This window comes from Choloepus didactylus, chromosome 1, assembly GCF_015220235.1.
Source record: "Choloepus didactylus isolate mChoDid1 chromosome 1, mChoDid1.pri, whole genome shotgun sequence".
In the NCBI taxonomy this organism is placed as follows: Eukaryota; Metazoa; Chordata; class Mammalia; order Pilosa; family Megalonychidae; genus Choloepus; species Choloepus didactylus.
Window position 1 is genome coordinate 158,197,170 of NC_051307.1, and position 144,179 is coordinate 158,341,348.

Consider the following 144,179-nt stretch of genomic DNA (forward strand, 5'->3'; position numbering starts at 1 on the left):
ACTTATTCTACCAAAACACTGTTTCTTTTCATTGAGTGGGTCTCTGGAGCCAGACTCCCTGGGTTCACACTTGGCCTATGCCTCTCTGACTTGGGACAAATTACTGAACTTCCTGGTTCTGGGTTTTCACCTGAAAAATAAGAATACTACTACTACTTATCTCTAAGGATCTGTGTAGATTATAAAGAGGTTGGAACAGTTATTGACAAATGTTATCTATTATTATTTGTGAGGGTTGCAGCAATTGTATAGAAAGTGGTAATTTTTATCAATTGTGATGATTTCTGCAAAGTCTTAGTTGACTTGCTTTCATTTGGCTTTACAGTAGAATTTTGGAGAATGTTTATTTTGTGAAAAGTTAAGGGTGGCTGCTTAATCTTTTAATCAATATAGTTAACTTCAGCAAAATATATTTTATTTTCTGTATTCATAATTTTGGCATTTCATATAGGAACACTGCCATTTGCAATGATTTACTTTTATTCTAAAAGAATAAAAGGTACACACATGTTGAAGAATGACACAGCATTTGCAGTCATCTTTGGCTGCTCTCTCTCCCACCCCACAGCCCGTACATCAGCAAATCCTAGCCAGCGCTATCTTCAACACGTACCCAGGATCTGACCACTTCTCTCACCTCCGCTGTTACCACCTGATCCAAACCACCATCATCTCTTGCCTAGATTATTTCAACAGCATCCTAACCTGCCTCTTTGCTTCTGCCCTTTCCACCCCCCCACCCCCAGTGTGTTTTCCATACAGTAGCCAGAGTGACCCTAATTCAGATTCCATCGCTCCTTTCTCTCAAGTCTTCCAAATAATTTCAGTCCTTATACCTGCCTACCTGCGTGATCTGCCCTCCCTCCCCACGCCCACATATCTCTGATCTTATCTCCTGACCCTCTCCTTTCAGTACTCTGCTGCAGCCACACCGTCTCCTTCCTGTTCCTGTACATGCCAAGTGTGCTCGTGTCTCAGAGCCCCTGCACTTGATGGTCCCTCTCCCCAGAACCCTCTTCTCCCAGTGTCTGCATGGTTCACCCACCCCACTTCATTCACGTCTCTGTCCAAGTGGCCTTTGCTGGATCCCTATGTAAGACAGCACTCCACCCTGGCCCTGTCATGGCCCTCTCACCCAGCTTTTTAGAAAGCGTAATTGATAGAGCTTGGCAGAGTAAGTAGGCCCTCAACAAATATTATGAAAGGAATTAATAAACAAAAAAAGGCATGCATGCCAGCATTTTAAGAGTCCTTACCAGTTTCTGAAATTGCCTACAAGTTTGTTATTTGATTGCTCCTATGGTTTTCTAGTTTATTTTTTTCTTGATCATCTTTTAACATGCTTAGGACTTAAATTTTTTTTTTTTATTCTTCCTTCACAATTATGTATTTACACAATTTTGTTAATGTACATCTATGTTGAAGAATGACACATACTGTTCATTATGAAATGCTTTTTGGATATCTTCTTTATCTTTCCACTGCTTTAATTTCTTTCCTTTTTAAATAATTTCATGAAATCTTCAAAAGCTGCTTAAATCTTCCCTTCAACACTGATTGCTTAAACTTTTCACTTGTAGTCGACTTTGGGGACAGAGCTAAGTCTGGTAAATTTGGAAAATAAGGCTTTTGGCAAATAGGTTTTGGGGGTGCTGGCCCATTTCCCATACACGCCCATTTCCCATACACCCCCATTCCTCATCCTGAACCTCCACCCCTAACTCCTCCCACCCCACCATCCCCACCATCCCCTCCCGGGGCTGATCTGTACCTGCTCCTGCAGATCAACATCACTGCAGAGAGACACTGGCTCCATGTCAGCTCGGATGCATCTCGCCTGGCCATCATCTGGAAATACGGCGGCATCTACATGGACACTGACGTCATCTCCATCAAGCCCATCCCTGAGAAGAACTTTCTGGCCGCACAGGCCTCTAAGCACTCTAGTAATGGGGTGTTTGGGTTCCTCCCTCACCACCCCTTCCTGTGGGCGTGCATGGAAAACTTTGTTGAACACTACAATTCAGCCATTTGGGGCAACCAGGGCCCCGGTTTGATGACGAGGGTGTTGAAGGTGTGGTGCAAACTCAGAGACTTCCAGGAGGTGAGTGACCTGAGGTGTCAGAACTTGTCCTTCCTACACCCCCAGAGATTTTACCCCATCTCCTACCCAGAGTGGAGGCGCTACTACAAGGTCTGGGACACAGAGCCAAGCTTCAACAACTCCTACGCGCTGCATTTGTGGAATTACATGAACCGGGAGAGGAAGGCTGTGGTTAGAGGAAGCAATACGCTGGTGGAAAACCTCTACCGCAAGCACTGTCCCAGGACTTACAGCGACCTCATTAAGGGCCCCAAGTGGTCAGTGACTGGGGAGCCGGGTCCGGGCAACAACTAGGGCCGATGCTGGGTTGCTGCTGCTATAGCACAGAACTGGACGCTTTTTGGAGTGCCACACTGCCACCGTATCTCCACTATCCCAAGGTGGTGGGGGTTTACTTATATTTGTTAGGATTACGTTTCTCCACCTGTAATAGAAAAATCCCAAAGAACAGTGGTTTATAAAAGAAGCTTATTCTCTCACATGTAAAAGAATATGAATAGCACTCCTGCATATATATATAGTTTTTAAAAAAAACAAAAATGGAATTTTATGATACATTTTACTATGCAGATTGTTCTTCATTTTAACAATGTGTATGTCTTGGGAGCTTTTTTTTCATTAGCACACTTAGATTTTCTCCATTCTTTAAAATGGCTGCATAGTGTTTCACTGTAGGATATATCATTATCTATTTATTCAATACCCAATTAGTGGATATTTAGGTTGATTCTAATTTTAATAGTACACATAATGCTATGGTAAAAATCCTGCTTCCCATATTTTTGATGATTTAAAATCTTGGTATGTGCTGGGAAATTGTTTTTCAAAAAGGCTTTCTGAAATTGCCCATTTTCCCATCCCTCAGCATTATTAAAACTCTAGTTTTCGCCAGTATGATAGTTTTAAAAATATATCTACTTTTCATTTGTGTTTTGTTGAGGCTGAGTATTCCACATATTTAATTGATAATGTATTTTTTCTTATTCTGTGAATTGTCTCGTCCTGTCTTTTGCCCATTTTGCTATTGGATTATTTTTCTATTATTGATTTGTAGACATTCCTTGTCTTTGTGTCTAAAGGGCACAAAGACTTTAGTACTATGTTGCTATTTTTTCAATCTGTCCTTTGTCTTTTAACCTAATTTATTATGTTTGCCCATATACAAATTTTAAAAATGTTACGCAATCCAACCTCTCATTTTTTTTTTTTGTTCATGTCTTTTGGGTTTCTTGTTATGCTTCCAGGCACTTCCAGAAGGTGGTGGGGTAGGGGGCAGTTTGCACCCTCCCCCTCTTCAAGTGATCAAGATTCAACTGCCCAACCCATGGGAATTGCCAGGTCCCTAAGGTCTCAGGTGCACTCTCTAAGCTAAGTTAACATGCTGTTCTTGGTGATGTTGGGGGCAGAGATTCTTAACTTGGGGGTCTGTGTATAGATTTCTGGAGTCTGTGAACTTACAACTTTCTTTTTACTAACTGTTAATTTAAATTTATCATTTTCCTCAATTTTGAAAAACTGCAGTAGTATCAGCAGTACCTGTGACTTTGTCATTATTTAAAATCACAAGTATTGTTATAGCACTTTAAGGTTGCAGATATCTTGAAATATTGTTTATACTCACTTTTAGGTCACATGCTAGATCTTGCTATTTAATGCATTAATAAAGAAGTAAAAATATTACTATATCACAAATTTGTTATTAATGTTTTGATAGCCATATTTTCAATATATTGACATTCTCTATAATCACTTAAAAACATTTTAAAACATTCTGAGAAGGGGTCATAGGTTTTACCAAACTGCCAATAGGCATAAAACCAAACTGGGCAAAAAAAGGCAAGAGTCCCTGGCAGGAAGTCACTGGGGCAGTTTGTTCCAGATCCCGTTCCTATCTCAAAGAACCAGTGAGTGGCCAAGGTGACTCCCAGCAGCCAGCTGGCCACACCTTAGGTTTGTTTCTAGACTCAGAGATTAGGTCCTGGTTAGACTTATTCTGGCTGTGCATTTTCATTTTGCAGAAGAGACCTTTTCCCTGAGAAAGGAGGTTTCTTCTGCAAGTGCACTGACTTCCTTCAAGGTGATCTTTTCAGGTAACTGTTTAGAGTGTTGTCTCTACCCAAGGAAGAGGTTCCCTCTTTGCTCCAGCCAATTCTTAACATGTGAGAATACAGGCCTTTTGTTGCCAGATCCTCAGATTTTTCAAGAGAAACTAGCTGTTTTAGTTTCCTTGGCTGCTCAAGCAAATACCATGCAATGGGTTGGCTTAAACTAAAGACATTTATTGACTCACAGTTTTGAGGCTAGGAGAAATCCAGATCAAGGCATCATCAAGGTGTTGCTTTCTTCCGGAAGTCTGGAGTTCTGGGGCTGGCTGCCGGTGATCCTTGGTTCTTGGCTCCTCTGTCACATGGCTGTGCACACAGCAGCTTCTCCTAGTCAATCCCTTCTTTTCCAGGGTCTGTTGAATTTCATCTTCTTACTTCCTGTGGCTTTCTGTCTGTCTGAATTTCATTCCCACTAGCAACCCAAATTTTAATGTAAAGTCCCCTGTCTGACTGTATGCATGTCTACCTATACATCAACACTGTGGAAATATAACAATGCAGCTCTGACTTAAAAATCACCAGTGGCCAGCATCCCAAATTTGGGAGAGCCTGTCCTGTACCCCTTAGATGCCCTGGGTTTCTCTTCAGGAAACTGGGATCTCAGGCAGGCTTCATTTGGCAGCAGAGGGCACTCCTGTTGTGCTCAATCTGCTGTCCTGACCAATCAGCACTTCCTGACACATCCCTAGGAGTAGGAAGGAAACCAGCTGTGACATGTACAAGCTGGGCAAGAGGGTGGATGTCTGGCACTGGGCTGAGGGACTACAGGGCAAGTTGGGAACTGCAGATGCTTCTGCCCTCCTGCCTGACAGTTATGACCCAGTTGTTCAGGGTGACAGAAATGTCCCCTGGACTAGCTGCTTGGGTTAGCCTTCTTTGGCCTGTTTCTGGATCATGGACTATCCCCCTGGTAACTGCCAAATCTTATGTGTGCTAGGGTGTGGCAGCAGAGAATCATAGCATCTCTCTAATCCTTCCTTCCCAGCACTGTCTAAATGATCTTGTCCCTTCTGAGCTCTTAGTATCCCTGGCACCTAGAACAGACCTTGGTACATAGTTGGCACTCAATAACTCTTCATTGTATTATACATTGGATTAATGAGATGGCCCAGTAAAGGAAGGCTGTGAGGGATGCCATGCATGCAAGTCTTGCTCAGCTGAAGATGGAGGCTTTGGCTTTTGGCATTACTGACAAGGTGGACTTGGGTGCATAACAAGTCCACTTTCTTAAAATAGCCCTGCAAAGAAGGTATTTACAGATGAAGAAATTGAGGCTGGTGGAAATAACACACACACACATACACACACACACACTCAGAGAACTACCTTGTGCAAACCTCAGATATACAGTGGGCAGAGAGCTGAGAAGAAAATGCCCCAAGCACCCACAGATTTCACATTTGACTGAACTCAGGGGGAACACTCCACTAACTTCCAGGCTCCAGGTTCCGCCTAGAGATACTTTGGCTAATTTGGTTCTCATAACAACCCTGCTAGGTAGAGTTTATTTTTTCCCCATTTTTACAGGTGAGAAAACTGAAGGTCAGAGAGGCCAACTGACTTTCCCAAGGTACCACAGCTGTTAGCTAGCAGAGGTGAACTCTTCCTTGGGGGAGTGGGGAGGAAGGCAGGACATGTCCTGATCAATAGAGGACAGAGGGAACATTATTCTCCACAAGAAAAGACAGCTAACGGACATCCCTTCTTGGTCCTGATCCCTGCCCCATCCATTTTTGCTCTGGATAGGGACTGGGGTGACAGGGGGGGCAGCTTTTTAGAAAGGGAAAAAGGAATTCCCAGAAATCTCAGTCAGCAAAGTGACAGGGGGGAAAGCTTTTTTAGAAAGGGAAAAAGGAATTCCCAGAAATCTCAGTCAGCAAAGTGACACTAGAATGCTTGGCTGTGTGTGTGTGTGTGTGTGTGTGTGTGTGTGTGTGTGTGCTGTGTGTGTGTGTGTGTGTGTGTGTGTGTGCTGTGTCCCCAGAAGACTCTCCTGGTGCGGGGCCTGGTTCGAAACCAGGAAAGTGCCTTTAGTAAAGGGCGGGTGGGGTGGCCTGGGCTGTCCGCCCGGAAGGCTGCAGCTGCCCAGATTACAGCAGGCCAGCGTCTGTTCTTGGGGGTAGTGTGTGTGGGGAAACCAAAGCACGTCCAGCCTCCCTGGACTCCATGGAGACCAGCTTCTCAGCAAGGGCAGGCAGCCATTAACATGGATCCTGGATTTTCCTAACGGATTAAACGTGGCATTCTCCCCCTCCGCCCCCCTCTCCCGGTTTAAAAATAACTCACCACAGGGGACTGGGGAAAGGCTCCACCCCTCCTTGGGGTAGGGATGTCAAGGGAGCGGAGACACCAGAATCTCTAGGCCACAAGCTGCTGGCGCAGAGTTTGGCAGCAGTGGGCTGGGGCTGGCCTGCTCAGTCTCACCGCCCGGGAGAGCGTCCCAGCTGCCCGCGGCTGGGGAAGCATCTCCAAGACCGGCGCGGCGGCGAGGATCCGGGAATTGCCTCTGGGTTATCCGAGACAGAGGATCCAGTCGAAGGTGTGACACCGCCGCCTCGCGGAGCCGGGAGCGAAAAGAGCAGCCGACAACTCCGGACCTCGCCCCACTCCCCTCCGCTCCTGGTGAATCCAGGGTTATATGGGCTGCGTGGGAAAACTATGTCAGGAATTCGGCCGCGAGGGGAGCGGCTGGGGAGAGTCGTTGCATTCCGAGTGAACGGAGCCACCGGCCGTAGAGGTTAAACATTACCGGCTCCCAGACGCCCGGCAAGAGGGTCCAGGCGCGGCTAAGAAAGGGAGCGCGGAGCGTGCGCCGACTCTGCCTCCAGACGCGCCGCTTCCTGCGCCCCAGCTCCGCCCTCCGCCCCCAGCTCTCCTGCCTGCTCTGGACCGAGGTACTCGGAGGGGAAGGACTGACGGGGGGCGGTGGAGGGTGGGGGCAGGATGACTGAACCCCCAGGATTGGACTTCGCCGGGAGGACGGGCCTTTGGTTTTTACTTTTTGGAAAACAAAATGGTTTGGAGGACTTGATCATTAGAGACCCGTTCTGCAAGGAAAGGGAGCTCTTCTGGTAATGATGCGATTTTAAAGCTAACATATTGGCCTCTTTAGTTCCTCCCTTTCCCTTCTAGGCTAGAGTTTAGCAGGAGGCCGCAATGGTATATAACTTTTGAGGTGGCTGCAGATGAAGTGCAGGGGAGAATTGCTTAATACAGGACGAGGGTCCAGGAGGCAGGGCAGGGGAGGGTCTGGGAGGACCTGGCAGGGGCCACTTTTCACTGAGCACTCCTTAGGGGCCCCGGGATTCGATTTCTAACAGGACTTTGGAGAGAGGCCTGGTGAGTGTGAGGTGCTCTGACTGTGGCCTCTCACTTCCCAATCTGCAGACACTTGGATCTGGTTGATCTGGCTGGGTGGGTGGTCCCTTTCTTCCGTCACAGCCCCTGACACCTCCCCCTGCAGCTGGCAACTGGCCAGCGAGAACAACCCCACCTAGAAAAGGCTGATCCTCCAGTTGAGTCGCTGGTAAGTAGTCTTTTGTCTATTTCTGCCAGTTCCAAGCGTCTGGAGTCATCTACCAGATATCAAAGCTGGAGAAACTCTACCAAGAAACGACGACTCCTCATGGGAAAGAAAACACGGGTGTATTCTAACCCGGTTTTCTTTAAGATGGGAGATGTTTTTGTTTTGGCAATTCTGCCCCCCCAGGAAGAGAGGCCAGGTCACTACCTACTCCTTTTCTCTAAAACATTTCCAAGGACATCAGCCAAATCCCTGCCTGTACTTTTATTTGGAAGAAAATCCTTTTGTAGACAAACTTAAAATAATTTTTTGACAAAACCGTAAGGCTTTTAAAAAAAATATCTCTTTAAAATTGATGGGAGTGGGAGGCCAATCATAAGGGAAAGAGCTCTGTTGCCTGGTGGAGTAGACCTCTTTCCTGCTACTTGATGAATCTGGTAGCAGGTGCAACCCCCAAGAAGAAAAGGAAAAAGCACAAAGAAAACTACAGAATCAGGGAACAATGCTGAGGTCTGTAACTATAGTGATCCAGCCAAGCCCCTACTCCCCGCCCGTCCGTTGGGGTCTTCAGCGCTCCCTTGCCTACAGTGTGTGCACAACTTGTTTGCAAACTGTGCAAAGGTTTCCTTGGCAGCCACAACAATTAGCACTAATGACAAGCCTGAGCTCCCCTGGGCAGGCCCCGCAGTAGCTAACTTGGGAACCAGGGCAGGTTTGTAAATGATTTCCTGGCAGTTGCTTTGGAAGCTTGGCTCCCTCCAAATTCTTCTCTTGGCTGCATTTTTTTTTTTTTCCCAGTTTGGCTACATACACTTCTTTTTTTTTTTTCATTTTTTTATCTTCATTTTATTGAGATATATTCACATACCACGCAGTCATACAAAACAAATCGTACATTTGATTGTTCACAGTACCATTACATAGTTGTACATTCATCACCTAAATCAATCCCTGACACCTTCATTAGCACACACACAAAAATAACAAGAATAATAATTAAAGTGAAAAAGAGCAATTGAAGTAAAAAAGAACACTGGGTACCTTTGTATGTTTGTTTGTTTGTTTCCTTCCCCTATTTTTCTACTCATCCATCCATAAACTAGACAAAGTGGAGTGTGGTCCTTATGGTTTTCCCAATCCCATTGTTACCCCTTATAAGCTACATTTTTATACAATTGTCTTTGAGATTCATGGGTTCTGGGTTGTAGTTTGATAGTTTCAGGTATCCACCAGCTACCCCAATTCTTTAGAACCTAAAGAGGGTTGTCTAAATTGTGCGTAAGAGTGCCCACCAGAGTGACCTCTCGGCTCCTTTTGGAATCTCTCTGCCACTGAAGTTTATTTCATTTCCTTTCACATCCCCCTTTTGGTCAAGAAGATGTTCTCCGTCCCACGATACCAGCTCTACATTCCTCCCCGGGAGTCATATTCCACGTTGCCAGGGAGATTCACTCCCCTGGGTGTCTGATCCCATGTAGGGGGGAGGGCAGTGATTTCACCTTTCAAGTTGGCTTAGCCAGAGAGAGAGGGCCACATCTGAGCAACAAAGAGGCATTCGGGAGGAGGCTCTTGGGCACAATTATAGGGAGGCCTAGCCTCTCCTTTGTTCTTGGCTGCATTTTTGAGGAAGAAGAGGTAGCAGCAGTGATGATGTTGTTGTCTAGCTCTCAGTTTATATTTTAAAAATCCAGTAAGAGTTCAATAAAAAGAATAAGTTGTTTGGTTAATCTTATGGACATAATGTTTGACAGATTGAAATTTTTAGGTGGGTGTGTTTCAGGATAACCATAAAATCTCCAGGAATTGTTTCACAGTGGAATGGCTGTCTTGTGAGCTGGTAAATACCCTGTCATGGGGGGTATGCAAACCAAGGTTAGGAGTTGGGCTTCCTAAATTGGATGTGAGATTGCCCCAGGTAGAAATAATCTCTTCAACAATAAAACAAGTTTGGGACGCTAGCATGAATATAATTCTTTTGGGTCCCACTAATTCATGATATTGGTTAAGGATTGGGAAGTTTCCTGGGACCCCATCAAAACATCTAGAGGTGGTTAATGCAGCCTTAGATTTCCTAATGACCCGGAGTTATTTCTGCCTTGTTTTTCTATTCCCAGATGTAAGAAAAGCAGTCTGCTGATAATTCAGTCTGGGGAAAGCATGGTGTCCCTGACCCTGGGGGTGTATGGTTTCCAGGTAACCTTCAACACTCTCATTTGGCTTTGTCTTCTTCCGATCCTAACCAGGACACAAGGTGTGGAACTGAGTCATGTTCAGCCAAGCCCTGGCAAGATACAGGGAGAATTTAGGGTCTCCAGCACTGACCCTGTTATGATTTGCTGTAAACTCTGTCAGGCCTTGCAGTTTGGTCAAGAAATTTCAGGTACTGTGATTTCCATAACAGAAAATAATTTGTATATTATTGTTGTTATTACTATTATTATTAAGAGCTAGTTTGGCATGATTCAAAAGCTTTGGAGTCAGACAGAGCTTGGCTTAAATCTTGGCTTCATTACTTAGAAGCTGAGTGGCTTGGGGCAGTCCCCTTAGATTCCGAGCCTCAGTTTCTTCATCTGTCAGAGGAGGCAAATAATAGGCACTTACTGCATGTATGAGGCTATATGAAGGCTAGAAATAATACATTTAAAGGCTGGTGTAGTTCCTGGCCCATGGATGCTTAATAAAAGGTAGCTGCTACCATCATCATCATCATCATCATCATCATCAAATTCCCACAGTTCTGCTTACCTTTTGATGCCAGAGACCTAGGACTTCTGAGAATTGGACCTTTGTGGTTATAGAGAAAGACAGGAATGATATTTTTGGGTGTAGTCAAACTACATTAACTCAGACCCTTAATTCAGAATTCTGTATCACTGGGACTGGAGCTGCCACCCTTTGTGTTTATGGGTGCTCAGAGTATAAATACAGTTTTGTAAGGACTGCTAAAGGAGCAAGCTAACACTGAAACTACAACATTTTCACAATCAGTGTGGGGACTGGGAATTCCCCTCACTGCTGTGCCTGTGCCCACCCATTAGGCTCCTGTACTCTAAGACTTTGTTAGCAGCCAAGTAGATTAAGCTATGGATGGCAGATGGTCAATGAATCAAGCGTTTTTCTAAGTCTAAATGGCATTTTGCTCTGATGAGTCAAAATTAAGGACTCCTAACTCTCTTTTTACTCTTTATGCCAATTTTTGATGGTTCATAGCTTCATTTTTCCAAGACCCCCAACTGACTTACAGAATTTTGAGGCAGATATTTGCAGAGTTTGGTAACTCTGTTCAGTTCAGTAGCAATTTGTACTCCAGATAATGTGCTAGGGGCTGTGTTACAGATATGAATAAGCCATGGTCTTGGCCCTTGTGGAGCTCATAGGTGGGGGAGCAGAGCGCAGTCCTGGCTTCTGCCCTTGCTCTTACCACTCTGCAGAGTAATAATTTCTGTGTATTTTACTTGTGTTTCTAGAGAACGAACTCTGGAACCAGATACCATCAATTACTAGTTGTATGATCATGGGAAAGTTATTGCCTCTCTTTGTTTTCCTCTCAGATTCTTCATCTGTGTAATGGGTTGTCATGAGAATTAAATGAGACAATACATGGAAAGCCTGAGAAATGTACATGGAGCATAGTAGGATTCCAAAAAGTTAACTATTTTTCTTAATGGTGGCAGAGACTGTTGCTTTGGTCGCCATCAATCCTGAGTTCAGTCTCCATACATGGCTCTTAGTAGGGGCTCAGGGATGGATGAGCAAGTGCTGCACAGCCAGGGTGTGGTGGGGGCGACAACGGGAGTCTACACTTTATGTGCACTCTGGGAGCCTGAGGTGGGGCAGGGAATTCTGACTGCGAGCCTGCAGGGATTTATGGTGGTTCTTATGTCAAACAGGGCCTTGAAGCATGAGTCTAACTTCAGTAGGAGCAGAAGGAGGTGGCAGAGGGTTGTCTACACTGAGAGGCAGCATAGCATAGTGGCTGAGAGCACAGACTCGGGGGCCAAGCAGCCTGGGTTTGGATCCTGCTTTCTGGACTTCGGGCAAACTTTATTTCTTCTCTGTGGCCTAGATAATAATAGGACCTTTCCCAGGGGTTGTTTTCAGAATTGCATGAGTTATTCTTTGCAAAGCACATAAAAACAGTACCTATAAATAAAATAAATAGTCCATAGGTGTGAAAGTTTGGACAGCAAGTGATTTGGTAAGTGGGAAATGTAGCTAGAAAGGTAATTTGGGAACAATTTTGGGGAACAATTGACAGAGGTCTTTGACTGTCTTAATGAATGTGGACTTAGCCCAGGAGGAGCACATAAAATCCATTCCCTTGTGGCTGAAGCTCAATGGTGGCTGCCCCTTTTAAACAGGGCTTACACTCCCCAGTTTGCCACAATCTCCAATACTCCCTATGCCAACACTCCCTGCTGCAGTGTTTCAGAATCAGTACGTCTGAGGTGGGTCCTGATAACCTGCATCTCTAACAAGCATCAGGTGATACTGATGCTGCTGGTTTTGGGACCACAGTTTGAGAACCGCTGCCTTGCTTTACCTTGGACACTAGGATGAGGGGTCAGTTGTTATTTCACATCAAGCTTGAACTGTGATTTCTCTTATACCTGGCCTGTTTCACACCTTTAATATTACCTTTCGGACCTCTGTGGCATTTGTGTTTGCAGTTTCTGGTATAATTAGTATGGGATCCAAAGGCCCCAAGAGACAGATGGGCAAGACAGATGGACCAGAGAGAGAGAGAGATTTGGGAGTGGCTGAGGCTCAGCCTAAAGCAGGCCTCCCAGTAGCTGAAGCTATGGATATATGTGAGTTCCCCGCAGGCAGAGTGTTGCAGGGAGAAATGGGTCATGGGCGAACAGCAGAATATCAGGGGACACTAGCCTACCCTGCCGTAAAAGAAATGTGAGAGAATAGTAAGTGATGGAACCAGCTGGAAGGTGCATTCAAAGAGATTAGATAGGAGGCAGGCAGGTAGGTAGGTGTGCGGGTCCCGCGTCCTTGCCTCTCCTCGCCCCGCCCTTTCCACCCGGAGCCCACAAAGCGCAGGACCGAGCCTGGAAGGAGTTCATCCGTGCAGCCAGAAGCTCTACCTCGCAGACCCTATGTAGGCACGTGTGGTTCTCAAATATGGGCATTCTGATGGGAGTCTGTGTATTAAAGTAACAGATGATTTAGTTAGTTTAGTGTATAGAACGGACCAAGCTCAAGACGTAAAGAAGTTGAGAAATTCCACAGTCAACTAATTGTACTTATGGTAGCCAAGGAAGCCACGGTGTTGCCATGGAAACCGACTGACTGGTTTGAAATGAAGACTGTTTATCATGTTCTTAGGAAGTAAATAAATATCTTTTGAATTTGAGGAAGTGTTGGGACAGAAAATACTTTATGTAATTAAGTGAGATATTCACAAGCTGAGAGATCAATTTTTGTGCTTCGTTTTTTAAAGTTTGCTTTAGAGAGCTAAGAATATAAATGCTTTCAGTTGGAGAGCCTCTATTTATGTTTGAAAATTGAACATGAAATGCATCTATCTTAGAAACTTTTTGCAGATTATTTAATGTTAGGCAAAATATATAATTCTTTCTTTGGTAAATTTGTATCAGTAATTCGAAAAAGACATCAAGAGAAGTCAGTCTTCCTTCAATTTAGTTCGCCTGTCTTTAAAAGAAAATTAAATGTAGCCATTTTACTGGATCAATAATTCTTTTGGAGCATAAAAATGTGTGCTGTTGATCACCAGTAAACATATAATATGATAACTGGAATTAACTATGCATAGTAATACACCTAATTAAGTATAGTAGTGTAGTCTCAATTATGAATTACAAATATTCCTTTACATTAACTTTCCAGATTTTAACTATATTTTTGAATATAAGGTATTTGTAGTATCTTTAACTCATTGAACTGTGACTTATTTGAAACCAGTTTTTAGTTATCAAAAATGACTGCATTTACTTTGAATGCATGAACTGAATGATGGTCACTAATGACTGAAATCACCTTATACAGAAACATTTGCTACATATATCCTATCTATAATTGCTCAGACAGGTGAAGGATTATTTGAACTGTTAAATCTTTACATACCTCTGTGACACCAATGTCCATTTTCTCTTTACTTAACCAAGATGTTAAGCATGACCAAAAACTGTTATTTTCTGGTAAACCAGAAATATGATGTAAGTTGATATTTTTCTTGTATTTCTAACCTGATTTTTACCAACTAAACGTAATTTTCACATGTTCATTCCTCAAGAGTAAAATGAGGGCACTATACATTAACATATTTTTTGTTAGAAATTTGTCACATTGAACAATATTTTAACATGGAAAGTTCCATTGACCATTACGAATTTTGGAATGTTTTACAGAGGTCAGCAAAAAAAAAAAAAAAAAAAAAAATTATGTGAATATTAAAAAAAAAGAGAGAGGATAGCTGAGAGAGAGCTGATGGAGAGTCATTTGCCTTATTGCTGGGGAGAGGGCTGTTGGCAGACATCTGAGGCCAAAGCTCAAACAGTTAAACAGCCAAGTTCTCAGCGAGGACAGGAAGCGGGTGTCCTGTTACCCTTGCCCATGGCATCCCTGGTAACTCGCTGTTGCTCTGAGGCACGGCTTGTTGTGAGCAATTGTCAGTGAGGCTCGGGTGACACAGTCGCAGCTTGGAGCTGGGCATGGTGAGTATCGTGTCATCTGCCTCCTGTTGTTTGTGACTTGGCTGGTTAAGTAGACATGTGCTGGTCTTCTCCCTCACGGCCGTGGTGGGTGCTTGTGGCTGGATGGTTGTGTTTCTGGGCTAGGTGTTAAGGAAGAGCAGCAGAGAAGGGAAGGATGGGAGGTACAGTTGAAAAGCTGGGTGTGTGGCATTCTGTGGGTGGTCTATAACACCAGGCTAAGGGTTTAGATTAGTATTAAAGCCATGCTGAGCTCCTGGGTGGGGCAGGGGTGTGGTTAATACATTTTGTAGCCCTAGTGCCTGCCACGGGGCCCAACACATGTAGTCATGCAGTAAACGAGAGGGCAGTGAGTGAATGAATAGTTAGAGATTTGAGGAATGAGACATGATAATCTGACCAAAGCAGTATTTTAGGATAAATAGCCTGGAGAATCAGTGTTGATTGATTCAAATCCAGTTTTGGAGCTGGAAAGACCTGCGATTGTACTTCAGCTCTGCCCACTCTACCTGGGGCAAGCCGCTTAAGCTCTCCAGACCTCAGTATCCTTGTTTGTAAAATGAGAATAATAATACCTGTTTGCAGGTTTGTATTTGGACTTAGTATCCAGCACAGAGGCTGGCACTCCCTGCATATTGGCCAGTATTATTACTGAGTGCTGTCCCCTGAGCTCCTCTGATCCTCTCAGGGCCCTTATCACTACCTTTCACAGATGAAGTCTGCAGGCTCGGTGAGGCCAGGTATATTTCCTGGAGGGCCTGCCTCTCTTTGCAAACCAGCCTTACCGTTCCCTCAAGTCCTTATTCTCTTTCATAAGGTCAATGATCTTTCTCTTCTCTAACTTTCTATTGTGCAAAAAGTCTGAATCACATAATCTAGAAAGAACTTGATTGAATATGGTAACATGTACCTCTTGTTGCCCCAGTCATAGTCTAAGTTCTTAAATGGTAGAAATTGCAAATATATTTTTTAAATTATAAAAGTAATAGATGAAGATGAGAAGAAACTTTAATAGCATTGAGAAGTGGAAAGTGCAAAGAAAAGTCTTCTGATCTGTATTCCCACTTCCCAGCAGTAATTATAGGGAACAGCTTGTGGTCTATCTTTCCAGAAATAGTCTGTGCTTTTGAAGTAATATATAAGATGAATCATCTATATGAATCATAAGTGATTGTATTTTATACAAGTATGATTACATATTATATTATACTTATATATGAATGATAAATATAAATCACATATGTGTGCATGCATTTCCTTTATGATGTGGAATATAGATGTGGTATACAGAAGGCTGAATTACTCCTATTTTTCATAGCATTATCATCATTGGTTTGTGTAAGGCCTATCTGTCTGTCTATTTATCTATGTATCTATCTATCCATCCACCCATCTCCCACCCATGCATCATCCATCTATTAATTTATCCCATTTCACACTCCCATTTCTCTTCTCCCTCATAGAAAACCATTCTAATGTGCATGAGTATATATACATAAATATCCTTTTATTTTTGTGAATTATTATTAAATGTGCTTATATGAATGGATTGTTAGAAAATAAATGGAAAATATATATACACACCCTGTTCTGTATCTTCTTTTTTTCACTTAAAAATGTATCTTAGAGATAATTTCATTACACTATGTAAAGCTGCCTTATTCTTTTCAATAGTGGCACAGTATTTCATAGTATAGAGACATCATAACTTATTTATGCAGTCCCACTCCCCTCTTCCCCATAGATCTGGCCACAATAGTGCACACCAGCATACTATAGCTGCTTATAGACACCTTGGCTTACCTCACTTAGGCTCTCACTGGTCTGTCTTCCATGCAGCCACACCCCCCTTGCCTCACTTGGACTTGCTTCTCGTTTTCCAGGCCCTCTCTCAGCTCGTTTGCCTGCTGCCGTGGCCTTGGCAACAGCCTTCTGCAGGGGTCAGCCCAGGGCTCCTCCCGCCCATGCAGTCTGCTGCTGCCATTGCCGAGGGCCTCAGTGGCCCCCTGTTTGGGGCCTACACTCTGCCCGCCTTCAAGTTCCAGCCGCGCCACGAGAGTGTGGACTGGAGGCGCATTAGTGCCCTGGATGTGGAGCGTGTGGTGCGGGAGCTGGACGTGGCCACCCTGCAGGAGAACATCGCTGGTGTCACCTTCTGCAACCTGGACCGGGAGACGTGCAGTCGCTGCGGGCAGCCTGTGGACCCCACGCTGCTCAAGGTGCTGCGCCTGGCACAGCTGATCATTGAGTACCTGCTGCACTGCCAGGATATCCTGAGCGCCAGTGTTGCCCAGCTGGAGGCACGGCTGCAGGCCAGCCTGGGCCAGCAGGAGCGTGGCCAGCAGGAGCTGGGCCGCCAGGCTGATGAGCTCAAGGGCGTGCGGGAGGAGAGCCGCCGGCGCCGCAAGATGATCAGCACCTTGCAGCAGCTGCTCCTGCAGACAGGCGCCCACACCTACCACACGGTAAGGAATCTCCAGCGGGACCGGGGGAGTGGGAGGGCTGTGCTGGGCAGCACCTGGGCCCTGAGGCTGCGGTGAGGCATGTCATTGATTAGAACAGATGTTAGAGATGCTGCTCAGGATGTGTGTGTGTGTGTGTGTGTGTGTGTGTGTGTAGACTGTACATGTGGGAGAGGTATGTATATGGAGGGTGTGTGTGCATAGAGTGTGTACATGTTTATGAAGAGAGCACATGTCTGGTGTGTGTATGTGTGGATTTATGGAGGATGTGTGTGTGTGTTTATGGATGATGTGAATATGTGTGTGTGTCTTGTGTGTATGTGAATATATGGAGGGCATCTGTGTATGGTGTATGTGTATGTAGACTGTGTGATGTGTAACATTGGCTTGTTCGTGTGTAGGAGTGTGTATATGAGAGTGTATATTTGGAGGGTGTATGTGAACGAGTGAAGGGTGTCTATGTGTCTAAAGGGATGTGTGTTTATGGAGGGTGTGTGTGTGTGTATGTGTGGGATGGAGAGTTTACATGTGTACAGTTTGTGTGTGTATGTAGGGAATGTGGTATGTAACCGCGTGCGAGAAGGGTGTGTATGTGTGGAAATCAGTGTGTGGTGAGCAAGTGTGTGGTAGAGTAAGGCTTATGCTGGAAAAGTGACTCCATTATCCAACCAAGTGACAGTTCATTACCCAGAGAAGCACTTGAACATTTGGCTCCATCTCCAGGCAAAGTGTGGACTGAAAACACTTGCCCTTTAATAAATTTGTTGCAATAATTTGTGCATAGTTCTGAGTATTAGGCACAAGTCATGTTGGTTTAGGTCTTCAAGGAATTTATAGTTTGGGGGCAGGTGGAACAGAGGGATCATTATGATACAATGTTAATTGATAGAATGCTAACTGATATAATTGCTATAAGATAGAATTAATTATGATACAGATTGGTTAGAACCCTTTCAGTAGTAAGTGACAGCAGCAGTCTAACCTGGCTTAGGCCAATAGGAAATTTGTTGGGTTGTTTAATGGAAAAGGTATGGTGAGTCTCAGGTGTGGCTTGCCCCAGGAATCAGATGATCTCTCTAGAATCTAGTTTCTTGTTCTGCAGCTCTTGGCTCTTCTTCCTGTGTGGGTTCGATTCTCAAAAGATTCTGTCCTTGTGGTAGCAAGTTGGCTATTGCAATGCTACCTTCTCGTTTCCCCAGATTCAAGGCTGGCACGAAAGGGCAGCCCAGCCAATGACTCACTGCGTCTCCTCCCCAGCACTGAACCAGTCCCAGGGCCAGGGAATGCAGGGTTCTGGTTGGCTTGGGTTTAGGTCGCATGTTCATGGAGCCAGGGGAAGGAGGGGATTCTCCAGAGAAAGAGGGAATGCTCTGTGCTGTCAAAAATGGGCAAATGTCCGCTACAGGTGGGGAAAGTGTTAAATAGGGAAACGACTGAAGAGCACAGAGGAGGGAAACCAAGAGTCTCCCTGAATGGTGTTTAAACTGAGCCTTGAATGTTGAGTGCAGTTTTGTGAAGGAGAGTTACAGGCCCAGGCCCCAAGGCCCCAAGGTGAGAGAGTGCTCAGTGTGATGGCAGATGCCTTTGGGGTGGCCTGGGGGTGGGGGGTGTGTGGTGGGCAGTGGGGAAAGGTGTGGCAGGAGGGGTTAGCAGAGGCAGATCCTGGTGGCCTTGGATGCCATGCTGAGGGGTGTGGGTTTTAGCTGAAGGCAGTGGGTGGATGCTCAACTTGGGGTGCCTGTTTTGTGTGCTGCTTGAAATGGGAAGAGGGAAGGAGGCAAGGTGGGAGGGGGGATGAGGGAAAGAGCATATAATTTGGAAATGAGATGCCTTATAAAATCTCTCTCATCTTGCCCAATTCATATTCTTCTGACCACCAGAGATTCATTTGTGTCACTTTAGAATTCCAGCTTGGGCAAAGTTTGTCAATTCAGGCTGGATTAAGTATGACTGTAGGTGATAGAAAACCCCAAATAGCAATTGTTTAAACCAGGTAGAAATTAATTTCTCTCATGAGCAAGTATGGTGGTAAGCAATCCAGGGCTGGTATGTACTGTCCTAACCATTAGGTATCCAGTTTTTTCTTTGCTCTGCCAGCGTCACCATGTGGCTTCTGCCTCTTGTTGCAAGATGGCTGCCTGAATGCCAGTTCTCATGTCCACATTCTGTTCAACAGGAAGAGGGTGGGTGAGGAATGGTATGATTCCTTCTTTAATGACACTTCCCAGAAGTTGCATATCCCATTTTGCTTATATTTCATTGTCTAGCATTTAGTAACATGGCAATACTTGATTGCAAGAGAGACTGGAACATATAGTCTTTATTCTCAGTGACATCAAGACCAGCTAAAAATCAGTGTTTCTCTTATTATGGAAGAAGGGGAAAAAGGATTTTGGGGGACAACCTGAAATTCCTGTTGCATTGCCTTTGTGCAGAGATAGCAAATGGATTTCACTTTAATCTGTCCTCTTACTCTAATTGACTAGCAATGGCAGCCTGCAAAGTTGTGGTTAAGAAGGATTCTGAAGTTATACAGTAGAAAGATAATATGATAGATTGGCAGTGTCTGAAATGCATTAGGAAAGGGAAATGGAATTACAGATGTTATTTATTTGCTATCTCTGCATCTGCTGTTTCTTAACCCTGGGGTAGGGCTTGGGCATTTTAAAAAACTTTTTACTATGGAAAATTTCAAACACATACAAAAGTAAAGAGAGTAACACAATGAACCTTTATCTACACCCCACCCAGCCGCCCAACAGTTATCAACTCATGACCAGTGTTGTTGTTTCTGTTCCCCCACCCACTCTCTCCTACCTCTTGATTATTTTGAGGCATACTTGTCATATGATTTCATTTGTAAATATTTCAGTATGGATCTCTGAAAGGCAAGGACTTCTACTTTTAAACGTAAACACAATACCATCATCACACCAACATTCAGCAAAAATTCCTTAATCTGATCAGCAAATCTTCCTTAATATTATCAAATATCCAGTCTGTGTTCTTGGTTCCCCAGGGCATGGATAGTTTTTTAAAACTCTGCAGACCGTCTAATGTGCAGCCAGGGTCAATGCATTGCTCAGCTCAGTCAGTCAGCTTCATTTCTGAGGCAGCTCAGCGGTCCTGAGGGAGTGGGAGTTTGGTATGGGGAGAATTCCCGGCTGTCTCAGGTGGTCCTAATCCCGCCCTCCCCACTGCTTCCTCTCTGTGCAGTGCCACCTGTGTGACAAGACGTTCATGAACGCCACCTTTCTGCGTGGCCACATCCAGCGCAGGCACGTGGGTGCGGCGGAAGGCGGTGAGTGCAGGTGGCAGCCGGGGGCCCTCCGGGGATTGTGGAATGGCCTGGGGCTGCTATTCTGTGGGGTGGGGGGCACATACACCCCCAAACTTGCCCTCAGAATATCATTATCCCGTTGAGGATGTGAGGTCCACAACAGTGGGGTTGGGGAGCTGTTGGACAGGTTGGTACAGTCTCGGTTCTGCCCCTATCCATTGTGTGACCTTGGCCGATTGCTTCCGCCTCGGGGTGTCCGTGGCCTTGGCTGAGAATAGAGGCAGACAGACCAAGTGTCTTCAAAGGGCCCTTCCCTCCCAGCCTTCTGTGAATCTGCCATTCTCTGAGGCCAACTAAAAATAAGTTTAAGTGGGGTAAATGAGCAACTGACCAGTTCTTTGACTTCTCTATTTTCTTGAGCTCATCATGACTGTATCATTTTAATTTTACCATTTCAAGTTCCAGAATGAGTAACAATGTTTTTAGCAAAAGAGATATGCATTCTTTATCCATTTTTTGAGGTTTACCAGGAAATATCTATCAAAACATAAATATAAAAATCCCATTAAATAAAACCTTTTCTTATGTCCCAACTTTTAGCTCTCTTTTCAAAGAACAGGCTTAGTGTTTTCAGACAGCAGCATTTACCTTATTATTATAATACATTTATTATGTCTCTGCTGCTTTTTGGTGCTTCATTTGAGGTTGTTAAGAAAAACAGATTTCCCATTTCTTAAATAATTTTCTTCTAATAAAAATGTCTTTGATATAGGAAATTTAAATACAGAAATATAGAAAAGAGAAAAAAATCATGCATAATATTATCAGCAGTTAATAATGGTTAATAATTTGTTGTATTCGCCATAAATTTTTTCTATATACATATGTAATCATTTAGTTTGCGCTTTTGACTATTGCTTATTTTCATTTAAGGATATATCATATTTTTCAGTGTCATTGAATCATCATTGCAAACATGTTTTTTAATGGCAAAATTGTATTCCATCATGTGGCTATTATAATTTATTTCACAGTTTACTCTTGTTGGAATATATGGGTTACTCACATATTTGCCTATTTTAAATCACTGTGATAAACATACTTGTTTGTAAATCTTTGTACATACCCTTGATTATTTCTTTAATGTAAAGTGCTGCAAAGTAAGGGAAATGTGTTCTCAAGACAACTTTAGTTACATTAACATTTATGACTTTCTGTTCTCAGGCAACCAGCTCTCCTATTCCACACTTACTTCAAATCACTTTATGAGATGAAAATCATTTCTACTGCATCTAAAAATTGCTTGTTTCCAAAAAGTCCCGCCTGAGAAAGTCAGGTCTTTTTTCAAAGAAATGGCTTAGAATTTTAATAAAAAGTCATAAATGTTTAAGTACAATTGGTGTTTTTCTCACTAATCATTAGTTAACATGTTCTTTTATAAATCATTCTCAATCTTTTTTTAAGTATTCACATTAAGGCAATCTTGGCTAAAATGTTCCTTCATGATACATACTGCAGATTTAGAACTATACATTTAAACTCAGTTACTGAAAAATGAACTTATAACTACAATTATTGTCATTATTAGATCACTGTCTGGTAACTGGCAGGATACATAGGTAGGTTCTGGGTAGTTATAGTCAGTGTGTGCTTGCTATTTAGCATTCTCCTTCTGTTACTCTAGTAATTTTGCATCCACATTTCCATGTGTCAGTACTGTCAGGATGCGTATTTTAAATGACTGTACAATAATAGTTCCCATTTACTGAGCTATCATGCCAGGCACGATGTTAAGCACTTTGTATTATTATCACATTTGATCCTCACAACAACCTTCAGAGTTATAGCTGCATAATTATTTTTATTTTGTAGTTTGGGGGAAACTGAGGTTCAGGAAGTTTATATAGTTTGACCAAGGTCAATCCACTAAGTGGCAAGCTGGTCTCATACGGACGTGTGACTGAGGAGGAGGAGAGGAATTACACTTGACTGATTTTTTTTACTTAAACTGGTCAAATTCTCCTTGCATGGACCACACAGGAAAACAGAAGAAGCAGGAACAGCCAGTGGAGGAGGTGTTAGAAGAGCTGCGTGCCAAGCTAAAGTGGACCCAGGAGGAGCTGGAAGCGCAGCGGGAGGCTGAGAGGCAGCAGCAGCTCCAGGTGGCCTGGAGAGGAAACGGCAGGGAGCCGCAGCTCCCGGACTACCCGGGAAGCCCACAATGTTCATGTATCCCTTGGGGCCAGAATTCCAGCTGGATTTCCAGAGCTGGAATTCAGTGCTGGATGGTGCCTTCCCAGACTTGGCAAATGATTTCTGGTAGCCTGGAAAGGAAAATAGAATGTTTTTGCCCAACCTGGCACGGTCTGACCCAAAGTGGAGCAAGGTGTTGTAGTTTTGTGCATTCTTCGGCATGCTCTGAGGGCATCTGAATCTTAATTTTAACTTCTTTAGATTGTTCTTTGAGGACAAAGACTGGGTCTGATCTTGAACGCTCCAGAACCCAGCCCAGAGGAGGTGCTCAATAATATTTGTAGAATGAAAATGGGTAAACTTGCCCCATTTATTCCTTCGTGTATTCATTCATCATTCATTTATTGAGCACCAACTATGCCAGGCATTGTGTGGAATATAAAGAGAGAGAAGACATGATCTGTCTCATCAAGGGACTTTACAATTTACATAAGACTGTGGCTTGCACTAGCCCACTCCAACTCCAAAAGTGGGGACAGTGGGATGAATGCTCTTTGGGTCTCCAGAGGCCCTAGTAGGTCCTCAGTAAATACTTGCCATGATGTGGAATTAATGATTCAGTTGTTCTTGCTTTTCTTTGTAGGAAGCAGAGATCACTCGTCAGAGGGAAATAGAAGCTAAGAAAGAATTTGATGAATGGAAAGAAAAAGAGTGGATCAAGCTTTACGGGGAAATAGACAAGCTAAAGAAATTATTTTGGGATGAATTTAAGAGTGTTGCCAACCAGAATTCTACACTAGAAAAGGTATTCTACATAAGAGGCTTTTCAAAGTTCTTTTGTTGAAACTCTGCTGGTTTGTTCTCAAAATACATTTCTTAGCTTGGAAAGGTTTTATTTCATTTGTCATTGGGCTTGTTAATACACTGTGAGGCTGATTCCAGAAGCCAACATCTAGGGTTGAATCCCTGTTCCATCACATACTAACTGTGTGACTTTGGGCAAGTTACTTAACCTCTCTGTGTCTCAATTTCTTTTCTGTAAGATAGGTTGCTGAAGGGGTTAAATCAGCACATATATAGCACTGAGAACAGTACCTGGTGTATGGCAAGAACTCCCTAGATATTATGCTTATTTTTGCAAAGGGCTTTTTGTTGCTGCACAGGGAATGAGATACAATTTAAATGAATGCATTTTCTCCCCAACAAATATTCACTGAGTGCTGGCTGCACACCAGACATTCTGTTGGGCCCTGTGGGGGTCATACATAATAGCTAACATTTACTACTACATTTACTATTTTCCAATTCCTGGGCAGAGCACTTTTATACATTCACTTTTAATCCTTTCAACAAACGAATTGGATTTAACTTTCTCAGTGTACATTCATCATTCACTTATTAATTCCTTTTTTAAAGTTCTTTAAAAAAAGCTACTATCATTCCCCCTTGGCAGGTGAGGAAACTGAGGCCAAGTAACTTATCCAAGGTCACACAACTAATAAGAGGTGGAGCTGGGATTTGAATCTAGCTCTTAAAAGGCCAAGGTCCCCAGTCTTCTACTGGATATCTTATTAAGCTTATACAGGAAAACTGTATTCAAGCTATCCCTGGACCATATCTTCCTTTACAAGCCTGTATGACTAAAACTGGTTCAGGGAAAATGTTTTGAGGAAAAATATTTTTCCTCCTATCCTAAGTGCTCCCCACAGTGGCCAGGGATGACGTGTGGAAGACGGTGCTGCTGCAGAATAGGGACCTCCTGCCCCTAACACCCGGGCCTGTGTCCCTTGTTCCTGAGCTCATCTAACCTCCCCGACTCCCACACTCCCCTGACACGGCGCCAGCTGAGTAGACAGTCAATACAAAGGTATCGAGTGGACTGTGAAGTTATTGTTCAGAAAGCCCCTCATTCAGTGGTCAAAGGGTTACTTTTGATTAGAAAATTCTGAGTTTTGGTAAATGAGGACATAATTCTCACCATCCATGCTTTTTTTTTTTTTTTTTTTTAAATCTTGGATCACATTCTCTTAAACTGGAACATCTTTTTTTATTGTCTTTTCCCCATAGGATTACTTACGTTGTGTATTTATGTTTGTGTGTTTCACCTCCATGTCCTCTCACCTAACATTTTATTATTTTGCTTTTATTAAAGCATGGGCACCAAACTGGATATAACATTCTCAGTGTAGTTGGATAATTATTTTGTTAATTTATTTTTTAAAGTTCCAGGGAAAACAAGCAAGATTTCATTTAGAATGATGATGAAAACCAGTACAAGATAGTTCAGTTTCAAGACACAAGAAAAGATTCTCCTTGATGTTAGGGGGACCGATGAGAGCTAAATACATTTTAGAAATATTTTTCCTCAAAACTTTCTCCCTAATACAGAAGTCTGAGAACTTACTTTGGTTAAGTTACCTGACCGAAGAGAGAACTTTAGATATGGGGTAAATCAAGCTGCCAAAGGATTCTTTAATTGAAAAGAAAATACTATGAGGTTATAATGCCACACAAGCCTGTTCTGTGATGTGGTCATAAGCAGCCACAGGAAAGCCAGAAGTGCCACATCAGAGCCAGGAGCTGTGCGTACATCTGGAAAAGCATATGACTTCATGAAAATATTCTGAGAGTTTAGAAATGGTTAACAGTTGGATCCAATAATACATAAGCAGTAAATAAGAACAAAGATTAGCAATTAGCAAGAAAGATACCAAGTTAAACCAGGGGCTTGTAGTACCTTCAAGTTTTAATAGGACTTATGAGTTTTACACAGCAATAGAGGTGGAGATATGTTGCTTTTGTTACTGCATAGTGATATATTTTAAAATATAAACATAAGTAGGTGGAAGGGCATTGTCCCTTTGATCCAGTTTTCCATGCCTTTTCCTTCAAATCACATATTGCTAGCTCAGGAATCACCAGGCATTGGCGACACAGCTCCAAGACTTGCAAAGCTGGCCTTTCCTGGTGACAGCCAGGATTATTATTTTGTGTGTGTATATGTGGGAGAAGGGCAGGCATCCTCAGAGAATGGCCTGGGGTGCCTGAGACCCTCCCTGAGGTTCTAAGAGACAGGTTCTTTTCACCTATCTAAGCCTGAGAAAGAAGTGGGACAACCACCCTGAGCTCAGGTTTTGAGTACTGCAGAACTTAAGTGACATTGAAATTACGCTTCTGAATTCCGTTCTTCCATGGGAACCTGCTACTCCTGTATGAGGGCTGAGCCCTCAGGAGAACCCTAGTGAAGGGGGATGTCGATTTGTGTAAACACTTGCTGGCATGTAGGTGGCTAGTGTGGACAAGTTGGGGATTCTTTGTAGGAATAAGGTGTGTCCTTCAGACACAGCTCCAGGTATAAAAGATAGCGTCTTGCTTAGCTGTTCATCTGAATAAAATTGTGCTCTGGCCTTTACAGAAACTGCAGGCACTGCAGTCCCACAGTGTGCCAGAGTCCAACCTTGGGTCGCTGCAAGATGAGGAGTCTGAGGAGCTACTCAGGCAGGCCCAGGAGCTCCAGGTGCTGAAGGAGAAGATGGAAATCCAGGTAAGCTGCTGCCACATGCTTTCCTACCCAGAGCAGCAATGAAACATATTATTTTCCAAGTTCTCTCATTTTTGTTCCATGGATTTACAGAAGTTGAAAGTTATCAAAGTTCTCTATATGTTAAGACTTTTCTGCCAACACATGAAAGCTCAGAATGGGGTTCTCAGCTGAGACTGGTGATATGCATGTGTGAAATGTCAGAGACACCTGGGGATCTTTTCCAAAATATATATAGCTGGGTGTCCTATTTAACACGTCTGCCCCATTTTGATCTCAACCCAGTTGAAACACAACCCTTAGAAAGTGTGACAGTCTCCTGTATTTGAGATATTTGAGATGGAATCAGTGGGATGCTGTAAATGTTTAATAACTGGCTCTTCAGAACTAAAAAGCTCCGATTTGTAGCAGTTGCTCATTTCCATGGAGTAAATACTCCTACCATGTCCAGTTTCAGGCTGCCAACGTGAGGTCATTGAATACGGAGTTGGGAGGAGCTGGTAGGAGGCGGACTCCACTGATCTTCAACCCAGACACTTTTTATACCAGAAGAGACATCAACGAAAGACTGCTTTAGGACCTAGACGGGAGGGACCTTATCAAGTCTTACTGGCCACCACTATGGCAATAAAACTACAGGGAATTGACCCCTGGGTCCATGAGTCATGACTGAAATGTGCTCCAAGCCCTTGGGAGGGCACTCCCATTTAGGACAAGTTAGAATTGACACGAGGATTCCAGAAGCAGACAGCATCTTATACAGATAGCATCTGCCCAAGACATCAGAACAAGCAGATGACACTCAAGATCATGGATCAAAACCTGCTTGGATTTCCTTATCTTATTCCCAGTCTCTCCCTTTTCACTGTCTGTCTAAATGTTCTGTTATTCAGCCTATACCCCTTACAATGCCCAGTCTCCACCCCCAATAATACCCTACCTTCACCATGATTTTCTTTCATCTCTTTACCTTATTCTGCCCTATGTATTCCTACCGTAAACACAATGCCTTCATCATTCTAGCACACCACATAGCAAATGAAACCAATCAGAGTAACTGCTGGGTCTGTGCCCACCCTCCAGTGGTCTCTAAACAGATATTCCTCTAATAACCACTACTCTTACACTTGTAGACTTGGCCCTGACAGGAAACATCAGATGTACCTAATCAGATATATCTTGAAATGATTCTGGGCTGTGCCTTAAGAGTCCCTGAGACTGGGATTATGATGTGGCCTCTTTAACCTAATGAACATGATGTTTTACCAGAAATCAGACAGATAACAATGGCCACACTGTAGGGCATAGTAAATGTTCACTTCCTATAGACTCCTTTTACTTTCTTAATACAGAAGCAGACTGCAGGTGCTAGATGCCCTTTAGAGATGCTATTTTTCTTCAAGCACCCGCCCCCCCCCCTAAAAAAAGAGGCAGCTCCAGCCATCACTGGGTGAATTCTTACTGCATTCCAGTTATATATTGATCTGTGTATTAGTTAGGGTTCTCTAGGGAAACAGAATCAACAAGAGATAACTAAATAAAAGATTTTGTAAAAGTGTCTCATGCACCTGTGGGGATGCACGAGTCCAAATTCCATAGGACAGGCAGCAAACTGGCAACTCCAGTGAAGATGTTCGATGAACTCCTCAGGAAATGCTTCTCTGGCTAGCTGAAGAAGAAGTGAAGGTCCTTTATCTGTCTCACTTGAAAGTCTTCAACTGATTGGATTAAATCCAGCTGATTGAATTCTCTCATTGTGGAAGACATGCCTTTCGTTGATGTAATCAGTCACAGCTGCAGCCAATTGACTGATGATTTAATAAACCAGCCTTCTGGTTTATTAACCAGCCACAAATGTCCTTGCAATAATGGTTAGGGCAGTGCTTGCTTGATCAGACATCTGGGCACCATCACCTGGCCAAGTTGACACATGAACCTAACCATCACAGTCTGTATCACTGATAAATTCCATGTCAAGGAAGGGCAATTGCCATGATCATTAAATCATATTGTGCTTCTGTTTCTGTTCTCCAAATCTGTCAAGAAAGACCTCTAACCACTGATAGTCAGCAGTAAAATGTGTCTCCTGCCTCATGTTTCACAAATTGTTCATTTTAAAAAGCCTTTCTTTTTCTAAGAACTCTGTTCAGAGCCTTTGCCTAGTTATTGATGTTTACCTTACCAATTTGTGAGTTTGTGTCAGTATGGAAATTTAACCCTTTGTTGGTCTTGTAGCTATGTTCCCTGAATTTTCTGTTGGTCCTTTGACTTTATCATGGTTCTGGTCATATAAAAATTTTTAATGTTTATGTGGTCAAAATGATCAAACTGTCAATCTTTTCTTTTTGGCCTTCCCCACTCTGAGATTTATAGAGAAAATCCTCCTGCACTTTCTTTCACTACTTTTATAATCTTATTTTTTTATGTTTAAATCTTTAACCCACATGAAATTTATTTTGGTTTAAGATGTGAAATAAAGATCCAAGTTCATACTATTTTCAGGCAGCCTGCCACTTGCTCCAGCACCATTAGTCAATAATCCATTTCCCCCCAGTCAGTTTCCATTTGTTTCCATCTTTGTCTGAACTTTCTGTTCTGTCCTGCCCTGTCTGACTAATCATGAGCCAGTACTTTTTAATTCCTGTGGTTTTATAATATGTTTTAAAACCTAAAGTGGCCCATTTGATAAACTTTTAATCTTTTACAGAAAAAGGAGTGGAAGAGAAAAATGAAGGAACTGCAGGAAGAGCATGTGGCTCAGAAGAGGGAGGTAACTCCTGTTGGGCGGTCTTGGGGAGCCTCGCTTCCCGTGACCTCCTCTCAAAACTCAGCACTTCCCGTCTGCTCCCCACCCCACACTCTAGCAGCTGTTTTGCTGCTGATGTTGTTCCTGGGCACTGGCCCCCATTAATCCCTAGAAGGGGTCAGCTGCCCAGTCAGCGGCTTTCCTGGCCAGGAGCAGGTCCTCCAGGTCTTCTCTTCTGAGCACATCCTTCACTCTGCGGGGTCCCCTTTGCAGCAACCCCTTTAGGTGCTCCAAGGAGGGCAGGTTGAAGCCCGGGATAAATAGCCTGGTCACTTTGTGTTTGGACAATGCTTTTAAATCCCACCCAGGAGAGAACCAGGTAGCTGTGGACCTCAGCAGTAGTTCTGGGGGAGCCCAAATGGAAGGACCTGGATACTGAGAGCAGTGAACAGAGAACATCAGGCCTCAAGTCAGAGGAAATAGCTTCTGTGAAAGTGTCCCAGAGCCCAGAGGAGGAGACCAGTTGAGGAGGGAGCTGGTTGACAAGAGCCCCAGGTTCTGTCTGCAGAAAGCTAAGAAGAAGACAGTGCTTAGACCAGAATCTGTCATGTGCTGATGCTCCCCACTCCAGCATAGGGACACACAATAAAGCCCTTCTGATGACTTTATTTTATTTGAAACATTAAAAAAAATAAAAAATAGAGAATGTATTCATGTGGTTCCAAAAGGAGAAGAAATTTGAAAGGTGCACTGCATAAAGTCTTGCTCCCACCCCATCCCCGACACCCACTCCACAGGTTACTACTTTTATGCTTTCTTGTATAGTCTTCTAGAGTTTCTTTAAGCAAATACAAATAGCCTCATTTCCCCTCAATTCTTACACCAGAAGTAGGATGTTAGCACATTTTCTTACCCTCTTATTTTCATGTAATAACAATTGTCTGATGATTTTTGTATGGCCTCAACTTACCTGACTGGTCCTCAGTGGGTGGCCACACCCGGAAAAGATCCTTTTCTGCCTTGATCTTAGGTGCCTGCATTCAATTCTCACTTCTCAGGCACAGCTTGAAAATGTTCCAAAACTGGAAGGTAGTCTTGTTAGAAAACCACCTGCCCGGGTCTGGAAATCCTCTTCCCTGCTTCAGGTGAAACCCTGACCAGCGTTTGTGCACAGCTGCGGGGCCTGCAGATGTTTGACTGACCGCCCTGTGCCCACCAGCTGCAGGAGGAGAACAAGAGGCTCCAAGCCTCCCTGTCTCAGGATCAGAGGAAAGCGGCTGCCGAGTCCCAGCGCCAGATCAGCGCCCTCCATGCCCGGCTCCAGGAGCAAGCCAGGCTCATCGCCTCCCAGGAGGAGAGGGTAGGTCTGTTCCTCTCTCCAGTCAGGCCCTGGTGCCCTAGAGCCTCTTCCCGCAAGGATCTCCTTGGATTCTTCCGAGATCATTGGCACTGGTCTCATTTGTCGGATGTTTTAAGGAGAGGGAAGTGTTCTCAGGAATGAAGGCATCAAAGTGATATGGATGGAACCTGCCTCCAGTTGAGGACGTGCCCATCTTCCTCAGGGGCTGCTGGTAGATGAGTTCACTCTAATATCAGAGACCATAGTAAATATGCAGCAGCTGGTTGAGACTTTACTTATTACCACCTTTAAGCCTCACTATAGCCCTTGAAGTTAGCATCATCTTCTCACCATCTTCATCTAACAGGTGATGAAAGAAGTACCTCACCTGAGTCCCCCTGGAACATTCAGTAAATTACAGGGGTTGGGGGTGGGGGATTCATAAAACTTCTTAACCAATATCTTTTTCCTTAATTACAGCCTCTGATGAGGTAGTCACATAAACCAGTGGGATGAAAAGGCACTTACTAAGTGGTCCCCTCCTAAAACTGATCTGTCTGAGTTCTCATCTACTGCTGATAATTCTTGCCCAGCCCAGGCCCCACTCCTCTTCCTGAGCCCCAGCCTGTGGAGAAGCTGTACCTTTCCCTGTCTGGGCCCCTCCTGTGGCCTCAGGTCCCGGCCATGGTTCTGACAACTCCCGCCTCAAGGGCCAGCCTCCACGTAGCTTCTCCAGGCTGAGCACTTACATGCTGTCTATGCCACTCTTCCTGTCCCTGCTCCCTTGCTATCTGTGCTTTCCTGTTTTCCCAGCCAAACTTTTACGCAGTCAACACATCTAATCCAGTCCTCTGATGCTTTCCTTTTCACTATTTCCACTCAAACCACTTTTAGCTCTTCACTGCTGTGGTCGCCTCAGGTCCAGCCTGAGGGTTTCCTTCTTATATTAGGACTCTTGTTGGCAAATGTTTCATTCAGGAACCCATTGGCTAACTATAACGGAATAGATCAATCGGAGTTTATTTTTTATCATAACACCAAGGCTAGAGGTGGAAAGTTGCTGAACTTGGTTTAACAGTAAAATTATGCCATTGGGAATTCAGATTTTGTCTTTCTTTTTCACCATCTTTAGTGTGTATTGTTGTTCTCATGCCTGGCTCCTCATAGTTACAAGGTGGCTGCCATTGCACAAAGCATCACAAGCATATTCAAAAAAGGAAGTTGATGAAAAGGTCCCTCCTATGTCTTCTGTTTATATCTTATTGGTCAAAACCGTGACACAATGGAAATTACCTGCAAGGAAGGCTGGGGATATAAATAGTTTAACAGTCTCTAGAGGTAGGCAAGGAAGGAAAGAGTTGAGAATGGATGTTGGATGAGTCATATTTCATTGTGTTAGAGAAAGTAACAAAAAGCAGCTCAAGCTTAAGCAGAAGAGGAATAAACTGGAACTGGAGACATGAACATGGTCAGGAGTTTTTCTCTGCTGTGTCTCTGTTCCTTTCTCTGAATTCATTTTTTTTTACCCTGAAGATTAGCTTCCTCTCCTTATCTGATCCAAGTAGCGAAATAAAAAACAAAAACAAAACAATCCCACAACAAACAAATCACAAAAAATTTGGCTGCTGACATCTCTTGACTTTACAGCATTACCAGTCCAGCCACCCAGAGGGCCCCATTCCACATTCTCATCTTGAACCTGGACAGTCACCTATGGCTGTAGTGTGAGGTTATGTTGTTCAAATGTCCACAGTGTGGGAGGGGAGCTTCTCCTTTGCCCTGGCTGTTTTCCATTAACTATATCAATAGCACTGTGTGCTGAGAAACCTTCTTGCTTCTCTGTGGTGACCGCCCGTCAGGCCACAGTCCCTCTCTGAGGAGGGGCTGTTCTTGCCTCCCCACCTATGGAAGCTAGAGCATGGCACCATCCTACTTGCTGCTCTAACTGCTGTGGTGCCATCACTTTTCACTTGAGGACAAAAGGAGATATGTTGGGGGTCCTGGGCAGGGCACTAGGAGCTCCTTCTGGTTCCCAATGGGTGGCAGGGAAAATGTGGCTCTCCCTTTTTCACTGTGCTAGGCAGAAACACTGCCCTGAGCAGAGCTCCAATGATGGGCCCCGCTGGCTGTAACCTGCTCTGTCCCACCTCTTTGCAGATCCAGACCATGTCCCTCAGGAAGGTGGAGGGTAAGTCTGCATGGGGTGGTTTGCAACATCCTTGGCTGTTGTCTTGGGCTCTTCCCCTCCCTCCTTTCCTCACCAGTCAGTTTATAGTTGTGGGTTGGTGACAATGGCTCATGGGACCTGTAGTGTCAGGCCGGGGTGAGGAATGAAGAGAAGTCATTTGATTCTGGGACAGATGGAGCTGCAGCCTGGAGTTGGCACTGAAAGATTTCCATATAGGCTGGCAGGATTTCATGCCTGGTCTGTTCTTCTCTGTAGGATACTGGAGCATTAGGGATGGGTGAGGATGCTGGGGGCAGTGATTGATGGAGCAGAGTCTGTGAGCAGGCTCTTCCTACTTCTCCATTCCTGAGGTCCCACTGTAGCAAGTTGACCCCCAATCCATGTGAATGTGGCCTGTTTGGCATATACGCTCTCCTCTTGGTGTGCTGGGATGGCTGGTGATGGTGGTGGTGGAATGGAGTGCAGGTGCTGGTGTCTAAAGGTAGACAGTGACCCACAGTGGACTGTTTCTGCTTGGAGGACTCCACCCTCCATTCCCCACCCCCAGCTACCCTGGCCTATCCCTTCAGCTACCCTTTCTTGCAAACCCACATCTTTTCCCATCCCTTGCCTTGGGGCTAGGCATTTCTTTCCCAGCCTTGCAATCACTGCAGAGACTCTTCCTGTGGCCTTGAACTTCCTGAGTGTGGGAGCTGCCACGGTGCCATTAGTAACAGCTCTGTACTGTTCACTTTGCTAAGTGCTTCAGGTTCATTGCCTCATGACACATTCTCTGTGGTTTAATGTGGGATGGGCATTATTATCATCTTTTTCTAAATGAGGAGGCTGAGGCTCAGAGAGATTCCAGGACTTGCCATCTCATGCACAGCTGGTGAGGGGCAGAGCTGGACTGGATCTCTGCCTCCAGGGCCTGTGGTTGTGAACATTGCTCCTTCCTGCCTTTCTCCAATGAAGATGAAATGACTGGAGGGGTTGCTCCACATTTTTTTTTTTTTTTATTTAGGGAGGGGTCCAGGGCATTGACACCACTAACTGTTCCTCCTCTTCTCAGGGATCCCCCAGGGACCAAAGACTGAGGACACAGAGGAGGACTCTTCTCAGGAAGGTGAGTTCTCATTTTCTTACCTGGGAGACCAATGCAGAAAACAGATATGCTGCCCTCTGCATTGCTTAGTTTGCCTCCACCTAACTGTACCTGGACACCTGAAGCCAGAGTGGAGGAAACTGGGGACATGAAATAAATATTTAAGCCCCTTGAAGGTATTTTACATGTGATTTGCTGGTTTTCTGATGGGGAAACCAGACTTAGAGAGGGTCAGTAACTTGCCCAGAGTCACAGAGCTAGAAAGTGGTAGAGCTGAGATTTGGGGTGGTGTCTGATTCAGAGTCTGTGCCCTTGGGCCCATCCCGCTGCCTCTCAGCTGGTACTGCCAAAGCAGTGGAAGAGAACTCGGTCTAAAGACGGCCTTCGTGGTTTTATTCTGTGTGATGAGTGAGTTGCTGACAGGTCACACAGGGCCTTAATGTATAGGAATCCTCTGCAGCTCTCTCCCCAGAGCACGGAGTACCTGCTAATCTATTTATCCCATTCAGTGACTGATTCTGATTTGCAGAGCTCCCAATTAGATACTGAGAAGGGATGCGAAAGTGAAAAAAATAAAATAGACATGCATCCTGGCTGCAGGGAGCTCTGGGGATAATCAGGGAGGAGAGGTTCCTGTGGAAAGATCAAAGTGTGCACAGGCCAATTCACAGACTGGGCTGCCCGCTGGAGCAAGGCTTGCCTAGGACAATTCCAAAGTTACCTGACAGACACATCCAGGGAGGAGTTTATGTGACCCAAGAGTTCATCATGGGTCATATTATTTTTTAATGTAATTTTTTCTTTATATTTTGAGAAGGTAATTGATGCAGTTGACAAAAAATTGAAATAGTAGAAAAGGGTAAAAAAGTAAAAAAGGTTGTGCAGTGAGAATAGGTCTCCCTCCTTCCTGGCTGTCCAGTTTCCTCTCCAGAGGGTCCACTGTTGATGGTTTTTCATGAATCTTTCTACAGATACTCTGTGCAAATATAGTCATGTGCATGCACATACCCTTTTCCTTTTTCCCAAATGGAAGCACCCTATACATACTGCTCTGTAGTTATTTTTCTTAATAGCTTCTCTGGGAAATCATTTTATATTCCCTTATTTGGAACAATCTCATTTTTGTGTTGTAGGGCTTTGCATTATTCTGTTGGATAAAAGAACCAAAATTTATTAATTGGATTTAACCAGTTGTCGCTTATCTACTCCCCTGCCTCCCCGATATTTTAAATGGTGAACTTTCCCAATGCATTTAGCCCTGTGATATCATAGCAAAAAATAATTTCTTGTAAACTTATTGAAGTTAGTTGAGTAACAAGGTCCTCAGATAGGATGAACGGGGTCTTTGCAAACTGGGGATACAAAGTCCTAGAGAAAAGGGGGCTGAGATGGGTGAGTCAGCAGAGACCCCGCCTTGCCTCTGTCCTGTTATAGCCATTTCACACACACATCACACTGTGCTGCAACTGTTCATTTGCCCTTCTGCTCCACCACTTCCTTCCCTAGGGCTGTTCTCAGAGTGTAGTCCCAGGCCAGCAGGCAGCGGCATCACTTGAGGACTTGTTAGAAATGCAAATTAGCAAATTCTCCCATATCCCAGACAAAAGGAATCAGGAACTCTGGGAGGTGGGAACCAGTAATGTGCGCTTTCCCAAGCTCTCCAGGACATTCTGATATGAGGTTTGAGAACCTCCGCTAGACCAGTGGCCCTCTAGATCTGGCTGCACATTAAGGACCCCCAGGGGAGCTAAAAATGTCAGCAAGACCATGCCATACCCCAGACCAGTTAAATCAGAACATTTAGGGGTGGGACTCAGGCATCAGTATTATTTAAAGCTCCCCAGATGATTCCAGTGTGCAGCCAATGTAGAGGTCAGGCTTCAGGGCAAATGTTAGTTAGCATCAGACTCACCTGGAGGGCTTGTTAGCTCAGATTTTGGGCCTCACCCTCAGAATCTGGGATGTAGTAGGTCTGGGGTGGGGTCTGAGAATCGGCCTTTCTAACAAGTTACCACGCGATGCCTAGAAGGCTGGACCTGAGACTACGCTTTGAGAACCGCTGTCTTGGAACAATGGTTCTCGAACTTGGCTGTTTGTTTAACTCATTAAGGGAAATTAAAAAAAAAAAGAAATTCAGACCTGGGGCCTACCCTCAGAGATTCAGATGTAATTTGTCTGGGACTGGCCCAGGTGATACTGATAAGCAGCCAGAGTTGAGGTTTGCCATCCTTGACTGTGAGCAGCTTGAGGGAAGAGAGGTGGGTTTCTTCTGTGGCCCCAGCTTCCAGCACGGCCTGGTTCACACTCATACTGACTGCTCAGTACGCGTCTTTTGAGTGAACGGGAGGGCTTGGTTCCACTCTAGCCACAGAGGCCTCCTACTGGGACCTGAGGGGTGCTTTAGGGGGGCCTCCCCCAACTCGCCCTGGACTGCCCCTGCAGTTACCATGTTTTATTGGAATTGCTTATTTCATTACCTTCTGGATCAGTGTTTTCTTAAGGTGTGGTCTCTGACTCACCTGTATCAAAATCATCTGGGCATGTTATTCCAGGGCCCTTTTCCAGACCTATGGAATCAGACTCCCAGGAGTAGGGAAGGGAAGGTGGATTTTAACTCTATGCCTGGGTGATTCTGATTTATGCTAAAGTTGAAGGGAGCAGGGACTTGTCCATTTTGTCCACCATTTATCCCCAGGATCAAAACAGAGCCTGGCACATGGTAGGTGCTTAACAGTGGGGTGAAGGCATCTGGTGGGGGCCTGACTGGGCTGTTGCTGACAGTAGACAGAGCCTGGAATCTAGGATCAGATGGAGTCCAGGGAACTAGCTGCTGCCCACTGTTCAAGTGCAAATCAGAAGCCTGAAAGCCCTGAGTTAACCTGCGGCAGGACTGAGCCCAGATCTTTGCAGTCCAGGTGGGCAGGGGGTAGAATCCTGAAGGTGGGTGGGTGGATCTGAGGAGTGGTACCCAGGAGCAGAAACACCCCAGCTTCTCACCTGGAGATGGATATGCAAGCATAGTTCAGTGGCCTGGAGCTCAGAGGACCGAGACCTGGATCACTGGCAGAGCAAGGGCCAGGTGGATGCAGGGGGCCTTTGGGAAAGGAGCTTTCAGGTCTCAGCTGACCTCAGTGATTTCTTGTGCTGCAGAGCTGGAGGACTCCCGAGATGGGCAGCAGAAGGTGCTGGCAGCTCTGAGGAAAAACCCCACCTTGCTAAAGCAGTTCAGGCTGATCCTGGAGGACACCCTCGAAGAGAAACTGGAAAGCATGGGGATAAAGAGGGTAAGTCCTAGGGTCATTATTTTAGGGATTGAGACCCACAATTTAGACAGAAGCTCTTCTTAAGCTGACAATGATCAATTGTTCTTTATGTTGTAAATGCATTCATGTCATTTGTGGCAGTTGGGGCTCCCCTGGAGTCAAGAAACAGGAACCCACACAGGTTCTGCCTTCCTCTCACTGTAGCAGTGTGGTTTCTTCTCTCTGTTTTCTCCAGCTGCTGCTCCTGGCCCTACCTGGTCAGTGATGCCCCCACTGGATCCTGACTGCCCAGTGCTCTCCACTCATTGGTTACTTCCTTTTGGGTCCCTAATTACATTTTCTGGCAGAAGGAATTTAATTGGCTCAGGCTTTTGATTGGGTCCCCCTTGGGTTAAGGGTCCACCTCCAGGGCAACCATATGTGGGCTACATGGTCACGCCCACTCAGCAGGGGGCTTCGGGTGGGCAGGTCTAGTAAAATTAGTATTTGAATGCCATTGTTCCCTCATGCTTGTTTTAAACCATAGCATACATGTTTTCATTAAAGGCTTTTAAGAAATCTATTATTAAATAATAAAAATACATCTTGTTTTTAAAGTAGCCAAGCATCACATTGTTGAAAATATTTGTGTAGACTAAGACTAGAAAAATAATCACTTAGATTTAATTTAGTAAGGGTGGTCACAAATCTTTAACTGTTTTTGGCAGCTTAGGCTAAATTTGGTCCTATGTTCAGACTTGATTATGACATTTCTTTCTATGCATGATTGATAGAAATGATTCACTTGCCTCCCAAAACCTTCCATGAGCTCTGGGTGGATGTCAGAAGCCCAAGCAACTTCCAATAGGTCTTGGAAGGGTACCTGGCTTTTGTTTTTTGCAGTTATTTTTTTTTTTTCAAACCCTAAGCCGTGAACAGTGTGCCTGGCAAAATGATTGTGCCTGGGGAAAAAGAGGGAGCAAACTGCGGTCTCTCGTCCTAGGGTTCAGTCAGGTGGGAAAAAAACATATCCCATCTAAGTCCCTTATGTTGTGATGCAACCACTTTGCATTATCCTGCTATATACACATTTCAATGGGGCTACCAAACCGTAAACTGTCACACTTTGAGCAACATGTAAGATCGCTGTCTCATCGTCTCCCAGAAAGTGTCAGGCACTGATCATGGTGATTCCCTGCTCAGCAGCAGGCTTGAGAGGCTCAGGGGGGAAGAAGGGAGTCCTCTGCCTCCAAAGATAAACTTCTGCCTCTTTTAGGATGCAAAGGGAATCTCAATTCAGACTCTCAGACACCTGGAGTCCCTCCTAAGAGCCCAGCGGGAGCAGAAGGCAGGGAGGTTTGCTGAATTTCTGAGTCTGAGAGAAAAGCTCATCAAGGAGGCCACCAGCAAAGTGAAGGAGAGACAGAAGTATGGGGCTGCGGTGTCCCAGCCAGATGGTGAGTCTCTGGGTAAGCTGGCGAGTGGGCTTGCTCCGGGGCTGTGACCTGTGAGGGTCTTTCTTGCCCCATCTTGTTTGCACATGAGGCGGGTATCATCCCTGCCTCCCATCAGGGGCAATGCACTGATGATCTGAGTTGGTGAGGTCCTCAGGTTGCTGAGTCCAAAGTCCTCTTGGGGAAACAGAGTCCAGGGGGAGTGGAGACATTTGTTCAGGGTCACTCGGAGTTGGAAGGAGAGCCAGAGCTAGACCTTGTGGTCAGTCCTAAACTCTCTTAGACATGCTGTCTCACTTAGCAGTTTAAATTCTGCTCTGCTTTATTTGCTTTGACTGCAAGTTGAAACTTCTCTCCAACAAATAGGAGCCCCATTCAGTGTCTGGGTCTAGAAACCAGGGCTGCCAGTGCTGGGAACACTGAGGCTGCCAGCAAAGCCCAATATAAACCAAATGCAAACCTCCTGAGAGCACAGACATTCCTTGCTCTTGGAGCAATGGAGGGGTAGAAGAGGCTGGGCCAGTTCTGTATGTGGACAGATCCTCAGAGCTCAGACTTGGTTCCCTGAGCCCAGTCTCAGCTGCTACTTTGCACTTGTCCTTGTCCCTAAGAGATCATGAGAAGGGAAGGCCCTTTTGGTGTGGATGAGGACACTAGAGTCTCTCCTCAGGTTGCTTATGGAGCAAGGGAACTTGTATTCTTCTTAAGTTCAAGAGTCTCTCCTTTCTGGAGGATTCCTAGATCCACTGGGCTGCTGTAATTGGAGGTTCTGGGGAGGGTTTCAGTGGGCCCAGATTCTCTCCCACAGGGTGATGCTCAATTATGGGCATATGCAGCCAGCGGGTGGTCAGTTCAGATTGGGCAGACCCAATCTGAATGCTTCACGCATAGGAATTTTCCAGAGTGTATCCGCATAACTCTGGGGACATGAGAGATGATTTTAGTTGGTACATGGACCAGTACTTTTAAAACTTAATTTTTATTTATCTTCATATGAATTAGAAAAAATATTGCTAATATCTATCCTGTGATTTCTTGGAAATTGTTACCTGGAGAAGGAGAAAGCAGGTATTTTATGTTTAAAAATGGTGTCATTTTATATAAAAATCCTAAATAGATAACATGGCAGTTGGTATGAGAATATGGTAAAAATTGTGTTGATCCAGGAAGTTCTATTCTATTTAGTTTAAACTTCTAGTCTTAAAATCTCTAAGGAAAGGACATTTCTTCATCTTGCATGGTAATCTCAGGCAGAATACTCTCATTTCAAAGACTGTTTGTCCTTTGTGCTAACCAATCTTTCATGCTTTGATTTAAACTAATGTTCCTCTGCACATTGGCCCAAATGTTTGTTTGTTCATTTTAGTTATTGAGGGCTGGAGTTGCCATCTCATCTGGGAAACCAGGCAGGACTAGGTGATGAGCACAGGGGTGGAGGGGACAAAAATTCAGCGAAGATGAATGGAAGAGCCCTCCAAGTCCCAGCTTCCAAGAGAAAGGAAAGGTGTCTTGCCCCTTCTAGGTGCCATTCTCCCACTCCAGCCCTTTTTCCTGTAGTCAGAAAGCAGGGACTGAGAGGCTTGCCCTTGCCTGTTCTTGTGGTCTGCCTTCTCTGGGGTGTGAGGTGAGCAGTGTTTTCGTGGCAGACTTTGTAGACCTCCCTCCAGCTCTGCATCCTCATGTTCTCTTTCTGGGACCCACAAGTGCTGCTCACATTGCACCTCTTATCTTGTGCTGGAGCAGGCAGTGGTAAGAGCCCTGGATTTGGGGCAGACCAACGACCTGGGTTTGCTTCACTCACTCACTTCCACAGAATCTTGGGCAAGTCTCTTAATCTCTCGAAGCCTCTGTAAAGGAGGGAAAATGATACCCTCGCAAGATGCTTGCGGGATACGTGGAGGTTATGTAAAGTGCTTAGCTTGCTGTCTGATGCAGAGTAGTCGTAAGCTATTATTGTTGTTTGTGTCCTTCTGGCAAGATTTTCTTTGCCTTTCCCTTCTCTTCAGTCCACTCTTTCCTAGAAGGTCCACTTCTGAGTAAATGCATTCTCTGAGAGCAGTGCATTTCAAGCATTTTTGACTTTGAACTATAGTAAGAAATGCATTTAAAATTGTGACTCAGTTCACACATATGAGTTTCATGGAACAGTATTTGCTATGACTCCCGTGATGTGTTTTCTCTTCTCTTCTCTTTCCTTAAAAATGTTGCTGATCCTGCGTCCCCTCCTCTCATGGGTCCTGATGCAATTTGGAAATTAGAGGCTCTGTGACTAATTGTATGCCTTTGGCTCTGTCTGGCCACAGACAGCATTTGGGAGGTTGGGTGTGGATCCTGAAGACCCGTGTGGTCCTGTGGCGACCTCTGGTGGCAGCATGGCCTTCCTGCAAGGCTGCCTGCACTCCCACGGCTGCAGCTTGGGTGGGCAGAGAGGGGAGGTGGCCTTGGTGTGATCAGACTCTAGCATGGCTCTGGGGGTGAGCTGCAGAAATGCTGGGCTCCTCTTTAGGCTCACTGACTCCTGCCTGTCTCCTGTAATGATGATACAACCCTGGAACACCCGTCTTGCCTCTGGTCTCTGATGAAACCGTGGTTTCAGCCCTGTGTCTTACAACATTAGGGGTTGAAGTTGTGCCAGTGGCGATGGGACATCTTGGGGTGGGAGGTAACAAATCTGCTGTGGTTGTTATGGGGTGAGGGTGACTTGTCCATTTCCAGTGTGTTGGAGCCTCCTCCTACATCCAGTAAGGCTTGAGGGCCCAGCATGCTTGTGCTCTGGAAAAGCCATTCCTATCTCTACTTCAGTCAAAAGCCAGCGGAGCCCAGTGGTCACCCAAGAGGCCCAGCGAAAGTCCAGGACCCTGCAAGTGGCATCGCCATGCAAGCCGGCACAGCCGTCCAGGCCAACTCTGCAGAGTTGTGACAGCCTTGGCCCTGGCCTGAAGCAGGTGCCCTCCTCAACTCCACGCCCCAGAGTGCGCAGACCTGCTGGCCCCCCGGCGTCCCCGGGGCCCGGGCTGAGGTGAGCCCCAAACTCTGCACTCTAGCCCGGGTCTGTGGTGGTGGCTCCCAGCCTCAGCGTCCCACAGGTTTCTGCAGACAGGTGAGGGGCAGAGGCAGATGTGAACAGGAGGTGCCTCAGGTGTGGTCCAACCCGAGCGCCAAAGAAGAAACTGGGGATCCTTTGCTCCCAGCCAAAGCAAATGTCCCTTCCCTCCTTCATCACTTGCCCAAGCCCTGGTGACCACACTGGAAGGGCTGGGCAGGCAGGACTGCCTCTCTTTGGGCCTCCCCTGAAGGGGGAAGTCGATATGGCTGCCATCAGGATGGTTCCTGGCTGTTGTCTGGAGAGAGCAGGACTGGTTCTGGGCAAACCAAACAGGCTTGCAGTGTGGTGAAGCCTGGCTTTTAGAGCTTATTTCTGACCACTGCATCTCTCATTTCTTCTTCTCTATGTGGATGTCTCAGTACGCCCCCCTTCAGTTCTGAAGAGGACTCGGAAGGAGACCCTGTACAGTGTGTGTCTCTTCCGCCTCCCCGAGCTCGCTCCAGGATGGCGCCCCAGGCCGAGGATGACTGGGACTGGTCAGACTCCGAGACCTCGGAGGGAAACCCCCTGCCCCCTGGCAAGGGCTCAGGTGGGCTGGCTTCATCGGGTGAGTGGGCCGTGGCCCCTGGGTAACCCTTCCCCAGTCCAGGCTGCTCTAGGCCTGGAAACACCCTTTAGTTTTTTTTGGCCCTTCTGATTTGGCATTTCTTTATTGTGATTTGGAGAGAATGATCCCTCCCTTCCACCAGATATTTTCTTGGGATACCCCCGAGTTATCAAGAGAAAGATTGAAATGGAATGAGGTTATTTTGCTCCTTTTTCTGTCATTGAATTGTTTAACTGTTGGAGGTGGTCGGGAGTCTTCTTGCCCCTTTTCCTTCCCAGGTTCTTATCAGTAGAGAATAAACATGGACAGGGCCCAGTGATGCCTAAGGTGTAGGCATTCAGTCATAGCTGGATGGAGAACAGCCAGCACCTGAGGCCCAAGTGGGAACACCTCCAGCCTCCCCAAATCCAGACCATGACCCTACTTGGACATGTGGCTGAGCTGGCAAAGCGGATACTGAGAGGGCTTAAACAGGCAGCTGTGTGGAGGATTCCAGCCGACCTCCAAACACACGTGCAGGGAGAGGGTCAGAGAGAAGGAGCAACTCAGCATTACCTTTTTAATGCATTGACCCTCCTGCACGGGAAGCATGGCCTGGGGGATGTTGCAATCCCTCCCCTCTGGTTGGCTACTTCTCCCGGGGGTAGGAGAGAGGAAGAAGGTAGGGAGAAAAGCGGAGAGGGTGTCCCTTCCATGCATGCCCATTCTAGAGCTTTGAGGTTCCCTCCTTTTTGGAACCCTGGGGCAGAGGAGAGAAGGGCTTTCCTTTTGATGTCATTTCTGGGTGCTCACCACATGCTGGGCCCTGTGCTGCTCTCTTGTTTACTCCTCACACCACCGATGAGGTAAAGCTTACCCCTCACATCCTCACAGAGTAGAGACCAAGCCTCTGGGATGTTAAGTGACTCGCTCCAGATCACAGAACTAGCGTCATGACAAGTGGAGATTCCATGTTATGGTTCTGAAGTTAATGTAAGGGAGTCATTTTAAATTTTTGTACGTAAAATAAGATTTTCTCCAAGAAGGATTCCCATTAGCTGTGTTGCCAATTTTAAGAATACCGGCACCAACTTTTATGCTGCCTGAGTTTGTTAGCCCTAGATGGAGAGGCTGTGGTCAGCTTGGTTAACCATCACCGGTGAGTGCAGCCTCAGGGCAAAGTTAGGTTATGACTTTAAGGGAGCACAGTTTACCACAAGGAACAACAAAAGGTTGACAAATATGGTCTAACAAACATAACTTTTTGCAACGAAATAGTGAAAAGTGTGATCTCCCAGGTAACCTTGCGATGGAGGGTGACAGCCACAGGAGGTAAAAATAAACCTTTACAGTGGCTGCCTTAGGTGTCACCAGAAGTCTTTGGGCTTAGCAGGCCTCTTAATTTTACAGAAAAGTTCTTTGCCCTTTTCAGTAGAAACATAGAAACTTAACTTTTGATAAAAAGGGCACCGTGGAATTTTAAGCTAAATGTTGTGTTAACTGGAATAAAAGTATTCATTAAATTTATCATTTTTTTATCTAACAGGTTACAATGACTAGTTAATCATATTTCTTCCCAAAACAATGGTGCCAACTCCCCTTCTTTCAAGGTTTGCTTATAAGCTGCTGAGGCCTGTAGCTTCTGGCTTCAGTTACATTTTCTAGCCAAGGCTTTAATTAAGGAATATGGAATTTCTGATTTGGTGTTTTCAAAGTTAGCAAGTAGAAGCTCTAGGATTTAAGCCAAGATCTGTATGATCTGCAGAGTCCATGCTCTTAATGGCCTTTGTGGTTCTTTGTCATATTCACAGCCTCATCCAAGCCTGCTAACCCATCAGAAACTGCCAGAATTGGATCTTCGGAGAAGTGCTGATGGTCTGCCAGGCAGGGTGTTAGGGAAGAAAGAGCACTGAACTGGGAGTCAGGAGTCCTCAGACACGAGTCTGGCTCTGTCACTTGCTACCTGCTTGCCCTCTTGCAAGGGGTGGTTCTTTGGTTGTAAAATGAGGTATTTTGGACAAGATGATTAATGAGGGAGTGAGGAACAGTACTTGGTATGTAGTAGAATCTTAATAAACATTTCTTGAATTAATCAGTAAACCAAGGGTTGCTGTGGCGCCAAAAGCCTGTTCAGATCCTCTGACCTTTGAATCCTGGAAGGTTGTGGGTAGCTCCCTGCTTCTTGGTCATTCCTGAGGTCTGGACGTCTATCTTGATTAACCATATCGCCAGGGGTCCTTGGATTGTCTCTGTCACTGCTTGGTCCCCCTTTCTGCATGGAGCTCTGCAGAAAGCCTGCCTCACCTGCAGCCTGCCTGTGCTGATTTACATCCATGCTAGTTCTTCATTTTTCTGTGTGAGGCTGTTGAAGGAGGGCATGTGTGCATGTGAGCCATGCTTGTACCAAACCGAGCAGAGCTCCTGCTTCAGCCTCCCATTTAGAAGGAAGAACAGCTTCCCAAGTCTTCATCACCAGACATGTCATTATGTCTAATCAGCTAAAATTTCAGGATGGTCAGAACATCTTTTCACTGGGCACACATTGACCAGGCCCTTCTTTCTCCTTGTCCCTCTTCTTTGAGGTTGCCCCACCTTCCTCCTCCTGACCCTTCTCCACACTCCTTCTATCCTCTCTGGAGGCTGGATACAACCCATATGGATGAAGCATTTGTCCTCCAGGCTTTTCCTGCTGAAACAGCCACTTACTGTCCTTCCAGGAACACTGGTGCAGTCGATGGTCAGGAACCTTGAGAAGCAGCTTGAGGCTCCGGCGAAGAAGCCTGTTGGAGGGGTCAGTCTGTTCTTAATGCCCAATGCTGGGCCACAGAGCGCTGCCATGCCAGGAAGAAAGCCTCAGGTAGGGTATAGGATGCTTGGAGGTTGCCCTGCAAATCCCTACAGAGGCAGCTCTGAGTTTTGGGGTTCTGGGGTGAGGGCTGGGGAAGGGTGCAGCAAATGGCAACCTTGGCCCTAGTGGGACATTGCAGGGGACCTCACTGCTTTCCTCTTCCCTTGTCCCAATGGAAAGACATGTAGTCTTTTGTTCATTATACAAGCAACTGCTCAGTAGGTTTGGTATCTCCCAGCTAACTCGTGCTCCCATTTCCCGCCTCTGATAGAGTCTTGGATTGGCTCTGTGTCTGGCTTCCAGCAGTTGCTGCTCTCCCCCAGCTCTGACTTACCCCACAAGGGACACCTTCCTATTCCTTTATTCCACCAAGGACCCCAAGGGTGGGGTACTGGAGTGGTACACATGGCACATCAGAGTAGGTGAAAACATAAAATGGAATATTTATATACCTTTGATCTGAATATTGATGGCCCCTCCTCGTCGCTAGGAATGTCTTGATGACCTTTCCTCCCTCCATCAGATTTAGAGCTCAGTGTCCAGCTGCCCATCACCAGACCCTCCTTGCTGCCCACCTCCTCTCCCCCCTGCCAGGGATCGCCTCCCGCATTCCTGTTCTTTTCTTAGACAGAAAAATTTAGAGCTCTCTTTGCTTCACACTCTACTTTTTCGCCTTTCTCAGCAAAAAGATGTATCTTGGGATGAGCAATGAAAATTCTGAAGTTGTGGGCAGTCAGTTTTGGTTTTCAGTATCTTTCTCCATTCTCTCCTCCCCCATTTTTACTACGTAATATATTTGGTTTATCACGCAGTTCATATATGTTTGTGAGAATGAGTCGGAATGTTAAAAAAAATAGACTTGTTCCTTTTCTCCATGTTGTGGAAAAAAAAGCCAATGAGGGTGGGGCATGGTTCAGAGCATGCTTGTGACCCAGGTGGGTTCAACTGCTTGGCCTTACCTTCTAGGAGAACATGCATAGGGTGGCTTAAAGCCAGACCCAGGTGGCTGTGGAGCCTCTGTGTCAGGAGGGGCTCTAAGAACTATGGTGGAGAAGCCTGGGCTACTCTACAGGTTTCTGTGGTCTGAGAGTAGCCTGTGCTCATGGCTGGCTCTGAGCTCTCCCATTGGCTGCAGCTCAGACCCTTTCCAGGCCGAAGGATTCGTGGTGTCCTGGAGCTCCCTCATGTTTCTTCTGTGAGAGTGTTTATAGGCCTGAGAGAACCATTCTGAGGGGAGGTGGGTACTTTAGCCCATGGTGCATTCAGCTCAAGTGTTCGGAAGGGCCTAGGCTCTAGGCTTCCAGCTCTGTCAACGTGAGAATTAAGAAACCTGCACAAAGGCCTTTCCAAGGAGCTTGCTTTGGTTGGCTAACGGAATTTCAGGGGATGCCTTACAAGTATTTGAAGTCACTCTGATCCCAGGTCCCTGAAGCAGGTTCTCAAAGGGAGGAAAACTTGAGAAGGCAGGAGGAGCACCGTTTCCCCGCTGCTTTTTTCCAAACTGCATTTTGTCCTCATGTGCATCCTGCATTTCCATCCTTCACTGTGCTGGGCTCTTCCTCCCTCCCTCCTTCCTGGTCGGAATGCCTTTTCTTTTCTCCTTTCCTCCCACTGCAGATTTCTGAAGATGAGAGTGATTTGGAGATCTCTTCCTTGGAAGATCTCTCCCAGGACCTGGACCAGAGAGAGAAGCCAAAGCCCTTGTCCCGCTCGCAGCTCCCAGAGAAGTTTGGTGCCAGCCCTTGGCACTCTGGTCAACTCAGGGTCCCTGGATGGTGATCCCGCCCCAGAGCCTGGCTGGGTGCCCCTGGGCCCCAAGGCTTGAGAAAGGATTATGACAGGACTTCGGAGCAATTTCTTTCCTCCACCTCCATGTCCACACCAAGCTGAAAAGAACCACTCAGGCTCTATTTCTGAGCATTTTGTAAACCTGCAGGAACAACAGTGGAGAGGGCTCTTATATGGGGTCCTTTTGGGGAAGAATGCCTCAGTCAGTCATTCAGTGATTGAACCAAAGTCATTATTGAGTGTCTGCTCTGTGCCAGGTCCTCCAGCACCTCACTACTGAGTTGGAGTGCAGGCAGAGGTGGGGGTGGGGGTGCAGAAAGCATACCGCCCATGACAGCATGGTGCAGTGAATCTCATGAAGAAATTTGGGCATCACGGGAACATAGGGTGTCATGGGCCAGCCAGCCTAGCCGGGGTGATCTTGGAGAACTTCCAGAGTTGTGATGTTTGTCATGGTCTGTTCATGAGTGGGAAGGAATGAGGGGCACTTGGCTAGAGCCTCATATCCCAAAGGACCACAAATTTAATTTTTGCTATTATCTTCAAAATAAGATTATATGCAAAGACACTGTAATTTTTTTCAGTGTGAAAAGCATTAATTTATTGTATGTAAATTTTAAAACATATAGCATGATGTTTATAACTCTCTGATATTTCTTCATCATTTTTGGAGCTTTGGGGGAAAAAAAAGGAAGTGCCTCAAATCTCAATTGTTTCAGTTTGGGTCTTTTGGGGATGCAGTTGTCAAGATGGAGTTAGGAGTGCAACAGGTCTATTGGGAGAGTAACACCTGTGAAAGGTAAAGGCAGAGGAAGCAGGAATGGGCAGGGAAAGCCTTCCCACTACAGTGTAGATTTGTCTCCTGTGAAAAGAAAGAGTAGGAAGTAGAAATGTGCAGGGAGAACCCCAGATTGTAATGCAGGACTGAAAAAGTCTCTGCTAACTCAATGGCAAGCTCCAAAGCAACAGCTTCCCTCCAAGGAATCCTCTTGGGCAGAAATGACCACACCATAGTTTCCCATGCTCCCTCCACCCACCCATTGACTGAGGAAGCCCGGAAAGAGTGAGACGTGGACTTGAAAGCTAAGGAGAATCCTGTCAGCCAACGGCACTTCTCATAGCTGAATAGCAAGTTGTTTCCTGAAGAACTTCCATGTCTGCCACAACAATATATGTCTTTAACTTTTTATTAGGGAAATTTCAAACATACATAAAAGTAGAGGGAACAGTATGATAAGCCCATGCCCCAGCACCCAGCTTCAACCATGATCAACTCATGGCCCATATTATTTCACCTATACCCAACTCCTTCTTTCTCTTCCCACATCCAGGCTTCTTTTGTTCTTTGGTGGTCCTGACACCTGGACTAGGACCTGCAGTTCTAGGAGAAGCCAAGGGAAAGGTGAGGGAGGAATGATCCTGAGAGAACAAAAGGGATCTGATGGTGGGACAGGGTTGCTATGGGGGTGGGGAGGTGGGAGGTATCATGGAGCTAAACTTCAGTGAGGCTGGGGCATAGGTTATGAAGGGCCTTATGTGGGAATTTGAGCCAGGAAAACTCTGGCTGGCAGGGGTGTAACTTCCTTTGTGTATCTCATTTTCAAACACCTGAGAGTATGGAATGGATGATTTCAGTGGCTGTGCGAGTAAGGGAAGGGAACAGCAGGTGGGGGTTCTGCCAACAAAGTCAAGTTTTCCTATCTTTTGGGATCAGGCAAGGCAGGTGTAAAAGATGTTTTTGGTGCCCTGCACCACGTCTGATTTTGTGCAACTCTGAGCACACTTCTGAACACATTGCTAGCCCCCCACACCATGCATGTACCCTGGGGTCTCTGTTGTTTTGACTAAGGGTGTCTCTGACACCATGGAAGGCTGCACAGCCTTCTTGCAGGTACAACCTGGAAGTGCAAGAGTACTGCTACCAGGGGCAGCCCACTACCAAGGTGGGATGGGAGTTGGTGAATAAATGTTCCAATCTTCCTGGGCTTTGGTGAGATGATTCTGAAGTTTATTCCTCACGGTTTCTCAGACAGTCCTCGGTGGGATTAAGCCCCAGTTGTCTGTGATAGATCCCACTTATGAATGCACTTTCTCTATCTCCTGTCTCATTTCTCTCATTTTCTCTGTTTCTTGGGATTACCTCTGAAATAGGTACCCAAGTCTTTGCCTCAGACTCTGCTTTAAGGGGGAGCCCAAATGGATGCAGGTGTGTCTGTGTATGTGTGTGTGTGTAAGCATGTGTACACCAGTGATAATTACCAATGTGAATGACTTTGTTCTTGAATATTTATCGTAAGGTTTTGTGTTTCCAAATGTGTTTTTCTCTTTACTTGGGAAACTTCAACTAACATTACTTTTGTATTGCTATACTGTTCACTCGTCCCCATTTCCAAATGTTGAAAATCAATTGACCGCAAATGTGTGGGTCTATTTCTGAACTCTCACTTTGGTTCCACTGATCAATATGTCTATCTTTATGCCAGTACCATGCTGTTTTGACCACTGTAGCTTTGAAATATGCTCAGGCAGTGTGAGTCCTTCATCTTTGTTCTTCTTTTCCAAAATGTTTTTGGCTATTCGGGACCACTTACTCTTCCAAATAAATTTGATGATTGGTTTTTCCATTTCTTCAAAGCAGGCTGTTGGAATTTTAATTGGGATTGGATTGAATCTGTAAATCAATTTGGGTAGGATTGTCATCTTAAGCTGTATTTAATCTCCCAATCCGTGAACACAGAATGTCCTTCCATTTACTTAGGTCTTCTTTGATTTCTTTTAGCAATGTTTTGTAGTTTTCTGAATACACTCCTTTACATTCTTGGTTAAATTTATTCCTAGATATTTGATTATTTTAGTTGCTATTATAAATGAATTTTTTTCTTGATTTCCTCCTCAGATTACTCATTATTAGTGTTGATCCTGTGCCCTGCCACTTTGCTGTACTAGTTTATTACCTCTAGTAGATTTGTAGATTTTTCAGACTTTCTGTATATAGGATCATGTCATCTGCAAATATTGAAAGATTTACTTCTTCCTTTCCAATTTTGATGGCTTCTATTTCTTTTTCTTGCCTAACTGCTCTAGCTAGAACTTCTAGCACAATGTTGAATAACAGTCATGACAGTGGATATCCTTGTCTTGTTCCAGATCTCAGAGGGAAAGTTTTTAGTCTTTCACCATTGAGTTCAATGTTAGTTGTGAGTTTTTCATATATGCCCTTTATTAACTTGAGTAAGCTTCCTTCTATTCCTATTTTTCTAATTATTTTTATCAAGAAAGGATGCTGGATTTTGTCAAATGCCTTTTCTGCATCAATCAAGATGATCATCTGGGTTTTACCCTTCTATTCATTAATGTGGTGTGTTACATTAATTGATTTTCTTATGTTGAACTACTCCTGAATACCTGGGATAAAACCCACTTGATCATGGTGTATGATTCTTTTAATGTGCTTGTTGGAGTCAATTTGAAAATATTTTGTTGAGGATTTTTGCATCTATATTCATTAGAGAAATTGATCTGTAATTTTCTTTTTTGTAGTATATTTGGCTCTGATATTAGGATGATATTGACCTCATAGAATGAGTTAGGTAATGTTCCCTCCTCTTCAATTCTTTGGAAGAGTTTGAGCAGGATTAGTATTAATTCCTTTTGGAATGATAGACAGATTTCACCTATGAAGCCATCTGGTCCTGGGCTTTTCTTTCTTGGGAGCTTTTTGATGAATGATTCAGTCTCTTTACTTGTAATTGGTCTATTAAGGTCTTCTATTTCTTATAGAAGTGTAGTTTTGTTCAGTGTAGGTTTGTTTGTGTGTTTCTAGGAGTTTGTCCATTTCATCTAAGTTGTCTAATTTGTTGGCTTACACTTGTTCATAATATCCTCTTATGATCCTTTTTATTTCTCTGTGGTCATTAGTAATGTCCCCTCTCTCATTTCTGATTTTATTTATTTGCATCTTCTCTCTCTTTTTCTTTATCGGTCTAGCTAAGGGCTCATCTTCTCAAAGAACCAACTTTTGGTTTTGTTAATTCTCTCTATTGTTTTTTTTTTTTTTTCTATTCTCAATTTCATTTATTTCTGCTCTAATCTTTGTTATTTCTTTCATTCTGCTTGCTTTGGGATTAGTCTGTTGTACTTCTTCTAGTTCCTCCAGGTATGCAGTTAGGTTTTCTATTTTAGCTCTTTCTTCTTTTTAAATTTAGGGCTATAAATTACCCTCTCAGCACTGCCCTAGCTACATCTGATAGGTTTTGATATGTTGTGTTCTCATTTTCATTCATCTTGAACTATTTACTTATTTATCTTGCAATTTCTTCATGACCCAGAGATTGTCTGAGTGTGTTAACTTTCATATATTTCTGATTTTTCCAGTTCTCTGCCTGTTATTGATTTCTAGCTTCATTCTATTATGATCAGAGAAAGTGCTTTGTGTAATTTCAATCTTTTAAAATTTATTGAGACTTGTTTTGTGACCCAATATCTGGTCTATTCTGGGGAGAATGATCCATGAGCACTTGAGAAGAATCTTTACCCTGCTGTTTTGGGGTGCAATGTTCTGTATATGTCTCTTAGGTCTTGGTCATTTTTTACATTATTCAAGTTTTCTGTTTCTGTATTGATCTTCTGTCTAGATACTCTATCTATTGATGAGAGTAGTGTATTGAAGTCTCCAGCTATTATTTTAGAGACATCTGTTTCTCCCTTCAGATTTGCTAGTATTTGCCTCATGTATTTTGAGACACCATGGTTAGGTGCATAAATATTTATGATTGTTATTTCTTCTTAGTGGATTGCCCCTTTTATTAATATATAGTGTCCTTCTTTGTCTCTTGTAACAGTTCAGCATTTAAAGTCTATTTTGTCTGTGCCAGTTTGGATGTATTATGTCCCCCAGATGCCATGTTTTTTGATGCAATCTTGTGGGGTCAGACGTATTAGTGTTGGTTAAGTTGGAACCTATTGATTGAATGTTTCCATGGAGATGTGACTTAGTCAGCTGTGGGCAAGAACTTTGATTGGATAATTTCCATGGAGGTGTTATCCCACCCATTCAGGATGGGTCTGAATTAAATCACTGGAGCCAAATAAAATTGCTGACACATAAGGAATGCCATTTTGAAACGCAACCTCAGCAAGCAGATGCCAGCCATGTGCCTTCCAAGCTAACGGAGGTTTTCCGGATGCCAATGACCTTTTCCCGGTGAAGGTACCCTATTGTTGATGCCTTGCCTTGGACACATTATAGCCTTAAGACTGTAACTTTGTAACCAAATAACCCCCCCTTATAAAAGCCAGTCCATTTCTGGTGTTTTGCAAAATGGCAGCATTAGCAAACCGGAGCATTGTCCAATATTAGTATAGCTACCCCAGCTCTTTTTTGGCTATTATTTGCATGGAATATATTTTTCTAACCTTTCACTTTTAATTTATTTGTGTCTTTGGGTCTAAGGTGACACTCTTATAGACAGCATATATTTGGATCATAGTTTTTCATCCATTCTGCCAATCTATGTCTTTTGATTGGGGAATTTAAACTAATAACATTCTGTATTATTTGTGTAAAGGGAGTACTTTGACCATTTTATCCTTTGTTTTTTATATGTCATATCTTTTCTCTTGTCTCTCTTTTTACCCTTTTAGTTACCCTTACTGATAATCTTCATTTTTACACTCTTCTCCAAGACTGTCTCTCCTGTCTTTTCCTTTCAGCCTGCAGAATCTTGCTACTACTTCTTGTATGGCAGGTCTCTTGTTGATGAACTCTCTCAATTTCTGTTTATCTGTGAATATTTTAAACTCTGCCTCATTTTTGAAAGACAGTCGTGCTGGATAAACAATTCTTGGCTGGCAGTTTTACTCTTTCAGTACCTTAAATATTTCATACCACTGCCTTCCTGTCTCCATGGTTTCTGTTGAGAAATTGGAAGTTAGTCTAATTTTGGTTGCCTTGTATGTGACAAATTGCTTTTCTCTTGCTTTTGGAATTCTCTCTTTATCTTTGGCATTTGACCTGATTAGTATGTACCTTGGAGTAAGTCAATTAGGATTTATTCTGTTTGGAGTACCTTGAATTTCTTGGACTTGTGTATTTATGTCTTTCATAGAGTTGGGAAGTTTTTGGCCATTATTTCCTCAAATATTCTTCCTGCCCCTTTTCTCTTCTCTTCTCTTTCCCCATGTATGCTTGTGTGCTTCATTCTGTCGTTCAAATCCCTGAGACCTTTCTCAATTTTTCCCACTCTTCTGGCTATCTTTTCTTCCATCTGTAAGATTTTGATTGTTCTTCTAGGTCATAGACTCTTTCTTCTGCCTGTTCAAATCTGCTGTTGTATGCCTCTAGTGTACTTTTAATCTCTTCTATTGTGCCTTTCATTCCCACCATTTCTGTTATGTTTCTTTTTATACTTCCAAATCCTTTTGTTTTTGCTTGCACACTGTCTTCTTAATATTCTTTATCTCTTCAGCCATATTTTCCATTATCTCCTTGAATTGATTTAGGAGATTTGTTTGAGCATCTTTGATTGGTTGTTCCAAATTCTGTGTCTCCTTTGGAGTTTTAATTTCTTCCCTTGGCTGGGCCATATCTTCCTGTTTCTTAGTATAGTGTGTAATTTTTTGCTGATGTCTAGGAATCTGATTACCTTCATGAATTTACTCTGAGGGTCAGTTTCTCTATCTTGCCTAGGTTTTTATTGTTGATTGGTTTTGTGTTAAGGCTCCTCTTTGACACTTGATTCAACTTATTCTAGACCTTTAGAATTGCCTGTGTTTAATTGATCAGATTTTTTTAGCTCTTCTTCATCTGATTCTTGCCCTGGATATACAGTACAATTTCTAAGATTGAACTATTTGTGCAATTGTTTCACCTCCAGGAGAAAGCTCTCTTTCTTCTCCGGGAATCTAGATCTGTTCTGTTTGTTTTTGTTTTGCCTTGAATATTCTTTTATACTCATTTCATTGTCTCTAGCTGCCTTTGCCTGGAGGGCAAATTCTGGGAGGAGGATCACTTCAGAGAGGATTTTCGCAAGTCAGTATTTCCCAGCAAAAACAAAGCCAGGGACCTACAAATGGGGTGCAGACTGGCTCCATAATGCCCTGGGGAGAGGGTCAGGAAAGACACCAGAAGCCTTTTTGATGGTTCCACAAAGCTCTGCTTTCCTGGCCTTCCCAGTAGATGGCACCCTTCAGCAAACTGTTCCCTGCAGCCCTAAGGAGGCACTGTGTCTTTAAACCTCCACCACCTCCACCCCTGTTTGGGGGTGGGGTTGAAACAATGGCTGACACCATCTTTGGGGTGGTTAAAATAGTAGCTCAGAGCTGGGACCCAGTGATCCAAATTTGCTAATCGAAAGCCATGATCAGTGCTCAGGCATGAGCCCCTAATCATTCTTGGGGAAGGGGATTTTTATGTCCCATTTTGACAGCAGCAGCTAGACAGGGACTGGATCCTGAGGCAGCCCTCTCCACCCCTTGTGAACATGGGGGATGGGCTCTAGCAGCCACTACGAGGAGACAGCTACTAACGGTCCTTTACTGCAGCTTATCAGCCTCTTCCTCCCACTCTTCCCTCAATGCTGTACAGTTTCTTCTGGTCTCTGGAGCCCCAGAAAACTTGTTTCAGGCAGTTCCTGCCTGTTTATTAGCTGTTTTGGAGGAAGGAAGGAGTCCTGGATGTCCCCACTCTGCCATGTTCCCCAAAAGTCCTCTCTAGGCTCAGTTTTAAAAGGTTTTGGAGGTGATCCAAGATTATCAGTTTTTATTTTGCTAAGTAAGACCATAAAAGAAAGAACTCAATGATCGCCATCTGTTAGCACCATCATTTAATAAAAGACTTACAGAAGAGTAAGATGAAATTAATCTTAGAATAAAAGATAGAACTTCCCAAGAATGAACAATTGGTCCCTCACTGTGACACACACACCCCTCATTTTCCTTATTTTGCCTTGGACCAGTGAGAATGTGTTTATGAACCAGATCTGGTCCATAGCTTGCCCCTTAGGAGCCAGTGCATTGATTTGTATCTGTGGACCAAACCAGCTCTTGCATTCCATGATTGCATGATTCAATATGAAAAGAGAAAATTTAATTAGCTGTAACTTCTGACTTAACTTCAGTTAAGTCCTTAAAGTTTTTTACCACCCAAAAGCCTGAACCCACAAATTAGGGGGTAGAAGATGCTTTGTTTCATGGCTGGAACCATGAAACTGAGATAAAGATGAAGACCATTTTCAATTTTGGAAAATTTAAAGTGAAATTAGGCATTATAATATATTGATTTACACAATATAACGGAACCCTTAAGTTTATAGGGAATCTTAAGTAAAGCCACCTCCAAAGTCAATAGAACCTCAAGTGTGATTCTGCCCTTTTCTTTCTCCCCCTGCCTTCCACCCCACCGCCAGTTTCTGAGTGGACCTGTAAAGATCTGTTAAGTTCCCCCTAGACTTAGGAGGAAAGGATGGGGACGGAATTTTCTTGATGAGTATGCTCTAGGCCTGTTCCATGCCTGTGGCTGTTACCAACTGTTACAAGCCTGTGTCCCTGCTGGAGGAAAAGGATAAAGCCCAATATGTAGAGTAACAGATAGAAAATGGAGCTTCTAGCTGGGACACAAATATTTGTTAAGTTCTTTAGGGAAGAGGATATGTCATTGATCCTTGTCTTGCACCTATCAGTACAGATTGGCCCTGAGAAGCTGAACAGGGCCAATTCTGAGTCAGCTGTTCTAGGAATGTCTACATACATTGTCCTACCTAAAGGCAAGACAAGAGAGAAGAAATAACCCAAGCAGGGAGCCAGAAGGAGAAAAAATTCAAAGGTATAGTGAAGACTTGAAATAAAGGTCAGAGGTTGGGGAATGAAAGGAACTTATGCAGCAAAGAATTAATGAACTGAGTTAGTTTTTTGCCACTGGTGATATCTGATCATTGTTAGGTTCTTGTGGAAAATGAATCTGCATTTCATACTCAATAGAGTCCATTGGGTGGATGGTTGGAAGGAGTAGAGATCCACTCACCGTTCACTGATTCTGTGATTCTGATCGCAGAGACCTTACAGAAAGATCAGTGAGAACCTGGGTCTGATGACTGATCATGACAGGTCCATTGAAACCTAAGATTCAACAGCCTTTTCTTTGCATTGGTTCAGTACAATAGTCAGACAGAAAAAGGGCTTTGTGTTCCCCAACCAGCAGAGATATGTTGACTTAAAAACTGCTACTGCTTCAGTTTTGTTTTGTCCAGAGCTGGCCGCCTGGTGCCTGCCACATAGTGGTGCTGTGGGCCACAAAGTGGATGTCTACATAAGTGCTTTTTTGTGATTTTTGGACTTCAGGGCCAAAGATAACCTGAGATCTTCAAGCCTGCACCACCTACTGTGTCATGGGCACACTTGGCAAACTGTCTTATTCAGTCAGGCAATTCTAGGATTAAAGAACTTTAAAGATAGGGAATAGAGCAGGGACAGGGCCTGCTATGTCTTGCTTTCCTGCTTAGAAGAGACCCTTGCTGTGAAAAGCTCACCAACAAATGATGATGGGTTTCCACAGCCTGCATCTGCATTCTAGGAGCTTCACTACTAGGAAATTGTACCCAGTCTGGAAATATCAACATGCATGGCAATTCTACACCGAAAAATCCTCATGACATTCTGCTTCCTCAGTCACTGTATTATTTCTCTCATTTTCTTGATAGAAATATCTAATTGATTTATCAATATCTGCTGTGTCCCTTTCCTCATTCCACCAATTTCTTAGATATACCCAGTCACAACCGAATCTTTGAGCTGCCCTTTAGCAGCTCTTGAGCTGTGCTCTACTCCTCGACCTCACTCCACACATATGTACATCATCACCTCCACCTCCACCACCATTTCCACTATTTCCCCCATGACAACCACCTCCTGTCACCACCACCACCATTTCGACTACCACCACTATCTCTACTACCACCACAACCACCGCCATCTCATATTTATCCAAATAAGTCTGAGGATTGTTGCACATTTGTGAAAGCAGCTTCTATTGTAGAGTGAGTGGAAGGCACATGAGGTTGGAAGTCAGGAATCCTGATTCTAAGCCTGGCAGCCACCTACCTGCTTTGTGACCTTGGGGAAGTCACGTAAACTTTCATTTCTTTATCTGTGAAGTGAGGAGATTGGCAGAAATGATTCCCTGGACCTAAAGTGTTCTACCATTCCATAAATGCCTTAGGCTTTGGAAATTCACTTTTGCCTTAGAAAGGTAAGTCAATTTACTAATTATAACCTGAAAACCTTTTTAATATTTAAAAAATCCACTTGCTTTTTCTTTGTTCTTCGAAAATTCAGGGCTACCTCATTTCAGAATGCCTGAAGCCTATATTTATAATCAGCATCTATTTCATGGTTCTAAATCACTTTCCGCATAATTGTCTCTTTTTTATTTTCGGCTTTAGAATTAGTTCTTTTGTGGCTAATGTATAGCAGAAAAAAATGAGTTTTGCAAAAGAACTTTAGGAATTACAGGGTTCACAGCTGTAACATTAGGGGTTATTGAACCTTCACAGATTGGTGACAGAACTGGGCCTCGCAAGGGGAAGGCAGCCCCATTTTTTGGAGAGAGAGAAAGGAGCAACTGAGATCAAAAGCAGGACTTATGCAGCAGATCTGCTGTGGTGCCCTCAGTGATTTCAGGGTGGCCTGGAGGATGCTGGGATATGGTTGTCTGGACTCGAGAGGAGGGGCTTGAGGTGTCCCAGTGAGACCAGCAGAGGGCAGCAGGCCACAGAGCACAGGGAGGGCGAGAGCTGAGATGCAGGTGGCAGCTCTGTTCATACATGGGCCACTCTGGGACCAACAGAATGGGAGATCTAGGTACATTCTGGCTTCACAAATAGTTTCTGAGAGTTCTGAAAAGTATCGGGAAGGGTACCACAGCAAAGCATGGGGCTTCCTCCTAGTCAAGTGTGGAGGGGCTTGGAGTGAATTGTATATAAATGATCACATAATTTCCACTCATCAGCTGCTGAACCCTAGATGGTGGGTAAACTTGGGTTGAGTACCCATAAAGTTGTACACTTTTTGCATTGCAGAGTGGATTCAGGCATTTTCAACACATCCTTTAATCACACAGGTGATTGTCAACTTCTATATCAAAGGGTCTGGGGGTGATAATCTGATCAGGAGGTAAGGGCTCAGAGGACCTGCCTTGAGTTGCGTAAGTTTAGCAACACTTAATGCCCTTACATGGATTGAATGCCATTAGAGTAAGCAAAAATAGAAAATAAGAAGATTGAGCTCTCAATCTTGAATGATCGAATATTTAGCTATAGAATTCTAGGATGATAATTGCTTTCCATCATGACTTTAAAGATACAATTCCATCATATTCTGGAAAAGCTTGTTATCACTCTAAATACTATTGCTTTGTAGTCTTTTTTTTCCTCAATTTAATTTTAAGTTGTTTTCTTTATCTCTGAAGTTCTACAGTTTTACCACAGAGTTTCTAAATATGGATTGATTTATTTTTATCTAACCTGACTTGGACACATTGTGATTTTAAATTGGAGGATTTATATTTTTAAAACATGTTTTCTACTGAATTATACTAATCATAAAGCCAACTTGACTTCAATAGTATATACAAACTATGTCGCCTCTGCAATTCCCTGATACCTGGGTGTGCCGGTTTGAGTGTATTGTGTCCCCCAAATGCCATTATCTTTGTGGTCTTGTGTGGGGCAGAAGTTTTGGTGCTGGTTGGATTTGCTTGGAATGTGCCCCACCCAGCTGTGGGAGATGATTCCGATGAGATGTTCCCATGGAGGCGTGGCCCTGCCCATTTGGGGTGGGCCTTGATCGGTGGAGCTATATAAATGAGCTAACTTGGGGGGAGAAAAGAGAGTGCAGCTGGGAGTGATGTTTTGAAGAGGAGCAAGCTTGCTAGAGAGGAACGTCCTGGGAGAAAGCTGTTTTGAGGCCGGAGCTTTGGAGCAGATGCCAGCTGCCTTCCTAGCTAACAGAGGTTTTCCGGAGGCCATTGGCCATCCTCCGGTGAGGGTACCCGATTGCTGATGTGTTACCTTGGATGCTTTGTGGCCTTAAGACTGTAATTGTGTAGTGAAATAAACCTCCGTTTTATAAAAGCCTATCCATCTCTGGTGTTTTGCATTCTGCAGCGTTAGCAAACTAGGACACTGGGATTTAAGGCCGGTTGTATCATTACCTTTCTTGCTACATCATGTATTGTGCCATCTGTGAATTTGGCTTCCAATGACTCTCTCAAATGTTGTTGCTGTGCTTCATTGTTGATGACCACAAATACAACTCTTACCCAGGGTATACAGGAAAATGTGAATGATAATTTTCTGGTCATGTTAAGTTTACCATTTGGAATTTTATAATACAAACATAGAACAACATATCTTTGCACCATGCCTTCTCTTGAGCTTTTTGGGCTAGGCTGTAATCACGTTTTACTGCTCTGTTTCAATGTTGACAACACTCCTGCCTTCCAGGTACAGCAGCCAGCATGGAAGTTTGGCAAGGGGCCCGTAGGTGAAGTGAGAAAAGAAAGGTATGTCCATTTATGCAAGGTATTTCCATCTGTTCTCCACCAAGGCTGAAGACTGACCCAGAAGAGCATATGATGTCACCATCTAGATCTTGGCAAGCAAGGACATTGACTGGAAGGGCCCTTTGGCATTGGGGAACTCCTTAGAGGAGTTAGGTGAAGTGAGGCCACCCCCAGAGGACTGCTTGATGCATGGCATGGAGCCTGTGAGGTGTTGGGAGGCCACCCTCGGTGCCAGGATTGGGGGATGCTCAGGGTAGAGGACATGTACTGCCATTTCCGCCACCCTCAGGCGCTGTACACCTGAGGCAGCACTGCAGACAGAACACTGAAGGGTGAGAGTACACACACAGGCCCACACATGTGGTGATGAACCTTTGCTGGCCCAGAGCCCTGAACTCATTCTGTGAAAAACGTGTATGAGAGTTGCCTGAAATCAGCATTTAGCACCATTTTGGGGGCCCAATCTTGCACAATCCCACAGAGAAATACTGCGCTGATTAGTGTGGTGATCTGCTTGCCAGGCTGCCATCCTGGAGCCAAACCCTCATATAGATAGGCATGAGTCCCAGAGCTTCTTGGGGCATCTGATCGACCCCACATGAAGGGTAGAGGTAAAGAGCATCCAGGAGGGGAGACACAGGGACTGGGATTCTCCTGCCTACCAGGCCTTGGAGGGGGACTTAGAAATATTTTTGAGGAAGACATTTAAAAGAGCAGAGTCCCTTGAGGCCTGGGGATTGGGGCCAAGTGGCCTTGCTTGCCTGGATCTAAGGTAGATGAGCACACCTATATATGCAGTTGTAGCGTTGAGTCCTGGGTCTCTCTGCCAGAAGGGCAGCAAGATGGTGTTGAGTCCAGTTTGATGAATGAAGATGAATGTGGCTCCTCCAATTTAAATCTCCTATTTGATATAATTACCTCACTTACCAGCTGATAAAGTAAGTGCTCTCCTGGGGAAAAACATACATATTTTTTGTTGACCCTGCAGTCTCAGCCCATACTGAGGAAAAGCATTTCTTCTGTCTGTAGAAATCTGTCCTAACCTTTGTTTTAGCAGATCCCCATTACAGGGTGGTGGGACTTTTGGTTTCTTTCTTGCTTCACTTGGAAACCTTCCATTCAGTGTTGGCTCTTTCATTACCTGGGGAAGTTCTCTGGCTTGAGAAAGTCCTTTCAATTCTGGAGTCACCTGCTAGTGAGTGTGAATGTCTGTATGTGTAGTGTTTTGGGGGTGGTTGAGGCTGTTATTATTATTATTATTCTTTTTTGCCAGTTATTTCTGTGACATAGAGGACTTTTTAGGGGATTGGGTGGGGGGGGGGGTTGTTTCATGTTGCAGCAGGTGCTGGATTCCTGATTTAAGAGAGGAAGAATGGGCTATTCCAAGTAACTTGACCAGACCAGGGTCCCACAGACAGGAGTCATACCCCAGGGTCCACACCCTGGTAGGCCCTGGCTTTCCTCTCTTGTGGTTCTCAAGCCCATAGTGAGTGGTGCTGTCACAGGGCTCTCCAAACCCCAGAAAAGCTAAGATACATCTTCCCAGAGTATTAATATCTGAGAGTTAAATATTTTAACTGGTAAATAACTTTAACCTTTAAAACATTGCATGCCAGCAGGGAGGATATATTATATATAGAGAGAGAGCAGAATGCAAAGTTTGTAAGAGTTCATACTTAGAGCTGTGCACTTGCATAGGGCCTCCCAAGGACACCAGTTGAAACCACCTCCCCCCTTTTTGACATTTTAAAATTATTATTGAGATACAATTCACCTAACATAAATGCCACCACTTTAAACTGTACAATTCAGTAATTTTTAGTATATTCACAATGTTGTGCACCCATCCCCAGTTTTCCCCTGTTTTTTGGGAGCTTTTTGATGACTGACTCAATCTCTTTACTTGTGATTGGTTTGTTGAGGTCATCTATTTCTTCTTGAGTTAATGTTGGTTGTTTATGCTTTTCTAGGAAGTTGTCCATTTCATCTAAGTTGTCTAGTTTATTAGCATATAGTTGCTCATAGTATCTTCTCATTATTTCCTTAATTTCTGCAGGGTCAGTAGTTATGTTTCCTTTCCCATTTCTGATTGCATTTATTTGCATCTGCTCTCTCTTTTTTTTTGTTAGCCTAGCCAGTGGTCCATCGATTTTATTGATTTTCTCAAAGAACCAACTTCTGGTTTTGTTGATTCTCTCTATTGTTTTCCTGTTCTCAATTGCATTTATTTCTGCTCTAATCTTTGTTATTTCTTCCCTTCTGCTTGCTTTGGGGTTAGTTTGCTGTTCTTTCTCTAATTCCTCCAGGTGAGCAGTTAACTCTTCAATTTTTGCTCTCTCTTCTCTTTTAATATAGGCATTTAGGGCAATAAATTTCCCTCTCAGCACCGCCTTTGCTGCATCCCATAAGTTTTGATAAGTTGTGTTTTCATTGTCATTTGCCTCGAGGTATTTACTAATTTCTCTTGTAATTTCTTCCTTTACCCACTGGTTTTCTAAGAGGGTGTTGTTTAGCCTCCATATGTTTGTGAATTTTATGACCTTCTGCCTTTTATTTATTTCCAACTTCATTCCATTGTGGTCTGAGAAAGTGTTTTGTATAATATCAATATTTTTAAATTTGTTGAGACTTGCTTTGTGACCCAGAATGTGGTCTATCCTACAGAATGTTCCATGAGCACTTGAGAAAAAAGCGTATCCTGCTGTTGTTGGAAAAAAGTGTATCTATAAATGTCTGTCAAGTCTAGTTCATTTATCATACAATTCAACATCTCTGTTTCTTTAGTGATCCTCTGTCTAGATGTTCTATCCATTGATGAGAGTGGTGTATTGAAGTCTCCAACTATTATTGTAGAGGTATCCATTTCTCCTTTCAGTGATCGCAGTGTTTGCCTCATGAATTTTGTGGCATTCTGGTTTGGTGCATAAATATTTATGACTGTTATGTTTTCTTGATGAATTGACCCTTTTATTAATATATAGTGTCCTTCTTTGTCTCTTTTAATTGTTTTGCTTTTGAAGTCTAACTTGTCTGATACTAATATAGCTACTCCCGCTTTTTTCTGGTTGTTGTTTACATGAAATATCTTTTTCCAACCTTTCACTTTCAGTCTATGTTTGTCCTTGTGTCTAAAGTGAGTTTCTTGTAGACAGCATATAGATGGGTCCTGTTTTTTAATCCATTCTGCCAGTCTGTGTCTTTTTATTGGGGAATTTAATCCATTTACATTTAGTGTTATTACTGTAAGGGCAGTACTTTCTACTACCATTTTGTTTTTTGGAATTTATATGTCATATCTTATTTTTTCCTCTCCTTTTACCTTTCCTGTCCCCTGTTTTTAAGGAGTCTTATAATGAAAAAGTTCAGAAATGCTGCCTGCCTATGCCAGTCTGGCTCTAGAGTAGAATTTGCAGCATCAGGAATAGGAGTTGGGGAAAAGTTTTTATTTGGGGGGTAGGAGGTGGGGAGAGGTCTTGGGGTATGTTCTTGGCTCCTATCAAGTCCTTCCACATAAGCAACTCTCCTCTCTCTTTGGGAGGTACACCATTGCTCCATGGGAGAGTCTGAGTATTCATGCTATACGACGGATGGATTGTCACTGGAAGAAAAAAGGATGGAGTCTTCCTGCCATAGAAATACTGAATCACAAAGGACTAAACAATTTAGAAACTGCGGAAGACTCCATAAAGAATAGAAGGGGCTGAACTTGCTTTTATTCAGGTTTCTATGCAGAGACAGATGTCTTGTCAATCCCCTCATTCAGGGACACATTTGTTGCGGCATTAACAAAGTCAGCATCCCCAGAGACCAACAAAAGCCTGATCCAATGTGAGTTTGTGCCTTTCTGTAAATATTTGTGGTGGGATACTAGGCAGTTGAGAAAATGGCCCTCCACTCACAGCAGATACCACAGCTATTCCAGGGGGCTAGACCCGCTGGGTATGTTGTTTATCACTTTTCATGCAAATTCATGAGCTGGCTCAAACAATGGGCTGTCTTCTTGTCATGCCTGGCCAGTAGCTCAGCTGAATGAGGACTTGGGATTAGGAAAGCAAGTCTCTGAACTTGCCTCTGCTTTGGGATTTTTTCTTCTTGAGATTCTTGAGACAACCTTATACTTTCTCAAACCCATACAGCAAAATCTTGTTAGCTTAGATCTTAGATTTCATGATTCATATCCATTGCAAGTTCTGAGAATTTGGTGTTATAGGAAAATGGTTCCTGCCTCCTTGAGAAATGGTAATTCACATCTCTGTGAATAACAATAGCTATTCCTTATAACTAGGTGTTTTGCAGATAGTCCTTGTTGTCTGGGCTCTGAGACTAAGAGGGCTTAGTAACTGGCCCACTGCCATATAGCTTGCTAGGAAGTGCTCTGACTTCAAATTTGCCAGGACTTTTTCCTGAAGTGAGCCATATTTCTCATTTGGCCACATGTTATGGTTCATTGAAATAGCATGGGCTTTGAGTCAGACAGATATGGGCTCAAATCCCAGTTCCACTAGTCACTACATGAGTGACTGGGCAAGTCATGTAACCTCTCTGAGCCTCAGTTCCCTCAGCTGTAATCGAGGCTATTATGGGAATGGAATGAGATGAAGCACTTCAAAGTCCCCTGCATGGCATTGGTGCATTGCATAGCATAGCAGAATCTCAACAAATGGTACTTTCCCTTTCTTCCTTATTCATCTTTGTGGCACCTGGCACAAAGTAGATACTCAAGAAATATCTATAAATTAAATTCAAGGGTTTCGTAGGGACATTTTGAAGTTGGACCCTCTCCAAAACCTCCCTGGAAGAACAAAAGAAGTTTTGAAGCATGTCAGAACTACCCATGGTTACAATCTTTAAGATGAAGCAGGAAGACAAGAATAATCCTAAAAATACAATCGCGCTAAAATTCTGAAGTAACTAGGTGGAGTGCTGTTGATCTTCGAGAAACAGCAGGAGTTAAAGATTGTCAAGTGCCCTGAAGCACAAAGGGCACTGAGTGTGACAGGCATGGCTCCCGGGTTCAGTGGATTGTTCAACAAGGACTGAATTGGTTGGAGACAGTGAGCTTTTGAAAGTGTATCCTCACTGAAGCATAGAGAAAAAAGTAAAATATGAGCTTTTTTGATTATGTAACATGGAGTGGCAAACGGAACACATCCTCACTGTGATGAGGGAGTGGTTGGCTGAGGTTCATCTGGGGAGGGATACAGGAGGGCAGTTGTGTGACATGTGTACTGCCAGTCCCCAGCCAGTTCCATCACAGACACTGCTAATTGGTCATGACATTCTTTCCTGCCTCAAAGTCCTTCTTAGCAGAGTCAGTTAGAATCAATCTGAGTTGGCATTTGTGGTGGTTTGAAGCTGTATGTACCCCAGAAAAACATGTTCTTAAATGATACCCATTCCTGTGGGTGTGAACCCATTGTAAGTAGACCTTTTGATGAAGTTACTTCTGTTAAGGTGTGACCCACCTTATACAGGATGGTCTTTAATCCTATTACTGGAGTTCTTTATAAGTGATTCAGACATAGGGAGGGAAGCCAGAAAGAACAGCCCAGGAAACTAACAGAGCATTTAAGATCCAAACATTTGCTGTCCCTGGCTCCAAACAGGGAAACTTTTGTGCTTGTTTAATGCTCAATATTCAAAGACCTCCCAGGAAACTTCTAGCTGGTCTTCTGACATGGCCAGGTCATGACATCAAAGTTACTGTTATCTCCCAGTGTGTGCCATGGGAAGTTTAGTGAAGCAGACATTGATATTTTTCGTTTATTTTTGCAATGCCCTTGTCCTAGAACACAGACATGAATTTATGCATACTGGATTAGAGGACAATTAAAATGATAACCATCATATCACATGCAGAATCACTCTTTTTTTTTTTTGAAAATGTGTACATTTTATTTTTAATTTTCATAAATAAAAAAGTTATAACACTTTAGATTGTTAATAACACTTAGTTGACATTTAGTTAACCTCATACATTTTTTTCTTTTTTTTGAAAATACTCAAATACAATTCCACTGTTCCTTTATAATACAGACTAAAAGATATGCTGTATATAATGAATTCCATGAAGAACATTCTACTACATCCATGATGTTTTTTCTGACACTTGAAATATTGAGTTATATGTCAGTTTAACCTATCTCTTGGAGGAAAAAGCAAAAATGCACCATTAAAAAATTAGTCATCTATGATGACCAATTTAGCTATGTTTCCACAAACAAAACCTATTTTTCACAATGAGGAAGCAAAAAATAATATACAATCAAAAGGATCTATCCTGAAATCATTTATCTCCTTTGTCAAAAGATAAAAGATTAAGTATGGTAGATCAACGTAAGTGATTTTTTTTCTTCTAACCATTTAACTCTGGCTCAGAAGATAGCAAATACGATTAACATAAAATCCATCAGCCTATATGAATTCCATATCACATTTTTCCCTATTTTATAACAAAAGAAAATAGGTTTAATATTTAAGAAGATTAATGTGACACTATTACTGAAAGCAACATTGCCATCATCACAGTTCAAGAAGTATCCACAGGACCCTTTTAGAAACAGAATGCTCTCCATGCCCCAAAAATGAGATTAGGCAGTTATCAAAACAGGAGGTAAAAATTAAAACATTTTCTGTCCCCATTCATGTCATACTCCACACCCCTGGAAATTCAGGTTAAATGGGTTTTGCAGATCACTTCATATCCACTTTAGCATCGTAATGTAAATGATAAAGCAACTTTGGTTTTTAAATAAAAACCATTAACATCATTTTTGAAACTACAAATGGGACTCTCTTCATGTAAGAGAATGTTCTAATAGCAAATTCCTGTATCTAGACCATATATATACATTATATGTGTATTCAATGAGTATAACTTGAAGCTCTTAAATTATTTAAACTCAAATAAAGACAATTAGTCCACTGCAGTCATTTCCTCATCTGAGTCATCTGTTTCACTTTTTAGTTGCAATTCCCCTAAATCTTTATCTACAGTTGCAATATTTTTCCTCTTGCCCTTCTTGGGCACTGCATCATTAGCACAGATTTTTCTCATTTTAATGTTCGGCAATTTCTTCAGATCAATATCCCATTCCCTAAAAGTTTTCAGATTACTTGCATTTACAATGTCTGGAATCTCAAAACCATATCCTTCATACTGCTGCCGCTCATGTGCCATCGTCTGTTTGATGACGGTCTCCCGGGAATGGTGCTTCCTTCCCTGCCTGTCTTTGATGCTGTTATGTAACTCAATCTGCTCCTGTTCATCACTGAATCGATTTAAATACCTTTCAATTAATTCACAAGCGTCTTTCTTTGAATATTTTACTTTTTTAGGTTCAAGATGACTGTGAAACCACTGTAGTTTTTCACTGATAATGTTGAGACGCAAGGCCTTTTCATTCTTTAATTTTTCTTTTTTTTCTTGTTTGTGGGCCTCTCTCATAATTTGAGCTGCTTTTCTACTATATGGATGGATGATTTTTTTTTCCTGTCCTGTACTTTTTCCTTTTGATGCTTTAGGCTGGATTGTTCCTGATGTTCTCACGAACATTGGAGACTGATGGCTTCACATGCTGAGCCCTCTGTCTTGGGGCTTGCCCCAGTGAAGCTTGTTACTGTTGCCTTGGACTCAACAGCTGAAGGAAAAGAAACTCCTGCTCCCAGATCATGATGCCGTCCTCGCGACCCCGGGGGGCCTCCGCGCTCCAGATGGGGTCAACCGCACTGACGACGGCGGGCACTACTCCAGGAAGAGCTCCAGTCCAAATACACGTGGGGCCAGAGAAACCAAGGGTCCCTACCATGCAGAATCACTCTTACTCATCCTTGAAGTAAACTTGTTCTTTTTCATATTTCTTCCCTTGAGATGAGATTTCCCAGTCCTTAATGCTCCTTGAGTCTACCAAACCCACTTGGCACAGTGGATATAGCTGTGGGATCTGGACCCAGCTGTGGTCTCTGATGAAAGCTTGGCCTGGGTGTCCATGTTTGTTTTGATTAGGGTACTTTAACTAATGGTAAATCCCAACTGAAATATTCTCAATAAATAAATTAATTATTGCATGTTTTTGACATCTCCATTTCTTGGACCTAACCCCTTGCCACTGGGAGAATCCTGGGTGCCTCAGTTTCCTGTTTACCATGACAGCTAAATCTTCCAAGATCTTCTATGCTGATCCTTTGAAGGTCTTGATCACAGCTGCTGCTCCTACTCTTTATCTTGCCCTTATTTGGGGATGATAGTTTAATTGGGTGTGAAAATCTAGGTTGATAGTTGTTTTCCTTCTGGACATTGAAGATAAGTTTACAAAGTGTTCTGACATTTGTTGATGCTGATGTCAGTCTCCCTACCATTACTTTGTAATAAATGGCCTTTTCTCTTTTCTTGTTAAGATGTTCTTTTTATTGTTGATATTCTGCATTTTCACTACAATGTGGCTGAATATGGCTTTGGTTTTGTATATCCTGCTCAGGAGACAATATTTTTTTCAATACAATAACTTACATCTTTTTTAAATTCTAGAGGTATTTCCTCTCTCCCTTTCTGACTATTCTCTCTTCTTGGAATCTCGATCATATATCTATGTTGAATCTCCTCATCTTATGTGTCATGTTGCTAAATTCTTTTTCAGGTATTACATCTCTTTCTCTCTTTGTGCTGGGTCATGTCCTTTACTCTGTCTTCTAAGTCACTATGCTGAAATATAGTCCACCATTTAACTTAACTATGTTTCTTATATCAATGACTATATTTTAAATTTCCAGAATTTTCATTTGTTTAATTTAAAAATCCCATCTGTTCTTGAATTTCCTCCTCATGTTGCTCATTACTGGTGTATAGGAACACTACTGATTTTTGCATGTTGATCTTGTACCCTACCACTTTGCTGTATTCATTTATTAGCTCTAGTAACTTTGCTGTAGATTTTTCCAGATTCTCTACATATAGGATCATGTCATTTACAAACAGTGAAAGTTTTACTTCTTCCTCTCCAATTTTGATATCTTTCATTCATTTTTCTTGCCTAATTGCTCTAGCTAGAACTTCTAGCACAATGTTGAATAACAATGGTGACAGTGGGCATTCCTGATCTTAGAGGTAAAGCTTTCAGTCTTTCCCATTGAGTACAATGTTAGCTGTCTTCTAGTTCACTGTCCTTTGTCTCTTCTGCCTCTTCAAATCTGCTGTTGTATGTCTCCATTGTGTTTTTCATCTCTTCTGTTGTGCCTTTCATTCCCATAAGGTCTGCCATTTGTTTTTTCAAGCTTACAAATTCTTCTTTATGTTCATCCAGTGTCTTCTTTGTATCCTTCATCTCTTTTGCTACATTTTCCTTCAGCTCGTTGATTTGCTTTAGAAGCATCTTTAATTAGTTGTTTCAATTCCTGTATCTCAGTTGAAGTGTTAGTTTGTTCCTTTGGCTGGTCCATATTTTTGTGTTTCCTAGTATGGCTCATTATTTTTAGCTATCTAGGCATCTGATTTTCTTGATTAGTTTATTCTGAGCTCATTTTCACTCTTTTACCTGGGTTTTCTTGTTGGTTGGCTTTGTTCTCTATCTGTTTTTTTGGTGTTCAATTCAACTTATTCTAGACTTCTAACATAGCTTCTATTTAGTTGATAAGAATTTTTCACCTCTTGTTTTTCTGGTTCTTGCCCTGTCTCTATGTAACCTTTCTGTGAGCTTTGATATGATCGACCCCAATCAGATTTTCTCAGTCCTGACAGGCCCAAGTCTCAGGAGGAGGATATAATCCATATCAAGTTTCCCTGAGAATGAGACCCCCACAAGTTGTCAGACTCTCCTGTGAGGTCTCTAGACTGTGCTTTTCCTATCCTGTCCAGCAGGTGGCACTTGTCAGCTCACAGCTCCCTACTAGTGTAAAGCGGTGCCACAGGTGCGCTTTATTCTCCACAGACCCTGTCCCTGCCAGGGGCATGGCTGACTGAAGGAGATAATTATCAGGTGAAGGAGATAATTCCCTAAAGGGTGTATCTTTAAATAGCCTATACAGGGGGCAAGGGAAAGTGGCTAGGCAAAGCTAAAACTGTGCCTTTAATCCAGGCAGAGAGGAGGTGAGGCTGACAGAAAAAAATAAAATGAAATAAAATAAAAAAGAATAAAGATGGATAAAAAAGAATATAGACCCCTGGGGCCTGAGTTCTCTGAAGGAGGGCCACCAATTGAGCTGGGCCCTGTCCCCCTTATTCTTGGGGAAGTTATGCCCTTTAGGGAATTATCTCCCCCACTAGACACAATGCTTTGTCTCTCAGACCTTTCTTAGCTCCACCCTTGCCTGGGTCCAGCTGAAATTGAAAATATCTGAGGCTTTCTCTACTGAGCTACTTAGAATATTTAAGGGCAAAAAAAAAAAAAAAAAGAAATCCCTTTTCAGAGCCTTTTTCCACCACTCAGGTTTTGCCAGTCTAGAGCTAGAGTTGGTACCTGGCTCCGTGTACCCCACTTCTTGGGGCACAGCCCCTTTCCAGCACTTTGAGCTTGGCCGACTCCAAAAGCCTCTAACTTTATTCTTTTTTATTTTATTCATTTTATTTTTTTCTGTCAGCCCCACCTCCTTTCTGCCTGGATTAAAGCCACAGTGTAAGTTTTGCCTAGCTGCTTTCCCTTGCTCCTGGTATAGGCTATTTAAAGATACACCCTTTAGAGAATTATCTCCTTCACCTTATTAGTTACTCTCAGACAACTTAATTCTGTCCTTGCCCAGGGCAGTGCTGAAACCTGAGAATTCTGGCAGCTCTAATGGGCTATTGAAAAGTGAAAAATAAATAAATAAATAAATATATAAATAAAATTAAAGAATCAGAGAGAAAGAAAAGAAAAGAAAAAAAAAAAAAAAAGAAAAAAAGCACTTTTCAGAGCCAGACCCCAGCTCCCCTGGTTTTCTAATCAAGAGCCAGAATTTGTACCCTTTCCTATGTGTCCCCTTTTTCTTAGGACCCAGACCTTTTCCAGTGTTCTGAGCTCTTCCAATTCCAAAAGTCTCTCTTTCGTTGTTGTTGTTAGCCCCACCTCCTCTCTGCTGGGCTGAAACCTCCTGGTTCCTTTCATGGTGTTCTTGAGTTATCTGTGTTCAGAGCTTTTATTCAGCAGTCCAAATTTGTTAATTGATTCTGCAATTGGAGCCTAGTTGAGCTCCCCTCCTTGCTTCCAGCAGAGACTGCTTCTTTTTCCCTCAGGGAACCAGCTCCAAGAAAGTCTGCCATACCTGTGGGGGAGGGGTGCCAGTCCCCTGGCCTGGGAGACTTACAGTTCTTTGCTGTGGTCTCAGCCATTCCCCCCATTCCAGACTGGTGTATGATGAGTGTCCGGTCACAGAAGTCCTCCAAACAGTTGTTTCAGACAGTTCCTGGCTATTTATTAGCTGCCCTAGAGGAGTAACTAAATTCTACACTTCACCACTCTACCATCTTGCCCCACTCTCCCTATCTGTTGTTTTTTCCCAATTCTTTCTTTTTGGAGCATTGAAAACATGCTTATTTTATAGGCTCTTTTAGATTTTTCTAATACCTGTAGATAGTGGGATTTGATTTCTCTCGTTGTTGCATCTGGTTACTTTCTCATGGTGATTTGTTTCCTTGAATGCTTTCTAATTTTTGATGGCAAGCTTATCATTAGTGAAAGATAATTTTCTATATAGGAAGCCTGGATCTGCCCTGGGATATGGATACATCTATATGGAGTAAGTGCTAGGGGGCCCTATAGTTTCACCTATTTCAGACTTGTTTTTCCTTTTTTTCCTTGAAGATTTATTTTTTTAAAATATTTTGTTACATAGTAAATATTTAATTTTAATTGTGCATTTCTTTCATATTGGCATGTACTAGACACTCATTACATATTTGCTGAATAAGTAAATACAACTGAATCTTGAAAATATATTACTTGTATGAAACCCAGCTTGGAGAACAATAAATTAAGTGCCAATTCTCTTGTTCACAGAAAGAAGAGCTTGCTTCCATGCAGCAAAGAGAATGTTAAGGGATCTTACATAAGTAGAGGGGCCCCATATTCAACCTCTTCTTGGAATTTCCATTCCACTGAAGCATGAATCGGGGTAGAGCAGGGGAGCCAGGGGGCAGCCAGATACGGTGATCCACAGTGGTATCTTCACACTCTTTTTCTGTCCCATCCTACTCTGCAAACCACACTCCTCAGTAGCTGCTCTGGGGCTAAACTGTTTACTGCAGGGGCCAAATAATTCTCTTGAAGACTGGCCTAAGGACTACTGCTTCAGAACGCCTTTTCAAAAACTTCCACATGTCTAAAGGGAGGGGAGAATTGAATTATTTGCCATCATTGATGACGACTAATTGATATGCAATAATTCTTTTGTAAAACAGTTTCTACGTGATTAAAAGCAGAGTAAAGTTAGTTTCATTTCTTTTTAAATCTTATCTCCCTACAAGTTTCATGCATACATACAGTTCTCCCACTTCCATCCTTGGTGGAGAAGTTATTTTAGCAGATATTTTCAATCAATCAACTTAATTTTGATTGATTACAACAATTACATATTTGCTTTCATTCATCCTGGATCCAGAAGTCTTCCCCTCCTTAGCACAAGGACTATGGAATTGATTTTGTTCTGATACTTGCTTCATCCATAAAAACAAAACAAAGAGACCCACATGTCACACAGAATATTCAATGTTAACACAAAAAAGGGGAGATCAAAAACATAAAAATAGATGTTTAAAAAACCAATAACTTGGTGAGGAATATGAAGTGAAAATAGTTAAAAAAATTTTTTTTAACTGATCCTACTTCCTAGTATGAGACAAGACATTGAGGAGGAAGTGACCCTTCCAGCCTCTGAAACCATGAGCCAATAAATTCCTGTTGTTAAGCCAACCCATGGATGGTATTTATTTTAGCAGCTAGGAAACTAAAATACCTCCCTTGATGATAGAATTCAATTTTATTTCTTTTTCCAATTTTACAGAATTAAAACAACCTTTCACTGAACATCTTTGTGCCCACAGCCTTTTCTGGAATCAGGTTGATTTCTTTTGGGTTCCCAGGAATGGAACTACTGGGTCACAAAGAATTAAACCAGGTGGAGTCTTGGTGCATGTTGCTAAAGAGGCTGCGAGGATCATTCCGCCCTCAACTCTGCAGTGAACCAACCCCTCACTGGGTTCTCTGCTGCGTTGGCTGTGCCCCTCTGCAGATGGATGGGAACTGTCCAAAAGCTATGGGTGGGAGGGTTCTGCCAGCCCTCATGAGAAGACACAGTCATATACATTCACTGTTGATTCAAAATATTTCCACCCATAGTATGACACTCCCACCCCCACTGCCCCTGGCATGTTTGTTTGCAGTTGAGCATTTTTGTTTCTCTCACTCTCTCTCAGTTATGACTTAACTCCTAAGACTTGGGCAAACACTCCCAGCATCAGAAGGGGTTTGCTGGCTGACTGGGCAGCCTGTGCCCCATTGTGGTATTTTATTCATCCTTCAGCCAGACTCCATCCTCCTTACTAGAGGCATTGCCATGGCAACCACCCTTCTCTGGGGAATAAGTGTGGGTTGGCAAAGTCCTACATGCTTGCTATGTTTGATATTTTACCTTTCAAAAATTTCTTCGGGGCAGTTCAAGTTAGCCTGTTGAACAAAACAAACTTTTTATCGTCAACAAGGACTAAGGGCGGCAGCTTTGATAACAGGGAACTGGTTGAAACCTTGAAACCAGAGCGAGCAGGTCACACCTAGCTCCACTTGAGACGAGAAAGGAATGGGAAGCTGCTTGGTGGCTGATGGAAACTGACTCACAAACCAGATGCTGTTGAGGAAGCGCCAACCTAAGTTTATTGCTGGGATGACGTGAGCCCCAGCTCAAACCCAGTCTCAGTGAGGTTTGGGAAGCTTTTGGCTGCCACCACTGGAGGGGTCAGGGATTTCTTCTACAGACAGTGCACTTCAGGAGTCCTGGGGCTTCTCTGCCCGTAGTCCTTTTTAGCCTGGAAGGCCTTAAAAGGGCACACATGTCACAGAGCACACTGAAAGCTTTGAAGGGCTGAACGTGTCAGCTCAGGAGAGACCAGTCAGCCTGATGTCCTCCCTCCATCCCTGCCATCTGTCTGTTCACCATTTAAAATAGACTTGCTTTTGTGCAGAATTAAAAGAGAATTAAAGATGGAAGTTTCACAGTAAATTATTTTAAGTACATTTCTTGGTTTCATAGGAAAATATTTTTTTCTTTAAAATAGATTTACATGAGTTTCTTTCTTCTTCCTTTCCTCTTTTCTTTTCCCTCCCTTTCTTCATTCCCTCCCCTATCCTCCCCTTCCCTTCCTCCTTCTTTCCTTGTCTCTCTTATGTATATAATGTATGTGTGTGCTTACTTGTTTTGCATGTTTAATGGGATTTGCTTTGGCATAGTAGAAAGAGAGTGAGGCACAGAGCCAGACAAACCCTGATTAGAATTCATGCTTTTCTATTTATTAGCTATGTAGCCCTGGCATAGGATGACGAGCTCTCCTGGTTTGCTTGGGGCTGAATGGTTTCTTGGAACCTGGGACTTTCAGTGCAAAACCTGTAACAGTCTTGGGCAAACTGAGATGGTTGGTTATCTTACTTGGCAATACACTTAACTTCTCCGAGCCTTGCTTTTTTAATCCAAGAAATGGGGATAATGATGCTTTCTCGTGGTTATTTTGAAGATTGAGGTAATGTACAAAAAGGGCCTGAAACTGCATCTGGGAACTGGTGGATTCTCAATAGATGATAATGATATTAATATTAACAATTATCTGTATTTTTTTAATACTCAAAATGTTCTCTCACCATCGTACATTTCTGCCATCACTGCTCTTCCCTTCATCTCTAATGTCTGATTAGGGATGGGGGGAGGGAGCATATTTTGTTTTCTTCTTTTTTTTATGTAGATCTGGGTTCTGAAGTTTTTCTCTGTTGTTCAATTAAAAAACAGCTACTGAATTTTGCCTGATCCCTAACATCTCTGAGTAGAGTCTAAGGTAACATACTGTCCAATACATTGAAATTAGCTTTTGGAAACACTGAGACACTCACTGAGACCTAAAAAGTCTTCCTCTTTAGATACTGTGCACACTTCTTACTGAGCCCCTCCTTAATGAGATGCAGGTCTGATCCATTCCAGGTGACGAATGTTTAGGGACTGAGTCTTCTCTGGATTTTTCCCTACAAAGGGGGAGTAGGGACCCAGATCACCTGCTAATACTAGGCCACGTGCCCCAAAGCAAGCCTGCCCTTGTTCTTTCTGGTTGGTACCTCTGGCCTGGAAAAGGAGTAGAGAACTGGGGTGGAAGTGAGCTGATGAGGTCTGTGTGGCCTTCTGGAGGAACCAAGAGCTTAAACCTGGGTGTAGACTCCAGTCCTTGTTCTGGCTTCCCCCCGACATGCCTGAGCAAGGGCCTCACTCCCTTCTGGGAGTGTGACCTTCCTCTCTTCTCGTTCTTGTCCTCAATGGAGGTATGGGCTTCTGTTCTCCCATCTTTAGAGGTGAGTAGAAGTGATCACATGGAGAAATGGGTGCTAAAGGAGCTCCAGAGGGGAAGAAAAAGGGAAACAACACAGTGTGAGGTCAATTTCTGGGCTCATGACCATTTAATTTTATTGGTCCTGAATAAACAGAGAACTCTCCTCGGGAATGACTTATCAGCTTCCACCTTCCAAGTTGCCTGCGATGGTCAAGTCTCCAGGTAACAGGCTGTACCTGCCCTTGTGTGGACTTCATTACTGGGTGTTTTGTCTTTTTTCCTATTCTCCCCTCAGTTTTAAATTTTATTCTCTAGGTATAAAATGAAGATATTCTCACTGAAGAAAATTTGGAAAGTACCGAAAAGCATAAATAAGAAGGGAAAAATAGTATATCTCTAACCAGAAGCAAGCATTTAAAAAAATATTTGGAATGTATTTCTTTCCAGGGCAGTTTTCAATGCACTATTTAATAGAGTTAAGATTAGAAAAAAAATCTTATTAATTCTAATGGCTGCATATTAATTTACTTATGTATAAACTACTATGTATTTACTCAGTTCTCCTCTAACTGGATTTTCAGGTTGATCCAGTTTCATTATTCTAAGCAATTAATACACATCTTTGGGCATAAATATGATTAGTTCCTTAGGATAATTGAAGAAGGGGAATTTCTGAATCAAAGGACAAATATTTTTATTCTTCTTTCATGTTAGATAAAACATTATCTTTACTTTCTCTCCCAATCTAAGGTAAATAAAGGACAAAATAGAATGTTTTCTATGGAAGGGACTTGACTGGCCCTTGGTTTCCAAGAAAGACCCAACTCAGTAGTCAGTAACTTGGGACTCCCCACAGCATTTTATGGGTAACAGTGGTGGGCCATGTTTTGAGCATGTACATCAAGGCTTGAGTCCTCCATTTCTGTCTTTATATAGGCCATCTTCAAAATGACCCTAATTTTATGAAACAAATTTCAGTAGCTCAAAATTATACAACTGAGGACAATTTTCTAGTAATCAGTTTTGTGATCTTACTTACTTAAATGAGACTGCATTTATTTGAATGCAGAGTTTTGCCATTTTTAGGTTTTAATGGACAACTTTCTTTGAAAACCAGAATAATCGCTCAGCTACCCCCTTTCTGCATTATATATGCTATGCTGTTGGCCAACAGGTCAAAGAGACTCAGAGATTGTGTCTCTAAAGTTTTTCTTAGAGTTCAGGTTGAGTCATAAAGGAACAAAATATGAGGCATAGCAATGGAGTTTACCCATTTCTAAGGACTCTGGGTTTTTAGAATAGTCTTGTGGCATGTAACAAATCTCCACATTTTGACTGGTGGACCCAGGCCTGACCAAGCAAGATCCCACTGCTTTGGCAAATCTAGAAGAGATTTGGGTGTGGGCATGTCACTCAGATGTCCAATGAGCTCTACTAGGATTTTTCCCTCTACAGATCTCAGGAAAGAGATGGTTCCTTTTGGCTGGGTTCCCAAGCTCAAAGGAAGGAATAAGCCTAGAAATATGAGTAACCATCTCCCCACCTTGTGGGAACAACAAGCCTGAGAAACAAACCAGAACCAGAAGAAAGCAGAACTGAGATAAGGGCAGAGAAAGGAAAATTCCTGATCTTATCCCTGGATCCAGCTGTGCCTGATATCCTCCCCTCAGATATCCCAGTTACATAAGCCAGTCAATGCTTTGTTTGTCTTAAACTTGTGCAGGTTAAGTGTCTGTCACTTAAGTAAGTCCTTTACTTGCATTATTCCATTATCCTTACCATCGCCATTTTATAGATAAAAAAACAAGTTTGAGGCTCAGAATGGATGGATGCCTGGATTTGAGTTCGGGCTGTAGCAACTCTGCAGCTCATGCTGTTTCCACAACCTGAAGCAGCCTCAGTAAACTCTGCTAATTGAGCTGGTGAACACTTTGTCAGCATCAAGAGGGCAGGCATTCGCTCTCTTCTTTTGCTGATTATGAGCAGGCCAAATATATTAGACACTTCAGGCTTGAGAGCCCTGGGCCAGACTTGTCTTTGGACCCCATGCCTCATGCCAGGCTTCACTGGGACCCCCCTTTTACTCAGGTTTCCCAACTTGCAGAAACCACCAACAGGGCTGGATCCAGACCTAGCTGGCCCCCAGGTATGCCAGGCTGCTATTGGTTAGACTCAGACGTCTGCTCCAGGTCACAAGCAGAACCACCCCTGGGAAGATGCACTTAGCTTTGAGGTGCTGGGCCTCCAACCTCCACCTCCCATAGTTTAGGCAAAAAGAGCAGAAGCTATTCCAATGTAAGATAACAGTGTTTTTAATATTTAAGTATTAAAACATGCAGGTCAATACTCAAGACAAACAATAAGACAGAACAACAATAAAAAATCACAAAGCACAGTCACACTATATGGAGGCTTTCAAATAATTACATGTTAGACAGTAAATGTGCTAATTAAAATTCAACTGAGCCACACCTCATTGCCTTAGACCCAACCAGGGACTTTCTGGTGGTAAGAAGGAGAGCTTATTGCTCCCCATAGTCTTCAACTCAAAGGGCTGACCTTCAACTCAAATCCTGAGACCCTTTAACAATCTCTGCCTTAGGTTGTGCTGCCATTTTATTGTTGTTTTTCCTCTTGAATTTATTTATCTATTTATCCTTTACCCCATCTCAGGTAATGAGTTCTAGGAGTGCCCTATCTGATTTAGACTAAAACCATTGCTTTGTCAGTGAGAAGAGTCTGTGAGTTTACTGTTGTGGCCCTTGGTGTACACAATTCCTTACTGCTTAGTGGGCTGTGCTCTGGACTTGCCCTGGCCACAGTCTCTCTATCCTCAGAGCTCTATTAGTGTTTACCCATCTCATTGAAGGCCATTTTCCTATGCAGTCTTGGTGTGAATACTTTTTTCCCAAATAATAACCCAATGGTCAGATTCACCCAGGGTCATAGGGTCTTCCTGGTTTGGTAGATTTGAGAGACTGCCCGGATCTCGGTTTCCTAGGGGGACTATTCTGGCTTTGATGCTGGGATGGGATCCTGACTGGCCTGAAAGAAGGAAATTTAGGATTTACATTGCATGAAAGGGCAGCAATGTAATCCCAAGGAAGGCCTGTGGCTGCAAAGAGCTGTCAGTTCTGTTTGAACATGAATAAACCGACCAATTTAGGTGAATTTAGTGAAGAGAACGGCTCTTAGTGTAAAAGCTGACCAAAATGCCGAGTAAATGCTATTGTCAACTGGCAGTGCCCGTAGCCATCAAGTGTAGACATGCACCATTTGGAAACATAACACAACATTAAATTCAGCCTTGCCATTTTTGTTTTAAAAGAGCTGGTTTTGACCTACTACCTAGGATCTGTTGTGTTCCATTATTTTTTTTACACTGACACTATCTTGTGTAATCAGAGTCCAGGAAACCTCAAAGGAGAAGAATAAAGGTCAGTGAGCATTTTGGGGAATTCAGATTTAACTGACTTTACAAAGTACAAAATAGACTTCATTGAAGCAATTATTTTTTCATTTCCTTCTATAGATGTGCTGGAGTGAGGCTAATTCACAGAGATAATGTATCATTTTACAAATACATATTTATTCCAATTATGTTTAGGACATAGATTACCCCACCCCCAAATCCTTTTCTCACTCCTCTAGGGACAATTTCTGGCCTTGGGAGAAAGAGGATCTCCAATGATCTCAGGAAACACCAGGGATAGCCTTGCTGGAATTGGTGAATGCCAACAGGATTGGTGAATGCCAACAGAAGCCAAAAGGCTTGGTTTCCTCAAACTGAAAATCATTTTGGTCCAGGTAACTTCCAAGATCACAGTGCAAGAAAACTCAGGAAAGATACGGACACATATTGTTCCCTGTCACTTCCCCTTCAATTTAGTTATTATTAGTAGCCAAATTGATTGGAGGGGGAGGGGAAGGAAGGAAAAGGCAAAAAATCAAGAAGGAAAAAAGCGTTTTGAATGATTCCCAGGATTTCCTTGAAAAGTTTTGCTGGGGGACAATCTGGGAACTGGATCATCAATGGGCTCATTGCCTGGGAGGAGGAGGAGAGTCTGTCTGATAGGGATTCAAAACCATTCATCAGATTAGAAAGGTTATATTAAAAAAAAAAAAGGAACTAAAGGATTGGAAAATACAAACTAGAGGATTGGAAAATAAGAATAGAGCCAAACCGAAGGTGTACCTGAGCTATAGCCTCTAATTCATAATTCAGCTGATTTGTGATGGATATTTAGAGACAGACGCATGTGACCAAGACTATCTTGCTTCCCATCACAAATGGGCTTTTCTAACTTCCAACTATTGAGTGAGTCAAAAGCAATACGGAATCGTGGTCAAATCTCCTTGTTTTTTTTGGGTGAGCTCTAATTGGGAGGTTTTCTCTGCCCATGCCAAGGTGTCTTGGAGCACTACACGTAGTCGTACTTGGAAGGGTGAGATTGCATCTCGTCCTCCGTGCGGGCGCCCCCATTGTATATCTTGTTTTTGGTGTTGGGCCCAATACCAGTGCTGGCCTTGAAGCCTCCGGGCTTGTAGGCGACATTGTGGCCTGAAGCATGGTAAGACACGGCCTTGTAGCTGAAAGAAAAAGAAACATTTTATGACCGCAGATGTCATTGGTAGGGTGACCAGCTGCCCCCATTTACCGTGGATTGTCTCAGATTTGTCACTGAAAGTCCTCTGTCCCAGAAAATCCCCCCAGGACAGTTGGTCACCCTAGTCTTTGGGATACTAGTTTTCTGCCTCTACGATGGAGCAGAATTTCTTTCTTTGGATTAGAACTTTGCTGAGCTATTAGTTGACTAGTGAGTTCCCTCTGTTAACCAATTAAAAGGAAGCTGAGGGTGGACATAGTTATGCCAAAGAATCATAGAACTTGTGAGCTGGAAGGTACCTTTGCGCAGCCCATCTCCTCCAATCTGCTCATTTTATGGATGAGGTAACTGAGGCCCAGAGGGGTAGCTCCAGGCCTATTTATGGAGGTAGAGCAGGGTTTCTCAATAGCAGTGCAACTGACATTTTGGAACAGATACTCCTTTCTTGGGAGAGGCTATTCTGTGCATTGAGGATGTTTAGTGGCATCCCTGGCTCGACCCACTAGATGCCAGTGTGAATCATATACCCCTCCTGTTGCAACAATCAAAAATGCCTCCAGATGCTGCTAGATGTCCTGGGTGGCAAAATTGCTCTCAGCTGAGAAACACTGAGTTACAGCATACTGGAGCTGGAAGCAACCTAGAAGGATTTTTTTTCCCCCTTCAATTATGATTGCATCTAAATCTGATCATGCTGAAATATCCCTGTTCTGTTCTTTAGGATTCCTTGCAAAGAGAAGAGTCAATGATCCTTTTATCAGTAAAGTTCTTCCATATATGTAAACTCATCATGTGGCTGCAAACCATAAGGTAAAATGCACTCAGATCAAATGAAATGTTTGATTGCTTGGTAATGGGGAGACTCACTTGCTTTCTTCTGGCACCAGGCCTCGGCAGGCAATGCACATGATCACACCCCCTATCAGCGTGAGGCCTCCAGCGACCCAGCCCACGAACAGAGCGGAACCGAAGGTGTACCTGGGCAGGGAGACGACGGCAGTCAGTGCGGCTGACCCAGGTCTCCAGGCTCCATCCAGCTGCACCTGCCCATGCCCTTCTCCCCTGTGCCCCCATTGCCCTTTTGGATTCTACACCTACCCTGCCTGTGCCCCCTGAACACACACTCTCTTGTGTCCCAGCTGAGTCATGGTCTCTGGAGAGTAGAATTGAGACTAACGCTAGTCAACAAAATAGCAGGGGGATTCTTGGGCCCTTAGCATCCATTAGGCATAGAATTTAAATCTATCTCTGGTCTCAGAGAAACATCTCTGGGAGTTCCTCTCCTCTCTCAGCTATCAAAGGGTTATCCTTTGAAGGTTTGACAAGGGAAGATTGAGAGATATGGATCAGTTTCAAGTTATTACTACTGAAGGGATTTTAATTCCTTGAGTTCTTATATAAGCCAGGAAGCATTTTTCTCACCTGATCTCAAGTAATCCTTGTAACCATCCTAAGTGGAGGAGCATTATCTTCAGAAAAACTCAGTTGAGTGATCATTCATTCATTCATTCATTTCTTAATTTATTCAACAGGTATTTGCTGAGCTCCTACCATGCACCCAGCACTGCCTTGACATTGAGACATAGGTATGGACAAGATAATATAGACCCTGTCTTCCTGACACTCTGTTCTAGCCCATGCTGGAATTCTAACCTGGGATTGTCTGACTCCAAAGCTGGTGCCTGGGAATAGCGGGTGCTGTTCTCTCTGGGTCCCAGTTACATGAGAACAGAATTGTTTGAGAAGGAAATTCCAAAGACTAAAATGATTCTGATTCCAACTGGACATTTGTGAATGGTGGAGAGAGGCATCCCCAAATCCTCAGTGGCCAAAAACTGTTAGGACATGAGTGGAGAATTTTGATGTTAGCTTGACCTTCATCTCCAAGAGCCATGCAGAAAAGGAGAGCTCAGCACAGTGGATGCCTCCCCTTGGAGGTTTCCCTTTGTGTTTCTCAAAGAGCATTGGGGCTGTTTGTGAAACACTATGAATCGGTGGTAGTTTAAAATCTGCTGTACAAACTAAGAAGGTGAGCTATACCACTACTTCGTATACCAGTAACAGGAAGACAGAACTATGAGTGCAGGCCTCTGCAACCTAAGAAAATAAGGTGATTTAGATGTGTTTAAAAAGCAGTCATATTTTAGCAGGATTAAAACAAACAATATAAGCATGAAGAACAAGAATACTGTACAAGGCAGACTGGTAGACTGGGCTCAGCCCTTCAAAAAGTTGTGGGAGAAAAGTTATCTGTAGGCTGCTTTTATTACCTTCCGGGAAAAGGCAGATGATATTTGGTTTGAGGGCTGCTGTCTTGGAATTAAGAACCCATCCTGCCCCCATGTCCTCTCTAGTGCAGCTGGGGCTCTATCAACCTTTCCCTGGACCTCCCCCTGAGGGCCCTGGGCAGCTTTCCTGGGGCAGCCCTGTGCCTCTAAGAGCCCTGGCACAGCTAGAGCCCCTGTACCTGAGACTCCTATAGAGGGTGGAGTGATTGCAAAATGTTAATAATAACAACAACAATCACTTACTGATATTATAAGCACTTTTTACCACTATCTCATTTAATTCTCTCAACACCCACTGTGGTAAGATTTATCATTCCCATTTTACAGATGAGGAAATTGAGGTTCAGAGAGGTTAAGTAACTTGTCCAAAGGCCCAAGAAGGATGTGGCATTGCCAGGATTCAAATTCCTGGAGCAGGATGTAAATTGTGCTCTACAGCTCCCCTAAGCCTAAGACTTCACCTAAAATCATACCCTTCTTGACTTCCTCCCCTGCCTTGACAGTCTCCCCTTCTCCCTTACCAGTCTCTCCTGGCAGCACTCCCTTCATAAATTGCTTACCCATGAATCCTCTTTGCAATATCTGTTTCTGAGGGAACCCAGCCTAAGATACTTCTAATTTTTAAATATTGGTGATTAATTTAAATTATATTACAAAATGTTTAGGCTAATACAAAGCAGTTCTTCAGGCAGTTTGCAGCTCTGGTTTGAGACTTAGGCTCTGCCAATGAAACATGAAGCAGCAGTGACAGAGTCAGGTCAGGAGAAGGAGGGGGCCCTGGGACCAAAAGGGGTGCCAGAATAAAACCCCATTGAGTTGACTGCCAAGATCTTTCTTGGGAGCTGGGCTGTCTTGTGTGACTTCTGGATAGAGAAGTTGAGAAGACAGAAGGAAGGGGAAAGGCTACTGCCCATCCATCGAGGAAGAAGTTCAGGAGGCCTTTCAGAATCTTACAGTCTTAACCCCAGGACTGATGCTGCCTGCCCGAGGGACAGGAGCAGGTGCTTGGGAGATGGGGTGAGAGGTGATGGCGGGCTTTAGGGGGCCAGGGGGATGGAAGATGGCTCTTCTGGGCAGGGCAGCAGCACCAGGTACCCAGAAACTCTGAGCAGGGTGTGTTCCTTCTAAGTGGAGTGACCTGTGACTGAGGAGTTTCCCAGGATGAGGGGCTTTCAGTGCTACAACTGGATGAGTTGTTCTGTGTACTTCTAATTGGTCTTGCAACCAAGACACCATGGGAGGAAGATGGAGGAGAATGAGGGCAGCTTATGAGGACCACATCCTTCTCATTCTCGAAACAAAGCAGGAACATGGATGAGATGGGAGTTTTGGGGAGCCAGGGAGTAACGGATTTATTACATCCTCACATCTTGTCTCTACCCCCATGTTGATGTGACCGGAGAAATACCAATTGCACCCACTCTGGAGCTGCAGGGTCATTTGGTATAATGTTTTTGCTGTGCTCCCAGAATGAGATCTTTCTTCTTCATGAATTTGCTGCTACTTCTTGCTATTTCTTTGAAGTGGCTAAATGAAGACATGAAGTTCTTTCTTCCACCAGAGCCCAAATTATAAAGGAGTTTCATCTCCCTCTGCTAGACCATAACCTCCATGAGAGTTGGGACTCAGTCAGTAACCTGAGCATGCTGAACGGTTCCTGGCACACAGCAGGTGCTCAATACATTTGTGGAATGAATGAATGAATGGATGAGAGAAAGAAATAGCTGCAGAAGGCAGAAGCATCACTTTTCTCATCTATACTGTACCTTGCTCATTTCTATTCTAGCTTTTACCTGTTCCCTAGCCAGAATCCTGTCATGGACTAGAAACGTAGGTTGTGGCTCATTTACATGCCTGGGTTCCTAGTGTCTGTTTCATCGCCAACACAATGGGGCCTGTGTAAGAGTGTTAGATAAATACCATGAGCTGCCATTGTATTTCAATGCAAATGTAAAATCAGCTCCAATCCACATCACCTAGGATATTTCACTGAAATGACATTTATGAATTTATAGATCATTGTTGATTTATGATAAGGCATGGCTGCTTCTGATAAATTTTTGCTATTTCAGGCACTGGCAGTCACATGAGGCATATGTGTTTAATCAGATACTTAGGACAACATTCACCATGGAATACTGAGCCCTACTAGATTAGGAGGTTACCTGGTCTGAACAGTCTGTACCATCCCACCCAGGCTGGAGTACATGCCAGCTGTGGACATCCAGAAGTTAGTAACCAGCATGTTGGCAAACACAGACACTCCAGCAATTGCACAAAGACCTGTGGACAAAGAATGAGAAAAATCCTGAATCAGCTTTAAAGGGTTGACAATGTTTCTGTTAGCTTGTGCTTAAATGAGCTTAGATGAGCAGGCTGCAGAATATTCCATTCCTATAACAGAATGGTCAGTCCAAGCATTGATTGTTGAATTCCCATTATGTGCTGGACATTGGGGTTCAGAATCCCACATCTCACTAATTGCAGAAGGATTTATGTACATGTATACTTAGATTTTCCACCCATTTTGGGACTAGAGGTCAATAGTTCAAATATTTTTGGCCTAGTCCTTTGATGGTGTCAAGAGCTATTCTTTTAAAATCACTTTGTTTCTTTTAGGGATGGAGTCAGGTGACTATTTTAGGGTTGAGAAGCTTTTATAATGGATGGGCAGCTAAGAAGGACCTTAGCACTCATGATGATGCTGTAGAGTATAATTGGGCCTCCAAACTTGCATCCCAGTGGGAAAAGCTCTGAACATGTTCAATAGTGAGGGAGGAGTCAGGTTTCCTCTTCCAGCTGACTTTTGCTTTTTTCATTCCTGGAAGCACATTTGGGAGTGGGGAGCCCAGGCTCCTTTTGTACCTGAGACAATGAACATGATCCCAGAGGTCAGCGTCATTTTGGCTTTGGCAGAGTCCTCCATGCTGCCCATGCGGATACACTTGAGGGCGAAGATGGACACCAGGAGGCCGATGACACCCACGATGATGCCCACAATCATCAGGGCTCGCACCGCCTGCAGCATGGCTGCGGGACAAGGGGCAAGATGTAAGCACACAGATGAGGCCACATTCACATGACTGATTAGGCGCTGGTCTAATAAAACAAAGTGGTCACAACTGACTAGCACTAAATGGTTGGGATAAAGTAAATGCATAAACTGTGAACCTTGTCATTGTCAAGGGATATGGAATCACAGGGGAATGCAAAACACATCTCTAACAGTCCTCTAATTGTTAAAGGCCCAGAGGACATACACACAGGTATTTATAGGGTGAAAAATTATGGCTGGTTGGATCTGGGAAGGCCCTTGAACTTATCTATTTCATTTTCCTCATCTTGCAACTCGATAATCTGGGGTTCGGGGGGTGGGGGTGGGAATGGCTTGTCTAAGGTGTCATTACAAATCATATAGAGAGCTTACAGTAAAACTCTATAGTCTTGACTTCTAACCCAAACCTCCTTCTTCTCTAGTTTTTCCCATATGGGCACAATGCCTCATATAGTTCTGTCCACATTAGGAAAACCCAGTATTCATTTATAGCACACAATAAAGCCAAGGTAACTAAGTGATATAATCAGGGTACTGTATTTTCCCCACTTTCCAAAGGGACTACTAGGTTACTGGTGAGTTGTAGGTTTCAGGTGTGCATATAAAGTCACTGTTTCAATCTCTTGTCTTTAACACAACCACAATTTATCATTTCCAGGAAGACTTTTTGCCTATCACCCCAAGGACAGGCGTGCATGCTGGGGTGAAATTCAGTGGCCTTGTCTCCAGGCATATTCACAGTTGTTTCTAGTACATTTTTAAAGTCAGTGACTTATCTCAACCAAGTTTTACTAAACTCCCATTATTAGGCATGGAGATGACAGTAGTTAACAGGTCACGCCTGGTTTCTGCCCTCACAGAGCTCACGCTGAAGACAGGAAATAGGGAAAGGCAGTCACTGAGCATGTCAACTATGAGCATGATGAATTTTACAAAAGGTAGAGAAATTAGTTCTCAGTGTCTTCCAGAGGGAAAGGAAGTAGTTCTGGTAAAGCAGGAGCTGAAAAACTATAGAGATAAAATTTGCTGGATGCCAATCTTCCTAGTATATCCCCATTTCCTTACTTAGCCACATGATTCCTGAAAGAGCTGCCATGTTTTACATCAATGCTTTTAAAACTGTTTGCTCTGAAGAATGATTAACAAATTTTAATTTCCAATCTGTCACAAATTGTTACCCTGGGGTATATGGGAATGCTGTATTTTTTACACTATTTTTCTGTAAACCTACAACTTCTCTAACTAAAAAAATAAAATAAATAAAAAATCACATGTTTGAATGTCACAGAAATTTCAAGTTGGTATAAAAATTTAGAAATGTTTACTCTCAATTTTGGTACCGGAACTGTTCAGATGAGTAGCAGTCTATGGGCCAGCTCAGTCCCCAGGCCACACTTTGAGTAGCACTGTTGACCTAGACCTTTCAGGCCATGATTTAATTCTCCACCTCTTGGTCACAGTTGATGAGGCCATGGACATCTGACTCAAACTGGGGAGATGAGACTTTTATGCAGAATGTTTGTACTTCAGACTACAGAGAGCATCAGGGAAGTCTGTCTCCAGTAGCTGCAGGTATAAGATGTGGTTCCTGCTAGGTTCTGGCTGCCGTCAAGGTACAGGGATCTGTAGGTTCCTAACAGAATGTATCCTCCAAACCTGGAGATTCAACCAAAAAAGTCATCCTTTCAAATGGATGCTAAGAATGTATAAAGGAACATTCTTTCCAAATCATCTCAGGGAACAACCTGTCCTGGGAGATTATTTCAGAGCATTCCCATCTTCTCCAGGAGTCCTGGGAGGGCACTCTTTCCAGTCACCTTGGAAAGATTTCCATCTGAAATACAGCTGACGTCAGTGGGGCTGCCAGCTTATTCACTCTACGGTATCACAAAGCAATCTGCCATGATGAAAGAATTGGGTCAAGAGAAATATTGGTATAGGAGAGATGGATCATGCAGAGTGTGTTAAGGAGCCTTTTGCAGTGTCTGAGGATCAAGGCCCCAGTAGCCTTCTCACCAGGTATTTTCCCGTGGCAGAGATAATGTTATCTGGCTTCTCCAGTTCCACGCCACTGACCTCCATTCACTTGAATCACATTCTCTACTCCCTAAGGAAACTCCTGATTCTAACTTTGTTTCTCTTCTACAAGTAGCCACCATCAGTCTTGGTCCCACTGGCAACTGTATTCTCAGGATAAACATTTTGGTTCATGGTATGGACCATTCTTCCTGGACATGACCATTTCTGGGATAATTGGTAACATTGGCTCCCTGGACATGCCAGCTGAGTTCTGATGCTAGAGCCGTGGTGGCCCTAGGAAGACACAGAACTTATGATAATAGCCTTGGAATGGCCCCTGTAACTTACTCCTAATATAGGTGGGCTCTAGTGTGTCACCTCTGTCCTCCAAAGCCTTGCCTGGTGGCTTTCTGGGCCCCAGAGGATACTGGAACAAATACCCCATTCATTTTCTCCTTAACAAATGCAAACATATGTCATCTGCTTGTGTATTCTTTTACACCTTTATGTATTCATACCAGCACATGTTGGTGTACTCTCATAGTCATACATTAACACATTCATACATTCACCCAAGCATCAATTAATTCACTCAGTGAGTATTTTTAAGCTCTAATTCACTGCAAAACCCTCTGCCAGATGTTCTAGCAGGTATAAAGTTTCATGAGAAACTGCATTCAAGCTGCTTACAACCTGGTAAGGTTAGATTTTCTCCTGGGGTCCTGTACTTTAAACTTCTTACCACTTTTGGAGTATCTTGGCTGAGTAATCACGAAAGAACCATTTTGTGGTGCTAGCTCATGGTTTTCTTCTAGTTCTCACACATGTAGCTAAACCACAAGCCTGCTTTTTATCGTTCAGAACAGTTGTACAGAGAACATTTGTGGGGTGGCCCCAGTCTTCAGGAAACATCTGCAGAGTTCTGGTTTGGAATGTTACTACCAGAACTTGGGATATATGAGAAAAGGAAGGGACATAGACTTTCCCCCCAACTTGTCCCCAGGGGCCTCCTACCAACTTCAGATCTGCTCAGGAAACTGATGTGATGTTTAAAAAACTACTGTAGTTCTGCTTTTATAAGCCCTAACCTAGTTAGAGAACAAAATCATTTATCTCTTTTGAGAAGCATAAGACAAGGCATTTGGTTAAAAACAAACAAAAAAGGCAAGCTAAAAACCAACTAAAGAGGGAACCAACCCCAACCAGGCAAACAAACAAACAAAAAAATAATTAACCAAGTAGGATAAAGGATGCCCCTTCCTCATTCTATAGAAAATCATACTTATCCTGGGCCCTTGGCAAGGGTGGGGTCACTGACTCTCCTTTGATTGAGTGCTTCTAATATTTGTTCCTGAAACCATTTCAAATATGTGCCGTGGCAGTGGCTGAGGTGTGCAGCCTTCTCTGATGAGAAGGGATGGTATGCTGGTGGGTGGGAGGTGCACTGTTGGGCTTGCCTGACATGAGTTAGCTGCTGGTGTGCCACAGGAGCCCTTGGGTACAGGAGCTCTGGCCAGCCTGTCCCGGTCAGCCTTTGTCCCAGGCGATCAGAGTCACCTCTGGCCTCTGTTGAGTCAGGTTTGCATGGCCAGGCCTCACTACTTTCCTGCTCGCTCTTCTTTCCTGGCTCTTGCTTTGAAAGAAGTGTCCACCCTGACTGTGAGCTCCCTTTTATTTCTGGAAACCACCTTGCAGCTTGTTCCTACTGCTTTTCCCTAGCCTGGGGTTGGAAAAGATACAACATTGCTTATATCTTGTGGGAGCACTATCAGAGCCAGGGCTGTGGGCCTGGAAGGATGGCTCTACTTTGGGCAGAGAGCTCTTCTGAGGGTGGCAGCTGTGATGGAGACACGTATTGGGAAGTTGGAGGATTTGTGCTCCACCTCTCATTCCTAGAAAACCCCTATGGCCAGTAATGCCCACAGAGATGTAGAGCGGAGAGCTGAGCTTCCCTTCCAGCCAGAGGAGACTACCATTTAGAATCCTAATTGTTCTCCATTGGTAGGTAACCAGAGAAATAGCCCCCAAAGCAAGTAGGTTTCTCTTTTAGCTACTTTGCCTGTTTGATAGTCTGATCAAGAGGCATAGGCTTATCAGCTGATAACAGGAGAGTCAAAGGGCCCTGTAGACTGATTCCCTGCAGCAAAGGTGTGGCTGCAGCATTCTTCCCCAGGAACAATGAGGCGTTATCAGACTTGAAGGGTGGGTAGAATTGGGGCTAAAAGAAGCAAACAGAAAAATGGGAACAGAGCATTCTCTCCCGGTTGCAAAATGCCTCCTCTTCCAAAGTGATTATGGACGGACAGAGGAGGTGGTCTCACTGACTCCTCTTTCAATGACCTCTAAAGATATAGAATGGGGATTCTATTCTGTGTCTTAGAATCTCCTGGGGGAGCTTTTTAAGGAAATATTAAAGAATATTAAAGAAATATGGGAACTACACACAGGTATCTTCATTTAATTGTTCAACAATATGAAATTTCAAGAAGTAATGTGGAAAAATAGCCCTCAAGAAGGACTCAGGAGGAGGTGTTGAGAAGTGGGGAGCTGAGAAGAAAGAGAGTTCCCAGGGACTAACACCACTGAGCTGGCAGGGGGCTGGGCTGATGAGACAGCAATTTTACCAGACCTGGACCGGGGGTGGTGGTGGGCAAGGATCCACACTCTGAGGCACAGCTTGGCCCCAGACTGGAGGCAGAAAGGGCTGAGAAGCTTGAAAGAGAGGGGTCCAGAGGAGGGAAGGCTGAGGCCAGACCCTAGAGGAAAGGACCTTCAGAACAAGGAGGACAAGTCTAGATTCTCCAGACAGCCGAGCTGACCAACATGGAAGTCCTTTCTATCTGGTGATGCAATGCCAGTTGAGTGTCCTTAGGTAAGTCCTTTAACCTCACTGAAGCTGAACCTCACTTGATTCTGGAGTGGGATAAAGGTATCTCCTGTATAAAGATTTGAGAATTGGATGCTACTTGGCATCAGCGTAAAACTTAAGCCGGGTTCAATAAACGTCAGTTTCCTCTCCTTGCCAACCTCACGTCTTTGGCTTGTAATAGCTGTATACAAACCCGAATCCTCTCACATGGTGATAAAATACGATTGAGGATTTGACATAGACACACATGTGGGATTGTGGTGGCCAAGAGGGGAATAAGGGTTTACAGAGAGGAGGAAGGGAAAGTCCTGGACTTGGTGGTACCAAGTTGGGGGTGGGGTATATCTGGGAAAATGGAACCCCATGGTCTGGCTGGCAATGAACATGGGAGCTAGCTGATGAGTGAGGCAGTTGGGTGAATTCCCATCACCACTGCCCTTCCCTTTCACCTCTAGGGTGACCACTCCAATGATGCTACAGCCCTGACTAGTCTATTCTAGGTCTTGGTGCTTTGTGGGTGGCTGCCCCATCATCACCACTGCCACCACCACCAGCTGAGAAGGTTTCCTGGGTCTGCATTGCTTTGGTCATTGAGAAGTCAGGGCAAACAGCCTCCTTTTATACCCAAGTTACAGGTTCTCTTGGCTTGGGGGCATGTTTTCAGATCCTGGTGGTATCTCCTTCACAGGGGCAGTAGTGTATAAACATTTGTCCACGTGTTTAAAAATGCACATTTGCACTAAAATACTTCTCTTTTGAAGAAGAGAAAGCAACTTGACTGAAAACTTGACTAATTTATAATTACTTCACCTCCTAGGACCAGTTTCTTCCACTAGAAATTGGGGAAAAGAAAGCTGTTTCCACAAATCGTAATGTGCCTTAGACTTTATCTGAAAATATTCAGTCAGTAGCAAGAAGTAAACAAACAGGGTGGCTCCTTTAGACAGGATACTTAAGAGCAGTCACGTATTTTTTTCCTGATGGATTTTTATGTTAGGTTTTGTGGAATTGTTCTCTGGGCTAAATGTGGCATGGTTAAAAAAAAAAAAACCCACTGCCTGTGTGGGTAAATATGATTGACAGGTTGATGGAATACTCTAATTCTCCAGTGACTTTTTTTCCCCCACATGTTGAAGTAAAAGGGGAAAATGTAGCCATTTTGGAAGAAAAAATCAAGATTCTCAGTGCTTGAAAGGTGGCTGAGAAACAGTGAAGTAAATGATCAGAGCACAGAGGGGATGAGGGAGGGAAAGGAGCAAGAAGAGCCTTTAATAGACTTTAGATACATGGATTTGTAAGAAGTATTCAAGCTGGAGAAGAAAAAAATCTGGAAGACCAAATTTCCTTACTATTTATCTGAGAGCTTTGCATGGTATAGACATATCAGTGAGATTTAATGATGCCAAGAGCTAGATCTTGTAAATGCGAGCAGGGCACTTTCACACAAATGCCTTATTGTGCGGCATTTCACAGATGGATCAAGTGAGATCACAAGATGTAAGTGGCCATGCTGTGTCCTCAATCCCAGTTCACCTGTCTCTCACTCTAGGGTCCTGCCACAGTACCAAATTCAGTGTAAATGTTTTCAAACACATTAGAAAAAACATTATTCGTGTGTGGTATCATGGACATGAGTTTGCAGGTCGTTTCCTCCTCTCCACCCTGTTTGTTGATTGCCCTTTGCTCTTTCCTTCTACTGCCTCCAGGGAGGGGAATGGGAAGGATGTGCAAGTCATCCACTCTTTAAATTTAGTTCTCCTAATTACTCTTAGTTAATGATGTTGCTGTAAGTGAATGGAGATGCTGACTTGCTGTCTGCTTTTATTGTGCTCAAGCCAAACTCTTCAGTTCAAAAGGCAACCCCTACTAGCTGGAATGCAGAGACCAGGCCTGAACACGGGGCAGGGAAAAGGACACAGACTTTGACATCATTTAGCATTGAGTTCACATCCTGCTTCCTCCGTCTGCTATCCATGGGACCTTGGGCATGTTACCTTGTCCCCATCTCTAAGCCTCAGTTCCCACCTCATCTCCCTGTATTGTTGCGAAGATTAAACTGGAGGGTCTATGTAAACTGTCTAATAAATGGTAGCTAGTTTTAATTTCTGGGCAATGCTTCTTTGACTAGAATACTGTGAGAGGGGATCTTGGGCTATCAATTATACAGAGCTAGTGATATACAGGTAAACGGTTCTGCTACCACCAACATTTACCTCACTAATCTATCTGTAGGTTACATAAAACAGCTTGTTGAATTGAATTAAAATATTGTATTGCTCTGAGTTCCAAATAGACATGATACATTTTTGTCAGATGAATGAAAAGTTAGACAAAATTTTCAAGAAAAGTGCTTTAACATATGAAGAGTTTAGTAACTGGTATTGATTATTATGATTATTAATTAAAATACTATAAATGATATCTGCCTCATGCCTTTATAGTTCTTTAAGGCTTATTTCTCTGCTGGATGTTGGTAGTCTCTTGAGTTCTAAATTAAACTCTCTCCACCATCTTGCTGCAAACTTGCATTACTATCTCCAGGCATTTCACCCAGCTCCTCTGCTTCAGGTCCGTCTTCTCTAGGCCCCTTGTCATGCTCAAGAAAATGCTTTGAGCAGCTGCTTCTGATGGTCGAGTCCCCTCTAGGCACCGGGACCTGGCTGGTTAGTTCCTCCTTCCAGTTTCCTCAGGAGCCCCACAAGGGTCCATCAGCCACTCTCCTGCCCCTTCTTAGACTGCTCCCTCTCCTTACACTCCTGCCTTCAGCTTTTGAGTTTCTTTTTAGCTATTCCCTCCTGGTAGTAATCTCCCTGCTTCAGTCAGCTGGGTCTAAGCCATCAAACAAATATTTGCATTTCTGGATGCCAAATTACATTGTAGTTGCTCCTGCTGCATGAGGACTGGTTGCTCTTAAACCCACACTTTTGGAAACTGTTCTCCATGGCCACGAATTATGGATTAATTATCTCCCTTTCTGCAGTCTCATTCCCAGGAAATGTCTTTCCTGGCTGTTGGTGGAATCCTGTTGCTTTGCCTAGACAGGCAGGGCTGGCTTACAGCTCTGGGGTGACTGCCTTGAGCTGTGCCCCAGTTCAAACATTGGCTTAGACCATCTTGACTTTTCATGGCACACCTGGGAGACAACACAGAAACTGGCACCCACCTCCCCTGACCCCAACCTCTCAGTGTTTGTTGTGGGTGCCATGCTGGATGCTGTGAGAGATACAAAACAGGTACATTGGGGACATCTGTCTGGAAGCTGGCTGACAGAGATGAGACTAACGGTTTCCAGTGCCCTGAACCAGACATTCATGTTGGTAGGCCTCAGAAATTTGAAGAAGTCCTTCCTCCCAACTCACTGTGCCCTGAAGCCCTTCTCAGAGACCCTGGGACCTCAACCTCTATGGGTGTGAAACATCTCAGGGTGTCTTGGGGGCAGCTGGGTTTCCTCTCTAGGAAGAATGTGCTCCCCACCCACCTCCCCCTTTCCCCACTCTTTTCTTCCTCCTTACTTTTTTGGAAACATCAATATTTTAAAAATCAAAACTATGATTCTTTTCCATGACCATATTTACATTTTTCTGATTTTAAGTGCCGAGGAAATTTCACAATACTGAAACCCCACCTCCTCCCTGATTCCCCATCACCCCCTCAACGAAGTGTCTGGCTTCTGAAACAGCACATTATAAATTTTTATCTTGCACCAGACAACATTTTATTCATATAGGAATTCAGTAATACTTGTCTGAAAAACGAATAAAAATCAGTGGTGTGTCTTCTTTGCACTCTCATTGGTTTTCATTGTTTGGTGTTCAGGATTTAGCTGTGTAGCAGCCCAGGCAATTACTGTCCAAATAGTCCCTGTGGCAGAGACAGTTGGTGTTCACCAAATAGCCGTACACCTCTATATCTCCAAACTCCCTGGGGCCATGTGACTTGTTATGACTGAGTGAGTGTGTCACTTCCATGTTGAGGCTGTTAAGAGCTGGTGGTGTGCCTCCTTTAATCCTTTGCTCTCAACAGCCCCAACAGCCATGAATAGTGTAGCTATAAGAAGGACGTGGCTGCTAGTCCCACAGTGGCTTTATGTGGGTGAGAAGTAAACCTTTGTAAACCCACTGATCTGTTTGGGTTTGTTTCTTGCAGCACCTGGTATTTATTACTCTGACTAATACTGCCTATAGTTGCTGTAACATAGTAGGCATGCAAGAGATATTTGTTGAATACATGATTGAATGCATAAATGAATCTGTTTGAGGTAGAAGGAGGACTAGGTCCTTTTCCATGCATGGAGCCCTGATAGCAAAAAAAATAAATAAATTGTAGTACAAAGACAATCCTTTTCTGGGGAAAACTTTTTTTTTTTTTTTTTTAGTTCACATGGCTCACATGAATTCTTAAAAAGAATTATTCTTATTATTCAGTTCAATTTAATTAATGAAACATTTGCTCAGTGGTCTCTGTGTACTAGGTCCAGTGCTCGAGCCTGGGGAAGGAATTCTTATCTGCGATACAGAAGCTGAACAATACAAACGTACTAAAAACCCAGTTAATGAGACAGAGTTTGGACTCAAATAGAACCCATTAGTGATGCCTTCCCTGATTCCATCCCCTCCTGACTCCTTCTACTGAGCAACCACTGCCCTCCTGGTTCTCCCCAATGCCTGTGTCAAAGCCCCATGACACATTTTGCCTTTGCTTTGATGTTTAGGCACAGGGCTGTCCCTTCCATTGGGTTTGCAGGAGCCGATAGGGCTAGTTTTGTGTTGTGTCCTATTTGTGAGTATGCAATAAATGCTTCTTGTTGGACTTGTGAGCAGTGTCAAGAGGGGGAATATGTTCAATGCTGTCAGAGTGTTCAGGGGTTGGAATAGAGACTTGTGGGATCCCATTCAATTTGGGGGTGTGATGGGGCTTCAGGAGTGAGATGGTATTTGAGCTGGACCTTGCATAGAGGAAGATTTGTAGAGATGGAAGTCAGGGTGGTGGAGGGGGCCATTTGAGGTGGTGAGGACAGTAGGTATCCAAGGCCAAGCCCAGAGTATAGTAAAGAAACAGGAAGAAGCTTGCTATGAATAAAGCATGGGAATGGGGAAGAAGGATAGTGGTAGAAAAGGTCAGGGAAGGTAGGTGAGGGAAATAGGAGGGCATGGGTGTCCGCTGCCATGACTGTACCTAATTAAGCTGGGATTGGGGAACCATGGAAGGTGTGTGGGTTGTGAAATGTGACAAGTGAGGCCTGCAGTGATGGGGTGGGCAATTTAGAAGAGTGGGAAGCATTTGGGAACCCCACATGGGGAAACTGTGAGACCAAGTGAGCAAGAGATTGATAAAGTGTGGAGAAGCCCTGGGAAGAGGTCATTGAGCATGAAGTATGGGATGTCATGCTTTAGTATTGAATATGAGATTGGTCTTTGTCTTCATTTAATAGTTAAAATTAGGTTTAGCTAGCAACTCAACAAGCCATGGTTCTTGCATCTCTCACTTCTGACCTCTCCGCTCACACAGTAGTATTATCCCCTCCTCCTTGTCGCATTATCCCTTCCTCTCCAGTAGTCCTGGCTTCCTTCTCTCTCACCAGATTCTACTTCCCCTGCTCCCTTAGGCAGATCTTTCCATGAAGTTGATGGTCCTGTTGGTCCCACAATACCAGTGGCTCCCAAAATGGATCTGAATAAACATTTTTTTCTATCTTCTCACCCATCTTCTATTTCTTTCTGAAAATGAAGATGAATTAATTGAATTGCTCTTCACAAGTCAGTTTCAAGGGCTTCTCAGACTTTTTAACAGTTTTGTGCAGATGTATTTCCATACACTTGTTTATAAGGTGTTTGTTTCAAAGAGAAAGAAAACAGCACTGTCCCCTTCTCCCCAGCACACACACATCTTGGCTACCCCCTGGAGCCATTGATAATCTTCACCTTTTATTTTCTTTTTGTTTTAAAGAAAATCAAAAGCAAATAGAGTTCCCATAATACTCAGAATGCAAAGTTGCTATGATGCATATTGAAGTAATTGTCCATATTAAAAGCAGCATTTTAACTTATTTCATCTTCATGGGTGAAAGAGTGTCATATCTATAATTATATATATTTGAATATGCATTAATATTTAGGGAATGTATACCAGAACTTCTCAACACAAATGCAGAAAAAGGGTATTTATAATTTAATGGCAATAAGTTTTTATGGCTTTTGTTTTGGACACCCACAGAGACTTCAAGTTGTCAAAGAAAGATTGAATGGAATTTAAAATGAAATTAAATCAGCTCTCCATAAACTTTTTTTGTCTATAACAAAATACTGACTAGCCTTCTTTCTTACTCCCATGTGTGTGTAGGCAGGAGCAAGTACACAAACACACACATGCACGCACTTTATTTTCTAGCTGAGAAACATTAACTTACTCTACTTATCATGAGGATGTCCTTCAAATAGACCCACTCTTCTAATGTCCTCTTCTTTGCTAGCAATGCCCATTGATTGGAGCATGAATTCTCTAATTTTCTCCTTATGGTATATCTGTGATTATCACCCTTTTTAACACAGAGCCAACTTCTCCTCTTATTGCACCTTTTATTCTAAGCCAAAGCTGCAAGGGTTGTGCTCAGAGGTGAGAGTGTGGCTCTCTCCCATCCTGTGACTTCCTGGCTGCAGGGAGAGCCAACAGCCCCTTCCCCGGCTCACCTGGTCCTGCCCCAGGCTGCCAGGCGGTGCCTACCTGGAAGGCCCAGGATAGTGAAGTAAGGCCGACACTCGGTGAACCCTGAGGTCTGCCTCACGCAGCTCCTCCAGAGGCCTTCGTACTGGAACACAGAGGTGACGGGGTTGTCGTACAGGTCCTGGGTGCTCCACATGTCCATCCCCGTGGCGGCGATGCAGCCCGCCAGTCCCAGGCTGCACAGGAGGAAGCCCACCACTTGTAATGTGGTGGTAGACATGGCCTCAGCCACCTCGCCCTCTGGCCACTGCCTCGGGAGAAGCTGCCGCCTTCCTCCTGGGCAAGACGTGGACCTAGTGTGTTCCTAGGGGAGCTCCTCTAATCAGATGGTTTCCCTCCGCTCTCAGTGTTTGCTCACAGTGTTTTCCTTAGATAGTTCAGTTTCACTCTTGGCTCAAGGGCACATTATTTTTTCATTTGTTAGGGAAGCAGCCCCAAGAGGCACTTGTCCTGCTGAGCCGCGCAGGCCCAGCTGGGTTGAGAGCAGAGTGGACTGAGGGGACAGAAGGATGCCCTGCCCCAAGGCTGTACCCACCCATCCCCAACTCCCACCCCACCCTCAACACGCCACCAGCGGGAGAGAGAGCTGACATGGCCACCATCGAGAACCCCCGTGAGCCCTTCCTTTAAGCTGCTCCTCATGGATGGGAGACCACTTTTCCTGACTTCACTTAAAATAGTCCAGGAATCATCCACTATGTTCCACCTTAGACTGGACTTTTACATTTCCTCCTCCCAACTCATAAGCCACTTTTCACTTGAATTTCACATTTTGATTTAACAGTAATGGGTAAGGCAGGTATTGTTATCCTTATTATTATTATTATTTTTAGGTGAGTTGAGTGAGGCACAATAGGTTAAAGTCCTTGTCCAAGCACCTTGAAGAGATGCTTTAAGAGTGAATGGCAGAGTTGAGACAATTCTCACCTCAACTTCCATTCCGCTGTTCCTTTTCTAATTCCATATGGAATGGAGGGGACAGGAAAAGTTGTCCCCACTTTTGAGAAGAGGAAGCCAAGTCCTAGAGATATGCTCTCAGTCTACAGATATTAGCCTGGGATGAGAAGAAGGAAGGCATCCCACCAACCTCCATCTCACCTTCTCACTCATGCCACAAGAACCTGTCAGGACCATGTATCAGACAGAGAAGGTTCCACAAAGGTGAGAGGGGGCTCTGGGGCTGGCAGGGTCAAAGGGCCTTGACCTGGTCATGGGGAGACCTAGGATCTCCCCATGAACACTATCAACAACTCACTGTGAGGTGGGTGCTTTTTGGGCAAATTCCTTAGACATGGCAGGTTATAGTTTCTTCATCTGTAACATGGCAAATAAACTAGAACACTTTGGGTCTCACACACTGTCTCTTACATTTTGCAGAAAAACTTTCACTATAAGTGGTCAAAATATCAAGAATTGTGTAATCACGAAAAAGAGACAGCTGAAGAGACCAGTGTGTTATTCTTTCCACACTATTGGACTCTGTTGGAGAATTGATTGACCTGCTGCTTCCTTCTGATCATACATGTCTGGTCTCAGAATTGAGAGACATTTTTATTAGACTTACCCTGAATCTGGATTTCAATGCCCTGAAACACACACACACACACACACACACATACACACACACACACACACACAAATCTCTAACCTCTACAGTAATTCTCCAGGAAACATGCCCTGTGCATCTGGACATTTCAATGTTATCTTGGTTGTACTCAGCCACCACTCCCACGGCTTCATACCCAGCAAATACAGAAAGCAAACATGGTGGTTCTCCCTCTAATTTGAATGAAGGCAACACTTAATTTAGGGTCTGTGATCAGTTTTGTGGAGAACAAAGCATGAGCCAGAAATCCCCAAATGAGAAAGCAAGAGTCATAAGACTCAAAGTGAAATAGTGCCGATTGCTAGGTGTCCCCCAAACTGAGCTGCCAGGCCCAAGTCTGGAATGTATGTGTGGGGCATGTACAGGGGGAGACACTGGTATTTGCTGGTGGATAGGGATCAACTGATTAGATCAGAAAATGTTGGAATAATTCAGGGATGATTCTGCCACTTGGCGGAGTTCATTTTACTCTTACATCATCTGAAAGGGCAGTTTTTTAAATTTAATTTTATTTTACAAAGAGATCTCTCAGTTTGGTTTCTAATGCTCACTTTGTGACATTTGTCTACCCCCCCCAATGCCACCAAAATAATAGATTGAAAATGGAAAAATTTTAAAAAAAATAGGTGATTTCAAATGCTCTATTCTCACTCACGGCAATTCTCCCCTTTCCCCATTTCTCTTTGCAAATGTTTTTATCAAACATTTCAAGACAGGAGTGAAAAAGTCATTCAGGTAATAAATAATGAATTAAGGTTTCTTTTTGGATTGAAATGGTGACAATGACTTCTTTATTTGGGGGAAGAAAGAAAAGTTAATTTTAAAGGATAAACTAAACCTATCTCTAACTAGGCAGACTACTGAACGAGAAGAAACCGTTAAGTATACACACTTTTTCTATGTGAAATAAATAATAACTTGTCCTATAACACCTGAAAGATGGAATGTTTTGCTTCCTGGAGAGTTTTCTGTGCTCTGATTGAGCAGACCACCGCTTTAGCTGTCTCTACCCAAACGAGTGAATGACGGTCCACAGAGGGTAATCTGACTTCCGAATTGTTCGTGGCAACAGGCTTTGTGGAAACATATCAAAGCCAAAAGGCACAACTATGGGATACATTCTGGTTTGATTCTATTTAACAATAATGAGGGTTGGTGCAACTTTGCTTAATCACTTTTAAAATGGAGCAAAATTTCTGCCCCTCTCCTCCGGGAAATCATCCCCTCTGCCCCTCAGTTTCAACTATGGCTCTGGCAGTGCCATTTCAGGTTATATGTTTCCAGGAGCTTATATTATTTTTCACATTGGAGAAAACATTTCCACTGCTTTTTCTTTCAGCTTTTCAGAAATATTAATATAACACCATCCATTGTAATTAGACAAAAATGGTAGGACAAATAGCAACATAAAATAGTATAGCTAGGAATTAGGGAAAGGTCAAATTAGTATACCAAGAAAAATGATTGATATGTCAATATCTTATTTTAAACCAATGCTTATGAAGGATTTGTTTTCCTCTTTTCTTGAATTGTCACTTTGTACTTCTTCCTCATGTATTCACTGACATTTTTATCATTTTTCTTTTCAATGTAGATGAACTATTTATTTGTTAAGGATCTTAATACACTACTGTGGTTACTAAAAATATCTTTTCCTATTGCTTATTTGCTTTTTAATTTTGGTCATGGTTTTAGGAAAGAAATATACAATGTATTTCATTTTAAACGTTCCTCAATGCCTGGTAAATATATGTGCTCAATGAATATTTGTTGAATGATGTAGTCAAATGAGTTCATTTTTCCTTTATGTTTTCCCCCATTGTTTCTATGCTTAGAAAGTTATTTTCCACTTAGAAGAAAGAAAATATTTTAGAAATTTTTTACAAGATTTAAACAGTTTTTAAAATATATTATTTGCATTTAATTAATCTGGAATTTAGGTTTTCAAGTCACAGACACCTCTTACCATAGACATAAGAGGATTATTCTTTCACAGGGTTGTGGTGAAGTGTAAAGTGTGATTACCTTGAAGTTATTAACACCATTTTGTAAAACAAACTCTTGTGAATAGAGAATCTGCATCCATAATTTGAAGTCAAAACCCTGAAATGGGTGAAATACACAACTAGACTTGAGGCTGTACCTTTGTCCTGTTAAATTGCAAATGCAAATAACTCTATCCCTCACATTAAATTAATTTTTAAATTTGAGTTTATTAGCTTTTTAATATTATTTATATCATATTTGCAAATCTAGTTTTTTGTGTAAGAGTTATATACCTAAGGAATTTAAATCTATATTGTTATATATATTAAAGTTACATTGTATAATTTAAATCAACATCAAGGTTCTGCAAGAATAATTTTCTTTTAAAAGGGCTTCCTACAAAATTTTATTTGGAAAACACTGCTCAAAACTATCTTTTTTTAGGATTTTCCCAGAAAAATCCCAAGTTTGAAGAGAAAGTCTGACAGGCAGTTTCAGTCTGGCCTGATTTTAGCTCTGGGAGCTTGGGCAAATAATTCACTTTGCTTCTCTGATTTATAGTCTCTTCATCGGTAAAATGAATGTAGGGTTTTTGCAGCTGTTATTAGTCCAAGTCCCCCTCAAAGAAGAGTCTGTGTGGAGCCCTGGCACCAGGGTTGGGCAAGACATGAGGGCAGGAGAGATGTCTTTGCACTGGGGATTTATGTTTTGTGTCCGGAGATCAACGTCTGAGAGCCTCGGGGCTTCCTGTGAGGCTCCGTGCCTGGGTGTAGGTGCACTCAGGACAGGACAGAGCCCTGGTTCCGTCTGTACGTGACCTTGGGTGAGTTACTTAAGCTCAGTTTTCTTGTCTCTAAAGTGGTGATCATAGTCCCAAACCCACAGGGTGGTTGTGGAGAGTACACAAATTATTGCAAGACAATTGCTTGCTCAAGTGCTAGTGAATGAGTTACTATTATTCCCCCTTTGTGAAGGAGTATGAACCCCTCAGATGTCACTACAGGCACCGCGTGCCCCAGGAGGTCAGGCGCAGGTTGGTTCTCTCTGCTGTGGCCTCTAGCCACCTATGTGGACAGGTTTTGGATATTTTGCATCTGGGGTGAGAAAGTCTCCCAAGAGTGGGTTGCCGGGAAGAATTTTGAGGCCCAGCCCCAGAACTAACGAGAGTCAACAAGGACAAAGGGATATGGGAGTGGTTTGTCTGCTCTCCAGTCCCTAGTGGAGGATGTCCTCATTTCTGAATGAAAGGCACAATAGGGCCTGGAGATGGGACTCTGTTCAGTATGTGCATTGTCCTCACCTCAGGCAGGCGAAGTCTTGAGGCTAAAGGTAGGAGGTGGTATAGCTTGGACCTCCCGAGCCCTGTTCCTATGAGTGATTGAGACTCAATGCCATTGCTGACATACTAGTTATTATTATTATTTTTTATATGTGTCCCTTGGGAAGAATTGGACACCATCTAGGTAAGTGACTGGGAGTCCTGACACTTCCAGAAAGCCCATTTTGCCAAGGCTCCTGCCCTCCTGCTCCGACACTGATGGTGGTGGCAGTTGCCCCTGTCAAAGTGAATCGCAGCTCCTTCCACCCCAACGATCCCTCTTGTCCCCCTGACAAGGCCGCAGTGTCCTCTCCACCTCCAGGCTCCCCTGGCAGCCTGCCAGGCACCCGGAACCTTACCTGGCAGCCCCAGCAGGGTGAAGTAGCCCCGGCACTCGGTGAAGCCGGAGCTCTCTCGGACACAGGAGCGCCACAGCCCTTGGTAGTTGAACACGGCTGTCACTGGGTTGTTGTACAAGTCCTGAGTGCTCCACTGGTCCATGCAGGTGGCAGCGATCATGCCTGCTATCCCGAGCAGCGAAATCACGAACCCCAAGCCCTGGCAGGCGGTCACGGCCATGGTGGGGTGCAGTGAAGCACAGAGCGCCACTCGAGTGTTGGACAGTCTGCTTCTGAGAGTGCTGAGGGTAGGGTTGGAGTTTTCTCAGAGAGGCTGGTGCACACGTCACGAATGGGCTGTGTAATGGAGGGGGGCTCACCAGTGCCACCTGGGCTCACTCTGCTCCTTTATCTACCTAAGTGAGATAATTTCCATAACATGGTACCAAGAGCCATTTGTTTTCCACCATCAGTACACTCTACTCACTGTTTGCCTTTCAAGGGAGTTTCTTTCCTGATTAACTAGATTCCCCTCTGTAGAGGGTAAAAGCAAGTGCAGAGGTGGAAGGCTGGAAGGCACTGTAGGTTGGCCAGGCAGGGTTTCCAGTGGCTAAGCCACAAAGCACTTGTGGTTAAAAAGGCTTCATCCTTGAGTCTCTCACAAGTGAGGGGACTGAGATGCTGGTTACCCACTTAATTAAAAAATTTATGCAAGACAAGTTATATGGTAGAAGAAAGTAGTTATTTGATGGGAATGGCTAATATGGTTAAACTCTTCCAAGTTTCTGTGACCTTGACTTTGCCTTCATCAGCAGAGAGACCCATGGAAGAAGGAATAGAGCAGAGTAAGTGCTCTGGAACTAGACAGCCTGGGTTCAATTCCCATTCCATTGCTTCCTAGTGTGTGAGACAATAGGTAAATCACTTAACGTCTCTGAGCCACACTGTTTTCAATTGTAAAATGAGATAGTAATAGTGCTTATCTCCCTGGACTGTTTTGTTGAATAAAGATGACAATGCATGTGAAATTCAAAGCATGGCATATGGAGCACTGTACTCAGCAAATGCTAGCAAATATTACTGCGGCAGAACTAAGAATAAAATAATTAATCACTCTCAACTTGTGTTGACTAATCTCTTCACCTTGTGTTTCCTCACATTGATCAGAAACTAAATCCCAGCCTTTTCACGCAAAATGTCTCTAGTTATAGAAGGGCTTAAAAAAAGTAGCCCACATATCATTCCTAATAACTTTGAACCTGGATTCAAATCTCAGCTCTTTACACCAACTCACAAAGCTATTTTGTACATTGTAGGCTAATCTCTCTGTGCTTCAGTTTCCCCATTTCTTAATGAAAGTATTTGGAATATCTCAGTAATTCTATAATTTTTAAAAAGAGGGACACTTTTCTTTGACTATGACATTTGTAGGAGGACGAATATGCCACATAAATAAAAAGTGTGTGTGTGTGTATGCTGTTGAATCCCTGTGTAGCTGTAGGAGGTGGTTTATAGGATGGAGAGAAGAATCCCACCCATTCTTCTCTTGCTTCCTGAAGTATTCTCTGGGTTCATTTATTAGAAGCCCACAGGGGTCCAAGGAACATAATATGAAAACCACTGTACAATAGTCATTCAATAGTCTATTCAATAATTCATAGAGTAAAGGGGTGGACTAGAAATTCAGCTCATTGGCCCAGGAAGAAAACAAGGAAACTTTTCAGGTTCAGCCTGGGCTGGAGTTTGTATGGAAAAAGAAAAAAAGAAAAAAACACAAAAACTAAGAATATATGACTATGAGCCTCTGTCTCACATGTGACTGGGGTTTAAATTTATACACTCCTACATCATGGTCTCAGATTTCCTATACTGAGAAATTATCTTTAAAAAGTGATTCCAGAAAAGAAGATGGTGGCATAGAGAGGAGTGGAGGTTAGTTAGTCACCCTGGAACGACTAATAAACAACCAGGAGCAACGAGTAAATAATCTGGAATAACTGCAGGGGGACAAATGTGACTGTCCACACATCACACACCAACCTGGATTGGGCGGAATGCCTGAGATTGCAGCATAAAATATGTAAGTAAAGACTGCGGACCTGCACCAAGAACCCCTCCCCTACGGCAGCCCAAACTGCAAAACCTTGCTGTGATAGAGAGCAGCACTCTCTGAACAAGTGAATATACTTCAGTCCAGCTGAATATGGGGTTTTGATTAACAAATGTGGACTGCTCAATACAAGCTACAAATCCCCAACAAGCAGACAGAAGTTATTAGTGATGACTGACCTTATAGAGCCGACTGACCTTATAGAGCCGGGGGACTTCTCTGTGTCAGGAGGGGGAGCCTAGAGGACCAGGTGCTATCTCTGGCCAGTGGATGAAGCTGGGGGGACCATGGACTGGCCCTGAAGATGGGTTTTCTGTCCCTTTTTCTCTCTCTTAACCCGGGTGGCTCAGTGGAGGAAGCTGTAGCCATTTTCAGATCGCAGCTCTCTGACCCACACAAGGGTGGAGATAGCAGAGTCAGAGAGACAAAGAGCCTATTTAAATGCAAATGAAAATTCCCTAGAGGGTGTATCTTCCCTAAGAGGAAGGAGGTGGTGCCCAGCCCTACCTCCGGCCTCCCATTCAGAACCAGACCCCAGAGCCTGGGGGAAAACAGCCAAAACAGAAACTAAGGACTAAAAGATCCACACCTCCTTACACCAGTCTGGAGCTACAGGCTGACAGGAGGAAAAGCACAGAGGCTTGAGGCCTTCCAGGGTGTGTCAATCTTCTAAGACACACCCTCAGGGAGACCTGGTACTGAATATTGTCCCCTTCTGAAATCTGAGCCCATTCTGGTCTGGGAATACCTGGTTGGGGTAACCAAGGAAACCAGATGCCTAGACATCAGAAAACTACAACCTAAACTAAGAAAAACAAACTTATGGCCCAGTCAAAGGAACAAACTTACACTTCAACTGAGATACAGGAATTGAAACAAATGATGCTAAATCAGTTCAAAAACTTTAGGGAAGATAGGGCAAAAGCGATGAACAATATAATGAAAACACTGGGTGAATATAAGGTAGAAATTGAAAGTTTGAAAAAACAACTGGCAGAATCTATGGAAACGAAAGGCACAACACAAGAGATGAAAGACACAATGGAGCCATACAACAGCAGATCTCAAGAGGCAGAAGAAAACACTCAGCAACTGGAGAACAAGACACCTGAACTCCTACACACAAAAGAACAGATAGGGAAAAGAATGGAAAAATATGAGCAATGTCTCAGGGAATTGAATGACAGCATGAAATGCATGAATGTACGTGTCATGGGTGTCCCAGAAGGGGAAGAGAAGGGAACAGGGGTAGAAGCAATAATAGAGGAAATAATCAATGAAAATTTCCCATCTCTTATGAAAGACATAAAATTACAGATCCAAGAAGCACAGCATGCCCCAGACAGAATAGATCTGAATAGAGCTACAGCAAGACACTTAATATTCAGATTATCAAACATCAAAGACAAAGAGAGAATCCTGAAAGCAGCAAGAGAAAAGTGATCCATCACATACAAAGGAAGCTTGATAAGACTATGGGCAGATTTCTCAATGGAAACCATGGAGGCAAGAAGGAAATGGTGTGAAATATTTAAGATACTGAAGGAGAAAAACTGCCAACCAAGAATCCTATATCCAGCAAAACTCTCCAAATATGAGGGAGAGTTTAAAATATTTTCTGACAAATAGACAATGACAAACTTTGTGAACAAGATACCTGCACTACAGGAAATACTAAAGGGAGCACTATAGACAGATAGTAAAAGACAGAAGTGAGAGGTTTGGAACACAGTCTTGGGTGATGGTAGCAAAACAACGTAAGCACACTGAAAAAAGATGACTGTGAGTATGGTTGAAAGAGGAAGATTAGGAACAAGTGGGACACCAGAAGGAAAGAGGAAAGATAAAGACTGGGACTCTATAACTCAGTGGACCTAGAGTGCTCAACAATTGTGATAAAATGTTCAAATATGTTTTTACATGAGGAAGAACAAATGAATTTCAACCTTGTAAGGTGTTAAAAATAGGGAGGTATTGGGGAAAAAATATAATCAATGCAAACTAGAGACTATAATTAAGAGAAGCATTGTATTATGCTTCCTTTAATGTAACAAAGGCAAATACCAAAGCTAAATGCATATAAGAGGGAGACATAAGGGAGGGGTACAGGGCTCTTGGCATTGGTGATGTTGTCTGACTCTTTATTCTACTTTAGGTTAATGCTATCTTTCCTTTTGTTTTCCTGTCATGTTTTTTTTCTCTCTCTTTTTTATTTTTCTTTTTTCTCTCTACCTTCTTTGACGCTTCCTTCTTCTTTGTGGAAGAAATGGAGATGTCCTTATATAGATAGTGGTGATGGTGGTGAATACATAAATATGTGACTATACAGGGAACCGTCGATTGTTTACTTAGGATGGAATGTATGGTGTGTGAACAAAACTGTCTTAAAATAATGGGTTGATGAAGAAACCTTGAGGACACTATATTGAGTGAAATAAGTCAGACACATAAGGACAAATATTGCAGGGTCTCACTGATATGAACTAATTATAATATGTAAACTCATAGACATGAAATAAAATTTACCAGGATATAGAACGAGGCTAAAGAATGGGGAGAAGTTGCTTATTATGAGCAGAATGTTCAACTAAGGTGAATTTAAATGTTTGGAAATGGACAGAGGTGATGGTAGCACATTGTGAGAATAACTAACAGTGCTGAATGATGTGTGAATGTGGTGGAAATGGGAAACTCAGAGTCACGTATGTTACCAGAAGGAAAGTTGGAGGTTAAAAGATGGGAATGTAAAAAACAGTGAATCTTGTTGTGGGCAATGTCCGTGATTAATTGTACAAATACTAGAAATCTCTCTCATGAACTAGAACAAGTGTATGACACTATAACTAGAAGTTAATGATAGAGGGGCATATAGGAAAAAAAAATACCTATTGCAAACTATATACTACAGTTAGCAGTATATTAACATTCTTTCTTCAACAGTAACAAATGTACTATACCAAAACTATGAATCAATAATGGAGGGGGGGGTGGGGGGGGTGGTTAGGGGTATGGGAGGATTGGAGGTTCTTTTTTTTTTTCTTTTTTTTTTTGTCTTTATTTCTTTTTTGGAGTAATGAAAATTTTCTAAAAATTAAAAAAAAATGAATTGTGGTGATGGATGCACAGCTGTATGATGGTACCATGGGCAATTGATTGTACACGTTGGATCTTTGGATAATTGTATGGAAAGTGAAAAATCTCCATTAAAAAAAAAGTGATTCCAGACTGAAAACACATCTGGAATGACACAGAGATACAATTGCAAAATCCTCAATGCAGATTGCATAAGATTTCTATATTCAAACCCTGTCAAACTTGAACCCAAACCCCAAATTCAAGATGTATTATAAACAGTGGTATACTGGTAAACCAACTCTGAAAAAAAAAAAGCCCTTATTTATAGCATTTTCCAATTTACGTGACATGAATATTTCAACCACAGTTGACTTGACTTGAAACTACCAATGAAATGTCAATGAATGCAGAGTTGGGAAGAGATGCATGGAATCAGCCCTCGCATGCTGGCTCCAACACACCACTTGATCGTGAATAACAATTATAAGACATTGCAAACAGCTATAATGGATCTCTAAGAAAATCAGTAATATTGGTTGGATACATGAAAGAAGGAACTAAAAATTTACTCAAGATGGAATAGATAACCCGAATACTTCCAAAACTATTAAAGAAATGGAATCTTTAGTTAAAAACCCTCTAGGAAAAAACCTTCAGGCCCAGATGGTTTCACTGGTAAATTCAACCAAATATTTAAAGAAGAAATAACACCAATTCTATCCAATCCTTTCCAGGCAATATAAAAGGATGGAACACTTCTCAACTCATTTTATGAGGTCAGCATTACCCTGAGTGCTGGTTTGGATGTATTATGTCCCCCAAAACACCACTTTCTTTAATGCAATCTTCTGGAAGCAGACATGTTAATGATTAGGTTGGAATCTTTGGATTAGGTTGTTTCCATGGAGATTGACCCATCCAACTGTGGGTAATACCTTTGATTAGATTATTTCCATGGAGGTGTGGCCCTGCCCATTCAGCATGGGTCTTAAGTTGACTGGGGCCCTATCAGAGCTCAAACAGAAGGAGCTTGCTGCTGCAGCTGAGACAGACATTTTGGAGATGGCTGTTGAAAGCAGAGTTTTGCTGATGCTTTGGAGATACTAGCCTAGAATTTGCCCCGAGAAGCTAAGCCCAGAGACATTTTGGAGAAGGCCATTTTGAAACGCAATCTGGGAGCAAGCAGAAACCAGTCAGGTACCTTCTGAGCTAACAGAGGTTTTCTGGATGCCAATGGCCTTTCTCCAGTGAATGTATACTCATGTTTATGCTTTGGTTTTGACATTCTTATGGCTGTAGAACTCAACTTTGTATCCAAATAAACTCCCTTTATAAAATCCAATCCATTTCTGGTATCTTGCATAATGGCAGCGTTAGCAAATCAGAACACCCTGATTCCAAAATCAGACAAGAAAATTACAAGAAAACTGTAGTCAAATATCCCTCATGAACAGAGACACAAAAATCCTTCAGAGCAGATTAGCAAAAAAAAAAAAAAAAAAAAAAAAATTGTAGCAATATATAAAAAGAATAATATATCATGGCTCAGTGAGGTTTATCCTGGAGAATGCAAGTTTGGCTCAATATTTTAAAAAGTCAATGTATTCCACCATGTTAACATTCTAAAAGAAAATCCACATGATTACATCAATTGGTACCAAAAAAGAATTTGAAAAAATTCAACATCCATTTATGATAAAATTTCTCAATACGCTACAAATAGTGGGAAATTCCTCAATGAGAAAAAAGGACAGCTACCAAAAATTTTACAGCTAACACACAGTTAATGGGAAAGACTGAATGATTTCCCTTCTAAGACTGGGAACAAGGCATAGATGTCAAATGTTACCACTCCTATTCAACATTGTTCTGTAAGTTCTCGCCAGGGCAGTGAGGCAAGAAAAGAAATAAAAGGCATATATATTGAAAAGGAAGAAATAACATTGTCCTTATTCAGGGACAACATGAATGTCTGTGTAGACAATCCCAAGGAATCTATAAAAAATTCCTGGAATTAATAAGCAAGCTTAGCAAAGTCACAACATACAAGGTCAACACAAAAATAAACCATATTTCTATATACTAGCAATTAACAATTAAAACTTAAATTAAAGGCAATGCTATTTATAATAGCTCTAAAATGAAATACTTAGGTATAAATTTAATAAAGCATGCACAGGACCTTTACACTCAAAATTACAAAAAGCTGATGAAAGAAATGAAGAGTTAAACAAAGAGATAGACATACTATTTCAACATGTAGCAGCTTGCTTGAATTTAAAAGAGATTATGAATGAAAAGAACTAGTCCCAAAAACTGTTCATGGATTAGAAGACCCAACATAGTAAAGATGTCAATTCTCTCCAAATCGATGCATAGACATACTTCCAATGAAAATTCCAGCAGAACAAACAGGTTCTAAAATTTATATGGAAAGGCAAAAGATCTAGCGCAACCAAAAATAATATGAACAAGAAAAATGAAATTGGAGTAATTACATTCCACAATTTTTAAGATTTATTATAAAACTACACTAATGAAGATAGTGGTATTGATAGACACATAGATGAATGGAATAAAATAAAATCCAGAAATAGACCCACACAAATAGGGTCCATTAATTTTGGACAAAGTCCACAGGCAATTTAGTAAAGAAACAATAGTCTTTTCAATAAACTGTGGTGGAGGAACTGAGCACACCTAGCAAAAATATAAACTTTAAACCCCATCTCATATAAAAATTAACTCAAAATGGATCACATTGGAGAAAATCTTCATGAGCTGCAGGTAGGTCAAAAGTTTTTAGACATAACACCAAAAGCATGAACCATAAATGAAAAATTGATATATTGGACTTCATCAAAATTAAAACCTTTTTCTATGAAAAAACACTTCATCCAAGAGTGTCTTTAAGTCAAAAGTGTCATTAAATAGAGTATCATCAAAGCGTCATTAAGGGGAGAAAATACAAGTTAAAGTTCAGAAGAAAAAAATTTAAGCCACGTATCTGTCAAAGGATTTGCATCCAGAATAGATAAAGAAATCTCAAAACTAAACAATTAGGAAACACACAATACAATTAAAAAATGGACAAAGAACTTGAATGGATGCTTCACCAAAGATAATGTATACAGAAGGCATTAAGCAAATGATTATATGTTCAATCATTTTGTCATTAGGGAGATGCAAATTAAAACCATGATGAGATACTACTACTTCTCTATTAGAATGGCTAAAATAAAAAATGCTAACAATACCAAGTGCTAAAAAGTTTGCAGAGCAATTAGAACTCTGATATATTACTAGTGGGAAGGCAAAATAGTATAGCTTCTCTGGAAAACAGTTTGGCAGTTTCATATAAATTAAAACATACACTTACCATATGACTCAACAAAACCACACTTAGTTATATACTCTAAAGAAATGAAGCCTTATATTTACCCAAAAACCAGTACAAAAATGTTTATAGCAGCTGTATGCACAATTGCCAAAACCTGTTAACAACCCATAGGTGACTGAATAAGCAAACTATCATACATCTGTACAATGAAATTCTACTCAGCCATAATAAAAGAACTAACTATTGATACACACAACAGCTTGGATGACTTTCAAAGGCATTCATTGAAAGAAGCCAGTCTCCAAAATTTGTATTCTGTATGGTTCCATTTATATGACATTCAAGAAAAGGCAAAACAATAATGATGAAGAACAGATGAATGGTTGCCAGGTGTTAGGGCAAGGGGAAGGGAGAAGATATGACTACAAAGGAATTTTTTTGGGTGACAGAACTATTCTGTATTTAGACTGTGGGGGTAGTTACATGAATCCAAGCATGTTGAAATTCATAGAACTGTACACCCAAAAAATCAATTTTGTCACATGTTAACTTAAAAATGAAATTTTTTTAAAAGATTGAAGGCAAATTTTTAGACAAAGACTGAGCATTCTATATTCTCAGACAATCATTCAATGAATAGCTGAAGGATGAAGGAAGTTGCATCTAATAGGAAGTAGTGGAATGCAAATAGGAGTAGTGAGCCAAGAAATTGATAAATATGTGGGACAATTTAACTAACCATATAAAAATATTATAATGACTAATTTCAGGAGCATACAATAATGTGACATATAGAAAGGAGAAATGATGAAAGTGTGCTAATGTCCTTGTGTTGTTCAGAGAAGAGTTAAAACACAGATTAAATTAGAATTTGTTAAGATAGGTATTCATGTTAAAAATTTAAGGATAGCCACTAAAAGAATAGAAATAGTAGAGGAAAAGGTAGAAAAAAGAAAACTTAGTAAATACAATGGAAGGGGAGAAAGGAGAAAATGGAGGTGTACAAAATGCAAAATAAATGAAAAGTACAAAATAATAGAGTAAACATATCAAAATTGGTTAATAAATATAACAAATATAAAGGGACCAAATTCACTGGTTAAAGTGCAGACAACTTCCGGCTTGATTTTAAAAAATCCAGCTATATGCTATTTATAGTGGACCAATTTAAGGTAGTGAGGGTTACTTTTCCTCCAGAGAAAGAGGAAACAGAAGTGAGGGAAGAAAAGAAAGGAGCGAAGAGAAAGGGTGACTGAACAACATGGTGGAGTGATTAAAGAAATCAAGAATAGGGAGGTCAAATATTCTATTTTATCTTTGCAATGTTGCAGTGCATTTTCCATATTCCCAAACCTTCAGTTGTGTCTCTATCATACTTGAAAGACCAGTGAGAGGGAAATACTGTGGAAATAAAAAAAAGGGCTGGATTCCATAATTGGGTTGATACCTACGAGGAAAGAGAAGAGCAGCTTGGGGACGGCAGGGCAGAGAGCAAGGAGTTGGAATCAGAGGTGGCCATGAAGATGTAAGATTCCTGGGAATTCAGAGAAATCTTGGGGGTGGGCAGTGGACTCTCCCAGGATTTGGAATTAAAACCCAAACTGATCTAATTCAAATTTTCAGAGACAGGGTACCCCAAGGAAAATCACAGTTACATGAGAAAGCAGAAGGAGCGGGGATCATATCCTGGCGATGTGCCTAGTCATGGTGTGGACTGAAGTCAGTGCACACATTCAGACTCCCAGTGATGAAGCAATTGTGAAGCCCTCAATGGAAAGTGAGAATTCTGACTTGAAATGCCTTTCAGTGGCTGCTAAACTGGCTCTTTGTAGCGCTTCCCCTCTGGCCTCCAGGGTTTCAGGGGCCCCTCCAGATGTATACCTTAGCCTGTGGTCAAGAAAATACTCTTTATATCTAGCCTGATGTCCAGATTGTCAGTGGTTAAGGATCCTTTGGAAACTTGCAGGAATTTTTACAGAACATGGGAATCAGGGGCAAAGCAATCCCAGTATGTTTGATAACATGTGAAGAAATTTACATTCTAACTCTAATATTGTTGTGGGATTTTGCATTTTACCAAACTGAGCCTCTGTTTCCCAGAGAAATTGGCAATATCTCTTATCTGCAGAGTGGAAACATTTTTTTTAAAATAGGCTGAATACTGTTTTGTCTAGAGGTCTTCAGCACTGTGAGCTCTGAAAAAACAAATTAACAACTTTTCCAGAGGCAAGAGCGCATACCTGCTCCTTCCAGGTGAGACGTCCATCCCATAGTCTGTAGGAGAAACTGAGCATCATCTTGTCATGAGCTCATGCTGCCAGGCCAGTTATGACTCAGAAAAATGACCACTGAATCCTGAGTTTCAGCCTAATATGGGCATTCCAAGGACAGGATTCAGCCAAGTAGTGACTCATTTCCCCATGGTTTGGCTTGTGGGCATAACAAGATAAAACTCCACCCCTGATTATGAACAGAGTGTATCAGTGGTTCAGATACCTCACCCAGTTTGCAGTCTCAAAATTCAATTCTAAAGCCAGGCTTGGCTAACCAAAATACAGATCAGTGTAGATGGGCATTCTAGTTCTGTCTATGTTTTTCAACTCCAGTTTGAATGTCTAATAGCATGTGGATTTTCAATCAAAACACCCCTAAAAACACTTCATAAATTCAAGCATATTCAGAAAAGAAATTGAAGAATATGCATCTCCTCAGGCTAGACTAGGAATTAGGTCTGTATTTGTTTGCCAAGCAGGCTTTCAGTTGGGGAACAACTCTAACCTTGCTCAATTTAGTAATCATCAAGATGCAGCAGGAGTATGAACACTATCCATGATATCAATGTTTTTCTTATTGCCAGTACATACCAATGTCAAGGTACACTCTGAAATACAGGAGGCCATTTTAGGGCAAAAACAGGAACAGCCCTTGGCAAGGGTGTAATGACACCACAGATAATCCTCAGGATCTCCCATCCTCCCTATCCATCTTTCTCTAACACTTTCCCTTCCTCATTGATGCTTATTGCCCCAGGCTCTTCACGTTCCTTTCTGTCTCTAAAACCTGCTCGTAGGAAGGAGTTGTGCTAAGGTATGATGATTTATGGGCAAGGCTTTGTCCATAACCTCTTCTGGGCTATTTGGGTTTTACGCTATGAATCATCATCTTCTCTTTCTACCTTAAAGACAAATAAAAATGAAACATTTTCTGTTTGAAACTGGTTTGGTAATCCCCATACTTTTGGATTTTGTGAATGAGTAACTTTTCATATAAAAGACTCCAGGACCCAAAGAGGCCTGCCAAATTTTAATTTTGTCAACTAAGAACTGTAGCTAACTATTATAATCACTATCATCTTATCATCTTTAAGAGAAAGAATATTTTAATATCAAAAGGTAGAAAACCATAATCTCAGAATAAAGGACATTGACAGCTAGGAGATATATATAGCTTTATGTTCCATATTGCCCTTATTTTTTTCTCATTTCTTTTCAAATGGGTAAGCTATAATCATAGACCAGCATAGTTCATAAACCAGCATGGGTACAGAATCCTGGAGCTGAAGCACTGGAGCTGTTGAATAGCCAATGAGATGCCCATGGGTCTCCTAAGGTCTGTTGGGGAGGGGTAATACCAGGATTTGGGAACCAGAAATGGAACTCTCAGACTGAAGGTGAGTGTGGGAGGTTTGGTGATCCTGAGGGAGGTGCTGACTTCAGGAAAAGATGTAGATGGTCAACGAGAGGAGATCGTGAGGATTCCAGATGATCTGGTTGAGGGGGCAGATGCTGAGGTGGGGTGGAAGTGGAGGCAGTTTGTGAAAAATCATTCAGATCAGGGACAGAGGAGAAGGGAAGCAATAAAAAATCTCTAAGGACAGTGACTATGAACTTACAAGGGGTTCATTTGGAATGTTCTGTGGACAGGAACTAAGGAGCATCACTGATTGATTGATTTTCATGTGATTGATTTGATTCATTCATGGATGCATTGTCTAAAAAGCAATTGTTGAGCCACATAATGCACTAAGCACTGGGGGTACGGAAATGGATTAAGTACAGTCTTTGAACCAAGAAAAGTGTAATTACTTATAAATTATATACATATTACTAAATTCATATATCATACACATTATAAAATATACCATAAAATGGAAAGTAAAGGAGGACAATACAAAAATGACTATAAATAGAGGCTTCAAAATTATCTTCCTGTGTAGTGTCTTATTTTGTCTATCCCTGTGGTGTACACACTCCCTGTTTGGAGATTGTTGGCCAAAAAGATTGTGAGAAAGTGGAGAGAGAGATTGCAAGTAGAAGTGCTGATGGCTTTGAGGAGAGGAATATTACTATAATGCTGACAAATAGAGGGGTCCAAGTGTTTCAGGACCAAAGAGAAAAGAGAGGAATGAAGCAGAAAGAAGAGAAAAATGGGTAGCTTAGGCCTGGAGGAAGAAGTAGAGTGATCAACAGTGATCAACAAACCTGAGGAGTGACTCTGGAGACAGAGCTCACCGACTGAAAGGGAGCTTGGAACAGTGATAGTAGAGGGTTGGATCATTTGAGTCCAGCTAAGTGAGTAGCATGGGGCTGGGTCTATGATTTATCTACTTTCCAAATGATTTGTAATGCAGTAATGACCCACAGCTTGTGCTCCTCTGTAGAGGACAGGGTGGAAAGGGCTTGCATGAGATCTGAAAGAGGAAAACCCCATAAATCCAAGGAAGAAATCATGCACTGATTCTGATATAAAGGTCACAGGGCACTGTGGCTCAGTGTTAGCATTTTGAATCTTTTTGATAAAAGCATTAGAGTGACTAACCATCCCAGTTTGTCTGTGACTGTTCTGGTTTAATCATTGAAAGTCCTGGGTCCTGGAAAACCCCTCAGTTCTGGGAAAACTGGGATAGTTGTTCACCTTAAGTTATAGCCCACTGCTTGCTCTTCTGGGGAACAATCTCTTATCCCTCTCAATCCATTAGGTTCCAGTAGAGTGGTTTCTTCTCCCTGCCTCCTGAGGTGGACATGTGACTGAGGCCTGGCCAATCAGCATCTTTCACTGCTCTGGTCACAGTGATTGGATCAGGGATGGGCACATGACATGGACCAGGCCAATGGGACTCAATTCTGGATATTTTGTTGGGATTATTGAGAAAGAAAAAGGGCTTCTTTTGCCCCACTGGGATTGCTGACAGTAAGTCTGATGAAAGCTTAGAAACGCTAGGAACCATACCTTGGTTCACCAGGGCTGCTGTAAGAAAGTGCCTCAGACTAGTTGGCATGAACAACAGAAATTCATTATCTCGTGGTCTGGAGGCTAGAGTCTGAAATCAAGGTATCAGAGGCTCCATTGTGTGATCATTTCTCTTAGTCTCTGTCTCTCTCTTACTGTGTCCAAATTTTCTCTCCTGATAAGGACACCAGTTGTATTGGATTAGGGCCCACCCTAATCTAGTTTGGCCTCTTCCTAACTAATAACATTTTCAAAGATCCTGGTTACAAATTCGTTCACATCTATTGGAGCAAGGGTTAGGACTTCAAAGTGTCTTTTTGGAGGACACGATTCAATTCATAACAGACCACCAGTTGGTAACTTGAATGAAGCCAACATAAAGAAAAGTACAAAGGAGAGACGGAGAGAGAGATGTTAGTTCTTGAGATCTGAGCCCCTGTACCAGACCATGCCTGAGGAGGTATTTATCTTTAAACTTTTTCAGTTATGTGAGCCAACGAATCTTCCTCTTGCCCCATCTCACCCTCTCCTCAAGCCAGTTTGAATTGTGCTTTTCTGACTATTAACGGAGAGGGTCTTGACAAATACAGCCTTCAATGATCAGATAGAGACAAGGATACGAATCTTCCTACCCCAAAGGAATCTTTCATTCTGCATCTTGATGCTTAAAGAAGGGTGTACAGCTAGCTGCCAGCCCTCTTTTAAGGTACAGGAGACAATAAGTAGTTGTATGGACTTTAAAGATCAGGAATAAAAATGAAGAGCTGATGTCTAATGGGACTTGGTTATTATCTCAGAAAGTAGTCAAGAATAGTAATGCAAGACCAATGCTATAATAGATTTGGAAAATTCTAGACTTCTGTTCCTTCAGTATTTTTATGTGTCTCCCTGACCAGAATGATGGACAGTAAAATCTTGAAAACTATCAAAAATTGGCTTGTGATCATCTTTGAGGAGCAGCTAAAGTAAGGAAAGAAGAATAGTCAGAGGCCAACTGTGATACATAGGACCCCATGCAGACTAACCAACCAAAATTCTAAATATTTGTCCAAAGTTTACTTAGAAGTGGCAAGAAAAACTGATTTTAATAAGTAATTCACATCTATTGATCAAAGCTGTCCTAAAAAGTTTCTACAAAATGTTCCACATTTTTTTTTTTTAGTTCTCATTTTCCGTATAGTTTTATATTTTCTGAAGTGGACATCTCCCTTGCTAGGCTTATTGAAAAGTTTAAAATTTACAAAATAAGATAAATCTCACTAAATCTCTCTGTGCTGTACATGATTCCATTTTAGAATTTCAATTCTTGTGACTGAGACTTCTGAGGGGCTGGCTTTGGGTTTATGTAGTTTAAGAGAAAAATACAGGGTGCTATAGGAAAGTGCTTTGTTTTAAGCATTTCCACTGGAGGGCATATTCTGCATTGGGGGGAACAGGACTATTTAACTTCACCAACAAGGTAAGGCAGTGTGTGGGGAGATCTGAGTTAGTTAGCACATTCCCAATTTATTCAGTGATGGCTTAATATGCCATATAGACTGTCATGACTATCACTTGCCTGGTTAGTCTGGCCCTTAATCCAGCTCTGGAGAGAAAAGGTGGTAGCTGTTTTTGAGGGGAAGAAGATGAGTCCCTGGATCCGTAGCAAAAGTACTCTGTAAAGAGTACGGAAAGCTGGTCTGTTGCCCTCTGAATGTTCGATAGAAATGCCATGTGGGAAGGTTTCCTGTTTCTAGTACTCATGGGCCAGGTAATTTGATCAACTCTTCCATTGGAGACAATTAAAAAAGTTGAACAGAATTTTAAGAAAAAAATGTTTCTTAAAAACATAATAAAATAATGGATAATAAGGAATTATTTAGGCCAGAAGTGAAGGGAAAACAGTAACTCTGTGATATAAATGAGCAGGGAAGTCACTTTTGATTGAGGACATTTGTTGATCGCCCCAGTATTAGAATCTTTGATTTGACAACCTTGAGTGGAAGAAAAAAATCAAATTTCCGTGAGAGCTGTAAGTGGGGAGAATAACAAGAGACCATTTCACAATAAATTGGGACCCCAAAAGACTGCACCCTTGAAGGATAAGGGTGATTCAGAGGTTCAGAATTACAACTTTTTGTTTTATTTCCTGCTAGTCCAGAAATTTTATTTAAGGGGCTTCAGACTGGCAATGAAAAATCCAAAAATGAAGTTAAGAAAACAAATATTTTTACATTAGCATAAAAAAGAATAAAATGCTTAGGAATAAATTTAACAAAAGGAGTGCAAAACTTAGACTTTGAAAACTACAAAACATTGTTTAAGAAAACTAAAGAAGAGCTAAATAAATGTGAAAATATCCCATGTTCACACAGATTCAATACAATCCCTACCAAAATTCCAGCTGACTTCTTAACAGAAATTGACAAGCTTATCCTAAAATGCAAATGGAGATTCAAAGGACTCAGAATAGCTAAAACAATCTTGTGAAAGAAGAACATATTTAAAGGACTCTTACTTTCCAATTTCAAAGCTTAATACAAATCTACGTTAATCAAGACAGTCTAGTATGGTCATAAGGATAGACATATAAATCAATGGAATGGAATTGAGAGTTTAGAAATGAACCTTCACATTTATGGTCAATTGATTTTTTAAAATGTATTTTATTGAGATATATTCGCACATATGGTCAATTGATTTTTTTTTATTTTGATAGTTTTATTCACATACTGTATAATCCATCCTAAGTGTACAATCAGTGGCTCTTGGTATAATCACATACCCCTTATATCCCCCTATTATTGACATTTAGCTTTGGTATAGTGCCTTTGTTACAATTAAAGAATATTACAATGTTACTGTTAATGCTAGACCTTAGTTTACATTAATTGTATTTTTCCCCATATAACACCCTATTATTAACATTTTGTAATAGTGATGTCTCTTTGTTCTAGTTCTTACAAGAATTTTCTTATATTTATACAATTAAACAGCATCATTGTCCACTCTAGGTTTCACTAAGTTATACAGTCCCAGTTTTTATCCTCCAGCTTTCCTTCTGGTGACATATATGACTCTAGCCTTCCTCTTTCAACCATACTTACACTCAGTTTTGTTAATTACTCTTATAGTATCATGCTACTATCACACAGTATTGTGCTATACAATTATGAACCTTTACAATCAATCTTATTGAACATTCTGTAGTTCTTAAGCATAGATTGCCCAATCTCTGTCCTCTTTCTATCTCCTGATAACCAGTACTCTCAAATCTAATTCTCAGAGTTTGCTCATTATAGAGAGTTCATATTAGTGAGACCATACAGTATTTGTCCTTTTGTTTCTGGCTTATTTCACACAACATAATGTCCTCAAGGTTCACGTACATTTTGCATGACTTTATTCTGTCTTAGAGCCACATAACATTCCATTCTGATGAGTGGATAAACAAATGGTGGTGTAGATATATATATATACATATCTATCTTTATGCCATTACCATGCTGTTTTGACCACTGTTGCTTTGTTTCTTTGTAATATTCTTTAAAGTCAGGTAGTGTAAGACTCAATTGATTTTTGACCAGACCATCAAAGCAATTCAATGGGAAAGAGTAATCTTTCAATCAATGCTGCTGAAACAACTGTGATACCCACATGCAGAAGAACCCCTGCCTCACAATATACACAAAAAATAACTCAAAATTGATCAAAGACCTAAATGTAAGGTTTGAAACTATAAAATTCTTAGAAGAAAACAAATCTTTGTGATATTGGAGTATAAGCAATGGTTTCTTTTTTTTTTTTTAAGTTTAATTTCCATTTAATTTTTTTTTCCATAGACTAGTTTATCTTCGGTCTTTATAGGCTGAGCTCCTTACATGGGCTATAGTGGAGGTCGTGGGGCAGCACCCGCAGGTCTAAATAGGCGGGGAGGGTGTGTCCTGTCCTTCCGGGCCGCGGGAGATCCCTTTTTGACTACCTTGTGTGAATGGCACAACTCACGCAGTAATGTAATTTCACGTACAGCTTAGGAAGCACATAGGCATCGAAGACCCTTGCTTCGGAAATGTCCCTGACGGCTGGGGACTCCACTATGCTTCGAATGATGAATTTTTTAATGGCCTTATCCTTGGGCACGCAGCAGGCGCAGTTCGTGCAGCGAATAGACCGTAAGTGGCTGCGGCCCTTTTTGACACGAGCATTGTTGCTTCTTTTTTCTGTCATGTTAGAAGAGAACACCTGAGAGAGGATCCGGAGAACACCCGATGGAGGGCAATGTTTTATTAACTATGACACCAAAAGTATAAGCAACAAAAGGAAATACAGAGAAACTGAACTGCATCAAAATTAATTTTTTTTTGCTTCTAAGGACACCATCAAGAAAGTGAAAAGAGTACCCATAGAATTTGGTGCTGTGAGAAATCGTTTGTGTTAGGAATATGAAATCAAAATTTCACATTAAAGAATGGAGGTATGCTAAAGGAAAATGCACTGCTAGTCTCCAGGGAAGATTTCTCTGTGGGGCTGGTAGAAAGGAGTGCAATGGTGCTTCAGAAGACCCCTGATAAAGATCCGGGAGAGCAACAGTGCTCTCTAAACTAAAGAGATCGATGAACTGACAGATGTTCCCTCACTCTGATTAGTTTATTTGAAAAGAAAAATTAATACAAAATTAAATCACCTTTAGATAACATATATAATAAATTAACTTAGTGACAGCAGTAGGATGAGAGGGAACCCTATGTGGGAACTGGCTGAGGTGTCGGCTGCAGAACCCCCCCACCACACGCCCTATCTGAGCCGTCGCCCCTTCTCAGGAAACAGTGGAACTCCGCGTATCCGCTCTCAGGAATCAGAGCAGAGGGAGGCAAGAGAGCAAACAAGGTGGGGAAAGCTGGTTTCTGTTTGACTAACTGTAGGCCTGTGAGGCGTCCTGCCACCGCCTGGTACTCAGCACAGAAACTGCATGTTCATTTTTAGGTGCTTTTATTCACGGGAGCTGCAAATCTACTCAAACAGTTTCTGAGTCATGGGGAAATGCAGGACCCAACCTGCATTTTCCTTCACAAAGTGTTTCTATAAATAACAGTGCTTATTTTTTCTTATCATAAAAGTAATATGAAATGGTGGGAAATGTGAAAGAAACAAAAATTTAAAATATCAAAAAATAAGAAAAGTGTAAAGATTAGCATAATGAACTGCAATTTTACCTCCAAGAGTTTCCATTGTTAACATCTTGGCTTTGTTTCCTTCTCGTCTTCTTTACTTTTTTTAAAATATTTTTTATTTTTATTTTTTATTGCAGAATATAACATATTTACATAGAAGTGATAACTTTCCAAGTGCAATTTAACAAGTACTTAGCAAATTTCAAAGAATGTTATGGGTTGCAATTCCATAGTTTCAGTTATTTCATTATTGTGAAATATAATATATATGCAGAAAGGTGATAACTTTCAAAGTATGATTTAGCAAGTAGTTATATAGGAAATTTCCAAAAATGTTATGAGTTACAGTACCATAGTTTGTTATTTCCTTATTGTGAAATATGACATATATAAAAAAAGGTGATAACTTTCAAATTACAATTTAACACTTAGTTGTATAGCAAATTTCAAAGAATGCTATGGGTTACAGTTCCACCATTTCATTTCTTTCCTTCTAGCTATTCTAATACCTTAGCAACTAAGAAAAAGAAAATTATATAGTCTTTCCTTCAATGCATATTTTTTGCATAGTTGGAATCACACTGCAATGCTATTTTTATCATGCTTTTTTCATTTAATTTTACTTTCTCATAAATATTTTCTTCATTAAAAACTAATTAGCATAAATTATAATAATCTATCATGTGGATGTACTGTTTATTTAAACTTTAACCCACTGTTGAATATTTAGGTTGTTTCCAGCATTTACTTTATCATTATTATTTAATTAGAGAAGTTGTAGGTTTACAGAAAAATCATGTAAAAACACAGCATTTTTATACACCCCTCCCTATTATTGACACTTTGTTCTAGCATGTACCTTTGTCAAAATTGATGAAATAGTATTAAAATAGGGCTATTAACTATAATCAATTAACATTGGATGCATTTTTCCCTTATATCATTCTATTATTAAGACCTTGTAATAGTGTCATACGTTTGTTATAACTCAGGAAAGAACATTCTTATACTTGTACTATTAATCCAGTCCATCGTCCACAACAGGGTTCACTGTTCTATACAACCCATGTTTTATTTTCTAACTTTCATTCTAGGAACATACATGACCCCAAACTTCCCCTTTCAACCACAATCACATATATAGTTCAGTGCCATTAACTACACTCACAGTAATGTGCTACCATTATCACATCCATTTCCAAACTTTAACAATTAACCTATATAGAAATTCTGTGCAAATTAAGCATCAGCTCCCCATTCTCTACTCCAATGTATCCATTCATTGCCTGTATTCTAGATTCTATCTCTATGAGTTTGCTAATTATAATTAGTTCATATCAGTGAGATCATACATTAGTTGTCCTTTTGTGCCTGGCTTATTTCACACAGCATAATCTCCTCAAGGTTCATGGATGTTGTCACATGCATCAGGACGTCATTCCTTTTTATAGCTGGATAATATTCCATCATATGTATATGCCACATTTTGTTTATGCATTCATTGTTTGATGGACACTTGAGTTCCTTCCATCTTTTGGCCATTGTAAAAAATGCTGTTAGGAACATTGGTGTGCAAATATCTGTTTGAGTCCCTGCTTTCAATTCTTCTGGATATATACCAAGTAGCAAGATTGCCAGGTCATATAATAATGCTGTACTTAGCTTCCTGAGGAATTGCCAAACAGTATTCCACAGTGGCTGCACCAATTTACAACCCCACCAGCAATGAATGAGTGTCCCTTTTTCTCTACATCTTCTCCAACACTTGTAATTTTTTATTTTCTTAATCGTAGCCATTCTAGTTAGTGTGAAATTGCATCTCAGTGTGGTTTTGATTTGTATTTTCCTAATAGCTAGTGTATTGGTCAGGGTTCTCTAGGGAGAATATAGAGATCCCTGTAAATATGAGATTTTATAAAAGTGTCTCACACAACTGTGAAGACACATGAGTCCAAATTCTGTAGGGCAGGGCTGCAAGTTGGAAACTCCGATGAAGGTCTTCGATAAACTACCCAGGAGAAGCTGGCTGGCCAAGATGACACATGAACCTAACCAACACAGCTCACCTCTTGTCAACTTGGCAGTTATACACATCACTTTAAACCATACTCAATCTCTAAATAGAACACAATAATAAACATGTTTCGCCTTGCAGTACTCAACTGTCCTGTGTACAACCAAAAATGCACTAAATCTTTCCAGAATAGGGTGCAAGTCCTTGGGTAACATTCACTCTTAAACGTGATCCTATATTGTTGCTGATGTTCTTACAAACACTGGGGACTGACGGCTTGACATGCTGAGCCCTCTGTCTTGGGGCTGGCCCCTATGAAGCTTGTTACTGCAAAGGAGAGGCTAAACGTGCTTATAATTGTGCTTAAGAGTCTCCCCCTGAGTGCCTCTTTGTTGCTCAGATGTGGCCCTCTCTCTCCAACTAAGCCACCTTGGCAGGTGATTGTGCTGCCTTGGGACCTGACTCCTAGGAGTGTAAATCTCCCTGGAGGGGAGGGTGGGGCAAGATGGCAGACTGGTGAGCTGTATGTTTTAGTTACTGCTCCAGGAAAGTAGGTAGAAAGCCAGGAACTGCGTGGACTGGACACCACGGAGCAATCTGACTTTGGGGATACTTCATACAACACTCATGAAAACGTGGAACTGCTGAGATCAGCGAAATCTGTAAGTTTTTGCTCCCAGGGGACCCGCGCCCCTCCCTGCCAGGCTCAGTCCCGTGGGAGGAGGGGCTGTCAGCTCCGGGAAGGAGAAAGGAGAACTGCAGTGGCAGCCCTTATCGGAAACTAATTCTGCTGATCCAAACTCCAAGCATAGATAGACTGAGACCAGACACCAGAGAATCTGAGAGCAGCCAGCCCAGCAGAGAGGAGACAGGCATAGAAAAAGAACAACACGAAAAACTCCAAAATAAAAGCGGAGGATTTTTGGAGTTCTGGTGAACGTGGAAGGGGGAAGGGCAGAGCTCTGGCCCTGAGGTGCATATGCAAATCTTGAAGAAAAGCTGATCTCTCTGCCCTGTGGACCTTTCCTTAATGGCCCTGGTTGCTTTGTCTCTTAGCATTTCAATAACCCATTAGATCTCTGAGGAGGGCCCCTTTTTTTTTTTTTTTTTTAATCCTTTTTTCTTTTTCTAAAACAATTACTCTAAGAAGCCCAATACAGAAAGCTTCAAAGACTTGCAATTTGGGCAGGTCAAGTCAAGAGCAGAACTAGGAGAGCTCTGAGACAAAACGCAATAATCCAGTGGCTGAGAAAATTCACTAAACACCACAACTTCCCAAGAAAAGGGGGGTGTCCACTCACAGCCATCATCCTGGTGGACAGGAAACACTCCTGCCCATCACCAGCCCCATAGCCCAGAACTGCCCCAGACAACCCAGTGTGACGAAGTGCTTCAAATAACAGGCACACACCACAAAACTGGGCGTGGACATTAGCCTTCCCTGCAACCTCAGCTGATTGTCCCAGAGTTGGGAAGGTAGAACAGTGTGAATTAACAAAGCCCCATTCAGCCATCATTTCAGCAGACTGGGAGCCTCCCTACACAGCCCAGCAGCCCAGAACTGCCCTGGGGGGACGGCACTCACTTGTGACATAATACAGTCATCCCTCAACAGAGGACCCGGGGTGCACGGCCTGGAAGAGGGGCCCACTTGCAAGTCGCAGGAGCCATACGCCAATACCAAGGACTTGTGGGTCAGTGGCAGAGACAAACTGTGGCAGGACTGAACTGAAGGATTAGACTATTGCACCAGCTTTAAAACTCTAGGATCACCAGGGAGATTTGATTGTTAGAGCCACCCACCCCTCCCTGACTGCCCAGAAACACGCCCCATATACAGGGCAGGCAACACCAACTACACACGCAAGCTTGGTACACCAATTGGACCCCACAAGACTCACTCCCCCACTCACCAAAAAGGCTAAGCAGGGGAGAACTGGCTTGTGGAGAACAGGTGGCTCATGAACGCCACCTGCTGGTTAGTTAGAGAAAGTGTACTCCACGAAGCTGTAGATCTGATAAATTAGAGATAAGGACTTCAATTGGTCTACAAATCCGAAAAGAACCCTATCAAGTTCAGGAAATGCCACGAGGCCAAAAACAACAGAAAATTATAAAGCATATGAAAAAACCAGACGATATGGATAACCCAAGCCCAAGCACCCAAATCAAAAGATCAGAAGAGACACAGCACCTGGAGCAGCTACTCAAAGAACTAAAGATGAACAATGAGACCATAGTACGGGAGACAAAGGAAATCAAGAAGACCCTAGAAGAGCATAAAGAAGACATTGCAAGACTAAATAAAAAAATGGATGATCTTATGGAAATTAAAGAAACTGTTGACCAAATTAAAAAGATTCTGGACACTCATAGTACAAGACTAGAGGAAGTTGAACAACGAATCAGTGACCTCGAAGATGACAAAATGGAAAATGAAAGCATAAAAGAAAGAATGGGGAAAAAAATTGAAAAAATCGAAATGGACCTCAGGGATATGATAGATAATATGAAACGTCCAAATATAAGACTCATTGGTGTCCCAGAAGGGGAAGAAAAGGGTAAAGGTCTCGGAAGAGTATTCAAAGAAATTGTTGGGGAAAACTTCCCAAATCTTCTAAACAACATAAATGCACAAATCATAAATGCTCAGCGAACCCCAAATAGAATAAATCCAAATAAACCCACTCCGAGACATATACTGATCACACTGTCAAACACAGAAGAGAAGGAGCAAGTTCTGAAAGCAGCAAGAGAAAAGCAATTCACCACATACAAAGGAAACAGCATAAGACTAAGTAGTGACTACTCAGCAGCCACCATGGAGGCAAGAAGGCAGTGGCACGATATATTTAAAATTCTGAGTGAGAAAAATTTCCAGCCAAGAATACTTTATCCAGCAAAGCTCTCCTTCAAATTTGAGGGAGAGCCTAAATTTTTCACAGACAAACAAATGCTGAGAGAATTTGCTAACAAGAGACCTGCCCTACTGGAGATACTAAAGGGAGGCCTACAGACAGAGAAACAAAGAAAGGACAGAGAGACTTGGAGAAAGGTTCAGTACTAAAGAGATTCGGTATGGGTACAATAAAGGATATTAATAGACAGAGGGGAAAAATATGACAAACATAAACCAAAGGATAAGATGGCTGATTCAAGAAATGCCTTCACGGTTATAAAGTTGAATGTAAATGGATTAAACTCCCCAATTAAAAGATATAGATTCGCAGAATGGATCAAAAAAAATGAACCATCAATATGTTGCATACAAGAGACTCATCTTAGACACAGGGACACAAAGAAACTGAAAGTGAAAGGATGGAAAAAAATATTTCATGCAAGCTACAGCCAAAAGAAAGCAGGTGTAGCAATATTAATCTCAGATAAAATAGACTTCAAATGCAGGGATGTTTTGAGAGACAAAGAAGGCCACTACATACTAATAAAAGGGGCAATTCAGCAAGAAGAAATAACAATCGTAAATGTCTATGCACCCAATCAAGGTGCCACAAAATACATGAGAGAAACACTGGCAAAACTAAAGGAAGCAATTGATGTTTCCACAATAATTGTGGGAGACTTCAACACATCACTCTCTCCTATAGATAGATCAACCAGACAGAAGACCAATAAGGAAATTGAAAACCTAAACAATCTGATAAATGAATTAGATTTAACAGACATATACAGGAGATTACATCCCAAATCACCAGGATACACATACTTTTCTAGTGCTCATGGAACTTTCTCCAGAATAGATCATATGCTGGGACATAAAACAAGCCTCAATAAATTTAAAAAGATTGAAATTATTCAAAGCACATTCTCTGACCACAATGGAATACAATTAGAAGTCAATAACCATCAGAGACTTAGAAAATTCACAAATACCTGGAGGTTAAACAACACACTCCTAAACAATCAGTGGGTTAACGAAGAAATAGCAAGAGAAATTGCTAAATACATAGAGACGAATGAAAATGAAAACACAACACACCAAAACCTATGGGATGCAGCAAAAGCAGTGCTAAGGGGGAAATTTATAGCACTAAACGCATATATTAAAAAGGAAGAAAGAGCCAAAATCAAAGAACTAATGGATCAACTGAAGAAGCTAGAAAATGAACAGCAAACCAATCCTAAACCAAGTAGAAGAAAAGAAATAACAAGGATTAAAGCAGAAATAAATGACATAGAGAACAAAAAAACAATAGAGAGGATAAATATCACCAAAAGTTGGTTCTTTGAGAAGATCAACAAGATTGACAAGCCCCTAGCTAGACTGACAAAATCAAAAAGAGAGAAGACCCATATAAACAAAATAATGAATGAAAAAGGTGACATAACTGCAGATCCTGAAGAAATTAAAAAATTATAAGAGGATACTATGAACAACTGTATGGCAACAAACTGGATAATGTAGAGGAAATGGACAATTTCCTGGAAACATATGAACAACCTAGACTGACCAGAGAAGAAATAGAAGACCTCAACCAACCCATCACAAGCAAAGAGATCCAATCAGTCATCAAAAATCTTCCCACAAATAAATGCCCAGGGCCAGATGGCTTCACAGGGGAATTCTACCAAACTTTCCAGAAAGAACTGACACCAATCTTACTCAAAATCTTTCAAAACATTGAAGAAAATGGAACATTACCTAACTCAATTTATGAAGCTAACATCAATCTAATACCAAAACCAGGCAAAGATGCTACAAAAAAGGAAAACTACCGGCCAATCTCCCTAATGAATATAGATGCAAAAATCCTCAACAAAATACTTGCAAATCGAATCCAAAGACACATTAAAAAAATCATACACCATGACCAAGTGGGGTTTATTCCAGGCATGCAAGGATGGTTCAACATAAGAAAATCAATCAATGTATTACAACACATTAACAAGTCAAAAGGGAAAAATCAATTGATCATCTCAATAGATGCTGAAAAAGCATTTGACAAAATCCAACATCCGTTTTTGATAAAAACACTTCAAAAGGTAGGAATTGAAGGAAACTTCCTCAACATGATAAAGAGCATATATGAAAAACCCACAGCCAGCATAGTACTCAATGGAGAGAGACTGAAAGCCTTCCCTCTAAGATCAGGAACAAGACAAGGATGCCCGCTGTCACCACTGTTATTCAACATTGTGCTGGAAGTGCTAGCCAGGGCAATCCAGCAAGACAAAGAAATAAAAGCCATCCAAATTGGAAAAGAAGAAGTAAAACTGTCATTGTTTGCAGATGATATGATCTTATATCTAGAAAACCCTGAGAAATCGACGATACAGCTACTAGAGCTAATAAACAAATTTAGCAAAGTAGCAGGATACAAGGTTAATGCACATAAGTCAGTAATGTTTCTATATGCTAGAAATGAACAAACTGAAGAGACACTCAAGAAAAAGATACCATTTTCAATAGCAACTAAAAAAATCAAGTACCTAGGAATAAACTTAACCAAAGATGTAAAAGACCTATACAAAGAAAACTACATAACTCTACTAAAAGAAATAGAAGGGGACCTTAAAAGATGGAAAAATATTCCATGTTCATGGATAGGAAGACTAAATGTCATTAAGATGTCAATTCTACCCAAACTCATCTACAGATTCAATGCAATCCCAATCAAAATTCCAACAACCTACTTTGCAGACTTGGAAAAGCTAGTTATCAAATTTATTTGGAAAGGGAAGATGCCTTGAATTGCTAAAGACACTCTAAAAAAGAAAAACGAAGTGGGAGGACTTACACTCCCTGACTTTGAAGCTTATTATAAAGCCACAGTTGCCAAAACAGCATGGTACTGGCACAAAGATAGACATATAGATTAATGGAATTGAATTGAGAATTCAGAGATAGACCCTCAGATCTATGGCCGACTGATCTTTGATAAGGCCCCCAAAGTCACTGAACTGAGTCATAATGGTCTTTTCAACAAATGGGGCTGGGAGAGTTGGATATCCATATCCAAACGAATGAAAGAGGACCCCTACCTCACCCCCTACACAAAAATTAACTCAAATGGACCAAAGATCTCAATATAAAAGAAAGTACCATAAAACTCCTAGAAGATAATGTAGGAAAACATCTTCAAGACCTTGTATTAGGCGGCCACTTCCTAGACTTTACACCCAAAGCACAAGCAACAAAAGAGAAAATAGATAAATGGGAACTCCTCAAGCTTAGAAGTTTCTGCACCTGAAAGGAATTTCTCTAAAAGGTAAAGAGGCAGCCAACTCAATGGGAAAAAATTTTTGTAAACTCTGTATCTGACAAAAGACTGATATCTTGCATATATAAAGAAATCCTACAACTCAATGACAATAGTACAGTCGGCCCAAATATAAAATGGGCAAAATATATGAAAAGACAGTTCTCTGAAGAGGAAATACAAATGGCCAAGAAACACATGAAAAAATGTTCAGCTTCACTAGCTATTAGAGAGATGCAAATTAAGACCACAATGAGATACCATCTAACACCAGTTAGAATGGCTGCCATTAAACAAACAGGAAACTACAAATGCTGGAGGGGATGTGGAGAAATTGGAACTCTTATTCATTGTTGGTGGGACTGTATAATGGTTCAGCCACTCTGGAAGTCAGTCTGGCAGTTCCTTAGAAAACTAGATATAGAGTTACCATTCGATCCAGCGATTGCACTTCTCGGTATATACCCGGAAGATCGGAAAGCAGTGACACGAACAGATATCTGCACGCCAATGTTCATAGCAGCATTATTCACAATTGCCAAGAGATGGAAACAACCCAAATGTCCTTCAACAGATGAGTGGATAAATAAAATGTGGTATATACACACGATGGAATACTACGCAGCAGTAAGAAGGAACGATCTCGTGAAACATATGACAACATGGATGAACCTTGAAGACATAATGCTGAGCGAAATAAGCCAGGCACAAAAAGAGAAATATTATATGCTACCACTAATGTGAACTTTGAAAAATGTAAAACAAATGGTTTATAATGTAGAATGTAGGGGAACTAGTAATAGAGAGCAGGTAAGGAAAGGGGAACAATAATCCAAGAAGAACAGATAAGCTATTTAATGTTCTGGGGATGCCCAGGAATGACTATGGTCTGTTAATTTCTGACGGATATAGTAGGAGCAAGTTCACAGAAATGTTGCTATATTAGGTAACTTTCTTTGGGTAAAGTAGGAACATGTTGGAAGTTAAGCATTTATCTTAGGTTAGTTGTCTTTTTCTTACTCCCTTGTTATGGTCTCTTTGAAATGTTCTTTTATTGTATGTTTGTTTTCTTTTTAACTTTTTTTTTCATACAGTTGATTTAAAAAAGAAGGGAAAGTTAAAAAAAAAAAAAAAAGAAAAACATGGAAAAAAAAAAGATGTAGTGCCCCCTTGAGGAGCCTGTGGAGAATGCAGGGGTATTCGCCTACCCCACCTCCATGGTTGCTAACATGACCACAGACATAGGGGACTGGTGGTTTGATGGGTTGAGCCCTCTACCACAGGTTTTACCCTTGGGAAGATGGTTGCTGCAAAGGAGAGGCTAGGCCTCCCTATGGTTGTGCCTAAGAGCCTCCTCCCGTATGCCTCTTTGTTGCTCAGATGTGGCCCTGTCTCTCTAGCTAAGCCAACTTGAAAGGTGAAATCACTGCCCTCCCCCCTACGTGGGATCAGACACCCAGGGGAGTGAATCTCCCTGGCAACGTGGAATATGACTCCCGGGGAGGAATGTAGACCTGGCATCGTGGGACGGAGAACATCTTCTTGACCAAAAGGGGGATGTGAAATGAAATGAAATAAGCTTCAGTGGCAGAGAGATTCCAAAAGGAGCCGAGAGGTCACTCTGGTGGGCACTCTTACGCACACTTTAGACAATCCTTTTTAGGTTCTGAAGAATTGGGGTAGCTGGTGGTGGATACCTGAAACTATCAAACTACAACCCAGAACCCATGAATCTCGAAGACAGTTGTATAAAAATGTAGCTTATGAGGGGTGACAATGGGATTGGGAAAGCCATAAGGACCACACTCCACTTTGTCTAGTTTATGGATGGATGAGTAGAAAAATAGGGGAAGGAAACAAACAGACAAAGGTACCCAGTGTTCTTTTTTACTTCAATTGCTCTTTTTCTCTCTAATTATTATTCTTGTTATTTTTGTGTGTGTGCTAATGAAGGTGTCAGGGATTGATTTAGGTGATGAATGTACCACTATGTAATGGTACTGTAAACAATCGAAAGTACGATTTGTTTTGTATGACTGCATGGTATGTGAATATATCTCAATAAAATGAAGATTAAAAAAAAAAAAATCTCCCTGGCAACACAGGATATGACTCCTGGGGATGAATCTGGATCTGGCATCGTGGGATTGAGAACATCTTGACCCAAACGGGAATGCGAAATGAAACAAAATAAAGCTTCAGTGGCTGAGAGATTTCAAATGGAGTCGAGAGGTCACTCTGGTGGACATTCTTAGCACTATATAGATAACACTTTTTAGGTTTTATTGTATTGAAATAGCTAGAAGTAAATACCCGAAACTACCAAACTCCAACCCAGTAGCCTTGACTCTTGAAGACAATTGTATAACAGTGTAGATTGCAAGGGATGACAGTGTGATTGTGAAAACCCTGTGGATCACACTCCCTTTATCCAGTGTATGGATGGATGAGTAGAAAAATGGGGACAAAAACTAAATGAAAAATAGGGTGGGATGGGGGGATGATTTGGATGTTCTTTTTTATTTTTATTTTTTATTCTTATTCTGATTCTTTCTGGTGTAAGGAAAATGTTCAAAAATAGATTGGGGTGATGAATGCACAACTATATGATGGTACTGTGAACAGTTGATTGTACACCATGGATGATTGTATGGTATGTGACTATAGCTCAATAAAACTGAATTAAAAAAAACTTGATCCTATAACTGAAATACTATGAAATGAACAATGCAACTTATGTCATATGATAAGGGGATAAGATACAGAAGAAAACAGACATTTGCTGTAGGTACAAATACAAACATACTCGTAACAAAACAGGAAATATTCATACCATCACAGTCCTCGTTTCTGTAACAGGTCATGTGGTCATAGTTTATGCTTATCACTACCTTCTTCCACTACCCATTCCATGTTCCCTTTACTCTCAGCAAGCACTTCAGCTGGACTTGTTTCTTTGCCTGATTTGGGTCACCAAGTTTTGAGAGTTCTCCATATATTCTAGATACTAGTTTTTTTTTTTTTTTTTTTTTTGTCAGATATGTGGTGTGCAAATATTTTCTCTGTCTGTGACTTGTTTTTTCATCCTCTTAAAACGGTCTTTTGTAGAGCAAATTTTAAAACTTTGATAAAGTCTATTTTATCAATTTTCCTCAGATGGCTAGTGCTTTTTGGTATCAAGTCTAATAACTTTTTGCCTAGTTCTAGATTCCAAAGAGTTTCTCCTATGTTTTCTCTAAAAGTTTTACAGTGTTACATTTAAATCTCTGATATATTTGAGTTAATTTTTGTAAGAGGTGTGACATTTAGGTCATGATTCTTTTTTTTTTTTTTTTTTTTTTTTTTGCCTATGGTAGTCCAATTGCTCCAGCACCATTTGTTGAAAATGCTGTTTCCTCTGCTGAATTACTGTTGCACCTGTTAAACATCAGTTGGCAATACTTATGTGGGACCATTTCTGGGTTGACTACTGTTCCACTGATGTATGTGTCTATCCCTCTGCCAGTACCACGCAGTCTTTCTTAAATGCAATTTTATTGATATATATTCACACACCATATAATCCATCCAAAGTATACAATCAATGGCTCACAGTATCATCATATAGTTGTGCATTCATCACCACAATCAATTTTAGAACATTTTCATTACTCCAAAAGAAGGAAAGAAAGAAAAAGTAAAAGAACACCCAAAACATCCTATACTGCTTATCCCCCCTATTTTTTTGGTCTTTATTTTGTTACTCATCTGCTCATATACTGGACAAAGGGAGTGTCAGTCACAAGGTTTTCACAATCACATGGACATACGATAAAATCCATATAGTTATAGCTTCGTATGATTTTAATCTTTGTAAATGTATTGAGACTTGTTTTGGGACCCACACGTGTTGTATCCTGGAGAATGATCCATGTGCACTTGAGAATAAGGTATATTCTACTGTTTTGGGGTGCAGTGTTCTGTATATGTCTGTTAGGTCTTCTTCATTTACAATATTATTCAAGTTCTCTGATTCTTTATTGGTCGTCAATCTAGACGTTCTATCTATTGATAAGAGTGGTGTATTGAAGTCTCCAACTATTATTATAGAGATATCTATTTCTCCTTTAAGTTTTGCCAGTGTTTGCCTCATGTATTTTAGGGCACCATGGTTAGGTGCATAAATATTTATGATTGTTATTTCTTCTTGGTGGATTACCTCTTTTATTAAAATATAGTGTCCTTCTTTGTCTCTTATAACAGCTTTTGACTTAAAGTCTCTTTTCTCTGATATTAGTATATTGCTACCCCAGCTCTTTTTTTGGTTACTAGTTGCATGGAATATAATTTCCAACCTGTCAGTTTCAACCTGTTTGCATATTTGGATTTAAGGTGAGTCTTTTGTAAACAACATACAGTTGGATCCTGCTTTTTTTTTTTTTTTTAAATTCCATTCTGCTAATTTGTGTCTTTTGATTAGGGAATTTAATCCATTAACATTAAGTGTTATTTTTGTGAAGGCAGTACTTTCTTCAGCCATTTTGTCCTTTGTTTTTTATGTCATATCTTATTATTTTTGTTATTTTTTGGTCTCTCTTTTCCTTTATTGCAACCTCCTTTTGTGTATAATTGATCTTTTGTAATGTATCTGACTGGTCTCTTTTTCATTTCTGCTTCTGTATATTTTTAAAGTACTTTCTTTGTGGCTATCCTGGGGTTTATATTACACAACCTATGTTACCTATGCTACCAATTTGCAAAGATACCAACTTAGCTTCAATAGCGTACACTTTGTCTGTTCCCTTATCCCTCTGTTTCCCTTCTTTATGTTGTTTTTATCCCAGTTCACCACTTTATATTTTGCATGTCTGTTATGAGGAAATATGCCTTTTTTCTTGTATTGCATACTGATTTTTATAAGAACTAAAGAGTAGAGTTGTATGTTGAGAATATAGCACTACTGGGCTTTGCATTTACCCTTTTAGTTACCCTAATTTATGATCTTCATTTCTTCACACTACTCCAAGCCACTCTCTCTTGTCTTTTCCTTCCAACCTTCCTTTAGTAATTCTTGTAGGGTAGGTCTTTTGTGGACAAACTCTCTCAGTTTCTATTTACCTATGAATACTTTAAACTCTCCCTCATTTTTGAAGGACAGTTTTGCTGGATAAAGAATTTTTGGCTGGCAGTTTTTTTTTTTTCAGTACCTGAAATATAACATACCACTGCCTTCTCACCTCTGTGGTTTCTGATGAGAAATAGGCACTTATGCTTACTGAGGATCCCTTGTATGTGACAAATAATTTTTCTCTTGCTGCTTGCAGAATTCTCTCTTTATCTTTTGCATTTGAGATTCTGATTAATATGTGTCTTGGAGTAGGTCTATTAGATTTAATCTGTTTGGAGTACATTGTTCTTTTTGGAGATGTATATTTATATGTTTCATAAGAGTTGGTAAAGTTTTGGCCATTATTTCTTCAAATATTCTTTCTGCCCTTTTTCCCTTCTCTTCTGCTTCTGAGACACCCAACACACATATGTTTGTGTGCTTTGTGCTGTCACTCAAATCCCTGAGACACTGCTCAAATTTTATTTTATTTTCTATCTGTTCTTCAGACTGTATGATTTCAATTGTCCCATCTTCTAGTTCACTGATTCTTTCTTCTGCCTATTCAAATCTGCTGTTGTATGCATCTAGTATATTTTTATTCTCTACTACTGGGCCTTTCATCTCCATAATTTCTGCTCTGTTTCTTTTTACACTTTCAAACTCTTCTTTATACTCAAACATTTTCTTCTTAATATTCTTTAGCTCTCCATATTTTCTTTCATCTGCTTGATCTGATTTAGGAAATTTGTTTAAATATAATTGTAACTTATGAGCCTCCTCTAAAGTTTTAATTTGCTCCCTTGACTGAGCCATTTCTTCCTGTTTCTTAATATGGCTTGAAAATTTTTTGTGGATATCTGGGCATCTGATCATCTTGATGGGTTAAGTCTGAAGGTCCATTTCTTCCTCTTGTCTAGGTTTATTTATTTTTGATTGGCTTTGTGGTAAGGCTCTTCTTTGATGCTTGGTCCAACTTACTCTAGACCTTTAGAATATCCTATGTTTAGCTGTTCAGATTTTCTCAGCTCTTCTTTATCTGATTCTTGCCCTAGATATGCAGTGCAATTTTTAAGATTGCACTTTTTAAGCAATGGTTCCACTTCCAGGAGAAAGCCTCCTTTCCTCTGTTCCTTCTCTGGGAATCTTGATCTGTTCTGTGCAGAATTTTCTCCCTGCATCCTATAATTTGTTTAAATTCTCTTCCTCACTCAGTGACTGATTCCTTACTCTTTTCATTTCTGGGACCTGTCCTATCTTAGAGCAGTTCAGTTTACCACCCCCCCCCCCGCGCTTTGTTTTAGTGTGAGGCTTTCTGCCTCCAGCTTCTTCCTGCCATGGGGAGCCAGATGGGGTCCACTCCAGAAAGGTGGGTCTCTCTAGAAAAGTCCTTTTTGAGTTTAGATGGTCCAGCCAACAGGAACTGGATGGTGTGAGGCATAGCAGTCCTTGTCAGAAGTTCTACTGTGGTCTTTCTCTCTCTTTTTCCTTTTTAGTCCCTAGGGGCCCTTTTGTATGCAGCACTCCTCAGAGGCTTGTGTCCTGCCCCAGGTCTCTGTGGACTTGGGTCCCTATGCCTGAAAATGCAGGGGGTTCTAACTTGCTGCTGCAAGTGCCTCTATGGTGTCTATCCATGGTGGGAGGGAACTGGGCCGCTGTTTCTGAGTGACTTCCAAGCTGCACAGAACTGCATGAATGGAAGGGGAATGAGAAGAGATCAGCAGGTCTGGGACAGATATTTTTCTTTTTCTTCAATTCAGCATTTGTGGAGTCCTTCTCTAGTCTTTACCAGTATTCTAAGCAAGTAGAATTTGTCCTTTCATTTGGTAAATAAAAGGGGAGACTTTGTCAGGGGATGTCCTATATCACCATGTCGGTGATGTCACTCCACCAGGGTTTACTTTTTTTTAATGCATTTTTTTATTGTGAACTTTAACATATATACATAACAGTGCTAACTTTCAAAGTACAATTAAACAAGCAGTTAGAGAACAAATTTCAAAGAATGTCATGGGTCCCAGTTCCACAATTTCAGCTATTTCCATTATTGTAAATTATAACATACATACAGAAAGGTGTTAACTTTTGATTTATAGCTCAACAAGCAATTCATAGGTAATTTCAAAAATTGCTATGGTTTACAGTTCCACAGTTTCAGTTCTTTCCTTGTTATGCAATATAGAGTATATAAAGAAAGGTGAAGGTTTTCCAAGCACAAGACAACGAGTAGCTATAGAGCAAATTTCAAAGGATGTTATAGGGTACAGTTCTAACAGGTCATTTACCTCCTTCCAGCTATTCTAACACAGTGTTTTCTTTTATGTGCATAATGTGGCTTTCTAAAACCCAGAAATTCTGATTTAAAAAATTTTGATGGGTAGAAGTTGAAAAAACTAGCATTTAAACTGTAAGCAGTTTTCCATCTTATGAATACTACTTCAGGACAGGCTGTATTTTGTTCTGGACACCACTGGAATTAGTACTATAATTACACCACCGTAAAGTACGTACCCATTTACTATTCTTGGAGAAAATGTGGTGTCATCACCAACCACAATATAGAGAATCCAAGTGTCCTGTTGGGTAAGGAACGCTTTTTTTTTTATGCCTGAGCCAGAATTGTGTCTCTCCAGAGTTAATGGGGTGGAGTGGGGTTAGCAAGAAGAAGTGAATGGAGTAAAATAAAGTTATTTTCTCAGTTTAAAATGAAACTGCTCTGTGTCTAAAGACTTATTCAGGATAATGATATACATGTCTGTGTAGTCTGGTTACCTAGAGTGCACAGCCCCTTGGGATATAAATAGGACTGGTTCTGTCACTCATTCAATGGCTCATGGGTCTCCAAAGCCCTGCCCTAAATTTTCAGCAATTTCCTGAGGTTCTTTTGCTCTCATCATCTTTGTCTCTGGGATTCTGCTTCCTTGCACCTGTCCAGTCTCATATGGTATATACCTAGATCTCAATTTCAGCCATTTCCTCAATTTCCACAATATGAACTCGGACAGAACATACCTATGTGGAGAAATAATGATGATCACTAACATTTATTGGGCACTTACACTCTACCAGGCATTGTAAAAGAACTTTAGAGTTATTGCCTAATTTAATCTTTATAACAACACTATGAGAAAGGAACTCTAAATAGTCCAACTTTACAGATGAAGAAACTGAGGTACTGAAAAATTAGGTACAATTTATGTGCAAGTATGTTTACTAGAGAATTCAGTTATTTAAAAAAACAGTAATTAGTAAGCATCTTCCTCATTTTGTGATGTGCTAGGAATTCAGTGGTGAGTAACCTAGACTTGGTCTTGGCCCTCAGGGATCTAAAGGCAAGAAACAAACAATTAAATCATTATCCCCCAAAATAAAATAGGTGAAGTACAGAGGGATATGGAAACATACTCTAGATAATTTTCTTTAATATTTGCATTTATGGAATTCCTGTGTGAAGTGACACCCAGTAGAGATCAGTAAGATGATTAGAGGTAAGCCAGAGAAGGGGGGATGAACCAGGTGAAGAGATTACTTGGTAGAAAGAGCAGTTTATGCAAAGTCCAGGAATGAAGAGTGAGTATGGTGAGGACCAGGTGCTGAAGGAGGTTTAGAATGGATGGAGCCCAGAGTAATGTGGGGTGAGTGATGAAAGAGGGTCTGGAGAGTCAGAAACCAGGAAATGGAGGCCTCATTGGCCATAAAATATCTTATAGGCCTATTAAGGATTTTTAGACTCCATACTGAGGGAAATTGCAAGTGAATGAAGGGTCTGGGCAGGGGAGGGACATGACTATATTTACATGACTATATTTACATCTTGCTTTGGTTGCATATGGAGAATGGAAAGGATTCATGGGCAACTGACTAAAAACAGGAAATCCTGGAGGCTTTTGGGAAAGCCAGGCAAGAACCCTTGGTGGCCTGGACTCAGGGAGTGGCAATGCCAATGCAAAGAAGTAAATGGATTTGAGATTTATTTAGAAGAGTTTATTGGTCAGAGTTCTTAGTTGCAGAAAACAGAATCTACTTTAGGTGATTTTATCAGGAAGGGATTTATTATAGGGTATTAGGTAGCTCATAGAATGTTTAGGAGGACACATGGGTTGAGTTTCTAGGAAAAACCCTAAAGGAGAGATAGGTAAATCCTTCTGTCATAGCCAGAAAGCTGCCCCTCTCACTACCACACCCAGAATCACACTGCCTCTGTTACTATCCTCACGAGAACAATGGAAGCCCCACATCTTGTCTCTTTCTCTACATAACTCAGTTATGATCAAAGCTTCATGAGGTCTCTAATTAGAAGAACCTCAATCACATAAGTGCACCTTAGTGGCAAGGAAGCAAGAAAAATGTGCAACATCTGTACAGGAGGGCATGCTAAAAAGTAATTGGAGAAGATGGCAGCATAGAGAGGAGTGGAAGCTAGTTAGTTCCCCTGGAACAACTAACAGATAACAAGGAACAACCAGTAAATAATCCAGAATAACTGCGGGGGGACAAATGTGACTGTCTACTCATCATACACCAACCTGAATTGGGAGGAATGCCTGAGATTGCAGCATAAAATCTGTAAGTAAAAACTGCGGATCCAAGCCGGAAGCCTCTTCTCCCCGTGGCTCGAGCTGCAAAGCCTTGTGGAGCTACAGAGCAGCTCTCTCTGAGCAAGTGAATAAGCTCAGCTGAGCTACAACTTGGATTTTAATTAACAAGCATGGGCTGCTCAATACGAATCCCCAACAAGCAGACAGGGGCTTTGGGTGATGACTGAACTTGGAGAACTGGAGGGTGGCTGCAGACTGGCCCTGAAGGGCTTTCTGTCCCTGTTTCAGCTCCGTGGAGAAAGTCTCAGCCATTTTCAGTTCCCAGTGCTCTAATCCAGACAAGGGTGGAGATAGCATAGGCAGAGAGAGACCATTGAAATGCTAATGACCTCTCCCTAGGGGGTCTATCTTCTCTAAGAGTTGGTGGGGCCCAACTCTACTACCCACCTTCCATTCAGAACCAGACCCCAGAGCTTGGGGAAAGACAGCCACAGGCCACACCTCCTTACACCAGTCTGGAGTCAGAGCCTGACAGGTGCCACCTGCTGGGCCGAAACACACAGTGACCAGAGGCCTCATAGGGTGTACCAATTTTCTAAGACACACCCTCAGGGAAACCGGATACTGAATACTTCTTCCTTCTAGGACCAGAGTCCATTTTGATTTGGGAAAACCTGATTGGGGTAACCAAGGAAACCATGACTAGACAACAGAAAATTACAACCTACACAAAGAAAAACAAAGTTACGGCCCAGTCAAAGGAACAAACTTACACTTCAACTGAGACACAGGAGTTGAAACAACTAATACTAAGTCAATTCAAAAAGTTTAGGGAAGATATGGCAAAAGGGATGAACCATATAATGAAAACACTGGGGGTACATAAGGTAGAAATTGAAAGTTTGAAAAACCAACTGGCAGAATCTACGGAAATGAAAGGCACAACCCAAGAGATGAAAGACACAATGGAAACATACAACAGCAGATCTCAAAAGGCAGAAGAAAACACTCAGGAACTGGAGAACAAGGCACCTGAAAGCCTACACACAAAAGAACAGATAGAGAAAAGAATGTAAAAATACTAGCAATGTCTCTGGGAACTTAAGGACAAAATGAAAATCAGGAATGTACACGTTATTGGTATCCCAGAAGGAGAAGAGAAGGGAAATAGGGGGCAAGAAGCAATAATAGAGGAAATAATCAATGAAAATTTCCCATTTCTTATGAAAGACATAAAATTATGGATCCAAGAAGTGCAGCGTATAACAAACAGAATAAATCTGAACAGGCCTACACCTATTAATAATCAGATTATCAAACATCAAAGATAAAGAGGGAATCCTGAAAGCAAGAGAAAAGTGATCCATCACATACAAAGGAAGCTTGATAAGACTATGTGAGGATTTCTCAATAGAAACTGTGGAGGCAAGAAGGAAGTGGGGGTGATGTATTTAAGATACTGAAAGAGAAAAACCACCAAACAAGAATCCTATATCTGGAAAAACTGTCCTTCAAATATGAGGGAGAGCTTAAAATATTCTCAGACAAACAGACAATGACAGAGTTTGTGAACAAGATACCTGCTCTACAGGAAACACTAAAGGAAGCACTGCAGTCAGAAAGGAAAAGACAGGAGTGAGAGGTTTGGAAAACAGTTTGAGGAGATATTAGTAGAGCAATGTAAGTACACTGACAAAGATGACTGTGAGTATGGTTGAAAAGAGGAAGGTTGGGACCATGTGGGGCACCAGAACAAAGGGACAAAGATAAAGACTAGGACTGTGTAACTCAGGGAAACCTAGGGTGCTCAATGATTGTAATAAAAGGTACAAATCTGTTTTTACATGAGGTAGAACAAATGAATGTCAACATTGCAAGGTGTTAAAAATAGGGTGGGATTGGGGAGAAAATACAATCAATGCAAACTAGAGACTATAATTAACGAAAACATTGTATTATGCTTCCTTTAATACAACAAAGGGAATATACCAAATCTAAATGCATGGGGTGGGGGTGGGGAGGTAGGGAAAGAATAAGAAAGGATATGGGACTCCTGGAATTGGTGATGTATCTGACTCTTTATTCTACTTTAGGTTAACGCTTATCTTTCCTTTTGTTGCTCTCTAGCTCTCATGTTTTTTTTTGTTGTTGCTTATTCCTCTCTCTCTCTTTCTCTTTTTCTTTTGTCTCTCTTCCTCTCCTTTTTGACTCTTCTTCCTTCTTTGTGGAAGAAATGGATGATGTCCTTATATAGATAGTGGCAATGGTGCTGAATACATAAATACATGACTATACAGGGAACCAACAGTTGTTTACTTAGGAACAGAATGTATGGTGTGTGAACAAAACCATCTTAAAGAAAGGAGGTGATGAAGAAACTTGAGGGCACTATATTGAGTGAAATAAGACAGACACATAAAGGCAAATATTGGCAAGGGTCTCACTGATAGGAACTAATTAATAATAGTAAACTCATAGACATGAAATATAAGTTACCAGGATATAGATGAGGCTAAGAATGGGAGTGGTTGCTTATTATGGGCAGAATGTTCAACTAGAGTGAACTTAATCATTTGGAAATGGACAAGAGTGATGGTAGCATGTTGTGAGAATAACTAACAGTGCTGAAAGGTGTGTGAACATGGTGGAAAGGGTAAGCTCGGAGTCACGTATGTTACCAGAAGGAAAGTTGGAGGTTAAAAGGTGGGAATGTGTAAAACAGTGAATCTTGTGGTGGACAATGTCCATGATTAACTGTACAAATATTAGAAATCTCTTCCATGAACTGGAACAAATTTTTGACATTATAACTAGAAGTTAATAACAAAGAGACATATAGGAATAAATATATATATACCTACTGCAAACTATATACTACAGTTAATAGTATTTTAACATTCTTTCAACAACAGTAACAAATGTACTATACCAAAACTATGAATCAATAATGGAGGGGGTGGTGGTTAGGGGTATAGGAGGATTTGAGTTTCCTTTTTTTGTCTTTATTTCTTTTTTGGAGTAATGAAAATGTTCTAAAAATTGAAAGAAAATGAATTGTGGTGATGGATGCACAGCTGTATGGTGGTATCATGGGCAATTGATTGTACACTTTGGATCTTTGGATAGTTGTATGGTATGTGAACAATCTCAAAAATATATATGTATATATAAAATTTAAAAAATGTTACAAAGTTAGGAATTAAAATTGATGATATAATTAAAAAAGGTAATTGGGTGGCATCAAATAAACCTACCTGTAGTATCTGCCCCAGAGGTGGCATGGCCAATAGGTTTTGGTGAATGATATTGAGAAGGATGAAAGAGAAGAAGGTGTTAATAAAGATGCCTAGTTTCTGTTTTAGTAACTGAAAGGGATAATGGTACAATGTGTTGAAATGAAGAACATGGCAGGAGAAGAAAAAATTTGGAAGTCAGAGTAAGGAGAGGGATGAGTTCATTTGAGTATTGGTTGACTTTGAGGACTTGTGGGTTGTGTATATAGAGGTGTCCTATAGATAGTTAGATGTAGGGATCTGGAGATAAAAGATATCTGGGTCATCATCATATAGATGACACCTAATGAGAGACATGAGATGGCCATGAGAGAAATGCGATGACAGGAAGGGAGTGTAGAACTTGTAGTGTGAGGGACAAGGAGAGAACCCTTGGGTCCTATTACTAACAATTAAAGGACAGGCAGAACAAGAGGCATCAGCAAAGAGACTGGGAAGTGTGGACCAGAAGGGTAGAAGGAGATCTTGAGTGTCGTGTTTTGGAAGGCAAGAGAAGAATGATTGGAGAAGAGACAGCATGACAATGTCAAGCAGGGGAGGACAGAGGGGTGTCCACTAGAGTGAATGACAAGGAGATCATAAGAGCCTCTTCTGAGGACAATTCTAGTGAACTGGTGGGAAAAAAAAAAGTCAAAATGTAGAGAGTAGAGGAGTGAATAGTATTTGGGGAAGGGAAGAAAATGGTTCTTTCCATAACTTTGGCTGTGAAAGGAGAGATGACATGACACATAGGATAATAGGTGGAAAGAGTCACCAGATTGAAGGAAACTTGGGAGGGGCAGGGAAAGGCATGGCTAGAGTGCGTAAATGCTGAGGGGAAGCCAGGGGAGAGGAAGAGGAATAAAGATTCAGATGAGAAAGGTGATAATTGAGAGATGAAGTTCCTGAGAAGATGGAAGGGCTAAAGACAGAGTGTAGGCAACAGAAAGACATTCATGCATTCAGTTCATTTTTATTTATTCATTCATTCGACCCTCCCTCCCTTCCATCCTACCTTCCTTTCTTCCCTCCATCCTTCATGTATTTATTGAGAACTTGCTTTGAGGTGGACACTGTGTTAGATGCAAGGGATTCAATGGTGAATAAAACTCTCAGAACCTGCTTTCATTGAGCTGGTAGAATAAAAGGGAGAAAGACATTAAGCATATCACAAATATAAACATAAAATTATAACTGTGATAAGTGGCACAAAGGAGAGATTCATGGTGATGTCATATCATATAATAGGGGGGTTTGGTCTAGTCTGGGGAGTTCAGTAAAGTTTATAAGCAAATGGAAATTGAACTGAAATGTGAAAGATGAGTAGAAATTCACTAAGCAAAAAGGGGTGGGTGGTTGCATTGTCTATAATAGGAAAAAACTTTAGAAACAACCTAAACGTCCAACAATAAGAGGTTTGTTCAATAAATTATAGTATGCCCATTTATTGGAATAGTATGAAGCCATTTACAGAGTTAGATAAATGTGTATACTTGGGTTGATATGAAAAAGGAGGCCATAAAAAATGTTTGGCATGATTTCATTTATATAAAAATGTATGCATAAATAACTGAATAAAATGTCTGGAAGGATATACATCAAAATTTTAACAGTGCTTATTAATGGAGGAAGGAACTAAAGTGGGTCTTTAAGTTTCTACTCTCTTTCTGGGCATGTGTTACATTTATAATCTGAAAGAAAAATCAAGAAATAAATGTTCATTTTTAGAAAAGAAAGCATTGATTAAAACCTGTTCTATTTTACAGAAATAAAGTATATCCAAGACATTTCCTGCAATTTTGGTTGTGATCTCAGGAGGATTCAGTTGGTGATAGGTCACACCAGGGAGCAGGAGAGTCTCGGCTGGGATATCAAGGGGCTTGAACTTTGGTCCCACAGAAGTTCCAAATCAGCTGACTTGGGAAGGGGAAGAAGCTCTTTCCTTCCCATCCACTCCAGGCTGCAGACGGTGAATCTTGGGCCAGGAGGATGGCACCTGGCACCTCCTTTCATGGACTTGTCCTGTGCCAGAGAAGGGACAGCTCTTTAGGTCACTCACCTTTCTTTATGAACCATCTGCTTCCTTCAGCTGGACATTATATAGTCCAAAGTTTGCTATGAATTTTTTCATTCGATCATCGTATTTACTCTCAAATTTATTCACTCTATCTTAAACATGCTGTGCTGGTTTGAAACTATTTTGAACCCCAGAAGAGCCATGATCTTTTAATCTAGTCTTGTTGGTGGAACTTTTTGATTGAGTGTTTCTGTGGAGACGTGACTCACCCAACTGTGGGCAAAACCTTTCATTAGATTATTTCCGTTGGGGTGTGGATGCTGCCCATTGTATGTGGGTCTTGATTAGTTCACTGGAGTACTTAAGAGAGCTCAAGAACCAACACAGATGCTGACACTTGGAGATGCTTGGAGATGCAGACAGAAGGACATTTGGAGATGCTAAGCTAAGAGATGAAGCCCAGAGTTTGCCCTGGAGAAGCTATGAGAGGACACCCAGATGCTTAGAGAGAAACACTCTGGGAGAAAGAAGCAGGAGCTGAGAGAGAAGAGTAAAGACAGAAGCCCAGAGATGTTTTGGAGAAAGCCATATTAAAACACAACCTAGGAGCAAAGGACCAGCAGACGCCAGCCACGTGCCTTCCCAGCTGACAGAGGTGTTCCAGATGCCATTGGCTGTTCTTCAGTGAAAGTATCTTCCTGTTGATTCTTTAGTATGGACACTTTTATGGCCTTAGAACTTTAAATTTGTAACCTCATAAATCCCCTTTATAAAAGCCAACCCATTTTCTGGTATTTTGCATAATGGCAGTATTAGCAAACTGGAACCAGGATTCTCTGGTCTTACCATGTTCCCCATCATCCAGAGGTAGCTGGGTTGATAGAACAGTGGAATGACCTGTTGAAGGCTCAATTATGGTGCCAATGAGGTGGCAATACCTTGCAGGGCTGGAGCAGTGTTCTCCAGGAGGCTGTGTATGTGCTCAATCAGTGTCCACTCTATGGTGATGTTTCTCCCATAGCCAGGATTCATGGATCCAGGAATCAAAGGATGGAAATGGGAGTGGCAC

The 144,179-nt window shown here is 42.0% G+C and overlaps 4 protein-coding genes, 1 long non-coding RNA gene and 1 pseudogene across 17 annotated transcripts in view; 3 read left to right on the forward strand and 3 right to left on the reverse strand.

Moving 5' to 3' along the window:
• A4GNT (alpha-1,4-N-acetylglucosaminyltransferase) overlaps positions 1-2,398 on the forward strand; it is a 5,641-nt gene extending 3,243 nt beyond the window's left edge. The window contains exon 2 of the mRNA XM_037825150.1: positions 1,784-2,398. Within this exon, the coding sequence (XP_037681078.1) occupies positions 1,784-2,398 (615 nt within the window). The remainder of the gene's footprint in view (positions 1-1,783) is intronic.
• Positions 2,399-6,548: 4,150 nt separating this feature from the next.
• On the forward strand, positions 6,549-66,895 carry DZIP1L (DAZ interacting zinc finger protein 1 like). 12 transcript variants are annotated; one of them, XM_037844269.1, is made up of 19 exons: positions 6,549-7,103; positions 7,597-7,735; positions 9,847-9,925; positions 16,299-16,880; positions 20,094-20,178; positions 22,198-22,319; positions 22,994-23,155; positions 25,766-25,894; positions 28,599-28,661; positions 29,857-29,997; positions 32,134-32,164; positions 33,216-33,269; positions 36,399-36,532; positions 37,767-37,947; positions 40,747-40,963; positions 41,410-41,597; positions 44,294-44,433; positions 46,042-47,614; positions 66,293-66,890. In XM_037844269.1, the coding sequence occupies exons 3-18, from the start codon at positions 9,890-9,892 to the stop codon at positions 46,201-46,203; spliced, it is 2,427 nt and encodes an 808-aa protein (XP_037700197.1). In that variant the 5' UTR covers positions 6,549-7,103; positions 7,597-7,735; positions 9,847-9,889; the 3' UTR covers positions 46,204-47,614; positions 66,293-66,890. The 12 variants fall into 12 exon arrangements, with proteins under 12 accessions (XP_037700197.1, XP_037700185.1, XP_037700234.1 ...); XM_037844257.1 differs by having other exon boundaries at positions 7,651-7,735; XM_037844306.1 differs by lacking the exon at positions 9,847-9,925 and adding an exon at positions 9,976-10,112 and having other exon boundaries at positions 7,651-7,735; positions 66,293-66,889.
• LOC119540243 (translation machinery-associated protein 16-like) lies at positions 65,148-66,533 on the reverse strand. Its single transcript, XM_037844340.1, has one exon. The coding sequence runs from the start codon at positions 66,321-66,323 to the stop codon at positions 65,685-65,687; it is 639 nt and encodes a 212-aa protein (XP_037700268.1). The 5' UTR covers positions 66,324-66,533; the 3' UTR covers positions 65,148-65,684.
• Positions 66,896-76,543: 9,648 nt separating the features above from the next.
• On the reverse strand, positions 76,544-101,302 carry CLDN18 (claudin 18). Of its 2 annotated transcripts, none has more exons than XM_037844371.1 (5): positions 101,083-101,302; positions 84,016-84,180; positions 83,316-83,433; positions 79,730-79,840; positions 76,544-78,845 (listed from the first exon to the last, which is right to left on the reverse strand). In XM_037844371.1, the coding sequence occupies exons 1-5, from the start codon at positions 101,300-101,302 to the stop codon at positions 78,677-78,679; spliced, it is 783 nt and encodes a 260-aa protein (XP_037700299.1). In that variant the 3' UTR covers positions 76,544-78,676. The 2 variants fall into 2 exon arrangements, with proteins under 2 accessions (XP_037700299.1, XP_037700295.1); XM_037844367.1 differs by lacking the exon at positions 101,083-101,302 and adding an exon at positions 95,814-96,146.
• On the forward strand, positions 79,811-84,452 carry LOC119540280. Its single transcript, XR_005218068.1, has 3 exons — positions 79,811-79,880; positions 80,395-80,448; positions 83,979-84,452. It is a non-coding gene; the product is annotated as an uncharacterized LOC119540280 (long non-coding RNA).
• A 17,378-nt stretch (positions 101,303-118,680) lies between the features above and the next one.
• On the reverse strand, positions 118,681-119,021 carry LOC119526216 (annotated as a pseudogene).
• Positions 119,022-144,179: the final 25,158 nt, after the last annotated feature.

Coding starts and splice junctions, on each gene's coding strand:
- DZIP1L (XM_037844269.1), top strand. CDS start 9,890: ATGGTGTCCCTGACCCTGGGGGTGTATGGTTTCCAG. Junction 9,926..16,298: donor TGGGGGTGTATGGTTTCCAG/GTAACCTTCAAC, acceptor CTCGTTTTCCAG/GCCCTCTCTCAGCTCGTTTG. Junction 23,156..25,765: donor AGAATTCTACACTAGAAAAG/GTATTCTACATA, acceptor TGGCCTTTACAG/AAACTGCAGGCACTGCAGTC.
- LOC119540243 (XM_037844340.1), bottom strand. CDS start 66,323: ATGTTCGTGAGAACATCAGGAACAATCCAGCCTAAAGCATCAAAAGGA.
- CLDN18 (XM_037844371.1), bottom strand. CDS start 101,302: ATGGCCGTGACCGCCTGCCAGGGCTTGGGGTTCGTGATTTCGCTGCTC. Junction 84,181..101,082: donor CACCCTGCTGGGGCTGCCAG/GTAAGGTTCCGG, acceptor CTTGTCCCGCAG/CCATGCTGCAGGCGGTGCGA. Junction 79,841..83,315: donor GTACAGACTGTTCAGACCAG/GTAACCTCCTAA, acceptor CTCCCTGCCCAG/GTACACCTTCGGTTCCGCTC.